The sequence below is a fragment of the Haliotis asinina genome, chromosome 5, assembly GCF_037392515.1.
Source record: "Haliotis asinina isolate JCU_RB_2024 chromosome 5, JCU_Hal_asi_v2, whole genome shotgun sequence".
In the NCBI taxonomy this organism is placed as follows: Eukaryota; Metazoa; Mollusca; class Gastropoda; order Lepetellida; family Haliotidae; genus Haliotis; species Haliotis asinina.
Window position 1 is genome coordinate 37,224,356 of NC_090284.1, and position 128,840 is coordinate 37,353,195.

At 40.5% G+C, this 128,840-nt stretch overlaps 6 protein-coding genes across 9 annotated transcripts; 5 read left to right on the forward strand and 1 right to left on the reverse strand.

The window, feature by feature from the left end:
- Positions 1 to 6,146: 6,146 nt before the first annotated feature.
- LOC137284275 (broad substrate specificity ATP-binding cassette transporter ABCG2-like) lies at positions 6,147 to 32,685 on the forward strand. The gene is made up of 17 exons (XM_067816025.1): positions 6,147 to 6,526; positions 8,190 to 8,249; positions 9,034 to 9,148; positions 12,008 to 12,160; positions 12,826 to 12,983; positions 13,225 to 13,376; positions 13,571 to 13,678; positions 19,291 to 19,351; positions 26,076 to 26,184; positions 26,329 to 26,394; positions 26,763 to 26,848; positions 27,596 to 27,685; positions 27,909 to 28,033; positions 28,439 to 28,593; positions 29,083 to 29,172; positions 30,069 to 30,130; positions 30,846 to 32,685. Exons 1-17 carry the CDS (start codon positions 6,279 to 6,281, stop codon positions 30,994 to 30,996), a joined length of 1,989 nt encoding a protein of 662 aa, XP_067672126.1. The 5' UTR covers positions 6,147 to 6,278; the 3' UTR covers positions 30,997 to 32,685.
- Positions 32,686 to 35,516: 2,831 nt separating this feature from the next.
- LOC137284276 (broad substrate specificity ATP-binding cassette transporter ABCG2-like) lies at positions 35,517 to 62,483 on the forward strand. Of its 3 annotated transcripts, none has more exons than XM_067816028.1 (18): positions 35,517 to 35,530; positions 45,427 to 45,623; positions 49,754 to 49,813; positions 50,720 to 50,834; positions 52,492 to 52,644; positions 53,393 to 53,550; positions 53,763 to 53,914; positions 56,315 to 56,416; positions 57,185 to 57,245; positions 57,534 to 57,642; positions 57,787 to 57,852; positions 58,586 to 58,671; positions 59,392 to 59,481; positions 59,636 to 59,760; positions 60,000 to 60,154; positions 60,910 to 60,999; positions 61,500 to 61,573; positions 61,669 to 62,483. In XM_067816028.1, exons 1-18 carry the CDS (start codon positions 35,522 to 35,524, stop codon positions 61,817 to 61,819), a joined length of 1,953 nt encoding a protein of 650 aa, XP_067672129.1. In that variant the 5' UTR covers positions 35,517 to 35,521; the 3' UTR covers positions 61,820 to 62,483. The 3 variants fall into 3 exon arrangements, with proteins under 3 accessions (XP_067672129.1, XP_067672128.1, XP_067672127.1); XM_067816027.1 differs by lacking the exon at positions 35,517 to 35,530 and adding an exon at positions 42,096 to 42,167; XM_067816026.1 differs by lacking the exon at positions 35,517 to 35,530 and adding an exon at positions 45,014 to 45,340.
- Positions 62,484 to 65,859: 3,376 nt separating this feature from the next.
- Positions 65,860 to 83,944, reverse strand: LOC137284305 (enkurin domain-containing protein 1-like). Its single transcript, XM_067816071.1, has 7 exons — positions 83,829 to 83,944; positions 81,693 to 81,798; positions 71,524 to 71,684; positions 71,071 to 71,211; positions 70,086 to 70,246; positions 69,174 to 69,310; positions 65,860 to 67,852 (listed from the first exon to the last, which is right to left on the reverse strand). The coding sequence occupies exons 2-7, from the start codon at positions 81,754 to 81,756 to the stop codon at positions 67,695 to 67,697; spliced, it is 822 nt and encodes a 273-aa protein (XP_067672172.1). The 5' UTR covers positions 81,757 to 81,798; positions 83,829 to 83,944; the 3' UTR covers positions 65,860 to 67,694.
- A 152-nt stretch (positions 83,945 to 84,096) lies between these two features.
- LOC137283533 (uncharacterized protein C2orf81 homolog) lies at positions 84,097 to 95,136 on the forward strand. 2 transcript variants are annotated; one of them, XM_067815089.1, is made up of 13 exons: positions 84,097 to 84,217; positions 84,414 to 84,553; positions 85,451 to 85,613; positions 86,066 to 86,135; positions 87,032 to 87,173; positions 87,643 to 87,754; positions 88,641 to 88,841; positions 89,282 to 89,308; positions 90,900 to 91,003; positions 91,335 to 91,492; positions 93,801 to 93,859; positions 94,137 to 94,208; positions 94,421 to 95,136. In XM_067815089.1, exons 2-13 carry the CDS (start codon positions 84,441 to 84,443, stop codon positions 94,613 to 94,615), a joined length of 1,416 nt encoding a protein of 471 aa, XP_067671190.1. In that variant the 5' UTR covers positions 84,097 to 84,217; positions 84,414 to 84,440; the 3' UTR covers positions 94,616 to 95,136. The 2 variants fall into 2 exon arrangements, with proteins under 2 accessions (XP_067671190.1, XP_067671191.1); XM_067815090.1 differs by lacking the exon at positions 89,282 to 89,308.
- Positions 95,137 to 97,744: 2,608 nt separating this feature from the next.
- On the forward strand, positions 97,745 to 103,998 carry LOC137283558 (2-oxoglutarate and iron-dependent oxygenase domain-containing protein 3-like). Its single transcript, XM_067815123.1, has 9 exons — positions 97,745 to 98,124; positions 98,724 to 98,926; positions 99,375 to 99,450; positions 100,033 to 100,075; positions 100,449 to 100,513; positions 100,967 to 101,023; positions 101,380 to 101,533; positions 103,450 to 103,573; positions 103,828 to 103,998. Exons 1-9 carry the CDS (start codon positions 98,063 to 98,065, stop codon positions 103,962 to 103,964), a joined length of 921 nt encoding a protein of 306 aa, XP_067671224.1. The 5' UTR covers positions 97,745 to 98,062; the 3' UTR covers positions 103,965 to 103,998.
- A 7,434-nt stretch (positions 103,999 to 111,432) lies between these two features.
- Positions 111,433 to 125,574, forward strand: LOC137283759 (ras-associating and dilute domain-containing protein-like). The gene is made up of 12 exons (XM_067815431.1): positions 111,433 to 111,445; positions 116,419 to 117,956; positions 119,287 to 119,324; positions 119,449 to 119,680; positions 119,894 to 120,110; positions 120,443 to 120,615; positions 120,723 to 120,873; positions 120,982 to 121,119; positions 121,475 to 122,137; positions 123,614 to 123,777; positions 124,236 to 124,375; positions 124,742 to 125,574. The coding sequence occupies exons 2-12, from the start codon at positions 116,445 to 116,447 to the stop codon at positions 124,839 to 124,841; spliced, it is 3,528 nt and encodes a 1,175-aa protein (XP_067671532.1). The 5' UTR covers positions 111,433 to 111,445; positions 116,419 to 116,444; the 3' UTR covers positions 124,842 to 125,574.
- The last annotated feature ends 3,266 nt before the right edge of the window (positions 125,575 to 128,840 follow it).

Sequence of the window (128,840 nt, forward strand, 5' to 3'; positions counted from 1 at the left end):
TAAAATTAAAGTTATAGGAGCAATGTCAGGCTATTACCTTCTACGAGGAATGCATCCATCAATATCCACAAAAACAAGTGATATATAATTCATCTGCAGATTTCCCAAGTGATGTGTCTTTTAACAGTCTAATATACGTGATGTGTCGTTTCAGGTTTTTCACATTGCTGTATAGTTTCATTGGTTACCCAAGATAGCACACCTGGCAACTAATTGCATAATGTGCGTCATTCTTTTTAAAAAGTTATTTACTTAGCCAATAATGAGCAATCAATGTATTGGCGGTTAATCCTTTGAAAGAAGGGTGTTGTTTTACATAGACACAGACACGACATAGTGTATTCAGTATAGATTAATAAATGTACATACACAAACACTACCTTTCGACAAATGTTTAAATCCCCATGAAACTAATTAATCAATCAGCGTGTTATCGGTTAATCCTTTGATCGACCCAGACAAAAGAAATGCCAAGTGGGGGGCCTTTGTCGGGTAATCTAAGTGGCATTACCACTAATTATACCTGTTATAAATTCATTAACTGAGCATCAAGTGAATGATAGCTAATAACGTGTAGGTTTATACCACCTAACACGGATTACAACCTAGCGACACCAAGTGATTTTGACAGAATCGTCTATGAAAACAAGGGTTGTAACTCGAAAACTAGATAAAGCAGGAGACAAAACTAAATGATAGTAGATTGTGAGAACATATAGCTTTCATTTTTCTCAACAGCTTTCGCGATTTCAGGTTTGTACATACCTGTAAACGAAATAGTTTAACCCCTGAAATGTAGATGAATACTGTACAGACCCTCATTTCTATACCCACTATTACGTCACGGAGACGCACCGCTCTGATTGGTTGAAATTTCGTTTGCGGCTGAGATTTGTGCACTGTTTACAAAAAGGTCGATATAAGGTAATTAAAGATCGAAATGAGCATTTTTAATGACGGGGTTTCATTTATAACGATGTCAGCAAGTGATTTTGCATTTGTACCCTATTAGAGTATATATGTGACATTTAATAAGTTGTCGTAGCTTTCAACAGAATCATTGTTTTCGTCGTTAAGTGTAATGATGCAGACGACATACGCTATGATTCACATAGGAAAGCTATGAAATGTCTACATATTACATTCCTCTTATACATTTGCAGATCGCTTCTTTTTATTAAGTTTCAAAATGCATACAAGTATGATTATAAAGTAATTAGGATTATGAGACCAAGTATAAAGACGTTTATTGACAAGTGTCTACATACTGGTGAGTGAATGTTAGAAACCAAGTAAATTTAGCAAGTGAAGAAATTTATCGCGCAGTGTTTTCACTTCGTCCCCGACCTCGCTTAGGTTATGTTACAGGTTGTGTCATGCAAACACCTTTTGGTAATGATTCGAATACATATTTATGTAGTTTTGATTTTCTAAGTTGATGAGAACAAACCATACATAATCTCATTAATTTAAATGAATTTGATTTCACGATTTTCAAAAATGGCGGCGCCCTGTCTTGGGATGAATGCTATTTAAGTTTGTTTTCACCGACTTTCAAAAGGACAATTACTTTCTACTGGTAGTAAAATATGTATTTTATTGATGGACATTAGGATTTTGCATGACATTGCCTATAACATAACAATTTCACTCTTGCAATATAAATGTCACTTCGACCCCCCACCTTGCTTCCTTGGAAGAAGTCCTTATGTTAAAAGTTGTGTCATGCAAAATCCTTTTGGCCATGATTCAATTGCATATTTAACTACCAGTAAAAAGTAGTTTTGATTTTCTAACTTGATGAGAACAAATCATAATCTCAATAATTCTTTAGCCCGTGACTTCACGATTTTCAAAATGGCGGCGCCCTGTCTGAGGATGAATGCTATTTAAGTTACAAAATTTTACAAAAACAAAATTACTTTCTACGGGTAGTAAAATATATATTTGTTTGATGGACATTAGGATTTTACATGACATTGCTTATAACATAACAATTTCACTCTTGGAATCGGTCAATATAAGGGGTCAAGATAATATTACTTACGATGATATTGTCACTTCGACCACAACCTAGTTTCATGCAAAATCCTTTTGGTCAACAATGTGTAGTAAGCAGTCTTGATTTTATAAACTCGATGAATCTTGAACTCCATTTTCTTTCCTGGAAGCGTGGTAGGGGGCGAACCATCCGATTTAGTATACACCACAGGCTTCCACAAAGCTCATTTCGCTCACACTAACAACCAATTTCAGCACAAACTACGGAGTCTGGTGGAAATCTGAGCATAGTGACACCATCACCCGACCCCAAGGAACAATTGACGGCAACACAACAATTCGGCATGTCTTTGGTGATGTCGAGAAATCAGGAAAATGACGAGCTTCCTACACATTTTCTATACATTTAACGAGAAATCGTTCCTTCTATGACGTCACTGTAGGGCTCTGGCGACAGAGTTACGTAACCTGTCTGCGGTTTCGTTTGCGGGCGAGAGAGAAGCAGACGGCTTTTTAGCAACTTTTACGCGCTTGGTATTGATTAACCACAAGTTGTTTTTTTTTAAAATGGTGTTTCGTTTATGACTAACCAAAAGTCTTTCACATGCAGTGATAAAAAGAGTACCAAAAATTGAATGTAGTGGTCCTTTAAGATCTGGTTGCAGGCAATAGAACATTTAAAGTAATACATGTTTTATATAATTGTATCGAATTCCGATTTAATCCCTTAAAATTTAATATTCCTGTGAAATTCCAATATCTTAATGACCTTTCTTGTGTCTTGTTTCAGGGAAGGGCATATTCGGTAGACTGGATCAACTGCACAAAATGAGGACAAAATAATATAGGACTTCACTAAACGTGAGAATCCTTAAGAATGGCTTTAAAACTAACATTTTGGTTGATCCAACCTTCACTAATTGTCAAAACGCTTCACTCACTCACTCTCTCAGCTACTCTGGACGTTGGGATTTGATGGCCGCGTTTTATGCGTATACGATCTGGAACATTCTCTGACATTCTCTGATTGATATTACACTGGGGTATTTTGACCTGTTTCCAAAGTGTGTTAATAAGACGCTGCCAGTTGTAATGAAGATTTGATTTGGGATGGTTTTATATTCAAACTGTCTACAAGATATAATGACCGACAGAATCCTGATTGTCACCTATTTGTGTGAATGTCGTTGGTGAGTTTCAGATGACTGTAATAAGACAATTCCCATTGTCTAATGTTCTACATGTTCTGAAGTGGGATAGAGTGATAACACAGATTGTCATATGACGAACGGAATCGCCGTACTTCAAATGTGTGCAGACATAATGTAGTTGGACATCAGATGCAATACATTTGTACACAGTTTCCTCCAGGTCAACTCAGTCCGCAACCAAACGAAACTCGACCGCATTATATTCTTAGTTACTTTGATATTCCGTGCAAATATTCTCAAAACCAAATGAATTGTTCTTAAGAAGGTTGTACTACATTTCTACTCGGTTCTGAAAGAGCGCAATGAATTCTCATCAAGTTCTACTCGTTGTGCGTTTATGTAGGTCTCACACAGGTCTTACTATGTCAACACTGTGTGCATTACGATATGAGTGAGTGAGTGAGTTTAGTTTTACGACGCACTCAGCAATATTCCAGCTATATGACCGCGGTCTGTAAATAATCGAGTCTGGACCAGACAATCCAGTGACCAACAACATGAGCATCGATCTGCGCGATTGGGAACCGATGACATGTGGCAACCAAGTAAGCAAGCCTGACCACCCGATTCCGTTAGTCGCATCTAACGACAAGCATAGTCGCCTTTTATGGCAAGCATGGGTTGCTGAAGGCCTATTCCACCCAGGGGCATGTTTATGTCGATGTTTCCATCTTGAAACTGATAACGGAAATAAGAATGGGCTGGGTACTTACAGAAATCAAATCAGGACATGCGCATGTTAAGATCGTGGTAGGTCTAATTCAGAACGGATATAAACTGACTAAAGACGGGGTTGAACTGCTTGAAAACGTTGTTCACATGGGGTGAAGGTCCATTTCCTCCCAGCCCAGGTAATACCAGCTGTCTGGGGATTGGGCACAGATGAGGTAGACATATTGACAAATATTTGTGATCAAACGAGCATTGTAATTTATATAATCATTACACCTAATATCCCGTTCAGTCTCATTTTACAGTTATTGTTAAGACAGGTCAGTACGTCCTAGGAACTACAGATGTACCTTGGTGTGCCTCGGGCCTACCAGCATGTAGCATGGCCGGACCAACAGAACTCAATCGTTCGTTCGTATGTGCGACAAGACTAGACTTGTTGAGAGGACCCCTACTTTGACCGACTCTTGGCTGGCATACCTGTCCCAAACAGCATCAACTTTAATGCAGTCAGTTCGATTCCGAATTTATCTCAATGCATATCAGCCAAGTCTCCAAATTTTGAAGCAGTTCCCTTTCTGCGCATTTGCAGTTTTGCCATTCCATTTAACTATATGAAGAGCCAGCATTCTCTCATCTGCTAGCATGCAATAAAGCACCATACACTCCCGTTTAAAGTTAAACCAGCCAATCGAAAGCCGTCGTTACACTTGAGTGCATATCCACCCGCTCTGACTGGGTTCGGTCTCCCGAGGGCTCCGTTTCGGGGGAAGTAAGCCCAAGTACAAAATATTGCACTTTTGAATCGCGATTGTACACTTATAATTGTGTTGGTTTTTTTTTCTTTTTTAAAAGCAGCAATGTATATTATATGTCATGAATAAGTGATAAATGTGTTTTAATTATGTTTGATTTTTTTGGTTGCATGTGACCTTTAAGGGAGCACTATCAACATTAAAAGAATGTTGAATCAATACGTTTATGCACAAAAAGTAACCTGTAAATAAATTATAGGGGGCAGCTGTACCCTTGCTTCCTCGGCCCTGTACAGACAGAGTTTAGACGCAGTTATGGGCCGTGAAGATTAGCTTTCTAACACTTTGGATGATTAGGCAAATGACGCTTTCATAAACCATACTATTGGAATTTAGGTCTTTTTCGATACTGTATAAAACATTTGACATCAAAGGAATTGCTTGTTACATTGTTACATTGGTTTGTTTGTTTACTTGCTTACAAGCTTAGTCCTCTGCTATGTATAAGTAGTAAAACTACAATGGCGGCCATCTTGGCAGCCATTTTGAATTCTGGGTAATATGAAATAATTCCATATAACATGCTGTCACTCTAGAAGTAAACAGGAAACAAAAACAGCTGATTCGAGTTACAAGAATAATGTAAACTTTCAACAAATAAATTACCACCACACATTTTTCATGAAAAGTCGGAGAATCGCTAAAATCCCCTGTCTCAAAGAGTAAGCTGTAAAACATTATATTACCACGACATGACAATACAAAATTACTTGCTTTGTGCCCAAGCCACCACTCTAGAAGTGACAAGTGTCCCAAAACATCAAAAGTATCAACATTGGATGTAAATGGGCACCTTCGGTGTTAATCATTATGTAAATTGAACTGCCGAGACGGCAACACTCGACAATTAAAGATGGCGGTCAAAATGGCGGCCATTTTGATTATTTTCAAAAGCAAAATATGTCAAACAAATTCTACATCATTTAGCAATACACAAAAGTCAAAATGAAAGTGATCAGATCGATAGTAGTAAAACTATCCACGATTAACTTTGAGATGTTGTCGGGCAGCAAACCAAATGTCATGAAAATGCTCACAGACCCGCACCACCTAAAATGGCCTGTGAAAATAAACCTGATACCACAATCTGAGAGTATTACAGTCCTTTTCATGAGCCCAAGACATCATACTAACTGAAAACAGTGTCAAACCAAATCAATACTGGGGAGGCTACGAAATCCTATTTCTCGGCCCCTTTTAAGATTCTCCCCCTGAACTACTAAGTCACTTGCGGAACGAACAGCGTCTAGACCTACGCTTCTGTGTGAAGAACAGCCTTTTACGTTAAAACATGTTAAAACGTATCCTTACCAGATGAAGATTATATAATCAGGTGGTACGGTTTTACTAGAATAAAATTTCAAGGGGAAGTCTTCCTCCATCAGCCGGTGTACGTTGGTGGTGTAGGTATGTAAGACCTGTAAGTGACCGCGTCACAGCAGTCCATACTGATAACATGATTATGACTACATAACATGTAAAGTTCTGACACCCCTACAGGCTAAAATCGGCCTACCCATGACCTGTCAGTTCAGGGTAGGGCCTGTGGTCAAATCAGTAAGACCACTCGACAACTGCAATGGATGATACAGAAAGAGGTTCGGCGTTCATTACCAAGTCACCTGTGGACGGGAGTGTGTCTGTACGGTATGGAACCACAGACAATGGCAGAACAACCCTCGACCCCGAGGCAGGTTTTCGTCTGAGCGGCTCTCAGAACATTCAGTCCTCTGTGATCTCCATCCACAACTGTTTCTACTCTGTACCAGTAAAGACGAAAGCATGCTGCGGCAGGACAGAAATGAAGACTATTTTAAAAGGATTAAAGTAAGTTTGGTTAGGATATCAGTTGTCGACCTAGTTCTCTATTAACACAACCTTGTTCGTTTCTATATCTCGGCAAACGTTTCTAGTTTCTATATCTGTACTTATTGATTTTGTTTGTTTGTTTGCTTTTTAACACAGTGCTCAGCATTGATTGACCTGAGTTTAGTTTTACGCCGCACCCAGCAGTATTCAAGCTGAAGGCGGTCTGTAAATAATCGAGTCTGGATCATAGAATCAAGTGCATGGGCATCGATCTGACCAAGTCAGAGAGCCTGACCACCCGATCCCGTTAGTCACTTCTTAGGACAAACCTTACTGAAGATCAGTTAGATAGCCCGGAACTTCACAGGTACTGCACTCAGCTGTCTTCCAGCTTTATGACTGCGGTCTGTAAACATAATGAAGTCTGAACCATACAAGTCAGTGATTGACATTGTGAGCTTGATCTGGGGCTGAAAGGAAAAGCAATGAATTGGCAACTGATAAACTTATTATATTTAACAAGGTACATATTTGACGGTACAACATCAGTTCGGCTGTGTTGAAAATATTAATGCGCTTGAAAGCTAGTTTCATTCAATCATTCTGTGATTTCACACTTAACATAGTGGAGTATGATGGTTATGTCCTCTAAAGGCAGAATCTCCGACTCGCTTAAACTGATATGTGGTTTTACAGGTGTCTTTGTCCTAGTTATGTTGATTCTTCTAACTCTTGAAGTCAGTGCGCTATGGCACTAGCTATGCTTTTTTCTCAAATACAGCCATCAGCAGTTTAAGGACTATGAAGGAAGAAGAAATAAAGACTTTCTGCTTTTGCAATCAACATACGTTGATTATGTAGATTTGTGATCCTTAGTTGGTCGCCTGTCCTCAATATTTAAGCAGCACATGGCTTCCACTGACAAATCAGTTTTGATTATCTGAAACAAATACATTCGTAAATATCAGTTTGTTAATTACACTTTTAAAATTAGTCTATATTTTCTTCACTGCACACACACACACACACACACACACACACACACTACCGTATCTTCATGTCATAAAAGTGAAGTACTGTGGCTTCATGTCACAAAAACTGTATTGTAGCTTCATGTCATAAATATGTTAGTAAGTTAGTAAGCACATTAGATACACTCGGTATCAGAGGTCAGATATCTTGGATTCTTTTTAATTTACAATAGGATATGCATCTGTGTTTAATCTTTGATATTTTTATCGGGCCAGGGTGCAGTTTCGTTTTGTGTTATTAACGCTGATTAGCTGGTTATAAGAAACTTATGAGTGGGAGAGTTCTCTCTCTCTATCTCTCTCTCTCTCTCTCTCTCTCTCTCTGTCACACACACACACACATACACACACACAGACACACACACACACACACACACATACCAACTGATGAGCGCCTTTATGTCCCTGACGTCAATATGCCTCTTGTGCAAGTTTAATCAGTTAAACCACGTTCTGCAACTGTGATGGGAAATGCCCTCTACTGATATCTTTCTGTGGTGATGTAGAGTGGCCCAAGTGTTCGCCTAAGACCCTGTTCGATTCCCACATGTGAACAATGTGTGAGGTCCATTTCCGGTGTCCCTCGCCTTGATTTTGCTGGAATATTGCTAAAAGCAGCTAAAGACCATACTCATTCACTACTGTTTCAGTGGCATCTTCAAGCCAGGCATGAATGCTATCCTTGGACCAACTGGAAGTGGAAAGTCATCGTGAGTACTTCTGTCAGGTCTTGAGTAATGTTCAACAAAAAAGAACACCCTGTGAATAATTTAGAAACAGACCATAAAAGTCCTAAAACTGCATATTGTATGAGAATATTAAGGTTTTTATCTGTCACAAACATTAATGTGCAATATTCTCAATATCACAACGTTCATGATACTTTCGATTATCCATTATTTTACAACCCCTGATCATTTCAGAAAATTAGTGTTGAGGACGTGATAATATTTTCTTAGTGTCCACAATGTAACATCAGGGGCAAAGTGGTAACACATTCAATACTTCTGTGTGCTGCAGAGGCTGGAAACAGAGCCTTTCACAAAATAACTTTCACTTTCTCTCCATAAGTTTGTGAGGTATAGACTTCACCTCTTGATGAAACCACTGTGAAGGAGGCTGCTGGTAGAATTGTCTCACAAAAGCCCCACAGGCAAAAGTCCCGCAAGATCGAAGCCCCACAAACAAAAGCCAAACTGGAGAAGCCGAAAGTCAGTCAGAGAATTGTTATTTTTGCTATGGGACATTTGCCCATTAGGGATTTTATCCGAGGGGCTTTTGTGTATGGGGCTTCGGTCCTATGGGGCTTTTGTCAGTCCACTGCTGATAGCTATATACATGTCTGCGTTGAATCACCATTTTGTGTAATACATGATGGATGACAGTAATTTTGGAGTGCGTGTGCATGTAATGACAGAAATGTCGGATAAACACTTTGATATAAGGGAACGTGGTTGATGACATGTGTGCCATATTTAGACGTGTTTGTTTCAGACTGCTAGATGTGTTGGCCGGCAGAAAAGACCCAGTTGGCCTTAGAGGTAATTTGCTATTGGATGGTGCCCCACCCCCTGACAACTTCAAATGCATGGTGGGATATGTTGTGCAGGTAGGTACTCTTATGGGTGGGTACGTAATCAGAAACACTGGCATGTAGCACTTACCAGTATGTACACATGTATGTCTTTCACCAAGGTTTTAAACGGGATCAGCTATGATAGGACTCCAAGCTATCACTAAGATGCCTCTTTATCTGGGCAAATGAACTAAGATGTCTCTTTATCTGGGCAAATGAAACGGTTTGTGTAAAATGCGGGTACAAGGTTCATGGAAAACATTCCAGCGATGGCTTGTGACAGGTGAAAGTGTACGAGGGAATGACAAACAGTAGTGATCGAGTCTCACTACGGCAATGATATAAATTCAGCCGTTTATAATATAATTATCTACATAATAACTGTCAACCTCAAGCGAATTTGCTTGCTATGTACCAACCTCACGATCCCCATTTTGTTTGACATTCTATCTGATTCTAATATCTTCACTATTCATACATAATGCCAAGGTTTTAAGCTAAATACTGAATGGTCACACAACTGTCAGCTCCCAATGTGTTGTTAACAGTGCCAACTTGAATATCTGGACACAGTGTTTGTGAAAGATGGGGGTGTCTTTAAAATACAGCCCCTGTCTAAATCTAAATCAAGCAATCCAAATCTTTGGCTGTTGATTATGACGGGAATACATTCAACACCATCTTGAACATGTTTTATATGGTATTGTCATATCCAAGAAGTACTATATCACATATCATTTTCATTTTCTGCAAATATTTTACAAATATTATAACCCAATATGTTGTGATTACTCATATCAGGTGAACCACATTACAACCGCATGTGAAACGTTCGATGTGGCTTTGCTAATGATTCCTTCACAACAAATGGAAACTTTACAGACATTGGAAGACTGTATATAGTTAGACTCTCTACGTTTTCACATCCCCTCATACATTGAATACCACCCTTTCCAGTGGCGGATCTAGAGGTGTGTGTCCCAGCGCACACAGATACACAGATACACACGCACTCACGCACGCACACACCTGAGGAGCATTTCCCGCTAGCTTTTGGGCCTTTAACTCACCCACCTACCTACCTATATCACCTCCTTGTCTAACCCACCGTGACGGCTTATGAAACATGTCAATACAAGGGTCAGGGAATACCCTTCTACCTAACCCACCGTGACGGCTTATGAAGCAAGTCAGTACAAGGGCCAGGGAATACTTCCTTATCTAACCCACTGTGACGGCTTATGAAGCATGTCAGTACAAGGGTCAGGGAATACCCCTCTATCTAACCCACTGTGACGGCTTATGAAGCATGTCAGTACAAGAGTCAGGGAATACCCCTCTACCTAACCCACCGTGACGGCTTATGAAGCAAGTCAGTACAAGGGCCAGGGAATACTTCCTTATCTAACCCACTGTGACGGCTTATGAAGCATGTCAGTACAAGGGTCAGGGAATACCCCTCTATCTAACCCACTGTGACGGCTTATGAAGCATGTCAGTACAAGGGTCAGGGAATACCCCTCTATCTAACCCACTGTGACGGCTCATGAAGTATGTCAGTACAAAGGTCAGGGAATACCCCTCTATCTAACCCACTGTGACGGCTTGTGAAGCAAGTCAGTACAAGGGTCAGGGAATACCCCTCTATCTAACCCACTGTGACGGCTTGTGAAGCAAGTCAGTACAAGGGTCAGGGAATACTTCCTTATCTAACCCACTGTGACGGCTTATGAAACATGTCAGTACAAGGGTCAGGGAATACCCCTCTATCTAACCCACTGTGACGGCTTATGAAGCATATCAGTACAAGGGTCAGGGATTAGCCCCCTATGTAACACACTGTCACGGCTTATGAAGCATGTCAGTACAAGGGTCAGGGAATACCCCTCTATCTAACCCACTGTGACGGCTTGTGAAGCATATCAGTACAAGGGCCATGGAATACCCCTCTATCTAACCCACTGTGACGGCTTATGCAGCGTATCAGTACAAGGGTCATGGAATACCCTTCTACCTAACCCACTGTGACAGCTTATGAAGCATGTCAGTACAAGGGTCAGGGAATACCCCTATATCTAACCCACTGTGACGGCTTATGAAGCATGTCAGTACAAGGGCCATGGAATACCCCTCTATCTAACCCACTGTGACGGTTTATGAAGCATGTCAGTACAAGGGTCAGGGAATACCCCTCTATCCAACCCACTGTGACGGCTTATGAAGCATATCAGTACAAGGGTCATGGAATAGCCCCCTATGTAACACACTGTCACGGCTTGTGAAGCATGTCAGTACAAGGGTCAGGGAACACCCCTCTATCTAACCCACTGTGACGGCTTGTGAAGCATATCAGTACAAGGGTCAGGGAATAGCCCCCTATGTAACACACTGTCACGGCTTGTGAAGCATCTCAGTACAAAGGTCAGGGAATACCTCCCTGTCTAACCACTGTCACGGCTTGTGAAGCATGTCAGTACAAGGGTCATGGAATACCACCCTATCTAACCTACGAAGACATTTATTGAAGAATGCAGGTTCCCATAAAATGTTCAGTTTTAACAAACAAAATAATGACAATTTGTACATCCAGTATTTTGGCACTGGCAGTGTATTCTAGTGAGTGTAGGTCGCATTAATTTGTATCTAATTTAGCTAAATGGCAACAAGTCATTGAACCTTTTCACTTAGTACTTAACTAATTTTAGTTACCGGTACAAACATCCTTGTGTCTCCATTGGAGCTATGGTGATGCAGATTCTGGCCCTTTTCTTAGGTGTGAACAACGTCATCAATAAGACCTTTCAGCAAATCTCTTCTAAAAGTCAACTGTAAACAAGTATTGCTTTGTATGCAGATAGTGATGTTTTACTTAGCTTTACAATTCAAACTTAGGATGATGTCGTCATGGGAACGCTGACAGTGAGAGAGAATTTCCAGTTCTCAGCAGCTTTGCGGTTACCCTCGGATACTACAAAGATGGAGAGAGATGCCCGTGTGAATGCTGTGATAGACGAACTGGGGCTGACTCAATGTGCTGACACCAGGGTGAGATTTAAAAAAATTTTCTACCTGCCACCGGGGTTAGATTAACATCACTGTCTGTAGCTGACACCAAGGTGAGACTAACAGCATTGTTTGTAGCTGTCACCAAGGTGAGATTAACAGCATTGTTTGTAGCTGTCACCAAGGTGAGACTAACAGCATTGTTTGTAGCTGTCACCAAGGTGAGACTAACAGCATTGTTTGTAGCTGACACCAGGGTGAGATTAACATCATTGTTTGTAGCTGCTACCAGGGTGAGACTAACACCATTGTTTGTAGCTGACACCAGGATGAGAGTAACAGCATTGTTTGTAGCTGGTAGCTATCTAGGTTAGATTAACACCATTGTTTGTAGCTGGCGCCAGGGTGAGATTAACATCATTGGCTGAGCCATTGCCATAGCCATTGATATGGCCCCATGTGTGTTGTCGAATCTGTCCATTGAACACTTTCACATTCATTCCATGATATTGTGTAGTCGAATCTGGGCATTGGACACTTTCACATTTCATGACATAGTGTTTTGACTGCTACAAAGGTTGATTATGGGTTATACGAATATAACCCTTGAGAGTAATATGATTATTTGAATATTTATATGGGCTGATTATGAGTTTATCTGCGCATATGGCTGGCTGTTAATGTGATTAGTGATATTATTCATCTAGGTTGGTAATGAGTTTATTCGGGGTGTGTCTGGGGGTGAGAGAAAGCGAACAAACATCGGTATGGAGCTGATTATCTCCCCTCCCGTGCTGTTCCTGGACGAACCAACCACAGGCCTGGATGCCAGCACGGCAAATGCAGTCATGTACTTGCTTAGAAGGTGAGAAGGAACTGAGATGACACAGATTAGACACATACATGCACAATTTCCTATTTTTGTTATTGGATAAGATGAAAAAAATCCCAATATAGACCAACGACAAATGGCTACTTGTTTGATCAGACAGTATTGGTATAAAGTACCCTTTGTATGCTAGACCAACAGAAAGTATACATTAATAACACCAGTCCATATAAAATAGTCGTCTTTTCCTTAAACCAGAGGGGTTTGTTTACTTCAGACTGGCCCTGAAGGGTCGTACCATCGTGTTCTCGATCCACCAGCCTCGCTTCTCTATATACAAAGTGTTTGACAACCTGATGCTGCTGTCGGGGGGTGAGGTAGTCTACCATGGCGCTGCACCTGAGGCTCTCGAGTACTTCCAGTCAGTAGGTATGTCCCAGCTTCCTGTCACTCAGGATTCATATCGAACATTCTACTTACATGTCTGCTGAGCTCTTAGAAGCAGAGCATACTAACCAGTTCACGCATGTCAATTTCTGTATTATTTCCATGAGAAAATATTTTTCAATTTAGAAATGTCATGGAGTCAGAGAGCAGTTATAAATGAGATTTCTTTCATCCAGGTTATATCTGTGAGGAACACAACAACCCTCCGGACTTCTTCCTGGACGTCCTCAACGGCGACTACAATACCACTGATAACTTTGAGGCCCCAGACAAGAAAGAAAATGGTTTGTGGAATCTTGCAGTCTTAAGGAAAAAATAAAAAAGAGCAGATTGAAGACATTAAAACTCACATGAAACTCAATTGTTAAAGCATGACACTATCCCAGAAAATGGGATATGAACCCCAAACTGTTGGATCGACATAGCCAAGGGATGTCTCTCTCTACAACCACAGGGCCATTCTACTGCATAGCTTACATTATTGATGATTAGTGATGATGCTGAGTCTTTTTCTTGTGTTGCCAGGTAACTGTATCTGTTAACATCAGCTTACTTCAGCAGGGATTGGGAAAGAGAACGTTGACAATGGGCCATTTGTCATTCTGATGTGGAAAATGGCCCGAGGCCCTTGCCTTTCCCAATCCCAGCTTCAGTGATTGAGTTTGAATCCAAGGGAATCCAGCTGACACAAGCCTGCACGTTTTGGTAGTGTGTTTCAAAATGGGGTTCCAATGATTTGCTATTGCACAAAAAAATAATATAACCACTTCAGTTCAGACGTGACTGCTGTAATCCAGGGCTCCGGATAAGTCGAGGTATTTGTGTAAAATAGGAAAGACAAAACATAGAAAAAGTTTCGCGTTGATTACAATAAATGTGTGTAATTTTGAAACCATATAACAATGATTGTGACAGATTCTGTCAGCCAAATGATTAACGCTATCAGTGATCTGGCAGTAATATCAGAATTATATGAATATCCAGAATTAATGGATAATGAATATACTGATACTCAGTTGAAATTGGAAATGCTTATCAGATTGGGAACCATTGGTAAAACGTCTCTAACGGTGTGTGTTTATATAAAGCCCTGGTATTCCTTTGTCTTGTTGACATTATTAACTTGTTTTAATATTATGCAGAGTTCTTAGTAATGTGAGCTGAAATCGAATGTGGAGACATATCTTGCAATAATTTTAAGTACACACATATTCACAACCGTAACTGACACAGGGACTTCGTAATAGTATTTGTTTATGTTATTGTATTGTAACTGATATTACTTGTCAGTCCGTCCAACATACCTAGATGTCCACCATTGCACAATTATGAATATAGACCCAACCAGTTCTCGGTTCCTTTTGAGATACTACCTCACACGCACGAACGCACCCGCACATACACTGGGTTCCTTGCTACAGAGTTGTCTCCCCTTTTCCTTGTCATTTCACTATTTCTCTATTACAGTCCCATACTCTCGTTATTTTCACTTTCACCTGTAAGGTACTGACAGGGGCAAATGACTCTCTGCATTCTTAAATTTCATGTAAAATTACAATTTCTCCTTATCCTGACACATAACTTATTGCTTATCTCCTTTTCCCTGAGAAAAGGCTTGAGTGGAAACGTCTGTCCTAATATTCCCAAGAACAGCCAAAACTGTATTCACCCCTACAGAGCCCCATGTTTCCTCTCCCGCCACTACGTCCCGCTTGACCGCGGCCACATTGTCACTCTCTCCTCAGTCGCCCACGTTGACGGTAGAGCTGGCACTTCGGGTCCCATCTACAGCCTTAGTTTCTGTTAAGTTGGGCCCAAAGGTTGATGGTTTCTCATATCTTTTGGCAATCTTAACGATGAATTTGTAATCAATATATGGTGTTAGTTTCTGGCTTTTCTCACTTTGATTACAGGCATGCTGTGACATATGCGATCTTGTCAACAGATACCAGCTGTCTGCATCTGATGCACACCCTGTGTGCCCTTGCACTTTTACTCCGTGTACCACTATTTCACGATGTATAAATTGTACACAATTGTCAGAATCCTTATTCAATAAGTAGTTGTATATTTCCACGTTCATTGTGATGACTTCGATGACGATTATCACGCGTCTTCTCTTCCATCTTTGTACGTACATAAGACAAAAGATATTATTGATGATAATCCGACTTTCGCGAAGGCTACGAAGAAGCTGACAGAAGCTGATGACCTATCTGGTTCTCGAAGCAGAAGTCACTGTGAGATCAGCATCGCAGACATTTACTTTCGAGAACACACCCAGGTGCACACTACACAACAACATCTGCAAACTACAATGTCGGCGCTCGGGAACCCAGATTCCCTACCTTCCACCTATGTAGGAACTTGTCAGACGTCAGAGTTGGCAAACCCACCGGCTCTACATCACTCAGTATTCGTGAATTCTCCTCCTTTATTGATGATGCCTCGACAGGAATCGTTCGCGAACATACCAACTATATTCTCTACTGAGATGTTTCCATTAATCAACAGCATTTCACTCCGACTGAGCCAGACTTAACGTTAACGTCACTGGACAGATTATGTTGGCTATGCAACAGAAACATTCTACTCAAGATTTGGATCGACCTGTTCATCAGTCTATACCAATTCCAGCGGTACAATTCAAGAGGAGCCTCCAATATCCGAGGATATGCAGATATAGCGCCTCAGAAGAGAGAACAAGAATTTATTTCTGACCATATGGGTTCTACCTCGGCTGGAATCACCTTTTCTACTTCATCAAGGTCTCCTTGCATCTTGACAATGACCGGATATGTATACAAAACCATATGCTATTATGGCCATGAGCTATTCCCATCTTTTTTATGGAGCTATTTGGGAAGTTCTAAGGACGTCTCAAAGGATTCGAAAGATCAAATGCTCACAACATCAGCCCAAACAATGAATACCAACGCTGTAAGAGCAGGACATTCACTAATCCTCTTCGGCACACCATCTTTTCGACACTCAAACCGCACGGATTGGATGCTACATCTGCATCGAAGCATTTCATCTGTTTCAACTGCATTTCAAGGAGTAACGGATGTCCGCTCATAGATCGGTCTTGCAACTCGATTCAGTCGGCAAATAACGACGTACGTCTCATAGTATGGCCCCTAGATGTACTGGCCATTCCACGGGAATATCTGGACGTTTCCTTATTTCCATCACCAGCTCTACTAGCCAAAAGTACTAGACAAGATCCCTGAGACAAACGTCTTACGACTGCTTTTGGTCGTGCACTAGTGGACTTCGAGAACGTGGATCCCAGACCTGACAAAACTGTTGGATAAACCAACAATTCAACAATTGAACTCAGAAGTAAAACTCACCAAGGTTCCCGAATTTTCTATCCTCATTAAAACAAAGATTACAAGACATGTATTGTCAAAATTGGCTCAATAGTATTTCATCTTCATCCTTTTTATGTCATTATAATTCGATAAAATCAGCTATAGAGCAAGAAAAATATTTAACATTATTAGATAACAAGGATTTGATAAGAACCATGTGTAAATTTAGACTTTCCCTACACAATTTCAGTGTCAATTTTTCCAGAAGGCATGAACAAGACGGTATTGATCTAATTAAATGTGAAACTGTAAATTTGGTTTTATTGAAGATGAATTTCATGTATTATTAGTTTGCGATAAATATAAAGATGTGACAGAGAGATATCTTCCACGTATTAAACATGTCCATAGAAACAATATGTTAATGGTAAATTTACTAACATCTCAAAATCCTCTTGCTATACATTCAACTGCAACTTTGTTAAATCTAATTTGTGTTCAAGTGACATTATAAACACATTATATATCAACTGTAAATTGGGCCATAAGCCCGTATATTACCGAATAAAGTGTCTGTCTGTATGTCTGCCTGTCTGTCTGTTTGAATTCATCGCCTTATTACGGTCATTCAACAAATGAAGTTCAAGGCTCCGGCGTGTGTTCTCAACGTAGTTCTCCCACGACTATGAACCTCCGATGGAAGACAATTTTGATTTGCTAATGCAAAAACAATGCTAGTTTTACTCGCACCGGCTGCAGGTGCTAGGTTGTCAAGAATACATGCTCTAGACTTTGGCCGAGCTAGATTAGACGTCGGAGACCACCCAACAGTTCATTTCAGCCTACCCGTGAAGGTCCCGGGGTAGAATAGGCCTTCAGCAACCCATGCTTGCCATAAAAGGCGACTATGCTCGTCGTAACAAGCGACTAACGAGATCGGGTGGTCAGGCACGCTGACTTGGTTGCCACATGTCATCGGTTCCCAATTGCGCAGATCGATGCTCATGTTGTTGATCACTTGATTCTCTAGTCCAGACTCGATTATTTACAGACCGCCGCCATATGGCTGGAATATTGCTGTACAACTAAAACTCACTCACTCACTCACTCACTCACTCATTTCAGCCTGAGATTGGATTTTATAGTAAAAATCCAACTACCAGGTCAGCCGGACAGACAAGTAAACATTCCGGCATTATAGTCCGTATTAGGACCCAACGACACAAAAGACTTCGGAGATAAACATACTGTGCTGGAAAATCAGGGGTATATAACATGGCCCCTAGATTATAATTGCTGTAAATTGTGTATTTAACACCTCATGCTACGGTTTCGATTTTAAATCAAACTTAGAGCTATTATAATTTCGTTATATATCTCTGATTTTCCAACACAACACGTTATTCAGATTTTAAACAAGTACATAATGTGTTGGAAAATCAGGTATATAACGTGATTATATACCTCTGAATGACTTTGATTAACCAATCACAATCGAGTATTTACTGAAGTCGTAATAGAATTATCATTATGTCATTAAGATATATGTATATTTGAAAAGGACTGCTACAAGATGAAGGAATATTCAACGTCTATTCATCACGTTGTCGACTGAAACATCCACAGAAGTCTCCAGAACTGTCATCTCCTTATGGATAAGAGCTGTCATATTACCAGCATACAGAGCAGGATGATTAGATCCGCCCAGGGCTACCAATCCGCATTAAGTCCTACCATCCTTAGCCCTACCATCTATCATAGAAGGCTCTTTTTGGAGATTAGAGACTGTCGTTGTCAGCCATTATCTCTCGCCAGGGAAGATGTATCTGGTACCTACCTGTTCGGACTGCTCGTCGTGGCACAACAATTGACAGTTCCGACCAGACGATAGAGATAGAAAGGATTGAAACTCACCCTTAATGACGTAGACCCCAACGTAGGGGTTTTGTCCCATCAGCACCAAACGAGAGTGAGCGCATGGGCGATGCGATTCAGTTTTGAAAGTGGTCCATTTATTGGCATATGGGTCGTTTCAAGACAGCTAAAACCTACACTTCTCATTGTGTCTTTAATATCCACTAAATCGTTAGATATACTCCTTGTGAGAAGGTGGTCTCCCGCTCAACCTGTCGGAGAATTAGAAGACAATAGAAGAGTTCTCAGGAGGTATGTGATCAGACAGGGACTTGATCAGACAGGGACTTGATCAGACAGTCACAGGGAATCCAAATAGGTGACTGCATCACCACCTAAGCAATAAGTATGAGTCAGGCTAAGGAAAAATGTGATTTCTATGGTTAAATAGATATTTCATACTTATCCTGACTCATACACTGAAGACCCTCCCAACCTATAGTGGGTCTCCTGAGGGAGAGAGTGGCAATATGGCTGTAGTCATATGGGGCGCAGTGGCGGGAAGGAGGCAAAGGCCCAATACGGGTCTGTATAGTGTGGACTGTTTGGGGAAACGTTAGGACAGAGGTTTCCACTCAACCGCGGAGGAAAACGGAGATAAGCACTAAATATGGGACAGGATGAGTATAAAACACCAATTACATCAGAAAAATTGCATTTTTCAGAAAACAACAATCTTCAAGAAAGTCTTGTACAGAGTTTCAGACAGTCACAGTGGCATGACAAGTAAGCATACTGCACTAACAGAATAACGTTTGAACTATCTAAAAAATACATAGTCATATCAGAGATAATGAAGGTTATATTCAAAGGTTTAGTATTAACCAACGTCAGCGTGTGTAAAATACACACATGAAAAAAAGTATCACAAAACACATCTTTTTATACTATCAATATGTTACCAGAAACATAGCAAAGGAACTTATCCAAATCTCAGTTTAAAGGTCACATGCAACGTAAAACACAACTTTGCAGATTCTGGTACCTTTCGGTATGCACTTACCGAAACAAATCATAAAAAATGCCAGTTTAACCTATAAAGTTGAAAAAACGCGATGAAAGAAAAGCCCGCGAAATCGGAGTTCAAACGTTTCACTAAATTCCCCCCAGCACTGGGGGGGAACTGGTTTCAACAGCTGTGCTGCGATGCGTCCATAACGCATGCGCACTGAATAGGTTCGTGGAGCTTGAAACAGTATGCATGCCCAGCGTCTGTGGTCGTGAGCAGTAGTCTAATCTTGGTTGTGTACACAAACAAGTAAATAATCTACTCGTTACGTAAATTAACTTGTTGATTGTGGTAAGCAGACTCTGCCACAGAGAAAGCTCAGTGTCTGGTTTATTCACACCTATATGTCTGTCTGCCTGTCTGCTAAAGACAACATGCAATACACAGCTTCAATCATTGACCACGTGCAATTTGAACTTAGCACATATCAGACTATACGACATAAAGAAAATAAGTTGATTTATGACTCGTGCACCCGAGTCCCGTGTCTGCCACATTATGTAATTAGGCACGTGTGATACACATGACATGTTTTTGTGTCGGTGGGTTGCAAACAAACTACATTCATTTTTTTCGGATGACTGGATCTGACGGAAACTGGTGCAAACTCTTGTCACATTCAAGTCCTGCTTTGTACTTGGACAGATTCCAGCCACGCACTAGTTTACCATCTCTACTGACATGATATTTGATTGGATCGAGCGCAAATTCAGAGAACATGTATTTTCCAAACCCAACATCTCTATATACATTCTTCATGGATAACGACTTCTTTTCGTATGTATGATTTTGTTTGACAACAGTATATGAATCCATACTGAAACGACGCATCAAGTACACAAAAAGAAGTTGTTATCAATAGAGAATCTCACTTTCTTGTGACTCGCCATACTTCTAAAATGCCCATCAAACAGGTCATCTTTCTGTACACACAATGAACCCTCAGCATATCAGCAAATGGAACAGCCAATCGGAAGCCGTCGTTACACTTGAGTGCATATCCACCCGCTGTGACTGGGTTTGGTCTCCCGAGGGCTTCGTTTCGGGGGAAGTAAGCCCAAGTACGAAATATTGCACTTTTGAATCGCGATTGTACGCTTATAATTTTGTTTATTTGTTTTTTTAAAAGCAGCAATGTATATTATGTGTCATGAATAAGTGATAAATGTGTTTTAATTATGTTTGATTTTTTGGTTGCATGTGACCTTTAAGTTAATGTCTCTATAAATGTAGCCTCACGGAATGATTAATAGTAAATCAAAATACTAAAATAACGATTAAGGACTATTCCTAGAAGCAAACATGACAAACAATTAACCCATGGTTCTATCATTAAATTCTCATAGGCAGTCACATACATATGAAGAACTGAGCACACTTTTAGTGTCTTATGTAATCTCTGCTAACTTGAATAACATTCTTGATCCTCCTCCACCTCTATGAGATGTTGAGCTTTTCCGTTATATTTTTCACGGAGGACTTCTTACAAGATTTTGTATTAGGGGATATCTCTGCAACCCATAATATGCCAAACATGCTTTATAGGGTTGAGATCTGGACTAACACATGCCAGTGTAGAGTTGCTAACACCTCTTGGCGTAAGAAATTACCAATGCATGGAAACTGGCCATGTGTTGGGAGGACGGTGATCGTGGTACACCAAACCTGTCTCAAACATCTTTGTATGTGGCCATGTGTTGGGAGGACGGTGATCGTGGTACACCAAACCTGTCTCAAACATCTTTGTATGTGGCCATGTGTTGGGAGGACGGTGATCGTGGTACACCAAACCTGTCTCAAACATCTTTGTATGTGGCCATGTGTTGGGAGGACGGTGATCGTGGTACACCAAACCTGTCTCAAACATCTTTGTATGTGGTAAGGTGATGAATGAAACCCTTAGGTGTCTTCAAATGCTCAACGCCTTGCTGCGATGGAGCCACGAGACATATGTGTGAAAGTGAACGTAGACAGAACTAACAATGATGCAATCAATTATGTTGTGACGGTGTGCTCAGTTCCAGGTGTTGGCATCATTTACTTCATTGCTAAATAAAAAATCGGGTCTACTAGTTGCAAACTATGGATAAAATGAAACATTTGGCAAATTGTTTTGGAAGAGGGGACAAGTATTCTGTAGAAGCTGTATATTCCGAAAATATGGACGATATCGGACCTTTATTGAAACAGTGATCATTTGTACTCTTCACCGATTTCCCAACTTACAGTTTGGCACTTCTTCCAGCAGAATGTGAGTCAAACTACACCGCTTTGAAGATTCTTGGGGGTTTAAATTGTTTGCCTAATAGTATTTCAGTATTGCTGGTAGGTCCAAACCATTGGGTTTGCTTACTGCATTAGAGCTTTATTTGAAAGCGAATTATTACACTCAACATGAACTCATCTCTTTGACAGCCAACCTAAATTATTATGTTAACTTCGCATTAACACCACATTTGGATTCCACTAGAGACATGCATAAGGTATTGGGATTTGAGGCGTAAAAGCATGCAATGAGAGATCATGGTCTTCCATGATACACGTCCTGTGTTTAGCATCCATTCTTAACGCGACAGTAACCTGTGTCTATACTGTAGTTAATCAGACAATTAGACCGTTGTTTAATGACAAGACCTCCGATGTCAAGAGGGTTCCATTCATGTCAAGAAATGGAGTTCTTTGTTCACGCCCAGGAACAATGTTTAAACCAATCCATTGTGTGGCATTGATTCCTACTGAGGATGATCCATTACGTCTGAAACAGACACCTGTCTTGAGACTTCCGGTAGGTAGTCCAGACCAAGACAAAAACAATCATTAGTACAAAAAAAATAACAAAAATAACATCATTCGTTCCAATGATTGAGACTGTTAAAACTGCTAGGATTTAAAACTGAGAGGCCATATTCTTTTGTGGACATAAAATATTCTATGAGAGGTCGCAGAGATAACGGTTCCAGCACTGCCCTCAATAAAAGAAACTTAATGGCCCTTTTGCAACTCATGTCTGAATCAAGTGACACTCTGCACCTGCACCTGCACCTGCAAAGCTACAAAATAAAAGCAACCATTCCAGAATGAGATACTTTCCATCATTGCTGAATGCATTCGGCAAAACAACAAAGTTTATGTAAAGAAGGAGCAGTGTACTCTGTCGTAGCTGATGGAGAACCGGGCAAAATCAGGAAGTTTGTGCCTCCAGATGATGTTGAGAACAATCCAGAGATCATGGATATGTGTCTGGATTTCTTATCCTTTGGAAAGATCAACTGGCGAGGCAAAATCAACGGCACACAACAGTCGGCAACAGTCACGTGGACTCGATGTTACCAATAATAGAGGCCAATCCTACGATGGCGCTGCCGGTATGTCCTCATCAAAAGTTGGGGTACAAAGAATAATAAAAAGTATTCAGCCATTGGCCCTCTTTCTTCACTGTAGTAATGACCTGCTGCATTGCTTCCTCCTGTAAGCTTCCAGAGATCAGGAACATGATGGAGTCTTTTTATATTTCTTATTCTTCACCCAAGTGGCTAAAGTTCTTTGGACATATACTAACTGTGAAAGGTTCACAGAGTAGACGAGAAAGGTCGAAAGACATACATGTTTTGAAACATTTATTGAGCTGTACAAGTACGTTTGTATTGCCCTTGTAGCACTTCTAGATCCGATCACATATCCTGAGGATGACAACTGGTCCTGGGATGAAGACTGACGAATCACTGCTCAGGGGATGCTTCATACAATCACGTTCAGGCTTATTTAGTGACCTTTACTGCCAAATACAGGCCACTGAGAGAGAGATGCAGATATTTATTACACTTACTCTATACCCGGATTCTCCACCAGATTAACGGCGTGCTTACTACCCGTTAGTTGATCCCGGGGAATATTGGATGTCGAGGGAGTTAGCCTTCAAAACGAGAACAGCACATTCAGTTGAAGCAGAGATGGAACTGCCTTCTACCTGAACGTGCCTCGTTTTAAAGGATCCTGACTTTTGCCGACAAAGGTGTCTAACAACAATGGGGAACGATTGCTTTCTTTTGAAGATAACTAAGTGTTTACAATTTGGAGAGACTAATCAATGTTGCAAACTAGTTTGGGCACTCGTAGTCCGACCCTTACTTAACATTGCGTTTTATCCAGCGCGATTCTCGCTACACTTCGTTGCGGGACGATAGTTCTGAATTATTGTGGTCTGCCGCAAATTGTTTGAGCTTACATAATGTGATGGTTGACTTAGCTCCTCGACAAGAGCCGTTGTGAGACTGCCTGCGTGACAGGTTTCGAAAGTAGCGTCACTGGCCTCTGAAGTAATTTATTACGTAAGCTTTCCGGCTTCGGCTGATGCTGAGCGTATTTGCTGTTACAGGCCGGTGATTTTCTAGCTGTGTTTACAAAAGCGGCATTTTATAGTTAAAGATTGACGATTGAAATAATGTGAAAATTTTTGAAATATTTAACCAACATGGAGTACTTTTAACACGTTGACACAATCAAAGAAAAGATCAGCAATGTCAGAAAGAGTATTGATGACGCAAGAAATATAGCCGTGGAAATATCACTGTTCCACGTCTTGCTTGGCACCAAAGGCATCGTGGAAATGTCCATACAAAATGCCCTGAGATACTATTTATTGATTATCTCAAGTCGAACAGATTAGGGACCTGTTTATGAAGAGAAACCACAGATGGATTTTCTCTGTCTTCCTGTGAAGTACTCGTGACGAAACAATTCACAAACATTTCATATTCATAATATATGAATGAATATGAAATGTTTGTGGATTGTTTCATTCATACATTATGAATCGAGATTTAGTAATGTTTATTTGTTATGCTTTTACAAACTTGAATATAGTGTTTGAATATAATGTTTGTGAGGTTAGGTGTGCCACGAGTGTGAGCAGTCTGTGAGATATTAAATGTTTGTTTATATAAAGTAAAAAAGATGTTTGTTGAATGAAAGGCTTCCGGCCTATAAACATGAGGGTTACAGTGGTAAAGGAATATTTTGGATATTTACATATATATTTCAGGGCATACAATTCGTTTTATGAGAAAATCTCCTTTTGCTAATGCATGCCTTATATGCAAAGACATTTGAACAAGAATATGTTCATTACAACTTTGTAACAAATATATCTATGCATATAGAGGTTGTTTTGCAAGAAAATCGTCTGGTAGGTACTTCTGTCATAATTCATGGTGAAGAAAACACGCGTCAGGAAATCCCTCCCCCTCCGGTTTTATATTGTCTACCAAAACCGAGGAGAAGTGTTTTCTCTAAAATATACACCGTCAATGGCGGATAATTACAATGTAGATGTTCATTTAGTGAAGCTTTGTAACAATAACACAATAGCGCGTAAAATCAATTTAATGACAGGAACTATAAGTAGACAATTTAACCCCATCACCTTCGTTAGCCCAGTGGCCGTGCGGTAGAGCGTTTGCCTAAGAGTTTGAGAGCTGCAGATTCAATCCCACAAGGGACAACATCTGCACTTTGAGCTTAATCTAGAACGATATTATTCAAAAGATTTCAAACACTCATCTATCATTTGAATGTTGATGTTCACATAAAGATAGGAAAAGTGAAACCTGGGAATAGGTCTTTCTAGCGAAAAGTAAATCATGTCCCTCCAAAACAAAAAAACAAGAGATGACCGATTATTGGCGAGAAGCACTGGATTTCCATTCTTGATTAAACGTTTCACAAAATTCATTAATAAACCTGTTCACATCGCCATCTGCACAACCATATGAAACGCAAATCGTGAGAAAATAATAAATTTCTGACATCAGTTACCCAAGTATGTTTTCCAAGCTATCCAGATTTAAGAGCATATTGTAAGCTAATTTTGGCAGACGTTGTTTGTGCATATTTAGAATCTTAAACCAATATTTAAAACATGTTACTTGAGAATTCATATACAAAGGAAATCTGCCACATTCACCATATACAATGCAGTTATGTGTCTTTGGATTTGCAGTGAAGTTCTTTTTGTAGGCTAAAAGAAGAACTCTATCTATTCAATGGAAACGCTGAAAACCCCACATTTCAGATTCATGTTATAAAATGGGTCGAATCTGTCACATTGGGTGACCTGGTTCCAGTTTGTACAAAACTGATAAAACTTTATTAAAGCTAAGTTTTGTGTGCATTTATTCAAATTCATCTTGTTCACCCAAAGTAAAAAAACTGATCGGATACATTAATCAGCTGACCATCATACAAAAGTAGCAATGACAAAAGAAGCAGCTGAAGTCTCGTGCTACATCCAGCGCCACAGTACACAGTTCAGTCACCCTGCACCATTCACTCGCCCACTGATGATTGTAGAACGAAGAAACTTTGGTAACAAAGATGTTCAACAATCCAGCTTCTAGGTGCAAATAACGTTCACTAGGCCTAACTAATGCATCATTATTCCAGACTGATGAATGAGGTCACGGAGATCTATGACAAGTATGTGAAGGATGATGAGAACGGCACAATTGTTCGGATGCCACGAGTGCCCTATGCAACGTCTTTCTTCAGTCAGGTACAAATTACAAATCTCATTCCCTCTGCAAAAATCAACATATTTTAAGCTTTCTTTCCCTGCAGTTTTTATTTTCTAACCCTGCAGTTTTTATTTTTTGATTGACACGAGAAACAGGAATATTAAATGATGTTAATGTTTCAGCTGATGGTTGTCTCGGGAAGAACAATAAGAAATATCGTCCGAAATCCCCAGACATCCATACTGCAGGTGAAAGCCGAATTTTATATTTTGGTGTATTTTCTAGGTCTCCTGAATCTGTTCTCAGGTTTCTCCTGAGGTGCTCATCTCTATGATCCGTGCCAATTCCACCAAGCAATGTTAGTGCTGAGACCTCTATGAGACTATGTTAATGTAAGAGAGTTGCAATCATCTAAACGTGAAACACAGGGACAGTACATTTACTATGTTACTCGTTTATGTCCTTACAGTAACTCAAAGACAGGAACGTGATAAATAATTGTGTCTGATTAGATATTTCATTTGGGAACTTCACATATGTCAAGTTTTTACTGTTCAGGATTTGTTTCTGAAATAGTTAATGGTATTTGTCATTCCCGATTCACCTGTGTTTTCAGGTGGTCGTGATGATTATCTTTGCATTGATTGTTGGTGCTATTTACTTTGATGTGGATAACACTGCATCAGCAGGGATTCAGAACAGGTGAGTCAGGAGATCCCTCCCTTCTATGTATTGTCTCTCTGTATGGACTGAGAGATGGTGAGTCAGGAGACTTGCCTTTGTCGTTTCATCTGCCTTTAGATCCCTCCCTTCTATGTATTGTCCCTCTGTATGGACCGAGAGATGGTGAGTCAGGAGACGTGGCACTTTTGTTTCATCTGCCATTAGACCCCTCCCTTGTGTGTATTGTCTCTCTGTATGGACTGAGAAATGATATAGAAATGTCTCCATGGACCTGAGACATGATGTACGAATGTCTCCATTGACCTGAGAGATAATGTATGAATGTCTCATGGACCTGACAGATGATGTAGGAATGTCTCCATGGATCTGAGAAATGATGTACGAATGTCTCCACTGACCTGACAGATGAGTTACAATTATCCATGATACGACAACAGTGGTCGAAGTCAGGACGAAGACATAGTATCAAGTGTATTTCTGGTCATTCGGTGGTTAAAGCTCCTAAGGCATTTGGTCACTGGACTTAATATCCTTAGAATTTTGCGTGAACAATCACTTAGAAGTGTAAATTATGACGGCGTAGTTCATTATTTAAAGTATCCTAAGTGTATAAGTTTGGTTCACAGGTCTGCCATACAGATATGTTGATTGTTTCATTATTTTGTAATTACTGTTTACATGTAGCGGAGACAAAACTGTCATTTCGGTTTAACTTTGTTGTGAAGATCCGTTTTAGTCGTGGATATGTTTTTGGTTTGCTTCCAGAGTGGGGGCGTTCTTCTTCATCATCATGAACCAGATTTTTGGCAACTTGTCTGCAGTGGAGCTCTTCATCAAAGAGAGAGCTGTTTTCATGTAAGCTTGAAAGATATTTTGTCTCTTTGATGCTAAAGTCATTATAATTCTACTGGCTGTGTCATTTCTGGAGGATAGTTCTGATGACTGTCACTTACCATATATTTAGTGCATCCTATTATATTTACTGATGTTTCAAACACAAACAACAAACCCCTAGTTACGGTTAATTTACCTCTTGACGAAAGATACAAAGTTTGACAGTATGGCTCTGCCATTACAGGCACGAGAACGTGAGTGGCTTCTACCGTGTGTCGGCCTACTTCCTGGCTAAAGTCTTCTGTGATATTATTCCCATGAGACTGGTTCCAGTAACTTTTTTCACCGCCATTGTCTACTGGATGATAGGTGGGTGCATCTCAACCAGATCCTTGGTGTGTTTGTGCTGTGTTCATTCTAATGTTTGAAATAACCCTTATTGACAATGAGCTGCATTGGGTCTGTGATATTACTTAAAAACAAGAGTCCTTATGCAGCACTACTTCTCACTTCCTGGACACTCACTACAGAGGTGTTATGACAGGTCCTCTCCATACTTTGTCTCTACCTAAACACCCACTATACAGGTGTTACGACAGGTGCTCTCCATACTTTGTCTCTACCTAGACACCCATTACACAGGTGTTATGACAGGTCCTCTCCCTACCTTGTAACTACCTGGTCACCCATTCTACAGGTGTTATGACAGGTCCTCTCCCTACCTTGTCACTACCTGGATTCCCACTCTACAGATGTTATCTCCCTACGTTGCAGGTCTAAGAAGTGCAGCTGGCTATTTCTTCTACTTTATGTTGGACCTATTTTTAACAACACTAGCAGCCTCAGGATTAGCCTTTGTTGTCAGTGCAAGTGTCCGCATTTTCGCAGTCGCCAACCTCCTCCTCGCTCTGTGCTATGTATTTATGATGGTGAGTATCCATAGTTCCCAACACTACTCTCCTTACTATTGGCTGCTACACACATATTTTCCTGTAATGAGGAGGAAGGTACATGATTTTTAGCAACAGTTTACACAGTGACGGAAAATAAAGGTGGCAAGGAAGTATTCATTACACCTGTTCTGCATAAAGCGTTGTCTTTACCGTTTGCTGATGTTGTGTCAACCCTTCCAGGTACTTGCAACCAGTTGCAAATACAGATTAATGGCCTTGAAATATTTTTATCAGGCAAAATTCATGCAAGTCAATGTAAACAATACCAAAGTTAATGTTGTTAGACATCAAGGTCCTATTCTCTCTTATGAGAAATGGTCTTTTAATTAGGTAGTTGGGGTCGTGTTTTCGCCTAACGTGTTTGGTCTAAAGTTCAAACCTGTCTAGCAGTACAAGCCAGCAAGCTCTGCATTACAGTTTTTCAATGAGGATTTGGAAAAGTAAACTGCCTGTGATATGTTTCAGTTGTTCAGTGGACTGCTGGTGAACCTGAGCTCCATTGTTGATTGGTTGGTGTGGCTGAAGTGGCTCAGTATCTTCAGATACAGTCTTGATGTAAGTATGATAAATATATGTGGTATTCAGAGGCAGTGATAGTAACACTAGGTTTAATGTTGTCCAGGTTTTGTCACCTAGAGGGCAAGTCTTCACAGTAGAGCCGAGAGACCTCTGGCAACTGTTGTCACAATGGTTGTTGTGTTTGTGTGGCACTTGCCTAAGGGCCTTCCTTAAACAATGAACATGACTTGATGTCCATGCCAGTTTCCTTCCAATTCTCGCTGATGATCCCATTATCACAGCGGATACCCGTGTATAGAGGGACCACACATAATCAAGCTGAAGTCCAGCCATAGCGTTGATCTGAATGCATACATGGACCTCATGAATACAGGTCATCTTGACATTGATGTTCATCACTCCTGAAGTGAAACTGTTGCATACACGCAGTCCTGTCTGTGTGTTTCAACCTAACCACGATGTTCATCACTCCTGACGTGAAGCTGTTGCATATATTTAGTCCCGTGTCTGTGTTCCAACCTAACCATGATGTTCATCGCATCCTTGGCGAGACAGCAGAGTGGTGTTTAGTTCATTGTTTCATGTGACTGCTTGTCTCTCTGATGAATGATATCATGTGAGTGCGTATCCCCCTGCTAAATGAAGTACATGTGATTATCACATGTGGCTGCTTGTCTGTCTGATGAATGATGTTTAGTTTATCGTCACATTTTGTGTAACCGAGTCACTGTCGAATGTTCACTTTGTGTGTTCTTGAGTCCCTGTTGGATGATCACTCTGCGTGTACTTGAGTCCCTGTCGAATGATCACTCTGTGTGTTCTTGAGTCCCTGTTGGATGATCACTCTGTGTGTACTTGAGTCCCTGTCGAATGATCACTCTGTGTGTACTTGATTCACTGTCGAATGATCTCTTGGCGTGTGCTTGTTCCAGGCTCTCAGCATCAATGAGCTTTCTGGTGAGGTTTTCTGTGACACGGGGCCAAATGGTACTTGGTGAGTGCTTTACTTTACTTTACTTTACTTTACTCTACTTTACTGACTCTACTAAACTTTCAAAAATTAACTATACGCCACTTTCCCACTTTGGGACATGGAAATGACTGATATTGATATATAATGTGACAAAGATCAGCAGCTTGCAAGACCTTCTCCTTGACTGTACTAAACTTAAAAGAAATAACTATGAAAAGTGAAAAGTTTACATCACACTTTGAATAATCACAAATTATTGCATGATTAACTTGTGTATTAAGTTTCGTGAACCTAGTTTCGGAGATATGCTGTGGCCAGGTAACCATCACACAGTTTTGCACAAAGTCATGTTTCCATGGAAACAACAACAAAAACATTTTGAAAAAATTGAAATAGTGAAAAGGCACATCAATGATTAACATCTGTGTGAAGTTTGGTGAACCTAGCATGTAACCTTTAAGAGATGTGCTCCGGACAACGTTTCGGGACGGAAGGAAGGACGGACTGACAGACGGACAGAAGGAATGAACACTATATTGCAGAGGTATAATTATTAGTTTGGGTAGAACTAAGTCATTGTACTAACGCTGTCTCCCAGCTTAAGACGCCCCTCACAGTAAAAACAAGCCATCTCCCATCAAAAACATTTCTTATTCTGTGATGTATGAACATCCTGTTCACCTGATAGTATGTATGCTTGTCACATGTATGTCAATGGATGTGTATCTTCCCACAGCACATCAGGGGACGAGTATCTCAGTCAGCAAGGTATCGCCTACGAGACGATGTGGGACTTGTGGGTACCCCAGGTGGCACTGGCAGCTCTGTCCTTTGGCTTTCTTTTTCTGTCCTATATACAGCTGCGTCGACTCAAGAAGCTCAAATAATACATGTTCAGCCCGAACGACATATCTGTGTATGTAGACTTACAGTACAAACGAAAGCTACATTCATCATGTACTGGTGGGCCTAATCAGGGGACTATACTTTTGTATATATTTTTATGTATTGATGTGGGGATATGTGGTTTAGTATACAGCAGCATACAAGACTAAGCATGTTGTTTAAGACACGTATAACCTGGCAGACATAACTCCTCATCTTACTTTCCTCTGTGGAACTGAATAGTATACAGGGTGTATTACTGTAACGATGCATCGAACTATCGATGGATTGCGGTTGTTGAGTCTCCGATAGCAATTAACCGATGACAGAAACGAAAACTATCGATGCATCGATAGTATGTGTACTTATCGACAGTTCAGATAAATGCGCAGCGCAGAATACAGGAAGTACCAGGTTCTTTCAGTTTGATTTTGAGTTATCCATCTGTTAACCGTTAACTCTTTACTTGATCTGGGTTTCAAGTTTCTTGTCAGTTATTAAAAGAGACTGAAACTACTTCAACTTGTTTTCATTTCATATAAACTATATTTATAGTAGTGCAATAGTTGGTCACATCAGACGATCGCCATCGCAACAGTTGTTTCCACCTCAGTAGTCTATCCTGAGAACGACTGAATGTCCTTTGCTTTTGTCTTTGTGTATTCAAACCTTTGTCCCTACATGATTTGGTTCATTTTGTATGGTCTATTTGGTTGGATACGTGCCAGCGTAGTGTAGAAGCGTAATGTGATATTTAGGTATACCTGACATCTTGTTCTTCAGCAAATTATCTTTGATCCTAAGAAAAAAATCAGCTTTCAGGTATTTGTATTCACAGATTTTTGTGTGTGTAGTTTTAGCTCCCCCGTGTGACAGTCACTAAGCTTATCAAGACCTGTGTCAGAGCTGAAACACCTGGTGTAATGCATAAGACTGGAAACATCATAATCATGTATATGGTATATCATAGGCTTTGAATGGAGAGGTGTGGAAAATGGTGAAAAATGTTCTACAATAGTACATTCCTTTATGTTGAAATTTGGACACATGTGGAACAGTCAGTGGCATGTTTCTTAGATTTTACGACAGCATTATCGTATAGCATTCAAAACATGCTCAAGTGTAAATCCTCTCCTTTACACCCCTATGTTACAGCTCACTTGTGAATATGAATATGTTCACACTTATCTTAATTTGAAGCAAACGTCGTTACCTCTCAACTTAACTACCGAGTAAGTCTACATAAATATTCTCTCTTGCGCAATCCAGCTGCTGGTTACAAGCCTTGGGTAATAACTCCTACTGATTCAGGTTATCTGTGTCACACTTTCGCTATACAATGGAAATAATGCTTGTGTGGCACATATGTATATGACATTGTAAACACGTCCTTCCTTTTTGTTCTCCAGACAGGATGCAGCAGCTCGAACATTTAACTTTGTTATTGTTCTTGTCGATGTTACAACCTTTGTAAGTGTTTTGCATTCAACAAACAGAAATCACAAGTAAGGTTGTTCATGAATGGAGGCGGTTTTTCTGTACGTTACTAGAGTCACCTCCCCTATATATACATATCATGTGATTTTGTATTGTATTACTTTCATACACTTGTACTTCGTAAAAATGTAATATTTGCTAAATCGTGCACATGTATCTTCAATTTTGGAGGAAATAAAGACGATCTATCTATATCTACCGTTATTACCCCAGATAACCCAAGCTGCCTGTTAATGGCAAGAGTGCTATTGTCACTTGACTTATCCCACCAAGCACTCATTTTCTGCTTGGTGAACAGATGCCATTTTGAAAACACTCACGTGTCTAAGGTGAGACCACATGTGGCATATATGTTTTGTTGTAGGGCTGGAGTGAAGTCCTAGAAACTCTCAAGAGTAAAGCTGCCAAAGACGTCATTTGGTTCTAACACTGTTCATGTTCACACGATCCATTGCCGCTGAAATAAAAAAAAGATCATTTCAGCGTTCATGGTCATCCAAACGTATATCATTGTACCACAGGAATTTGGGCTGACAATACCACATGTTTGCTAGACAGCTGCAGATACATATTCATGTTACTGGCCAAGGATGGAACTGCAATTTAAGGGTGCCATGCTGATAATTTAGGTGTGCCTTTGTGAAAATACGTGTGCCCTACATTTTGGTGATCCAGCATCACCACATTTATGTCATTTCCCGCCATCGTTAATAAATCCGTAAACATCATCAAAGTCTTTGATCTAGCCGGTCTCACCGTTCCTGAAGCACGTCTTTTCCCTTCTGTCCAGCCATTTTCATCAGTGCCAGAGACCTTGATCAAGCAAATCATGATCCTTAATCTCCCGTCTCAGTGGTCTCCTTGTTAAATCTGACAGCTGACATTCCGGTGTACAAGGTGGATTGGTTGACGGGAAGGTACACCCCGTTAGCGTAGAGTTCGCAGGAAACAATATGGAAGACGAGTTTTGTGTACTCGCCCAGTCTATGCTGATATCAACGAAAGTATTTTAGAGATCACATAGTCAGATGTTGTTTGATTTGCAGATAATATAGTGAAACACTTTACATTCCCTACAAATATATGATGCAACGTTTCTGTATGGATTCTTATACTGTTGTCACTCACTAAACGTCACATCATAACAAAGAGGCTGTCATCCATAAAACATCTTACTTTATTCTCAATTACTTACGTATGAACGTTAGAATCGTTATGCTGCTACTTTAATACATGGGCCCCGACCTGATAGTGAATACAGAGGACTGATTCATAAGGTAGTAAACTAAGTCGAAGCAGAGAGACTCGAACAGATTATTGTAGATTACCCCGAGTCGAAGTGAGGACGTGTTGATTTACATTAAAAAAAACGTTAGCTGGTTGAAAAGCCTAACAATCTTCCCCCACTCCACTCCCCAAATATCACAAGCAGCCCTCCCTACAGATGATCAATGCCAGAATGACACACCTCATCACATATGAATACAACAACCATTAAGAAATAAAATAAGGAATCGTGTATAATGTTATTGTTCATGACAGACTACCCGGAACCCAGAAACTGAGGGCATATTTAGGAGCTAAACATTCTGTGTTGGAAAATTAGAGGTATCTAACGAAATTAGCTTAGCGTGAGGTTGTAAATACAAAATTTAGAGCTATTATAATTTCGTTATATATGTCTAATTTTCAAGCACAATACGTTTGTCTCCATTCTACCATAATCGCGTTATTCAGATTTTAAACAAATACATAATGCGTTCGAAAATAAGAGGTATATAACGTGATTATATACCTCGCGTGATTACATACCTCTGAATGACTTGCTAAACCAATCATGATAATTAACGAAAAAAGGACTTGATTAGAAAAAGGATTGCATGCAATCCACATGACTCCAAAATTTTTAACAAACCTGAAGATATCATATATATGATGCTAATTTCACATGTAAATTTCGAGACTGTCAAATGAATTTGATAATACAAGCATTGTATAGTAAAACTTTAAATGTACCCAAAAAAAGTTGTTTTGTGTGCACACAGATATTTAGTTTACTTCGGAACATATACGGAAGCAAACGCTTTGAACAAAGAAACTTATTTAAAAAATAACTTGAGAAAAAAAATGTCAAAGTAAAAGGAGTACATATTTTATACAAAATTGGACGATTACGTAAATGGAGTCATTTTAGCTTCATAAAGCATTCAATGGTATCTTGTATCCCAGAGCATCTAGTTTTAAAAAAAACCCTCCCACCCCTACCACCATCTGCATCCCGCGTTTTGAACTGTTTGAACTTCGGCGCGCGGCTTTCAACATGGAAAATGTCCTGTTTGACTCAACAACTACATTATGGCGTGGACATTCGGAGTGATTAAAGTGTGCGAGTCACCACTCTTAGGAAACTGGATAACGAACAAGTGTATTTGCCACACTACTTGTAACATTAGTACTAAGTACAACTCCCGCATTATTCTGAACATGGTGCGACAAGATTGGTGCTGGTAAATATATACGTTACGGAAGTGGTTGCACTCTCCCCGTGAAATAGTGTTTGAGGTTTTACGTTGGCACCAAGCAAATGTATAGTTTTGGTGAACCAGCTATCCAGGATACAAATACTGTAATTAGTATGTCCACCGTTCCTAAAGTTTCCTGAACATCACCTCAAGCCTTGGAGATTTCTTCCCTGAAAGGAATATAGCAAGTCCCAAGATGTCCAAAGAGAAGTATAGAGTAAGTTGATGCTAAATAATAAAGTGGAAAAAAACGTCTTCAAAACATATTCTTACATTTGAGCGTAAAACGGGATCTAATTTTTCATTTTTTATACAGGTGCCATTATTTGTTTCACCCACGTCACCTTTGAAACTGTATTGTGTCGGGAAGTGCATGGCGATGTCACAAAACTGTTTTCCGGTGACAGCCTTCCCGCAACAGGTGGTTGCGCCACACGTGTTTATGGCAGCTCGAGTTGCCTCCCCTTACTACCATTGTCCATCTCAGATATAACTCGGGACGTTCACAATGGCAGACGTAAGTTAACTCGGAAAGCTGTTTCTTTGTTTCTCTCATCTTTGTTCATTCGTATTCTTGATTCAGATTTCTATTTCTCAAAGTAGTGTTACTGACTTATAGATATTCGTGTAGTTTGTATGATACTTTTCTAATAAGTTTCGATCATATATTAGTTGTCGTGACATCCCACAGACTGTTGATTGACAAATATCTGACAAGAAGTTTAGCCGAGAAATGCATTCATGCTTAACTGTTTCTTGAGGCTAAAATACGTTAGGAAGTGTCGCATTCCGAATGGCGACGATTGTCGAGTTGTAATTAAGTTACACGGTATATAACCTCATCATATTCTGTGCATGTGTTGTCTGTAAAGAGAACATCGATCTATTACTAGTGTATGTGATGTTGGACGTATATCAGGTTATTATAGGTACCTCGTTGTACCTATTCATCAGCGGGGCTGAATGGACTGGCAGACGGTTCAAATGATATTATATGAAACTTATTTCGTCGATTGAGGATTTTGTATAAATGAAATAACTATAGACTGTGGTTAGACACTGCTGAACGCACATGGCAGTTGTACAGCAAAACATTTCACCAAGTAGACTAAACCATAGCCAAAAGCCAGTGGATGGATGGAACTACATCGGCCTACCTCATGTCGTCGTTTTAAATAGAGCGATATGGTTTCAGGGCATGGAAACACTCACGAAGCGAATGAAATCACAAAATGTTGTCGATATTTAATCATGAATACGGCTTCAGTCACGAGATACGGTTCAGACAGATCTGTTCCCACTAGCAGGGGCAGTTTTCACTGTTTATTTTAGGTGCATCAAATTCCTATACGAGTAAAGCCAAAGCAGGTATTAAATGTGCCCCCCACCAGATGACCGTTTGAACATGAGCTGTCCGTTTGGAAATCTTGTGGTGATGAAACGGAGAGCATGACATGCCCCATGTGTGACCCCGGGAACCCCCAGTCACAAAGCATGCGAGGTCCAGCTGTGGGGGTCATTAAACACTTGTTGAGTAACGAATCAGACCAGACACCAGATTCTTGCATAACAGGAAATGAAGGAACTCACCCCCTCCCACCCCCCACCCCCCAATATTATAATCAGGTTTGCGGAGTACATGTGTATCTGTATGAAACTGATGCGAATAGGAACAAGCGTGACATGAGTGTGTGCTCTGCAAAAGCTCACGCTAAAACATAGCAAAAAGCACAAAGCTGATTTAAAAAGCCTCAAAATTACAACAGTTTACAGCAAGTTTAAACGATGATGGTGATAGATGACGTAAGGACGAGTTAAATTCGTCAGTTTGTATGACTCATTTCACGAGACTGACATTGAAAACAAAGTAAAACTTTGACCGAAGAGAGCGAATAGTGTCATTTCCACTGTGACATGTTCACGTGTTCTCGCTTAATCACTGATTTTGAATTGTAACAAGCAGAGACAATGCATACCACCCGCACATTTTCTCCAGTACGTCGTGGCCTCGTGGTCGTCATTACTGTATTAAATCTATGTGTATATGAATACCGCAGTGTACATGGGTATCTGCAGTGTATGTCACGTCTGCAAGTGCCATTACTGTCGAATATATAGCTGTTGTGTGAACACGGTATTACCACAGTATAGGGTATAGGCTAAAGAAATTACTCGAACAGACTATCTAATGACTGAAATCATGAACAGCGATTACCCACAAGTAAACAGACACATAATGCCACAGACATCGTGTAGATGACATACACGTAAAGGCTTATAGACTATTAACTAGTTTCTTGAACGAACATATTTTACTGAAAAAAGTCTCACAGTAAACAAAAATAAAATATATTTTAAGGAGTCTTAAGACTTTCTCCATTCTCAGATGTGGAAATCTAGACTTGCCACATTTTCTAGACTTACATGGGCTTCTTCAGAGTATTTTCTTCAGGGTCTGTAGGACAGACTGAAATGCTCACTGAACTGTATGTAAAATCTAAACACGCTTACCGTACTGTAACTGTTTATGGTACACACGCTTATCGTACTTTATCTGTTTTGTGTACACGTGCTTCCCTTGTATCTGTTACGCATACACAAGCTTACCGTGTTGTATCTGTTACGTGTGCACATGTGTAAGAATACCGTATCTGTTACGTATACACACGCTTGTCGTACTGTATCTGTTACGTGTCCACATGCGTACCTGTTACATGTACCTACGCTTATCGTGCTGTATCTGTTTCGTATACACACGCTTACCGTACTGTATCTGTTACGTGTGCATATGCTTACCATACTGTATCTGTTACGTGTACACACGCTTACCGGATTTTGGAGTGGCCTTTTCAATGTATTTAGGTACACTGGATAAGTCTTGAACGCAGCGGGAGTACTGCACTTTACCGGGCGCACTTTTTCAGATTAGCGCTCCCTTAAGATCGACAAGGGTACCTGACCCCATCCCCAACCCCAAGCCCTAATCCAAACCATAACCCTAATCCTAACCCTAACCATAAGGATCGTAAATGGTGCCTAACCCTATCCCTACGGATAGTAAAGGGTGCTGCGCCCGGTAAACTGCATTCTAGCCAACGCGGGACATATCGCGTGTGCGCGCGCGTGCGTGTATGTGTGCTTGTGCTTGTGCTTGTGCTTGTGCTTGTGATCAGCTGAATGTATCCGCTATGCAAGAACCAAGCGTGTTAGTCAATAATAACCTACCAAAGGTTAAGGAAAACGGTTCATGGGAAAAAAGGGTTAGAAATGATCTTCAAGTTCACGAACCTATGCTTGTCGTAAGACAAAACCACTAACTGTATGGAAAACCACTAACAGAGGTATGGTAAGCTTAGACAATTTCTCAACATATTGCATGTTGTGGAAACTTAAAGTTCGCTAACATAAAACCCAAACTGTAATCTTTTCCAAACGCTATGTAAAGAACAAATACAGGTTGAAACTTTTTGAACAGGAAATTGAAGTTGTCCGAGAATATCTATACCTGGGAATTTTGTCGAATGGCAATTGTAAGTTTACTAAAGCGATTAAGAGACTTGCTGAACAAGCAACAAGGGCAATGTTTTCTGTTTTTAAAACCATTAGGAACCATTTCCAGTCGACTGTTACCTAAAACTTGTCAATCAATGAACGTTACCAATTTTATTATATGGGTCAGAAGTCTGGTGGCATGGAAATACAACTATTTTAGGAAGAACAATTTTACAATTTTGTAAATATATACTTAAGGTAAGACAGTCTACTCTAAAGTTTAGGGTCTGTGAGGAGATCGGTAGACACCCAATAGAAGTAATGATTAATACAAGAATCATAAGCTACTGGTGCAAAGTCATTACATCATCACATAGCGTATAATGTAATGGCTAACGTGTCCACCTGTGTTCAATTTGATCTTTTAAATATAGTGAAAAGTATACTTCAAAATGTTAGGTTATCTCATACATGGCAGTCTCAAAGTTATCCCGTCTCATCCTTGCTGAAAAAAATACTGTTAAACACACACTTGTAGATCAGTTACGCTGACCTTCAAAAATCACCAAAAGGCAAAATATTACCCCTTATATAAGAATAATCCCAACTAAGAACCTTATTTAATCAGCCTCGCGTGTCTGGATAACAAAACTGCCAACATGCAAACACAGAAGATAGACTATGTTCAGTCTGTAATGTAGCGAATTTCATATTATCTTATGCAGAATCCTAGATGGTGTAAGAAAACGTATTCTCCCTAGTTATTTTTGCAACAATCTCAATATTTATAAATTTATTTTCCTTATGGGATCTGACTATTATATTTTGGCAAGAAAAAATTCTCTTGTTTAACGAAAATTGCATTCCCCCTGTTTTAGCTACACATCAATATTATACTCATTTGCATATAAGCCATAATGCCACATTGTACCTATCACAATATTCAAAATACATGTGTGTTCTCTACATCATTTTGTATGATTTATGAGAATAAAAATCCTGATTCCTGATTCCTGCTTGTCGTAATAGGTAAGGGAAACCACGAACAGGGATATGATGCACACAAACCTATACATTTTAACATCAGTCATAGGTCTTTAGGGCATCCAAGGGTTTATAAATTGTGTATATATGTTGGTTGGTTGGTTGGTTATTGTTAAACGCCACACTCAGCTGTATTCCAACGGAAGTCGGTAAATAATCCTGTCTAGACAATCCAGTCATCAATAGCATGAGCATCGATTCACACAAATGGGATAAAATGACATGTGATTATATGTAAACGTACGGATTTTTACACTCTTAATAATAATAGTAAGATGTACATTTATATTGCCCCAAACTCCACTCACGAGGTAAATGCTCATAGCGTTAACAGTCAAAGCAGGCATATTATTACCCCGGATAACCCAAACTGCCGGTGCTAGAAGGTTATGGTGACATGACTTATCCCATCGAGTACCCATTTTCTGGTGGGTGAACAGAGGCAAACACACTCGCCTGATGTGAGACCAGATGCATCACATGTGCTAATTCATAGACACACTCTTCCAACATTTCTGTGCATTGCGATGCTTTCGCCGAGTAGATTTAATTACATATAAGTATATTTACATGGCGTGGCGTAAAGTGTCCCCGTCAGTGGTGTTACTTCTTTCTTTTGTCACTGAAACGAAGAGCACCGATTCGCTGTGCTTTTCAGCTGCATGAATGTCAAAGTAAACGAAGCGCACGTAGTATACTTGCATAGCGTCAAGTGACAACGTCTGACAGCCTGCCTCATATAAAAGTCGGCGAACCATCTTATTTAATCTTCCACCGTACCCTCACTGCAACATAAACGTCGTTGAAAAAGGTTCTTGAGAGGCATTTAGATGTTGGTATTTGTCTAATAAGACAAAATGTTATGGATGTCAACGTCTTCTATATTATTTACACAGCGTTTATGGGCTATTCCTTGACCCTTCGTCAGGTGGATGCTGACTAACAGTTGAACAGGATCCACATTTCTGGACTAAATCTTGCCCCTTCGTAAGGTGGTTGGTGACTAAACTTTTAACAGGATCCACGTATCTGGAATATATCTTGCCCCTACGTCACGTGCATGCTGACTAACAGTTTAACAGCATCTACCTGACGAAGGCGCAAGGAATAGCCCAGAAACGCTGTTTAATTAATAAAGAAGAGGTTGACATCCATAACATTTTGTCTCATATGTCGATGAAAAAGTCTAGATTTCTCAGACTCTCAGAAGTTCAGTTCCCTCATTCAACTCTCGCGTCTGTTACATTTAAACTTATTTCAATAAAAATTCCATATTTTCAGAAACTGTGCATTATTTTACGCGTGTGTTGTACGCGGCACCATTACGTAACACAATAACACGGGCCGGCATTCCTACTCGAGTGACGCACATATCACTTTATGCCAAGCTAGGTGCCTCGATCGGTCGGTGTACTGATATAGACTGCTTACTTTACACGCGAGGCACATTTGATATCCAGGTCATATGAAAGTTATCAACTCTGCATATATATCGCCTTAATAACGACATTTGCATGAAAATATTCTGTAGCTGTCATTTACGCAACGTAGCCCGGCTGTCCTTTTGAAGCTATATATAGGTCAAAGGTCAAAATATGTAATAACATACCATGGGTTCTCCTCCAACGGTAATGGATTAACGGCCAGTTTTGTTATGTTAAATAGTTCATTTTCTGTAACAGAGTTGATCTGTACCAAGATGTTTAGGGGTTTTTTTTAGTTTTTTGTTTGTTTGTTTGTTTTGGGTTGTTGTTTTGTTTGTTTGGTACATTGAAACATTGAAAGAGTTTTAGTTGCATTTAATGTATAAAATATAACGCACTCAGCAATATTCTAGCTATATGGTGGCAGTCTGTAGATAATTGAGTCTGGACTAGACAATCCAGTGATCAACAACATGAGCATCGATCTGCGCAATTGGGAACCGATGACATGTGTTAATCAAGTCAGCGAGCCTGATCACCCGATCCCGTTAGTCGCCTCTTACGACAAGCATAGTCGCCTTTTATGGCAAGCATCGGTTGTTGAAGGGCTATTCTACCCCGGGACCTTCGCGGGTCATGTTTGTCGAGAAATATGTTAGTTCAGCAAAGATTTGGTATAAAACCATATGAGCATTACCATCGCGATGTTGGAAGTGTTAGATACGCTTTAGACGTGCAGAAAACAATCAAATGTATTGTTCAAAAGAAGATTTTTAAGATGTCCATCAACAGTTATGGATTATGGGATTTTCAGAAAATATTTAACACATTTAAATAAAATTATATGTGAGAAATATTTAAGAAGTATTCAGTCACTAAGTTGGAGTTTTTGACCTACACGTATACAAATGTCGCTAATTATAAAATATTTCTCAATTCAAAACCACACTTTGATAGAATCACTTTGGATGTTCTTTTGTTCCTTGGTTTATTTTAACCCGTTGCCGTATAAAATAGTTTTTAAAGTTACATATAAGGTTGAGTAAGGCGGTTTATGTAAAGTCGTAAAACACTTGTCATGTTACAAGACAAGTATCTGTCAGCCTGTCTCCTCTATAGTCTCGGATAGTGACTTTACCTGGTCACTTGCGCGCCGTGGCCCAAGGGTAAACAATGACGAATCCTGTGAAACAGGTACGTGTGCATGTGTGCATGCCTGAATGTTTGTATGTATCTATGTATGTACGTGCGTGGGCTCATTGGCGATTTTCACTCGAAAATGTCCCAAATGTGTTAGTTACAACCGTATTTATCCACACGAAACTTACTTATTTGCATCTGAAACGGCGGTTACTGTCTCCAGCGTCTCTCGGTTTGTATATGTGTGTCACCAGGTATGTTGGCGACTCCACTTACCATCGCTTTTCCAACCTAATTTCTTAAAATGTGTCTAATTGAAAATTTTCTTTATTAAATTTCTTAGTACTGACACATTTCTGCATGAAAACAATCTCTTTTGAACGATGCATGGGTCATTAACTGATGTTGATAAACCACGTAAGAGGTACAGAACGTTACGTATAGCCCCTAATTCTAACAGAGTTGTTTATCCTTAAAGCTTGTCCTTACTTTGTACTTAACTTATAAATGTATAACAAAACCAGAAGTATTGGGTATGTACCACTTTGTAGCGTAAAACGGCGTTACGATTACATATACTGAGATTTTATTTAACGATACAACTGACTTTATTACTTTGGGAAAGTAATTTGTTATAAATATTTGTCATGAATACCTACATTTGTATGTGGAAATGTCCTGGTCATATTTTTATATGATATTATGAACAATAACGTCTAATGATTCGGGTGTGCGTTTTTCACAAACGTTTGACGACATACTCGTCTTGTTTTCTATATATTCCATTTATTTGTGTTTTTCTTTTATGTCGCGCTCAGCAATGTTCCAACTATACACAATACATATGCCAATACAAGTGTGGACCCATCCTTGACATCTCCAGGGTATACGTTCCGATAAGGCGCCAGTATACCCTGGATGTTTCTAAGGCTCTGTCCCATGAATTTATTACCTCCCTTGGTTGGCTATTTAGCCAATCAGGTGTCTACGCTGGGAAGTTGAGTCTGGCAATCACAACACTTTGCATTATTGCAGCACACCTAATAGAGAATATATAATCTACAGGACTTCATTAATTAACCTTGATAGGGGGTTAGTGTCGTAGGGGCTATGATGCCTTGGGGGTTTTTGGGTTGTTTTTTTTTATATAAAGCGCTTAAGTATGACCATTGGGGCTATTGAGCTAAGATCTTTCGTCATACCTGGTAAAACCTTCAGGGGGTTATTGTCATAAGGAATAAACCTTCCCAGCTGCGACCGCTATCTATGTGGACTCTGGCAAGCTCGGTTGTAACGGCGACTTGGCTGATTGGGTTCATGATACTGAACGGGAAGGCACAATGTAGATAATGAAATTATAGTTTCCTGAAAGTGAAAACCTATGTAAAAAAAACAGCAAAAGTATTCATACATAACAATATCGAAACTTTTAACAGTGGATATACGGTTTATTGTATTTTTCGCTTATTCAACCGACCTTCACCTCAAGGTAATCTGCACATATGTACAACAATGCTATGACATCACAAACTGTCATGGCGTCACGCTGCACCGACAGTTGAACAACTTGGTATAAATGTATGAAGGAATTATAATGTATCCATGAAGGAATTATAATGTATCCAATTTAATTACATATTTCTTTTTACCCTTTTCCTCATATATCCTAACAGTATTGACCCTACGCATCCTACGAATGGACGAGTGGGTGTCTGAAAAGTGTAAACTCTCAGGCTTTCTTAGGAGCACCGTATTTTTCACCACAGGTGCTTGTAAGGCAAAATTTTGGCATCAAGGTGTATATACTGTCACTTACGGGGCCTAAACACTATCAAAAGGTATGTCCCCGTTTGTGACAGAATGTATAGGCTGATGTAAGATTTTTGCCCAATCCCCTGTGGTTTTCACACCCAATATGTTTCGTTTGATTTCATCACGACACTGTTTTCTGGTTTTATTGTCTAAATGGATGAAGAATCCAGTGACTTATTTATCGCAGTTGAGTGTAAAATGTATGTGAAGTAATTTATGTCTCATGACCAGCCTTCGCGAAAAGTTATATTTTGTATACATTATCCAATATATGGCAGAATGTTCATTTCGGCGTTCGTGATCGTGCACTTTCCAAACTATCTCAACCGAATTTAGATTTATGTTTCAGATGTTTCAGAATATCACCGTTGGGAATTTGGTAAAAAGGGGATATCAGTGATGATAAATATGCTGTTTTTGAAAATGAGATAATACGCTAGCGTAATTAATCCGGTTTGTTCATACACCACACCCTTAATTACCGATTTCGTTATTTGTCAAAACTGGCGACATTTACAATGCATCGTAGCTCATTTGGAAGACTAATGCCTCTCATAAGATGATACTGGATAGTATCAGTTAAGAAACGGGAAATTTCCCACAGAATTCAAAACTGTGATAAGTACGTAATAACCGACTACAGTAAGGTGTGAGCGACAACATGGCACTACAAGTATAGTTGTGGGCAAATCTATGTCTCCTGCACGATGCTAAAAAGTTCCTGCGACTTGTATATTGTTGAAAACGCCACACCCGGCAATATTCAATATTTCCGCTACATCACACGTTGGTAACTTCATTAGCAGGTAACTTCGCCTGATCCATCCTTACCATGATTAAATGACAACCTGCCACTTAGACTGTGGGCGAGTAGTACACACAATAATTCACTTGTCTTGGACCCTTCCAGCACTGTATAAGAACCAAAGTGATGCCGTCGATCTGCTGACCATTCACAAGTAATTATTGTGCGCATATATATTTCATTATGCCAACACCTTCCGCTTCCATACTAAAAACTAAAGATTGTCACAGCAATCAAACGATGTTAGAGCCTTTACAAGCACCGAGAGTTCTTGTTGACGTTTATTCACGTGGCCCATGAGTCACGTGGGACTTCCCGTTGTTTCTGAAACAGGAATTTCTATCGAAGAACCCACTGTGCTAATAGGAAATTGAAAGCGGAAAGACCTACTACTGCGATGATACCAACACGTATCAATGCTACGATGTGAACCATATTATTTGAAAACGGTGGTTCGATCATTGTCACTAGAAAATCAATACCATTCGCGTGCCATGCAGTTGCAAACAGGCTGAACTGTTCGCTTACTTGCATCACTGCAACAAGCTGCCTCACCTACGAAATAATGTACACGTCCCATAGGAGAAATATGGAGCCGGAAAATAACATGGTAAACATTTCTAGCAGTGAGCCAAATGAATTAATTTCCGCACTGCTTTTCGTTGTGATACATGTCGTCTAATCTCACTGTTTCAGGAAAAGCTTTTGGTGAAAGCACAACCAAATGGAATAACAAAATACGATGGTGATGCTGTGGAAATTGACTTGGAGGGAGGGAGCGATAAGCAATCTGGATCCGTGTTGTCAGCCCACAAGATCTGTTATGAGATAGCAGTGAAAAACAAGACGTGCTGTGGGCGCAGTGTGAAAAAGAAGATACTTCATGATGTACAGTAAGTGTGCTCTTTGTTCCGAGGGCGCGCATCTGTCACGCGCTTTCCGCTCGAGTGACCCCCCTTGCCTTTGTCAACTTCCCTGTGAACTACAAATAAATATGTCGACCGTTTCATTCTGGACGAGATGACTTTTTATGTAATTTGTTTTGAAAGGTGTTGGTGTTTGTAAAGGTACTTTAATCCTACAGGTGAAAATTGGACTGGCTATGTCCAGATATAGTCTCATGATGATCGCTGAGTTGAATAACTGATAATGATAAGCTGTCTCGGTTTAATTCATGAAAATGATAAATTGTGATAGTACCTGCACAAGACAAAAATCATTGACTGTGCTTGAACTGCTCAAGACGTTTGCCAAAAACACGGTACTTAGAGATTCTAATATTGAATATGACAATACTCAAACATATATGTTTTCAGTCAAAGTAAACTTAGTCTCAGTGTATTTCGTTACACTCCACCACTGAGTCTAACAAAACCTAGAAGAAGGTTGTGTCAGGTAACCTTTGAGCGACCAATGACCGTCCAATCAAACACGAGACGGTTACGTAGATTTAACCAATCAGACCGGCTACGATTTAGGGATCGGAGGGACTTTCAAAATAGTCAGGTCATCGACACAGATTTCTCCACAAACAAAAATCCGCATATAACACAGTTATTTGACCTGCAGTATCGGCGCTTAGGGGTTTCTGTTGACATGGTTACCATTAGCTAATATATCCGCAAGATAACATCCTTGAATATTGTCAAAAACACTATTTTCAGCAATTGTTTACTCACTGTTGTCATGGCTGTACATACTCACTGATGTCATGGCTGTACAGACTCACTGTTGTCATGGCTGTACGTATGTCGTGTGCATCACCCGGAAGTGAGCATATGCTAAACAGCATTCAGAATCTTTCGGGTACGAACCTTTTCGAGATAAAAAGTTCAAAAGGTGTGTGCGAATGTGCACTTTCACGATTTGGTAAGCTGTGTTCTGATTGGTCAGTCTCAAAGGTTACCTGACGCGACCTCCCATAAGGTTTTGTTAGACTCGGTAGTGGAGTGTAATGAAAAGTACTGAGGACAAGTTTACTTAGACTGATATGTTTTACAAAATCATCATATAAGCAATTGTCCCCAAAATTGAATAAATATGTATAGTGATGTACAAAGCATATTAATAAAGATGACATTTTAGTACTGTTACACGTTTTTAGGTTGTGTACCATAGAGTTTAAAAATTAAAATATATATATTTCCCATGATTTATGATATCTTAGATACATGTCATAATGTAAACAAGAGGTTACTTCCTGATCTTCAGTACCAGTAGTCAGCATATAACTAGATGATATTGCACTATACCAAGGACTACTCGATGTAGCCCTTGTATGTTATTGGTTAGAATATGAGTTTATATATATGTATGAACGACAGTATCACCTTTGCTCTATCGGCACTCGTCACACGCTCTATGCTGTAGTGACACACAACCCACCCACCCTTGATTCTGTCAAGTTTGCTGTACAACATGAATGCTTGTTAACTTTCATTCCAAACGAGTTGTGTGTAAAAGTTATTGAGTTGACTCCACAACATAAAAGCTATAAGGGTTGGTGCACTTGACCTAAATCGTGACAATGTAACAAATCAGTGGTGCCGTATCAAACAGGGTTAAGAAATAGAGAGCAAGTATCCCCAAACTGGGGAACTTAGACCAGTGAACAGCCACGGGGATGTAGCTGTCATGTTATGATAAATCTTATACAGTAATGTGCTTTTCTGTATCAAAGCAGCAACTACACAGAACATTCCCTCGTAACAGCAAGGCTAAAAACCCAAGAAGACAAGTAATCTACATAGGTACATCAATTGTACCTGAAGTTTTAATACTGTGACGTATGTAGTCCTGCAATCTATAGGATTCACACAGACAGAAGACAGACCTCTGATTTGAACTGAATAAGCTATATAAAGTACTCGTTTAGTGTGAGAGGTTGTGGGTCAGTACACAGTCGATTACACAAGTCCATGTCACACTTTGCATGGCATCTATGTGTCGCTGTTGTGTATTCCTTTCATCCTTTCATGGCAGTGCCTCGAACACTACTCTGGTGTTTGTCCAACAACCTATCTGGATCAGACATCAAAGTTCCTCACCAGAGAATATCTCTACATTTAACCTATTTAAAGGACTATAGAACTGACTGAAGTGCATCACATTCATGCAAAGAAAATGTCAAGTCTGCAATGTAATTTCTTATCACAGGCGTATAATATGTACATGGCTTTCCATGAAAAGTTATTATAGGCCTTAAAACGCAACAAACACCAGAGACAGCACATTACAGAGGGTATTTAGTAATTATAATTAGACAGTGATATTGTCTGCTCCAACAATAACTCTGTGGTTCTGCCCACTTTGCACCACCTTGAAGCAATAGTACCAATTGCCAGGATTTGTTGAACCCTTACAAACTGTCAGTTTCGGTACACAGACTCACCATTGTAGTAGGCACTGAATCCCTGCAAACATCTGTGTGAAGGTATTATTGACTGGTGGTCAGGAAACTCTACAGAACCATTAAGTCAACACATACTCTCCATCACTGTCTGTTCAGGCTGAGATAATCAGCATAAAGACATATTCCCACATTTCTTTCCAGGAATGTTTAGGTCAACAATTCTACTCAAAACTGTTCTCCCACCATGTAAGGCTATGCATGCTTAGTTCAGTTTGACATACTGTCTACCCGACAGCTGATCTGTAGCCATCCGTTACACTGCTTGGAGTGTATTACCTGTCTACGTCTTCCTACAGCAGAGGTTCACCCCAAGCCTCATATTTTACTGATTTTGCTATTGTACTTGTCAAATATCTCTTGCTATACTATCACCTGCATATACACTGTTAGAGTCCTTATACAATAAATCACTAAGTTAGTGATATGTTTCAGCCTGCTTTGTCAGACATGAGCTTATTTTGCAGCATTAATTTAGCAGAAAAACAGTATAATGTCTGATGGACATGACCTTGTGGGTTGTGTGGTCCATGGTGAACTGTTGCTTATGTTGTCAATGGCTGGTGTGACTGACCAAGGTTTACAGGCATTCATGGAACAGTCACATTTCAACTTTCAGTCATGTCATGATATCTGTAACCCCTCCACCATTGGGTGCCACAGTACTCTGGATTGTACTTCTGGACTATTTTATCTACAGCCTAATTATGACTGTGAGTCAGCCATCCTGTGTAGGCTGTAGCTGCTGCTTGTGGCATATAATTCTAATGGGAGTCAGTCATGGATAGTGACAATACCTGTCTGGTCAGTAGCCCACACCCAAATCCACAGTGCCATGCTTCAGGAGTCTGTCTGGGGGTGGCTTTATTGACAGGCAGCTCATTCCCCTATGTGACTGAACAACTGTTATGTACTTACAGAAATGTACTTATTCATTTTGTACTGACTACTCTGTCAAAGAATATTTATATATTCCTTAGCCCATGCTTATTGTATGAGGTGACTAGCAGGGTAAGGGTAGTCAGGCTTGCTGATTTGGTTGACAGAAGTCATGGTATCACGCAGATTGATGCTCATGCTGACGATCACTGGATTGTCTGGTCCAGACTCGATTATCTACAGGCTGACACCATATGACTGGAATATTGATGAGTGTGACATAAAACTATACTCATTCACTCAGTTATGTTGAACTTTACGTAAACACTGTTAAAAGCCAGTTTCACAACAAAGTTACTACAAAAGATCATTATGTGTGTAGGCTGTTAATATCCTCTTCTCTAAACATAGGAGGATGTATAGGAGAATTTCTATTGTCAAAAGGCACTAGAAGAATATTTTATTTATCATCCAGTACCAAAGTACAAATACAATGTAATATATGAGTGACAGTTTTGACATTTGAGGCCATTTTTTTGGAGGAGGCAATATCAAAATTGACTTCTTTTTGAATTTCAGGATATGTATGTAGCTGTAGTAGGTGTCAGCAGTTTCTGCCAAACTGTGCAGTTACTAACTTGTTTTGTGACTTTGTAATTACAAACTTCCTGAATTACCGGTTGGCGGATAAAATGTATTTCACATGTGATTAGTTACCATGACTACTGTTTTCAGTGGTATCTTCAAGCCTGGTATGAATGCCATCATGGGCCCAACTGGAAGTGGGAAGACATCGTAAGTCAGTTTCAGTGTTTTGTGGTCAGTACCAGTGTCAATCATTTTATGAAAAATGTTATGGGAAAAAACGTACCTAGCACCAGATGCTTGTAGAAACACTACGAAAGAATAAACTTCAGTCGTAATTGTGACTGTGTTCAGTATTCCACGTGCTATCCAACATTGTTTTGTGTGATCCGTGCTCAGAATACTATTATTGACAGTGTTGTGAAAGGGAGCTCAGAAATGTAAGACCCTTGTAAGTTCCCTATTTTCTGTGGTGCAACAGTCCCATACACCCTTTCAAAACAATGTATGACAAATTTATTAACCCTAAGATCTTTTATTTACCTTGTCTTAAATGAGACGCAAAACATTTCACCATGATATTTCCTGAACAGTCATAAAAGGACTCAAGATAACTAAAGATAGCTTAGTTTATGATAAACTAATAGCATTACTTCATGTTAAATCACAAGTGAAATATGGAAACATTTTCTTTTTTGGATACATTTATTGACACAAGCAAATTAGAAATTATGATAACAATTTTATTACAATTTTATTATCCTCATAATTGTATAATTGTTTACATCAGCTCTAAAGTTTAAAAGCAATCAGACATTTGGCAGGCACATTCCATCTAAGATTAATGTCACTTGTATAGCCTGTATAGCGTGTCACATGACAGATTTGACAGAGTATATGGTTTGTACACCCAGGAAAATCTGCCTACATGGTTTTGTATGCTTTTGGCTATTACCATAACCAATCAGAATTTGTAAAATTTATCTGAGGGGTGACAAAGGCTTACACAGTAGCTGTAAAGTTCCTGACTGTTGTATGAAAGAACATCTGCTCAATATTCGTATGATGAAATGCCCACTATAATGAATACAGTATGATATGGTGTCCTCTCCCCAGATTGCTGGACATCCTGGCTGGGAGGAAAGATCCACAGGGCCTGTCCGGTGAAGTACTGATAGATGGCGCTCTGCCTCCTTCCAACTTCAAGTGTATGGTGGGATATGTTGTACAGGTGAGAAAGAAGATGATGATGATGATGATGATGACAGTTTTGTTTATGATTTCCCACGATGATGTGGTAGGTAATTTGCTGACACTTGTGTCCTGCAGCTTGGGGCCCAACTTGCCCTACTGACCGAGCTGACCATGGTGCAGGAATTTGAACTAGTCACCTACTCTTAACATGACCTGGAGCAGGACCATCAGCAGCTTCTTATCTTACTCAGCATACTACTGGGAGTTGCTGCAGGGAATATGTATAGTGCCCTGTGGGACTGGATAGTGGGTAACAGGTGGCAGCTGTTAATATGAGCTGTATTTTCGTTATCTGGTATTTTTAGTGGTTTGGGTAATCAACATTTTCTTACATGTGCAAGCTAAATTAAGATAACATTGGTTTATGAGAAAAGCTCCATTAAGACTGGCTTCCATCATGACCTAACGTAATGACATATGTCAGAGCTTTTGATGTTCTCATGTATCAGTTGCTGGCTCAGGGTGGGAAAAAGTGTAACATGTGGGACATCTGTGAAGACGAGGGTCATTTACTGAATATGTGAAGTTAAATATGGACCTGTCAAGTGATTTGTGTTTGACTGGCCTGTGATTTGATTAAGGGATATCTTCACTTCTGTTGGGAATAGTACTTCTTTTCCCTTAGTGTTATTTTGCCTTTTTTTTTATACGTTGGAATATATTAGGAGCTAACGAGTTTGACAGTGAGTGGTACAGAGTGTACGTGCAATTACTTGTTTTATACAGTTTAGAGTATGTGAAATATACTGTCTTGACAATTGATTACTAAGGGGAACTAAGTTGAGAATGAAAGTCTGTGTAGATTTTAACTTAAAACGTTGAGGTATTCATGAAACTTATAATATTTTATCAACCAGTATACTAGTTCTGAAAAAGAATATTGCAATGCTCATCATCTGAAAAGGATATTGTGGTATCCCAGTAATGGTACCGCAAAGTCCTACCTATCATGCATGAAATAGCCACTATCAGTATGAAGTTTGGTGTGAAAAGTGGTATTGCTGGGATTTGTTTCCAGTCTTATGGAAGGTACAACTGGCATTTATTTACTTAAGTGATGCATTTAGTTTCATTTTATTAACTTAAAACAACCCCACACATACCCAACCTTAATTTTACAGCCAAGTGTCACTAGTCAGAATGTCATAAGGTGTCATTGTCCTCAAAAATACTTGAAATGCAAGCAAGAACATTAGAAGTGTAAATGGGAGAATTACGTTTGGATGGTCCTTGTATATTGCAAGTTGTAAAATTTATTTTTTAGAAGCAATATTAGGATATTAGTGACTCAAGACTTCCTGAAAAAGGTTATTTTTTACTGTTCATTGACAGTGTCAGTGTGAGTATATGTAATGAGACATTGTATTTCATCCATCTATCCATTCAAAGTTTTGACTCACTGTTTGAGTTTGAGACACATTAATCTCTTTCTTTGTCCTTAGCTATGGCATTAGATGACATCAGGAGCAACATGGTGTGATCTAATGTTGAAGGGACAGAAGGATCAGTCAAACTGCCTGTCTCCTGCAAATTGGATCTACACCATTTTAGAAAGACAAATACCACTTCATGATGGAGGTAGCTGTAACCAATATAAGTACTTGTAATTACAACTGTTTGTGTTGTGTCTGCAGGATGATGTTGTCATGGGAACCCTGACAGTGCGGGAGAACCTACAGTTCTCAGCTGCACTGCGCCTCTCCCGGTCTGTGTCGGTGAAGGAGAGAAATGACAGGATAGACAATGTCATCCAGGAACTTGGACTGTCATCCTGTGCCAACACCAAGGTAAGACAGATTAGCCTCCCTTTCCTGTAACCAGTATCCGCTAGCCATTGGCATTAATGCATAGTTAGTTTGATTATGATGGCTCCCATATCAACAGGATCCATTTTCCTGATATTTATATAACATACAGGGGTCTATAATCCAGGGTATAATGGAAATAGTCCAAATATGACATTTTTTATCAGTATGTTTTTGGTTTTGGTTATTGACCTTGAAAGTTTGAAAGCTTTTGCTGGGAGTTCTGCTGGCATTATTACTATTATGTATTCAACAGCACCTGTTCATCCATCTGTATGTCCATCCTGATTCTTGTCAACATGATATCTCATGAACTGTGATACCCAATGTCTTCAAGTTTGGTGACATTGGGGGATCACGCAGACATCAGTTGATTTTGGTAAGCTTGACCTTATTTTCAAGGTCACCCCGACTCTTTGATCACTTTTCAAACTCTTGATAAATGCAATATCTCATGAATTGTTGTACCAAATGTTTTCAAATTTGGTACCAGACCACATTTGGGAATTACGCAGATACCATTTGACTTTGGTGACCTTGGCCTTATTTTCAAGGTCACTATGACTCTTTACGCTTGTTAATGCGATATCTCATGAACTGTTGTACCCAGTGTCTTCAAATTTGGTGACAGCTTACATTGGGTGATTACACAGACACCAGTCGATTTGGATGATTTTGATCTTCAAGGTTAACCCAACTCTTTGACCACTTTTCAAGCTATTGTTTTCAGGTTGGTAATGAATTTATGCGAGGTGTATCAGGGGGTGAAAGACGTAGGACAAATATCGGTATGGAGCTGATTATCTCCCCACCCGTGCTCTTCCTGGACGAACCAACCACAGGCCTGGATGCCAGCACGGCAAATGCAGTCATTCACATGCTTAGAAGGTACTTCCCATCATATGACAGAAGAAGGATTGTTAACCATTGCTCCATGTCTCTAAATCTCCAGCATCGGTTCCAACATGTCAGCAAAGTGTCAGATGATTTAATGGAAGTCACAGACACTACTAAAGTTCCATCAGTGTTTGTAAGACTCTGTATAATAAGTTTATTACTACTTTGTGCAGAATTGAAGGTTATTATGTTTTGTTTTTCAGTTTATCACAGAGAGGACGCACAATTATCTTCTCAATCCACCAACCAAGGTACTCAATCTTCAAGCAGTTTGATCGCCTCATGATGTTGTCACAGGGACAAACTGTTTACCATGGTGTTGCAAGTCAATCTCTGCAGTTCTTCCAGGAAATGGGTAGGTTTCCATTTGTTCTACTTGATGACATGCAGACAAATCACTGCAGGTAGTGTGATCCTAGAGATGCTACTTATTCACACAGGACAGTATTCATATGTCATCCCTATAAGCACTCTTCTCTTCATGACTGTAACCACAACATCACCTAGTGTTCCATTCACTGTAACCATGACAGTACTTAATGTTCCATTCACTGTAACCATGACAGTACCTAATGTTCCATTCAATGTAACCCACAACAGTACCTAATGTTCCATTCACTGTAACCCACAACAGTACCTAATGTTCCATTCACTGTAACCATGACAGTACCTAATATTCCATTCCCTGTACCCATGACAGCACCTAATGTTCCATCCAGTGTAACCATGACAGTACCTAATGTTCCATTCATTGTAACCATGTCAGTACCTAGTATTCCATTCACTGTACCCATGACAGTACCTAGTATTCCATTCACTGTAACCATGACAGTACCTAATGTTCCATTCACTGTAACCATGACAGTACCTAATGTTCCATTCACTGTAACCAAGACAGTACCTAGTATTCCATTCACTGTACCCATGACAGTACCTAATATTCCATTCACTGTACCCATGACAGCACCTAATGTTCCATCCACTGTAAACATGACAGTACCTAATGTTCCATTCATTGTAACCATGACAGTACCTAGTATTCCATTCACTGTAACCGTGACAGTACCTAGTATTCCATTCACTGTAACCACACCAGTACCTAGTGTTCCATTTCACTGTAACCATGACAGTACCTAGTGTTCCATTTCACTATAACCATGACAGTACCTAGTATTCCATTCACTGTACCCATCACAGTACCTAATATTCCATTCACTGTAACCATGACAGTACCTAATGTTCCATTCACTGTAACCATGACAGTACCTAGGATTCCATTCATTGTAACCATGACAGTACCTAGTATTCCATTCACTGTAACCATGACAGTACCTAGGATTCCATTCATTGTAACCATGACAGTACCTAGTATTCCATTCACTGTAACCATGACAGTACCTAGTATTCCATTCACTGTAACCACACCAGTACCTAGTATTCCATTCACTGTACCCATGACAGTACCTAATATTCCATTCACTGTAACCATGACTGTACCTAATGTTCCATTCACTGTAACCAAGACAGTACCTAGTATTCCATTCATTGTAACCATGACAGTACCTAGTATTCCATTCACTGTAACCATGACAGTACCTAGTATTCCATTCACTGTAACCACACCAGTACCTAGAGTTCCATTTCACTGTAACCATGACAGTACCTAGTGTTCCATTTCACTGTAACCATGACAGTACCTAGTATTCCATTCACTGTACCCATCACAGTACCTAATATTCCATTCACTGTAACCATGACAGTACCTAATGTTCCATTCACTGTAACCATGACAGTACCTAGGATTCCATTCACTGTACCCATGACAGTACCTAATGTTCCATTCACTGTAACCATGACAGTACCTAGTATTCCATTCACTGTAACCATGACAGTACCTAATGTTCCATTTCACTGTACCCATGACAGTACCTAATATTCCATTCACTGTACCCATGAAAGTACCTAATATTCCATTCACTGTAACCATGACAGTACCTATTGTTCCATTAACTGTAACCATGACAGTACGTAGTATTCAATTCACTGTACCCATGACAGTACCTAATATTCCATTCACTGTACCCATGACAGTACCTAGTATTCCATTCACTGTAACCATGACAGTACCTAATGTTCCATTCACTGTAACCATGACAGTACCTAATATTCCATTCACTGTACCCATGACAGTACCTATTATTCCATTCACTGTAACCGTGACAGTACCTAGTATTCAATTCACTGTAACCATGACAGTACCTAATGTTCCATTCACTGTAACCATGACAGTACCTAGTATTCCATTCATTGTAACCATGACATTACATGTTCCATTTCACTGTAACCATGACAGTACTTAGTATTCCATTCACTGTAACCATGACAGTACCTAATGTTCCATTCACTGTAACCATGACAGTACCTAATATTCCATTCACTGTACCCATGACAGTACCTAATGTTCCATTTCACTGTAACCATGACAGTACCTAGGATTCCATTCACTGTACCCATGACAGTACCTAGTGTTACTTTCATTATAACAACGACAACACCCAGTTTTCCATTCATTGTAACCATGACAATACCTATTTGGTTCTATTACAATACCTGCCAAGACTGTTTTTATGACTGTTCCCTGACAGTGTAGTATTTTTGGTTTTTCAGTTGTTAGTTGTAGCTGCATGTATGCTACAAATATTACTAAAAGTGCTATAAAGTTCTATGTGTGCCATGAATGTTTGTTTGTTACCAGGTTACATCTGTGAGGAACACAACAACCCTCCTGACTTCTTCCTTGATGTCATCAATGGCGATGTTACGTGTTTGCTCTCCGTGGAAAACAAGGAAGTAAAAGGTAATGAATATACACCAGGTACAGAACGATGTCCATGAAAGAGCTCTTATTAGGAACATTTTTCTGTGGTACATATACACTGGCAATATTTGTTCTGGGTGGAACTAATAACATGGGGAACTAACTACTGTGACCACAGGTTTGAATCATCCACTTGGACATACAGTCTGAGTGAGTGTAACTTTTAGGCCTGGCAGTTCAAAACATGATTTACATGTCACTTCATTTTCGAAACACTGAGAAGTCTTTACATACAGCGATTTGTGTTTACTCTGCATTGAGCAGTACTTCATTCATGCCTTGGCATGTCAGTTTACTCTTGGAGGAGAACCGTAACAATGCAGGCTTTAGGTGTAGGTGCCTGCATACCAAGAAACATAATCAAGGCAGTTTTGAACCTAAACCATCTGATTCTGGCACTACTGGGACATGCAGCTCTTTACAACAAATTGTGATACCTTACAGGATGGTTCTACATTTTCATGCTGAATATCCTAACTAGATCAGAATTAAGCTAATGGACAGTTCTGTGTGATGGTGCCACATCTATGGAGGAAGTGACTGGCTCCATGGTTGTACATAGGAACATGAGGAAGGTAATGGAGCATTTCTCAGAACTTAAAACAAGTTAAAACCTGTGGTCAAGTAAACGTATGTTATGAATAGGCCTTTTCGCCTCCTTTGTTTATCATGCTTAGGGCAAATGATATCAGTGTTTTGTTAAGTGCAGATATCATATGAATTCTACTGATTATTTCTTGTTTATAGAAGAGATGACTGTCAACCAGACACTAGCTGAAGGCTTCAGAAAATCCAAATGGCATAAAGAGTAAGTACTTATAAAGATCTGTCTCTGAAATAGCTGAATGTATTCTATTGCTTGTCACAATACAAATGTATTGAGACCAGTATCACCTCCCTTCATCATTAAAAGCCTTATAACTGTATGAAATACATTCACAACACTGTAGAGTAGTTTACTGTGCTGTTACTGTTTGTATTGGTTTCTTCTCAGCATTGTTTGAATGATGAATTTTCTTCCCAGACATCAAACCCTTCAAGTTTGTCATAGTTGGAGGTTGGTGTTATCAATTAAATCTGTACATGGTATTACCAGGTTGATGATGGAGGTGCAGCCAGTCTACAGCCAGTTCAAGGAAGAATCTGAGAATGGTGGTGTTGTTCGCATGGAGAGAGTGGAGTATGCAACCTCATTTCTGCAGCAGGTAAAGGGAGACAACTCTTGCCCCTACTTAAATATCATATTTACAAGTGTAACATGTTATATCACAAAACCAGGATATATTGCCCAACACATTAATACGGATGAACATGACAACAAAAAGCTTCATGAAATATTCTCTTTGCAGTTTGTTGTTGTAGCTGGTCGAACACTACGGAATATTCTCAGGAATCCTCATGCGGCCATGATGCAGGTGAGTTAAATGTGATGATAATACCCTGTTAAATCGAACACATATTTTCTTGAGAATCTGTCATTTGATTTGATCCCTCTAACTTTCAGTAATTAACATGGTCTGATAAACATTTATCAGCCCCAAAACTTTCAGAAACACTTAAGTCCTGAGTGAAGACGTGTAGAGGAGTCTGTTGCCAGCCATGCTGCTTGGTCATTAGAGTTCCTACATTTGTACGAAACACATTCCTATAAAGGTTAATAGGATTTAATGGAGCTTCTCCAGCTTAGACCGTATCCCAGATATGTACACAACTGAATTACAGCTGCGCTAGGTGTCAGAAAAGACAAGAGAACAGTCAGCATGCATAAATTGTTTAGCATGACATGTATAAGTCTGTATATGATTGAAAATATTTCCATTATTTTGTGCTGGTGAATCACTCTGATAGATCACTGAAATTCAGATATACTGGTATATTCTGGATCATGCTACTAATGTGATATGATGTGACTTTTTCTACTTTTCTTCTTTTGCAACATAAACATTCAACTGACACTGATGTTACCGGAACATGCTCACTTCACATGTTGACTGAAGCTGGTGTTACCTGAACATGCTCACTTCAGCTGATGACTGAAGCTGGTGTTGTGTGAACATTCTCACCTTAACTGTTCACAGAAGCTGGTGAGATACTTTACATACATGCTTTATACAGTTAGTATATTAATGAAACAAATTTGGTTTCCAGGTGTTCATGATGCTGTTGTTTGCCATCATCGTTGGAGCTGTGTACTTCCAGCTAGACACATCTGCAGCCTCGGGAATACAGAACAGGTGTGTTGGTGTAGGAATGGTAGCAGCAGCTAAATGCTTAGACACAATGAGTAATGTTAGCTTCAGTTTTGCTTTCCTCTGTCACTGAACCGTGACTGTGTAGGTCATGTGTTGTCTGCAGTTTTACACTGAACCGTGACTGTTTAGGTCATGTGTTTTCTGCAGTTTTACACTGAACTGTGACTGTTTAGGTCATCTGTTGTCTGCAGTTTTACACTGAACCGTGACTGTGTAGGTCATGTGTTGTCTGCAGTTTTACACTGAACCGTGACTGTGTAGGTCATGTGTTGTCTGCAGTTTTACACTGAACCGTGACTGTTTAGGTCATATGTTGTCTGCAGTTTTACACTGAACCGTGACTGTGTAGGTCATGTGTTGTCTGCAGTTTTACACTGAACCGTGACTGTTTAGGTCATGTGTTGTCTGCAGTTTTACACTGAACCGTGACTGTGTAGGTCATGTGTTGTCTGCAGTTTTACACTGAACCGTGACTGTGTAGGTCATGTGTTGTTTGTAGTGTGACACTGAACCGTGACTGTGTAGGTCATCTGTTGTCTGCAGTTTCACACTGAACTGTGACTGTGTAGGTCATGTGTTGTTTGTAGTGTGACACTGAACCGTGCCAGTATAGGTCATGTGTTGTCTGTAATGTGACACTGAACATTCTTGATTAGAATAGATTGTCAATCATCATGTGAATGTTTTTGTTGTTTGTTTCAGAGTTGGTGCCTTTTTCTTCATGGTGATGAATCAGATATTTGGTAACCTGTCTGCTGTAGAAATATTCCTTCGTGAGAGATCCATGTTTATGTAAGTTGTTGTGAGTTTATGTCATGTTAATCATCAGTTGTCCTTAAGAATCTTTCTAATAAACGAGCCCAGACTCTAGTAAATCAGCTGCTGTTCAAGTTGACTAAGTATTGAAGATGCTCTTGTAATAACACACACCTCTGCTCTCCACCAGGCATGAGAATGTGAGTGGATTCTACCGTGTGTCATCATTCTTCCTGGCGAAGGTTTTCTGTGATCTTGTTCCCATGAGGCTGGTACCAACAGCGGTATTCAGCTCAGTCGTCTACTGGCTCATTGGTGAGTACTGTTGCCCTAGAAACAGCCTTACATCACAGCCTGGTTATAGATGTTTCTTCTCATCCCAGCTGACAAGCTGGATGTACAGAAAATACATGGCATTACTTTGACATCTAATTGTAACATAGACTTTTGAGATAATATGTAAAAACAGCTTATCACTTATTTTCCAAGGTTGTGTTCAATCGAGTATCACCAGCTTAGTGAATTTGATTATGTACACCCAACTTATCTTTCAGGATTCAAAAATGGTGCAAGTCATTTCTTCTTCTTCCTCCTGAATCTCTTCTTGACAACGTTATCCGCCACAAGTCTGGCATTTGCTATCAGTGCCAGTATCCAGGTCCGAGCTGTGGCCAACATCCTCATCTCACTCTCCTTTGTCTTCATGATGGTGAGTGGTTACAGTGTCTAAATTGAGAGCGTAAGGTCAGGGGTTTGATCACTGGGCACATCATACCAAAAGAAATAAAATATGGTACTTGTTTTTCCCTGCCTGGTGTTCGACATCAGTGGGTAAAACAATGATTGGTTACCTCAGAGTCAGTATAACATACCTGAGTGGGGTATTCTTGCTCAACTACAGCATGGTATTTCAATGAACTATCACCATAAAACCTGCTTAGTCTGGGCTAGTACATGCACACACATTGCCATATGAGCAAAATACATTTAAGCATTAAAGACCATTTCACCTCACCTCATAATGGTGAATAGTTGGGACTCGTTGACACAACCTGGGGCAGTGGGGTACTGCTGTAATGGCTAATGTGTGCACTTATGCAGTACTTTGTTAATGGGTCAATGCCCAACATTGCTGCAGTGTTTAGAAACCAATTTTTCTGGTGACCTTCGCCATGATTCTGCTTGAATTTCGATGAAAGCAGCATAGTACCAGACAGACTCATTCACTCTGACTCACTCTCTCACTCACAAAAGTGGACATCATGGTGGCTGAGCAGGTTAGGCAGCTGACTTTGCATGCAGTCGATTAGGTGCCTGATTCTGAGGGAATGGGATTCCACTCAAAAAGTACTCAAATCTATACTTTACTAAAAATATGTTATCCCAAATATAACATATGTTACTGTATTGTTTGTGGAAAGGGTGTGTGTATGTATATTGTGCATCTCGTGTGGTTCATTGCAGTTGTTCAGTGGGCTGCTCATCAACTTGGGTTCTATTGGGGAGTGGCTCACCTGGGCCAAGTGGATCTCCATCTTCAGGTTCAGCCTGGATGTAAGTACCAGCAGTCTGTAGAAGCAGTTAGAACTTTGCATCAGTTTTCTTGCTCATAGCCTTCACAGACATGGAAGAGAGAGTAGTAAATATGCTTTCACAAGTAAAAGTGAAAAAAGGGTAAAATTTGATTGGAAATATGCAGTTAATATTTGTGTGTTTACATCATCCTCATACCTTGGACGCTTATATGAGTGTGTCTGTAAGCTGGACGTCTGTATCAGTGTGTCTGTAAGCTGGACGCTTGTATGAGTGTGTCTGTCAGCTGGAGAGATGTATCAGTGCGTCTGTAAGCTGGATGCTTGTATCAGTGTGTCTGTCAGCAGGACGCTTGTATCAGTGTGTCTGTCAGCTGGACGCTTGTATCAGTGAGTCTGTAAGCTGGAGGACTGTTCCACTAAGACATCTGTCAACGTGGACCTATGACAGTTGTAGCATTACTATGGCACTGTGGTGTAAGACACTGCTGCTGTGATAACAATGTGTGTCTTCTATTCCAGGCCCTTTGTATCAATGAGCTCAAGGATCAGGAATTCTGTGATGAAAAGCTTGAGGGGAATATTACACAGATTTGGTAAGTCTCAACTGTTTCAAACTGTTTCTTTTGTGAGTTGACAGTTTCTGGTCTTTTCACCACATTGTTCAAACATTCAACTCTCTATGTTTCAGTGTGACTGGGAACTCCTATCTAGAACAACAGGACATTGCATATGTGACAGGTTGGGACCTGTGGCAGAGAGAGGCTGCCCTCTTCATCATGTCCAGCTTGTTCCTTTTCCTCACCTACGTCCAGCTACGCCGCATTAAGAAACTCAAGTGAGGTCACATCCCCTACCTAGTGATTGTGTACAGCCTGCCAGTGAAGCCTGTGTACAGTAGACATCTATCATGAGATGGATTGGCAGAAGTCACCCTCCGACTGTTGTACTGCTGCATGTGGATTTCTCTGACAAGATTGTCTTGTTACCAATCCAACAAACTATATGATTCCAACTTGTCAGGTTTGGATTACTTACCTGGTAAAATGATTGACTTGATGACTTGAAGTAGTTGTGTCATCAGCTGAGATATGGTGTTTTGTCAAGGTTGCGTCAATATGAAGAGGTTAAGTATGACAAGTTCCATTTCAAAGGAGTGACATGAGATGACAAACTAAGCCATGAGATGAAGTGGTAATTTCAATCTTCCCTTACACTTGAATACCATTGTTTACCTGCATTAAATGTGTGTGTGAGTTATCACATGAGAAAGGGTCTTCATCTTTATCAAGTGTGATGCTGCAACAAGTTCTCTCCTACTCTTTGCTGTCAGCCAAGCTGGACATTCATATACTACATGTATACCGTCAGTTGTTCTTCCCTGTTACACAGACACAGATGTAGTTCTTTCCTCATGTTTACACAGAGTGTAACTGGGTTTGGGGTGTGGTACCAAGTATCAATGGAAACACAGATCTGACAGATCAGACCCAAATAAAACAAAAAGTAGTAAGATGCAGAATTGATTTTATCAACTTCAAACAATGAGTACTGATTGGTCTGTTTTTTTCTGTGAACCATAAAATGAGTGTCCTTGAGTCTGTGTGCTACATAAATGCTGAGGTATGTGAAAACAAGTGATGCATTGACACCTGTACAAGACACCTTGTTTCACCACCATTATCAACTTACTCATTCACTGTGTTTTGTTGAATCTTGCATTCAAACACTCCGCCACGCATTAGTTTTGTTTCTTTATGACAGGAAGAACACAGACATACTGTCTGTGCAGTATGTGGGTTGGATTTTTATTGTCAGCTGGTCCTAGCACTGTCTATTTTCCTTATATTGGTAAAAAGTGAGATGCAAAGTTGATATTTAAAAAGTATGCACAATAGTGGACTTTTTTTTATATTTTATGGTTGATGAGAGAAGTATTGTATTAAATAAGTAGTTTTGTTATTACCTCAGGGAAATGTACCTACCTCCTAAGTTCATGTACTACAATACATGAGGGTAGTTGTGCCTGTATTCCATGTACTCCAGAAAAGGACTACTGTAACAAGAGAAAAGTACAAGGGGGTCTGTTGTACAGCATTGAATTGCTTCCAATGTTCTTGCTCAAAACAATATCTAGGCATTAATGCTGCTATAGATTTTGTACTTTATTATATATTAATATAGCTTGGCATTGGTTCTGTTTAGTAGGACTTGGATTATGGTTTTGTCTCCAGAATATGTACAAAACTCATAACTTGCAGTTCAAGATGAAATGCCAAATTGTATTATTACACGATGCCATTTAGAAAGTGGTCAAATGCAACATATGTCATATTTGGGATTTCACTTTCTTAGTAAAGTACAAATTCTAGTACTTTTTCCGGTTGAGTCCCATCCGGGATTCGAACCCGCACCCTCAGAGTCAGGCACCTAATCGCCAGCACACAAAGTCAGCCGCCTAGCCCGCTCAGCCACCGCGACTTCCACGTACGCAGTCTAGACTACCAGTTGTCCGACTTTCATTTTTGTGGAAGTCGCGGTGGCTGAGCGGGCTAGGCGGCTGACTTTGTGTGCTGGCGATTAGGTGCCTGACTCTGAGGGTGCGGGTTCAAATCCCGGATGGGACTCAACCAGAAAAAGTACTAGAATTTGTACTTTACTAAGAAAGTGAAATCCCAAATATGACATATGTTCCAAATTGTATTATCAATTATTGGGAATATTGGGACACCCACTTTGCTGATGTCAGGCACCATGCCGATATGTAAAGTACATTGCTGAAATGGTCAAGCACACTGTCACATTGCCAGGACATCCACAGTGCTTCTGTAGTGGAGTATTTAATTGAAATAGCAGTGAATTCATCAGACATTGGAAGCCTTGACTGTCAGAATCACATTAGTGTAGCCATGGTAACAAAATCCTTGGTATGATAATGTATGATAAGAATACAAGAAAGTAATAATTTGTCAGACTGTCTCAATTATTACTGTTAAGGATAGACAGTTTTATGAAATATTTTCTGTTGCTGCATATAATTAAGCTGCGAAGTAAGGTCACTTGTGGTGGAACCAGATTTTGTAATAAGCAACTAAACTGAAACCACACATCATCATGTGATATGAATCATACACTGCTGCATTAAAACCCTGTGGAAACAGGGCAGCCATACTGTTGGGTGAAGCGGTGTCTGCCTGTATTATATGCTTCCTTTGTAAAAAGTGCCTAAATATGCAACCTTGATGAAGTCTTTCATTGTCATTGTCACATGGTTTGAATGAATGTTGAATGTTATCAAGCAAATGGTTGTATGACTTACTGTAATTGTTATTGACCTGTAGTAGTGGACATGACTGTCAGAGTGTATGGTTACAATCGTCTTCTTGACAGGGGGCATTTTTTCTATGCAAGCTCACTCCATTGTTACTGTCACAATGTTGATGTTGATGTCTCTGAGTGTGTGTACATATTGTTTATGTCAAGCCTTCAGTGTTTGTTGTTGCACATTTCATCCAGTCAGAACAGAATCTTCTCTTTGTGTCTAGGAGTATTGGAAGAACATACCAACCTTTACATGAAGTGTTTTCAGCATTAGTCAATGCATTTTGTTTGTTGCTATTTCAGCATGTCTAGCATGAATCTCATGTTTTTGACCAGTCATGTGTGAAGAAGTTTACTTTTCAGCCTTACTAGTCCTAGGCACTGTTTCACTGTCATGTATTTTTGTACTAGTGCAGTGGCTGCCAGATGACTTTAACATGAATAAAGATTTGAAACTTGAAACTATGTGTTGTAACACACAAAACATGCTAATTTTCACATGTGCTTGTGTTCAGAAGGGCATGCAAAATACTAACACAGGTGAACTTGTCATGAAATGGCCACAATCTCGGTCACAGGACTTAAATAATTTTGAATTATTTCCTCACAATCCGGAAGAGAAAAAAAACCCAGCTTGTCTCAGTTTATTGTATGTTAAAGGCTACATTGAATAAGCCAACCATGATAGTTCTGACAGCTATAACAAGTCACTCCACCATGGCCTTTTGACATGTCAAATACTAGGTGTATGTATGTAGGGTTGGGCCACAAGAAGACCGGTAACAAATATGCTGAACAGACGATCCTCTTTTGCACATATTATCCACCATCAGAGTACTACATCGCCCATCACTATCAACAGGTTTCATGTTAGCAAAGGCAGATTTTATTATTCAACATTTCTGGAGTAGACAATCACAAGGCTGCCAGGAAACAGTGTCACCAGCTGCCAGGAAAAACCAGCTTTTAACAGACTGGCAGTGGGAACCATGAGAATTATACCGACTGCCAGACCACGGAACAAAGTCTCTGTACAGTATAGTGAAGCAATACCACATCCCATGAGGAGTGACACTTTCATGGAAAGAACCATGAACTAAGCATGCACACTCACATCCACTCTGATTAAACAAGACACATAGAAGTGTGTAGGAGGAAGGTGCTTCAGATGACATATCCATAAAGCTATACATCAACAGTACATGTGACTTGGATAATAAATGTCAACCACAGATGTTTACAGAGTAGCTATAGTGTGAGGTTACTCATTACATGACAACACACACTGCAGGGTCCATCATGGCACATACTTCTGGTGAAGGGAAGGTCTGTATAATTGGGACAGTGAAGGACAACAGTATATCCGAGACCATCTATAATATGGTCTCTGAACATATGAATGAACAACTATATTACAGGGGGAACTATGTTTCTGTGCAGGTTCCATTACTGTTCTCAATCACTTGCTTTCATTATGTATTGTTATTATTTCCTTAGTGCTCAAATTTCTAAAAGAAGTTGGAACAGTGTTGTCAACATCAACGAACCAACAAAGCAGTGATGCTGAAGAATCTTCTGTTTTTATTCACGTTGGTAAGCTTTTTGAAAAACACAGTTGTCATGTTCCCAACCGATGGACTAGTGTTGCTGAAGAAGAGTTTTTTTGCACAAGGTGGTGTCCCCTCTCAAAGACATAGCTGTGAAGATTTAAGTACAGGCAGTCAGAGAAAATAGAACTGTGTAATTCCTCAAATTTAGAAAGGCATATTTTCTATGGAGTAAGATTCCTTTAACTTTCAGTAGTGACTTAGATTGAAACTATCCACAGAATCATGAACACTAGGCAACTATGTGCACTGAACCACAAGATAGTATTCCTGAACCAGACACCCCTCACAAGAACATCTCTTGAAGCACCTATCTGTGATCTCAATGACATCATCTTTTTCAATATTCAGTAGTCAACCACCATATCAGGGATGAAACAAAACACAAATGTGGAGTACCAGCACTCAATTTATTTACAATTCTTCTATGAAAATGGGTTTATTTACAATCGGTGACTACATGACAGCTACACATCACATGACATTTTACAAATGTCACAAGCACTCCATGCTTAAAGGTGAAGGAGCAGCTCACCAGATTCCAGTACTAACTGTGATATTCTTATATAACTGACCCCAGGTGGGAGGCAGTCAAGTGACAGCCACTGCAGCTGTAGTGGCCTTGATGCTGTTGTACAAAACAACCTCAGTGCCAAGACTACCTTTCATCTATGTTAAGGTATGTGAGTTAGGGTCACCTTTGCGCTAAGATGGATTTGTATAAGGGCACATGCTCCATGGTGTGGGACATCCACTGGTATGTAGTGTATTTGGATCTGGTGAGCCATATAAAACTAAACAAGAAATATCAATGTTGAGGGGTTTCAATATTATTAACAAATATCACAGAATAAAGGAAAACTCAATAAATCCAGTAAGTCAAAGATTAGGCACAGTCAGACAATGAGGTTCGATGAAAAGCTGACAACAAGTGCCATGAGACTGGGATAAATACAGTGTGTCAGCTAAAGCCGAACTCCCTGGAAGTCCCATTCAATACACACACCTCAAACAAAAGGTATGATAATATGAAATTATTTAAATATGGATAATCTTCTGCAAAACACATCTGCACCAAACTCCTGTTAAAACACTAGAACATCACTGCTCCTATTGTGGATATGTGGCCATATTACCCATATAGGCATTGCAGGGAACATACGGAAACAAACGTAAAATGAAGAGAGGACAGCAGCAATAAATGTGAACTTCTAGTATACACAATGGTAGCAAAAATAGACATGCTTGTTTGTTTAACAGGTTCATCCCTTACAAACCCAGCCTTCATACAAATGAAATATCTAAAGCAAATCCAATAATAACTTATTATAGTATTTTAAAATACTGATAAAATGTTGTTTTCTTTGTTTATGTTTATGATTTGTTCCATTCATGTTCAACGCAATCTACTTTGTGCATGCTAATTGATAAAATACAAGTTTCTAAATTCTCTTTCATAAAACAAGTCTGTCTGTCTGTCTGTTGTGTGTGAAGCAGTTCAGATTTTATGGGTTTGTTAACAAGGTTCTGAGAAACATGACACATATCTACTTTATCCATGGAAATAGATACATCATTTGTGGATTTTTCAACTGATTGTTCTTTAAAAGTTCGCAAACAACTTTGTGCTGTAGGTATCCATAGAAAGCTTGTCCTACAGAAATCAATAAAAAACTTAGTATGATGTAGAACTTCATTGGGCTCACTCATATTCCAAACACCAATGTGGTTCCACTGTTCTTGCAAGGAGAGCTTCAATGGAATGTCAGTCAAAAAAAACAGTATATTGTTATTCATCCTTGACAAAGACTTTAGGCCGTGAGAATATCTTAATGGCTTCTTCCACTTCAGCTATTTTGTTCTCTAGTTCCTGTTTACACGTCCGCACTCTAAAAGTGTCGTTCCTCAGGGGTAGCGCCTGCAGCTGACGGGTAAGGTCATCTTGTTCTGAAGTATAAAGTGTTACCATCAAATCAGTCCCCACACTAGTAAATTCTAAAACTAACATAACTGTGAACAGAGAACATGGATCCCCCTGAGTCACTAACACAAGTAATGATTTACTGATCCATGGAAAAAATATTTCTACAGCATGGCATTAGTAAGTAAGTTTTACGCCACACTCAGCAACTTTCCAGTTATATGGTGGTGGTCTGTAACTAATCTAGACTGAACCAGACAATCCAGCATGAGCATCGATCTGGACAATTTGGAACCGATGACATGTGTCAACCAAGTCAGCGAGTCTGACCACCTGATCCTGTTAGTCGCCTCTTATGACAAGCATAGTCGCCTTTTGTGGCAAGCATGGGTTGTAGAAAACCAATTCTACCCAGGACCTTCAAGATGAAGTTAATCCTTCAAATACGATTGTAGGAAAAAAGACTTTTCATTTGACAGACAGAGGAGAAAGTTACTTATGCTCTTTGTTTTGGGATTGCTCATAACATGTTGGCACCAACATACATATATAGTTGCCATGGAGGACCGGAAGAGTGAGTTAGTTTAGTTTTATGCCGCACTATGAAATATTCCACTTTTCCAGGTGCATGGCATAGGAGGAGGACAAAAAGAAATTGCAGTGGGTCTACTCTATCTTGGAGACCCAGTAGGGTTGACAAAATGATAACTTTTAGTCCTTTTACTTGTCTCTTCAGTTTACTCTTCCCCATGTCATGGTGGGGTGTTGTCCTGTGCACAGAGTTCAGGGCACAAATTAGTTGAAGTTAAGAAATGTCAAATGCAGAGAGCTCTAGGAAGGGTGATCGTGTTTGGCATCTTGACTCCTTAAAGTTTATAGGACCTTGGTTGTGCCCCACAACAAAGCATATGTGATACATATGGCCTCACCTTTGGCAAGTGAGTTTGTTTCACAATGGCGTTGTTCTCCCAGCAGAAATATGGGTCATATGACTATAGCATAACCTTCTCGCACCTAATAGGCAGCTTTGGTTATACTGGGTAATCATGTGCTGTGCTTTGTTAGCGCTATGAGCATACCTAGTGTGGAGTTTGGCGCTACATAAATGGACACTTTATCATTATTATCTCGTCATTTTAGTTAGTATAGACCTTTAACAAAATCAGCTTTCTCGAATCAACCAGTCAGCATGCAGCTCTGTGTGTGACACACACTGGAATGGGAGTGCTCTGTAATCAACCAGTCAGCATGCACCTCAGGTGAAGTGTGACACACACTGGAATGGGAGTACTGCTGTCCTCATCTGTATGGAATCATACACAGTGGAAAATACAAATGTATACTTACTTTTCCTTAGCAGTCCAAGTGTCTCGGTTCTCTCAGCCTCTGGCATCATTTTGTGTCCTGGTGGCATGGCAGGATCCGGGGTGTTGGCCAGACGTTCTGCTTCCTCCTGCTTCCATGAGGCCTGGCGGTTCCGCAAACTGACAACATACACCTACTGCATACAAACTAAACCAAGAATTCTTTGCTTAGTTCTTGATTAATACTAGCAGATATATTTATTCTTATTTAGATAACTGTCAGTGTCTGCACATTTACTCCACTTCAGGTTCTTTCTCTATAGTCTACCGGTATGTATAATTAGTAGTTACGGTGCTTAAATAAGTAAGAGTTCCACCTGTAACCCCCGCTTGAAATGTATCCTATTTATTCAGATTATTTTGAGGTTTTAGGGTCTTAGGGTTAGGGTAAGAATGTGGTTTAGGGTTAGGGTAATGGATGGTGTTAAGGATTTTTGATAAATATACATTTGTTCTTTTTTATAGAATGATAAAATAAAATGAGGGTTACGGGCAGAAATCTTTCCACTATTTGTTCATTTATTAAAATCTGACACTTTTCACAGTAACTGAAAATACTTATTTCATTTCAAATGACCACGAATTATCAACAGAATTAATATTTAATGAATTATAAACTATTTTTCCCAATGTTCTACTTTTTTTCCAAAAAGATTCTTGGACACATCCTTCCGCCATGGGTCCACATCAAAGTGGTCAATGAGCAAAAGTATTAAAAGTATTGTTTCAAGGAAATAATCATAGAAGGGTTAACATGGGCATAAAATGTCAACACTAGGGTGCAAGGGTGTGAGGCTATTTATTTCGGAGTGGAGTGTAAGATTGGTAAACGACAGCCTGTAACAATAAATACAATACTATAACATGCAAAGTTGACAATGTTCAAGTCACTCACTATTTGGGCACTTCTCCTCGCTGGTAGTTGTGTAATTTATCTTCATCTCTCTTCTTTAGGTCATCTAATGCTGTGAGACTAGGAGCTCGCTGCATCTTGGTGTGTTTCACTGTGCGCCCATTCAGTTTGATGAAGTCAATATCACGACGGATAAGCTTGGTCTGTACAAATATATATAGAGGTATACAGAGAACATGGTCAAACATTCACATACCATCTCCAACATAGTACAAATATATATAGAGGTATACATTCACAGTCTCCAACATAGTACAAATATATATAGAGGTATACATTCACAGTCTCCAACATAGTACAAATATATATAGAGGTATACATTCACAGTCTCCAACATAGTACAAATATATATAGAGGTATACATTCACAGTCTCCAACATAGTACAAATATATATAGAGGTATACATTCACAGTCTCCAACATAGTACAAATATATATAGAGGTATACATTCACAGTCTCCAACATAGTACAAATATATACAGAGGTAAACATTCACAGTCTCCAACATAGTAACATTCAGGTACACTATTTCAGAAATTTCAAAAGGTGAAAAGCCTCTGTTATGTTACACATGACACTGCCTCTCACAGTTTAGAAACATGTTTCACCACAACTGGAGACAAGCTGTTCTGCGTAAACCACCAGAGAACTTGAACAAGGGATTATGAAATATGACAAGAAACAGGAATACTTGATAAATTATTAACTGGCTTATTATATACACCCTCCACCAACAAACACTAATCAAGTGATTATCCACTGATCATGTTTATAACAACACTCATCGTTGTCAAAGTGCCTTAGTCTATATATATATATGTTCATATTTTTTCCTGCTGACCTGCATATAGTCAAGTGTGCCCAAGTCTATTCATACATTTTGAACTACCCTACAGTAAGCACCATGACAACTTGCCAAGACAAGTGAGATGGACACTGTGTTGTCATATCACAGCAAAGTCTTACATTTTTGGCATCTGCTGCATGAGGGACGGAGACTTCTGGGTCTGGCGTACATGGCCGAGATTCAAGCTTCACAGGGGGACCTGCTCGTGAGTGGGCACGGAGGTAGTTCGCTGAGTGTGGTCTTGGAGCTGAAGGAGGCCGCTGCCAAGATTTAAAGGAAGGATGAAATGTTACACCTTTCTGAACTACTATGGGGTCTGCTACACAAACCAATCTGTGCACAAACACTAACGTTGTAGCTTAATTCTCTAACCTGGACTTTTCATGCCTGTAACACTATGAGGTCACCATGAGAACCCTATGTGCCAAAGGGCCTGTGGACATGCTGGACAATCTCAGTCTCTAATCTCAATCTCCAATCTCCACCAAGAAGAGACCAATCACGAGGGAACATGATCCTTAAGATGTAAAACTAAAGACCTGATGAAACATATAAACAAATTATCTGCTGACCTCAATATCATCCCTGATCTTTGACTGTACATCTGAGAATTTGGCCGACTTCCACAGGACTTTGACCGGCTGCTGGGATTCTTGTTCCCTTTGCTTACTTCTTCTCTGTATCTGCCGCATACGACGGACATTTTCCTGGATATGGTCCTTGGACCGGGACCCTTCAAACAGATGTTCATGTGAGTGTTAACCATGCTATGATATGATACAAATCTGCTCATAATACAACCTGATCCAATTTGGATTATCGTGATCATGTCACAGGATAATAACTGTGTTATTGTACATCACTACACACATTTAATAATAAAACAGGCAAAACTAATACCACTGGCAATATATACAAAAGCAGAACATGAGGAGATAATGTTTTCATATCATTGTTCATGTTTGGCTGTTCATGATGACCAGACTGAACAAGCAGCAAATATACCTGATATAATAAACTTACTACACTGCTGTATTTAGCCAGCTCATCAGGCTACTACATGTGTAATAAATGAGTGATTGAGTTCAGTTTTACGCAACACTCAGCGATATTCCAGCTATATGGCGGCAGTCAATAAATAACTGAGTCTTGATCTGACAATCCTGTGATCAACAGCATAAGCACTGATCTGCGCATTTGGGATCTGATGACATGTGTCAACGAAGTCAGTGAGTCTGACCACCTGATCCTGTTAGTAGCATCTTACGACAAGCATAGTTGCCTGATGGATGAAGACATTTCATCAGTTTCAAAAGAACAACCTTTATAGTCTGTTGCAGTCAAAACGTACTGATGAATTTCATTTTAAATAAAAACTGTAAACCCAATAAGTGCAGTATCTGGAACAGTGACACAAAAGCACACGTGGTACATGACAAGCATTAACATTTACCAACCCTACTAGATCTCGGTGTTTCAGTTCATGAGCAAATCCCCTTGTAATACGTACCAATAGCTGTTTGAAACTATGATCATTTGTTAAGCAATATTTATCCTATGTTTATCCTAATAGTAATTCTTTTATTCATATGATCAATAAAAGTTCATCTTGGAGAGATAATCTATCGTATTAGTGATAGTGCAGAATACCTATTACCACAGGTTAGGGTCACCAGTCTAAGTGAGTGAGTGAGTTCGGTTTTATGCCACTTTTAGCAATATTCCAGCAATATCACGGCGGGGGACACCAGAAAATGGGCCTCACACATTGTACTCATGTGGGGAATCGAACCCGGGTCTTCGGCATGACAAGCGAACGCTTTAACCACTAGGTTACCCCACCGCCCCCAACCAGTCTAACAAACCCTAGTAAAGGGTAGTGTCAGGTAACCTTTGCGTGACCTATGACTGTCCAATCAACAGCGAGACAGTCAAACAGATTTAACCAATCAGCCAATGGCTACTACTTATCGATCAGAGGGACTTACAAAATATTAGGTCACTGACAAAGATCTCTCCACAAACAAAACCTGCATATAACATAGTTATTAACTTATTTGAGTACATATGCAGTACATACACCGTGGAGTATATATGCTTTCTGTTGACATGGTTACCATTAGCTAATATTTCCGCAAGATGATATCCTTGAATATTGCCAAAATCAGTATTTTCAGGGACTGGTTACTCACCGTTGTCATGGTTGTAACGTACGCAGTGTGCATCATTCAGAAGCGATCATTCGCAAAACGGCAATCGGAAATGTGCATGTACAAACCTTTTCAAGATAAAAATCAAAAGGTATGTGCAAATGTCCACTTTCGCAATTTGGTAAGCTGTCTTCTGATTGGTCAGTCTCAATGGTTACCTGACGTGACCTCCAATGAGGTTTTGCTAGACTCAGTAGTGGAGTGTAACAAAAAGTACTGAGGCTAAGTTTACTTAGACTAGTTAGGGAGCTTATGGACTAGTAGGGTCAATGAATCACTGACAAGTGACATTTTGTACATTATGAACAATATATCGTAACACTGATTCTAAGTACCAGTGGTGATGAGTCTGGGTTAGAATTCGTCACAGGACTAAAACCAATAATGTATTAGGATCCGGGCCCACTGGCACAAAATGATCTTACCGCTACAATTATTGTAAATCCTTAAGTTCGCGATCTTAGGCTTTGGCTACAATCACCATCCACTTGCACAAGGCGATTGTAGGCTAAGGTCATTGTAAGTTACAATCAAAGCCTACATAAAGTTACAAACGGTCGGAACCAGCTGTAAGGAACTAAGATCATTGTAGTCAGTAGCAAAATGGTGTCCAAGTTGGTGTCAGTTTCACGCAAATTTATACAAACCTGTAGAGGTTATGAATTCTTTGAAGAATGTCCTCCTTGGGGTACATATAAGCATTTTTATGTCCATTAAAAATCCCTACGACAGTTGTAACTATTTTGATAATAAAATATTTACAAAACAAAAAACTCGTTTTTGTCTTGTGGGACCACCTTTACAGGGCCCCCCAGGCCCCCTACAGCCAAGAGCAGGTAACTCTGGCCGTCTACCTCGCACCTCACTTTTCATGCTGAACGTATCAGACAGAATGAGGGGAGGCGGGTGGCCGTACCCCAAGGAGGACATTCTTCAAAGAATTCATAACCTCTACAGGTTTGTATAATTCTTTTTCAGAAGAAGTCCTCCTTGGGGTACATATAAGCATTAAACAGACTCCCGAAGAGAAGCAATTGGGAGTGGTATTCTGTCTGACAGCAACAGTCCATTCGATCGAAGTGCAAATCTACAATCACACGGAAATAGAAAAGGCACCGACCTGGTCACCTGACCGCTGATGTCAATCAAGGCGGGGGCGTGACAAAGCTGAGGACCCGCTTGTCAAAGCTTACATGCCCATTGGCTAGAATTTGGGAAATCCCAAATGAGAAACCCCGCCCACCCAAATCAAAGTTTGGAGACCTGGACGTACGGGACACTCGCCAAACTGAACCTTGTCCATACCGCACTAGCAAGCTAAGCAGGGAAATGGAAAGGAAAGTAAGGCACCCAGCCAAAGAGGGCGGGACTAAGAAACCATCACCGCCGATAAAATGGGAATGGATAGTTACCCAACACCGAGTGCAAACAGATATAGTTATCAAACAAAGCTTAATCAGCTTGAGCAGAACTATTCTGTCTGCTGCAGGGAACTGACTGACCGAACCGAGCACACTCTCGTGAGTGTCTGTTCAGTTGGTAATGACGGTTCTGACGTGGCCACTGCTCTCACTGAGTGAGCTGACAACCCCTTTTTGGGGAGATAAGCCTTTAGGTATATAGACCTTGCAGCCTGCGTATCAGTCGGATAGCCAGCCATTCCGCCACCACAACAGCAAAATAGCTGTTTCTCCGTACGGAGCAAGGCTATTCTCTTAAAATAACTTTAAGAGGTTTCATAACGCCTAATACACGAACCTTACGGTATGTATTATCAGACGACGCAGGCAGCATGCACCCAGTTAGATCGATAGGCGCGGTCATTCGAAGCGAATGATCGAATTTTTTTGGGCGGTATGAATCCGGTAAGCGAATGCTAACCCGATCCTTATGGAACATAGTAAGATCCGGGTCTGAAAACATGACGTGTAAGTCGCTTACACGTCTACCAGACGTAACCACCACTAAAAAGTCGTTTTCCAACTTAACAGTTGTAACGACGGGTTGGCCAAGTCATAAACGAGAGGAGTGGGTAACCATTCCAATACTCGAGACAAATTTCACGACCGGACGCAGTCTGTCCACGCCTGCAAGAAAACGCTGTACCCGTGGGTATTGTCCCAACAAGGCACCCTCAACGGGTATGTGGAAGGCTGAAATAGCCAGGGAGTAGCCTCGAATCGTAGAAGCGGCTAAGCCAGATTCTAAACGAGACGGTAAGAACTCCAATACTTCAACTACAGTCGAAGAAAAGGGATCGAGAATCCCTCTATTTCCACACCAGCGCGCATAACAGGCTCACCTATCCTCACACTGTACATTTGTGGAATCCGTCCACGAAGCCAGAATTGTGTCTGCAACTGATGCAGGAATTCCGCTCTTTTGGAGACGATTCCGGACAGTGGCCAGGCCACCCACTGAATCCTGGGGATTGGGGTGAGGCTGGCCGTCCTGGGATAGTAGGTTCGGTCGCCGCGGTAATAGTACCGGCGGCTACACTAGCGACCTGAGTATTACCGGAAACCAGCATTGAGACGGCCACAGAGGTGCGAGAAGCACTAGTAGCCGCGCTGGTTGGGTGGCAAGCTGAGACAGAACTTTGGAAATCAGGGGAATTGGCGTAAACGCCGACACCACCCTGTCCGTCCAGTCCCGCTGGAAGGCGTCGGCGGCAATCGCTCTCGGATCAGGAATCCGCGAACAAAAACCCCGGAATCTAGTTCGTCACTCCAGAGGCAAACAGATCCACCTAGAACGACCCAGACAACTGGGAGATAATCCCGAATATCTCCCGATCGAGCAACCACTCGTGGGGAGCCAGAACACGTCGTGAGAGCGCATCTGCACGCACGTTGTCGATCCCTGGGAGATACACAGGCATAACCCGTATGCTGAACTGATCGCACCATAGTAGAAAACTGCCACGCCTCCTGAAGGAGCGACGGAGACACAGTGCCGCCCTGCTTCAGAATGTAGGACATCGCCGTCTGGTTGTCCATCTCTAGACAAACCACTCGGCTTCGAACCTGATCCACGAAGCGTTCGAACACCAACGTCACAGCTCTCAACTCTAACACATTGATGTGCAAGGTCGCCTCTTGGTCGGACAATAGTCCCGACATCGCGAGGTCGCCCAGGACGCATCCCCCCCAACCCTGTGAGGGAGGCATCCGTCTGAACTGTGAGCGACGGTACCGGGGTCATCAGAGGTAAACCTTTGAATAGATTCCCAGTATCTGTCCACCACCGCAAGTGACGTATCAACCACTGGGGAATAGCCAGATTCTTCTCGTAGCTCTCCGAGTGGGACCACTGTTGTGCTAACGCCTGCTGAATGGAACGCATTCTCCGACGTGCACGCCAGACTATGTCCACCGTCGCCGCCATGTTGCCTAGCAACTGAAGCCACGTCCGTGCTGAGGCAATATGGGACTGAAGGAACCTTAACACTATGCCCTGTACCTTAAAAATGCGCTCTTGGGACAGAGAAACCACCCCTCGGGTTGTCTCGAACCTCGCCCCTAAGAAAACCAGATCCTGCCTCGGCACCAATTGATTTTTAAGATAGATAACCCAACCTAGTCTGGTGAGAATATCCATCACCTGCTGTGTGGATTCTCGACTTAGGTGGTGGGAGAGCGCTGTGAGGATCCAGTCGTCCAGGTACGGGAAACAAAAGTTGCCCTGCGCCCTGAACTGGTACTAGCATGAGTTTGGTGAACACCCTTGGCGCCGTGGAGATGCCGAAGGGGAGCACGCGAAACTGATAACAAACCCCGTCGAAGGAAAACCGAAGGTATTTCCTGAACTCGGGATGCATCGGTACATGGAGGTATGCGTCTTTGAGGTCGATTGACGTAAGTCAATCCCCTGCCTCTACAGACGAGATCACTAACCTCAGTGTCTCCATCTTGAAAGACGGCACCTCTATCAAGTTGTTCAAACCCTTGAGATTTAGAATGGGTCTGAACCATCCGTTCTTTTCGGTTACCAGGAAATAAGTGGAGTAAAACCCCATAGTCTCCTGTCCTGATGGAACCATCTCTATAGTTGCCTTGTCCAGTAAAGACTGAATTTCGGCACGGAGGATTGCCACCTTTTCCGGCGACTTCGGCACCGGAGTGCAGCGAATCCCGGCAAAAGGAGTAAGCTCTCGCTTCCACTGTGGCGTGTGGCCATCCCTGAGTAATAACGGGAGGCGACCACCCACAGGAATTTCGGGTAGAAGGCAAAGTGTCCCGGCCGACGGCAGAGATTGCCGCTTGCAACGGGACAACTGAGGGCTCCGGAGGTACTCCCTTTACCCCTGCCCTTGCTCTTCCGTGCCTGTAGTGGAGCAGTCCACTTCGGCGCATCCTTAGACTGAGTCGCAGGATAGCTTGAGCTGAGGACCGAAGGCCGCGAGCGAGAGGTGGAGGGTTGTTCAAGAAAAGACTTAAGAGTCCTTGAATTGACTAACGGCCTCCGCAGCCTCACTAACTCCCGTCAAAGCCCCCGGGAACAGGGTCAAGCCCAGTCGGAAAGGCAGAGACAGCAGTGTCTGCTGTGTAGCCGGTGAATACCTGGCGACAGCCATAACCTACGAAGGCCAATCACAGCATACATCATCTGACTCGTGAACGCATTGAGTCGCGCGTCAAATGTGAATGCACCTCCGTAAGTTGCCGCTCTAACGTGGACGAGGAAAAATCCTCGTCCCCGTCCTCCTGCGACACCACCTGCCTCTGCAAGACAGAGAGGTAGGCTGAGTGCACCGCAAGTTGCTGCACGGCGTTCCGATATTGCTCCTCAAAGGAGCGGAAACCGAGCGCAACACCTGGTTCGATGAGGTACAAAGCGGCAAGCGGCGACCCTGACAAGCCGACGCCTGGCAGTGGCCAGACGACCCCCCAAGCGCGATCGAGGCGTACACGCACTCGTCGACAACGGGAGGGTCAAATAGCGCATCGTCCCCCATCAAGTAGCCGGTCAAGCTCTGGGAGATCGAACCGCGAACGGCTACCCTACAGGAGCGGATTAATTACCTCACTGAGGAGTGAAGGTAAAATAGGCAATTGAGCCTCAGCCACCCTACACGGAGCAAACGCTTCCCCAAGAAGACGAAACTCCGCGGGATCGGGGGCGTCCGCAGGGACGACCACCTGCGGCACAGCCCCTTGATCTCGGCTACCCTGCACGGAGTAAACACTTCCCAGGAAGACGAAACTCCGTGGAATCGGGTCAGTGCTACCGCGATCCATTCGCGTACCTGCCCCGGGGACGAACGGAGCGAAAAGCTCCGAATCGGCCTCCGTCGGTTCGCCGAAAAAGGAAGGCGTCGAGACCTCGTGAGATCGACCGCCGAAGTAGGGACCCCGATGCACTGAGCGGAACCGATGCAGGCGGCAAAGCCGGTGCTCGAACCGCCAGTTTGGTTGCCGGTAACCCCGACGCACAAGGGACCCGTCAACAAGGACAACAGACCCAGAAGCGCCGAGTTGTCGGAGTCGGCCTACCTCTGGTTCACTGAAAAACCAGGGTGCCGAGACCCCGTGGTGTCGACTGCCGAAGCAGGAACACCCGATGCACTGAGCGGAACCGAGGCAGGTGGCAAAGCCGGTGCTCGAGAACCACCAGTTAGGTTGCCGGTAACCCCGACGCACAAGGGACCCGTCAACAAGGACCACAGACCCAGAAGAGCCGAGATGTCCGAGTCGGCCTACCCCTGGCTCATTGAAGAACCAGGGTGTCGAGACCCTGTGGGGTCGGCTGCCGAAGCAGGGACACCCGATGCACTGAGCGGAACCGAGGCAGGCGGCAAAGCCGGTGCTCGAGAACCACCAGTTAGGTTGCCGGTAACCCCGACGCACAAGGGACCCGTCAACAAGGACAACAGACCCAGAAGAGCCGAGATGTCCGAGTCGGCCTACCCCTGGCTCATTGAAGAACCAGGGTGTCGAGACCCTGTGGGGTCGGCTGCCGAAGCAGGGACACCCGATGCACTGAGCGGAACCAAGGCAGGCGGCAAAGCCGGTGCTCGAGAACCACCAGTTAGGTTGCCGGTGACCAACGGTACGAGACCCGATGGACCGGCGCCGGCAAGCGGAATTGCACCCGAGCCGGTGCTCGGTGCAAAACCCCTAGAGCCAGCTGGGAAAACGACACCAGAGCCGTAGCTTGGATCTGAGATTCCCACAGGGACAGCAACCGTGCCTGAGCCTAGACCCAAGACTTGGGTGCACCCCGAAACTGTAACAATCAGAACCAACTAATGGTAACTGATGTACAGAAAACATACGCAATTGAACACACAATATGCAAAATATAAACGCACGGGCGATAATAAATTGCCAAAATACATTAACCCAGCTAAACAAGAAAGTATAAGCGGATAAATGCAATAACAAGTGTGCACACACAAGTGCGTAATGCAATGAAAAAGACGAAAAGTCTTAAAAACCAACATCCCCATTTTGACTGAAACAAGAACAAATGGGTTAAGACATCTTAGCATGTAAAACATACTAATAAGAAACACGTAGGAATAAGTGAGACGCAAGCGAAACACTTCCCGCACTAAAGAGAAGCCATAAAGACCGCCATCTTGCCTGCCACATGACAGGAAGATAGGACCCGACCGGCAAAGTTACAACAATATATGAATGAAAATTTCAGCCAAGAAATTCCAACTAACGCCCGTGCGAAAGAAAAGGAACCATACATACAGTAGCTGACTCTTTCTCACTCATAATTCCGTAGGCAGATAGCACAAAAACTATCTAAATGGACCACACACGTCTTTCTAGTCGAACGACAGCATGAAAAGTGAGGTGCGAGGTAGACGGCCAGAGTTACCTGCTCTTGGCTGTAGGGGGCCTGGGGGGCCCTGTAAAGGTGGTCCCACAAGACAAAAACGAGTTTTTTGTTTTGTAAATATTTTATTATCAAAATAGTTACAACTGTCGTAGGGATTTTTAATGGACATAAAAATGCTTATATGTACCCCAAGGAGGACTTCTTCTGAAAAAGAAAGTTAGCTTTACGTTTGGAGATTGCTTTTATATTGCATAAAACTGTATGTTTCACCTCAACACTTCAACAACACGGAGAATGCAACATTGACTTAACATCAGAAATATCGTTATTTGCGGCAGTGAACAAAATCATGATTGAGTCGATATCATAAAGTACAATTCTCACATGATTCAGTGTTGGAAAAAGTATGCACACCATGCCTTTTTTGATAAACAAGGAAAGGATCGTAACGAAAGGTGTCTGCATGCGATTAGCAGTGGCCATAATCTTTTCAATAACTCAAGGGCAGCTAATCTTTTTTATACGCAAGAAGAGAGTGGTTTCCCTTGGCATATTATGCCATTGCTGTAAAATTTGCCATGCCCAAATACAGTGTATGTTGTGACATCGCAGATATCCACGCGGTCATGTTCATACCAATGATTTTGTCATAGTTTATCATTGAAACAATTTTCAGTTAGATAACGTACAAAATGATGTCTCTTCTTAATTCTTAAATTAAATCTGATGAGAGACAAGAGTTTTAATCTATGCATTTTAAGTATAATACAAGTAATCTTCTAACAGGAAAATACACTTGCTGAGGCATGTGAAATGTGCGTAAAAAGGGTTTTTTTTACAAAAAGACGAAAATAAGTATCAATGAAATGGCATAAAATAATTAACATACCGTGAATAGGTATTTATTAACAAATACAACACATACAGAATAATATGGTTTTCATATTTCCCTATGCATTTTCCCCAACACTCCCACAGTCACGTCACCCTTTCATGTCTTTACAAAACTAATACTTGTGAAATATACTTGGGATTTTACTCCAAATAACACCGGCCAGATGCCAAACTACATTTTATTGACAGCCATTGACAAATCATGATACATTTAGGTGTTATATCATAAGGAAATTTTGTTTATGAGATATCTTTTAATTCTTATGATTATTAGGTCTATGACTCAAGACCCAAATTTATATATGTATCGCTTTGTATTTCCCCGTGAGGTACAAGTGAATATATATATGTTATCTCCCATGTTATCATTTCCCATTTCCTTCAAAACAATTGTGTTTTTTTTTTCGTCTTTTTGTTTGGTTTTTTTGGTTTTCTTATTTTTATCATGAAAATTCAGCAAGATGTCATTGAGGAAGGTATGTCACTCTTGTCACTTGTGTGTAGTAACTAGTTCCACTTCTGATATGCACAACATGCTATGCGCTCTTGCCAACAACTATAGACAGGGGTCGAGTTTAAGAAATTCCTACCTCCTCCATTGAAGAATTCAATCTTAGTTAATGTCGCGATCTTAAATTCATGCCGACTTACATTCACACTAACATCACCTTTGTGCAAGTGGATTAGGGCAATTGCATAGTATGTAAAGTTGATTGTAGGGGCCCAAGATTGATTTTAACTAAGATTGCTCTGTGTAAACAGGCCCTGCACTTTGCTCAGGAAGTGTAATCTCCAATATAACACTGAATGAAAGAGCTGCTTACTGTCAATGAGTGACTTACCAGGTCTGTTGTAGTGAGATGTTCCATATCTCTGGCCATCTACCTGCATCATCATCCCCTGCATCCTCACTATTGTAACTGTGTCAGCCAGCTATAATCTGTGTAGCTGAAACATGCAAACAACAACCTTTACACTACAGAATCTCACAATGATTGTTGTTCATGATGTCAGTCACTTGTTTGTCTGGCTCAGTCTTGATGCAATTGGAAAATGGCTCACTGCAGTGTGAAACATTTACATGTACTTCCTACAAGTTGATTTATCATCTGAATTTTAAATTATGATTATTACCAAGAAGTATTCTTGTTGAATTCATTTTAAGTTTAAGGGTTTATCTACACTTGTTGACTAACACTCAGTCCTGGAAATAGCTTTCTTAGTTTAAAATACATATCTACAAAATAATCAATTATCGTAGTTAAAGGTCATTATCAAATAATACTAACAGCCTTGATCATGGTTAATTAAACAGGCTAGAATAATGATCTTCAGTAACCCATGCTTGTCGCATGAGGTGACTAGCAAGATCAGGTGGTCAGGCTCCCATGGCATTGGTTCCCAATTGAGCAGATTGATGTCTCTTTTGATCAGTGGACTGTCTGGTCCAGATTTGATTATTTACATATCGCCGCCATACACCTGGAATCGCATCAAACTAAACTCACTCACTCATGTTAATTAATGTTTGGAGTCTTTTCATGTGGATTGCTTTGTGGAGGTTTTTTATCCATGGTGATGGAACCTTGTTCATGGCGTGAAAACAGACTTTTAGAGTTGGTTAACACCCTTGCCTAGGACAATCAACCTTATGTGCTAAGTAAATTGTTTGCAACCATTGTCATAGGGTACTGTCATTATCATTATGATCATGATCCTGTAGCTTTAAAGTTCAGGGGTAAACACCACTGGATGAAGATTATTTCACGCCATGTGGAATGTAAGTGAGTTTACTTTTATTCCGCACTCAGCAGCTTTCCAGGTATATGGCGGTGGTCTGCAAACAGTCCAAGACATACTGTGTACGCGAGACAGCCTATCGTCTCTAGTTAGTGAGATGGTGCACTTCATGATACTGACTGAAGTGCTTCACCATAATTAATTCAGTCACCATGGAACCAGCTCGAATGGGTGCAAACATGGCATGGGTAATTAAAGCATCCCATAAAATCCCGAAGCATGGTGGCTACTTGACAGTTGTGAATAAACAGGTTTCTCAGTCTTCGATTTCAAACTTTTGTCATTTGCTCTGAACAGATTACCATGGATGAAATTTTCATTCTGCAAGTTGTAAAGTTGATTATTTCTGTCTAACATTAGCTTGATCACTCGATATATCTATTGTCCGATAAAATTTTGAAAAATAATCCTACGTTGGTGTATCCTGGGACTCTCTATTTTTAAGGCACATGAAAACATCTGGAAAGCAGAAACACAGTAAATAAACTGGGTCTGGACCAGACATTCCTGTGATCAACAGCATAACCATCAATCTGCACAATTAGGAATCGATGACCACCCGACCCCCATTAGTTGCCTCTTATGACCAGAGACCATATAATAGATTATTATATGGTCTCTGTTATGACAAGCATAGTCGCCTTTAAAATCAAGAATACGTTGCTGAAGATGCATTCTAACCTGGATCTTCACAGGTTCCAGCAGGCTTAAAGTATACAGATGAGAGATATACAGAAGCTGTTTTGGGATATGTTCCCCACCCAGAAAGAAAAAGAGAGAAAAGCTAAACCAACCTTAACCCTTAAGGCTAGCCTAACTAATCCTAAATCCTAAACTTGCCCTGAGTATTAGAGGAAAGAATTATTCATAAACATGTTAAAATAGTTACAAAATAAGATGACGAACATTTTCTAAAATCGCGACAAATAAAAGGATACAGCTATCTGTCCAGACCCTACTGTAAAGAGACAAACGGAAGCTATAACGCATTTCATAAAGTCCAAAGAAACCAAAAGACGATTTGCGAATTCACTAAACTGGTAAACGTGCAGTCAAGATTCAACATGAACAATTCGGTACATATTCCCTTTAAGAGCATGCAACGCATACCTGGTGGGCATGACATGAATGTATTATGTGTGAAAAACTATGATGGTATAAGTATCACTGCACAATACCTTTTACAGATGCGTTACAAGAGGATGTGCGGTTTCAAACGCGTTTTCCCAATTTCAACAGAATTCAACAGACTAACTATTCATCCGCCATTTTGGTTTGTTTAAGTCACGTGACTGCAAAGTAACCGTTTAAACTACACAGGTTATCATAGTTATGGCACATAAAACATTTTTTTAAAACTATATTCACATATCAATATAAGTAATAGAAAAATAATTACAGATTTACAAGATAATTTATTCACGTTGTAGCGAGAGCGCTTTGTTGCCATAGGGATGTCAACATCCGCCGTAATGGATTCCTCCTGAATTCAAGACAATTAGACTTATCCAAAATGACAGTTTGAAGTCAGAGTATGATGTGTCGACCTATACAAACAAATCAAATGGTACTACACGCATATCTTGTATATGTTATGTATATATTTATATTTGTTATGTATCCAAAGGTCGACGTAACTGTAAATAGTTATCCTAAAGAAAACTGTAACAGTTGATTTGTCCATTTCATTACTTGGAATTATAAAGCAATGTGATGGTGGTTAAGATTTTTTCATTTATTATGCTTATCATTTTGATTTTCAGGTAAAGTGATCTAGCAACAAATCGAGAATGTCACGAGCAGCAGTTTCCAAATCTAGGGCTGATAAAGGGAAGCCCCCAGCAGCACAAACACCTGTCATCACCCACGAAATAGTTCCTGGGAAGTTCAATGACCATGACTGGTATGTTGTCCCTTTATTTAACTCAACGTTCTTTCTTGGATAAGAGTTCCTCCCATTCCCCCGTTCCAAATATTATTTATAAACTGATAATAATACTTTAATTTTTAACAAAACCTAACACAGCACTTACTAGAGGACTCACAAAAACAACTAAAAGCCTCAAAATGAAGTAAAACATTTGGGGTTGAACCACTTAGTGTTACTTCTGTTATTCTATGGAAGAAAGAATATGAGGGAATGGACGGAACTCTTTCCCTTTCTTGATGTTTTGATGATTTTCTGCTGATAATTTGGTCCTATTTGTATTCACTGACAATTGGTCACTTTCCATGATATATTGATACAATATCATTACCTGTGGAAATCCTGTTTGCTGCACTAGAAAACATTCTTCAAAATACCTTCCGTGCCCGGTAGCACAATGGCAGCATTTTGTTTCTATCTCAGTTTCTATTTTTCTGCCTTTACATTTCTATCTGTTATTATAGTTGTCAAATATAGACAGTATGTATTCTCTTAATTTGCAGTTAATTCTTCTTGACAATACTGATATTTTGAAATGGAGTGATTTTGCAGCAGCTCTTGTTATCAGAGTATGTGGTGTTCATGAAAGGTAGAGCCATGGATTGTGTATCCATAATTATATGCAAATTATATACTTAGACTTGGTGGGAAATATGTTGAAAGTAAAATCTTTAGAAACTAATTGCCAAACTGACTTATCGTAACATTATGAAGAAACTGTGAATCTATTTATACAGTTAATTCTGAAAATTATGTTAATTCGGGTCCAAACATTATTTTTTAGGTATTTAAAATAGATGAAGTAAAATCATATTTTTGTATAGAAAAGTATACTTTGATTCCAAGAACCATGACCATTGATTTATGTGTTAGGAATATTATGCTGGACAAGGATGGAACTGAGGACTTTATCCTGGACATTGTGGATGAGGTTGTTGACAGTACCATGGACATGATATACAAGTCATACATTGAGAAACAACTTCTCCCATTCACAATATCTCAAGCCAAAGATGCCATTCTACAAATAATTGATGTGAGTCATTTTGTGGTATCAGGTTACAACTGTCGGTGTAAAAAGATATTGATGTGAATCTTAATAACTAAGGTGGCATAAATTTCAAGTACATGTAGTTACGATTATATATGTAAGTATGTGTGTTTAATTGTAAAATATATTAACTATCATCTTTAATGTCAAAATAGCTTAATGTTAGATTCAGTGGGGCATTTTGAAGGGGCCAAAATACTGGTCAGATGCCTTGCATAAACACTCAAGTGTGTTTGTTTGGAGGTGGGGATGGGGTGTTAGGTTTGTGTGCATGTTTGTGTGCACGAAATAGTGGTATGTAACTCTCAGTTATATGCATATGAGAATGTAGTCATTCTGAAATGGGAGCAAACAACAAATTTTTGTTTCAGTAACAAAAGTTATTTGATTAGAATAAGCTTTCCATTCTTTCATTGACAAAGTCATCTTTGTTCCAGTGGCAGTTCCTGGCTCGAGATGGAGGGGAGGTGAACCCAGAGGGGGATCCCACTTGGCTCCAGGATGAAGGTGAGATGAACTGAATACCAACAAGTTGATTCAGTTTTTGAGGGTCTCTGTCACAGATTGTTTCATTATAAGAAGATATGTACAATCTGACCCCGATTTCTCAAAATAAACTTAAGTCTCAGATTTGACTTAAGTTTTAGTTTGTACTCAAATTTGAGTAAACACAGGACAATTCATTTCCTAGAATCAACTGAAATCAATATTAAACTCAAACACAGCAGATAAGTTCAGTTTGGCTGATAGATTAATTAAGTAGGTATGGGTTTTCTTATTTTAAAAATACAGTTGAGTTAAAATTCAGCTGTTTCATTTTGTCAAACTCAGTTTGAAATTTGAGTAAAAACTTAAGTTTGTTTCGAGAAATCGGGGCCTGTTGTTATTAATGAACACTGTTAAGTTCATTATTCTTGTCGACTTATCGATGTAGAATGTTTCCAATCCTTGGCAGGTTGAAGGATTGAAAAGTTGTGGGAACCAAACATACACAAACTAATCATTTAATGCTCTGCAGTAATATATAATCTTCAAGCATGTGAACATGTCAAACCATGAATGTTGAATCTGAAAGTCTGTGTCCAAACCATGGTTCTGTTGAACATCATGTTCAGATGGGTATAGTGTACATGTATTATGTGGAATGTTAAGAAGATGAGCTTACAAAACAGCAGAACATCACTAAACTATGACTTTGGGCGAGTGAATAAAGTCATGGACTGTTTGATAATCTAGAGATGAAAAACATCATGTGTAGTAAAAATATTTTGTGGCCGTTGTAACAGCAATAAATGTTAATAGGGAGAAATCTGAATATACTACTGCATTTAAACTACTGATACCTCTCTACAGTTTGAAGCATAGCATTATTATTCTCATTACAATTGTATATTTCCCTACAGAACCTGACCCTGCCACAACAGACTGCTGGGCTCAGGGATCAGTACCGCGAACCTACCTGCCCCCTCCCACCCCAGTAATAGTAGAGGAAACACAGGAGCACCTAGAGGAGGAACTTGTACAGGCAGATCCAGAGGAAGCCAAGTAAACTGAACACAGCATTCAGTATATCACCCTCTCTTTGAGCTGGCAGAGTCACAACTGTGTCCTTAATTAAAATATTACAAGTCCTTTCTTAATATCTATAATCTGTGTATTATTATCCAGTGGAATAATCAGTTTCAAAAGGGATGGGCTCTTTTTATCTAGCTATATTATGCACCAGTATAGTTTATTATGGTATTGAAACATGACTGTAAATGTTAAGGAAAGTTTTACCTTTTTAGCTAAAGAAAGAATGCTTTAAATAAAACAAATGCTTAGTATTTTGAGTACAGACTGATATCATATGTTGAAGTGACTGATAATAATAACTACTTCTTGTTTCATGAAATGTGTGTACAACACCTTCACTGTCTCGCTGACATGACTCCTGACTGAGAAGCTCAACAATTATTAAGCAACACAGACAGTTAACCAGATGTGATGAATGGGAGATAACTGTTTGCTTCAGAGTCCAGATTGTGGACCCAGAGGAAGATCCTGAATTGCCTGATAAAGTGTCAGAACCCGATGAGAACCAAGCTGATGAAAGAACTGAAACTGAGGTTGGAACTGTTGAGAAGGTACGTATTTGTAGGTGTCATGTCGGAACTTCATTAAATCAATGTCAGGTCTATGTAGCATTATAAAAACATTATGTTTCAAAGTGTAATAATCTACAGTGTAGCACAGTTGTGTCGAACTCTGATAACTTGATATCTCGGTTGTCTCAATATAACATCTCAGTCCCGGACAAATCCTTAATAATCTATCATTGTTCAAGCCGATTTAACTTGATATGGATGTCACAATATTTGGATATCTCGATATAATTTCATGGTCCCAACAAGCTAAATTACCTCTGAACACGATATTTGCAACAAAACTTGATATTCACCTACCATTCATGGATACTGAGGTTGTTTCCAAACGTTTAGACATGATTGAGCATGAATGAAAGGGATGAGATAATGTAAACAAATTGTGGCCAATTGATTTGAAGGTGTCACTTGTTTGTTATTTAATCAGTATTAATTAAGAAGGAATTAATTAGAAAGTACTGACTGTTACAACTAAACATGGATAGTTTCATTATTGTTTTGAATCAAAACATACCAAGAACCCAATGAGGGTTTTGTGTAATCACATGACTAACATGTGATTGCCGAGTTGTTTCTAAATCTTGGACACTGTAACATGAGCTGTATCGTGTGTGATTGTGACCCCTGTGAGTAAAATTATCTATCCTAATTAATATACACGAAATCTACTTTTTTGTTTTGTTTTCTTTCATTTTGATATGTGATTATATGCCCTGGTCAGATGTCTTGAAGTTCAGATAACTTGATATATTTTCTTGGTCCCATGAATATCGAGAGAACAGTGCTGGACTGTATATATTTGTGTAGAGAACTTCAGTTTAGATTACAACAGAATATTATTTTTTTACAAATTACAAATATGTTAAAGGATGAAAAAGTAGAAAAGAAGAAGAAGTTTAAGTTTAAGCGGTACCGGGGTCCAATAAAGTCTGCAGGAGTAAGCAAAATAACTGAGTCCCTGGAGGAGACAGAGATGAAGCTATACATGGATGAGATAGCAGGCTCCCTCCCATCGGAAGATCGCACCAGTGGAATGCTCATGCCTGCCTCATGTCACTCAATTCTCCGTGTAAGTTACATGTCAATTTCACTTTCCATAGCTCTCCGTCATACAATGTATTTGCAGTTTTGTACAGTAAATCATATTATGAATGTAATCATGCTACATTCACTGGAGACCTATGAAAGAAAGATGTCTCTCTAATTATACCTACAGTAAATATTGTATGACATATTAATCTCTTGTAAACATGAGTGATGTGTTCCTTGTGCACCATATTTTGATGTTGTGCTTGTTGTGTTTTAACATCCCTGCACTGTCATTAACTGCATGAAAATAAAGGTAATGTCTTTTGAAAACTGATCACACTTACAATTTGACAGGTGTCAATCACTGGCCATGTCAGTAGTTTTCATTGCAGCATTCCATGTTCAATGTTAAATACAGCCATTGTCTTTGTAGTGGAGAGTTACATAACATATTGCAAGTATTAATGTTGCCAATTTCAGAGTAATACTGACGCCACATCAGCGCAGGTATACTATATGTAGAAAGACTTCAAACAACACCTATAATTTGGTAGACAATATTCTCATTAGATTAAACAGTTTACTTTACCACGAAGTGTGTAGATGATTTCACCTTTAAAGTTAAGATAATGGATGACAGTAGAATTGTCACATTTTGCAGATGCTTTAGAACTGAAACGTTTAGCATGAGATAGTAAATGTGTTTGCTACTGCTACTGGGCTTTTTATGTTGATAGAGCACTCACCAGTTCTCAGTGGCCCACAAAGAATGTTGATGGTTATTTCATTTACTGCAGTACTTAGAATTACAAGCAGCTCATGTGATATATGCATTCACATGTCATAGGTATAAATATTAAGCATGAATTGTTCTATAAATATTGACGCTGAAACTTGAGGAAAACTGTAAATTGTAGTACATTACATGATCACATTTCTGTGTATGCATTAGATACCACCACCCACGTGCATCTATTGCTTACCACAACACCCCACCCCCTCGTCCCTCGATCCTCCCCTAGCCACACCCTACTGCTGCATGGTTTAAGTTATTTCAGCTCTTTGGCAGCTTGGCATGGTTTCTATTCTTATTGTTATTTGTCAAATGGTAATTTTTCCATAAATACTGATTACATTTGTGAATAATTTCAACCTAATTATCATCAAATCTTTCTAAATGCTACCGCTAAGCAAAGATCCGAGGATATCCGATTATGGGTCATGTCAGAATGACCTTTCATCCAACCAATCAGAAAGCTGCTTACTTAATGACAGTCAAACATGTTTTGTAAATATGTAACCTTGAAATGGTTAGATGGTTTATTCCAAATGACAGTTGCTGGATTTGTGACTGAATCTATCAAAAATGTCATTTACGACATTTGAACAAAAGTGACTTAAAATTAGCATTTCTTATGACTTGTAGTTCTCTGCCAGCTGGGTAATGTAGATCACATTCCAGAGAATTCATTTGTTCAATTTTCAAATCTGAATGAAGAACTTTATAAAAATATGTTTCAAAGTGTAGTCCAGAAGAGAAGTCGCCAGTATGAACTGCTTTCTGGTTGGCTGACGTTGACTTTTTGTTTAGCATTGCTTTGACTAGTTGCTAAATCTTTGCAAAACGTCATGACCTGAAAAGAAGCGTCCTTAGATATTTGTGTTGCAGTAGCAGCAACTAAGACTGGATTTGAATGATAATTTTCATTTTTTGGGAATTACTATACTTTTTCTTTCGTTTCATACTAACCATTTTCTTCATACTAATTTCTGTTCTGGGAGAACTTTCACAAATGATCCTGAGTCCATGGTTTGTTACAAAATGTATAGTCATTTGTAGCTCTGACTGCACAATGAAATATGTAGGTATTTCTGATAATGCTTGGTATTTTGAATATGTTTGCATCTTTAAGGTAGTAATACTGATATATATATATATACTGAAATTATATTCAAATTTGTATGTTCAAACTATAACCTGTGCAATTTAATGACCTTACAAATATCAGCAAACAATTAGGACAAATACTAACATTAATTTTGATGCTTTTAGTTTTTTCATCGCTTTACGAAATGCCACATATCCATGTGACTACAGGTTCAAGCAGGTCGTCCCCCCGGGAACAAGGACGTTGTGTATGATGACATGGGAAATGTCATTGCCGTTGTCAAGCTAGACCCAGAGAAACTGCCTAATCATAGGTAAATTAACTCAACTTTCAGACTTGAACATTTCTGTAGTCATTCTTAGTGCCGTGTATGAAAACAAATTTGTAACTGTTATGAATTTTCATATATTTTTATGTGATGCTTGAAGAGCAGGATACACCTGTCCCAGTCATCTAAGACGCTACCCTTGACTGTGTTATGCCTTATAGTAATGTCAGAATCCAGTCACTGTGGATTGTTACTTATGCTGTAGATGTACCTTTCAGTCATTTTCCATTGTGAATGTTTTCAGTGAATTGATCCAATTCTATATGTTTCTCTTTGTGCCACTTATGAAACCTACACCCTTTTTTGTATCTCCCAGAGTACGGATAAAGTACCAGGTGGTGGACCCTGCTACAGAGGCTGCTCAGGCTCGACTGGAAGCCATGAGACATGGTAAATATTCCGGGGGTCCACAGGTACCAACCATCAGACGAATCAAGTCACGAATCAAAGGCAGCACTGATGCAGCATCCATCTGTGAGTATCAGGTTCACTGTTAAAATAAGATTGGTGATTGTATGGTTTCAGTTACATTTACTTAAACTCATAGGTTCTTTCAACAACTTAGTGTTTATATGCTATATGATTGTCAGAATCACATGCATTTGACCTTCTTTCGCACTTATGTTGAGTAGAACAAATATGATATGTTCATATCTAACTCAAAAGTTATTTCAGAATATCATCTTGCTAATGGAAAAGTAGGACTTAAAGGGGCACTGATGCGGAGCGAATAATGTTTCTCGCCAACGGTCGAATTACGAAACCAAACCGCAAATTGGTCAGCGCCCGCTCCTTCGACCGTGACGGACAAAGGAACTGGGCTCCTGTCCATATTAGCAGAATTTCTTCACCTAAACAGTCAGGAGGTCGGATGCCCATCATATGCCATTTGTTTAAAAATATCCATGGTATTCCTTGTCTGATCGTATCCAAATATCCCAGCAGTGTAGTTCTTTTCGGATGCTTGGATGGAATAGTTACTGATCCAATTTGATCCTATTTCTGTGTTTTTAACCTCGATATTTAATCATGTTACATGAAAATATGATGTCTACAGGCACGTAGCAAGCCATTTGTTTCAGTACGGAAGGTTGTAAAGCTTTATATATATAGGTAGTTTTGAGTGTTGGTTCAGCTGTGATAGCAAATATCATACGGAAATTTTGGTAGCTATGGTAGCTACAATGGTTTATTATTTATGATAATAAAAACACACAGCTGATTTATTTGAATTCGTAAACAAAAAACAATGACTTTGCCTTTGGTAGAGAAATCTGAAAATTTTCTTACGTAAAAAAACCCTTATTTCACCTATTTACCCAAGTACACAGCAAATGCCTGTGTGTATTCCTTATGTAACGAAATTCCGTTGGTATCCTCAAAACAGTTTCGGCCCATAAGTGTTGTCAGGCTGCATGCGACACAGAGATTACATCTTCCTTGCTGTAACTCGCGTTGGATGGTGTACACCTGCACGTGTTATTTGTCATTATTTCTCTGGATGGTCAATTAATGAATTTATAACAGGTATAATTAGTAGTAACACCACTTCGGTTACTCAACAAAGGTTCCCATTTGGCATTTCTCCTGTCTGGAGTAAATACTCAACATTATAAACTAAGGTCTGTAATGGCAAATGTATTGTATGTTATGTAATATGTGCATGTAAGTGATGCAAGAGGGTTTATCAGCTGAGTTACAAAAACAAGCATCGATCAAAGGATTAACCGATAACACACTGATTGATTAATTACTTTTATCTTCTGACGGATTTGTCAAAAGGCAGTGTGTGTAGATGACTACACCCTGTCGTAAAGAGTGAGTGCAAAAACAACATCATCCCTTCAAAGAATTAACCACCCTTGCGTTGGTTGATTGATTGCTCATTATTGGTTAACTAAATTACTTAGAATAGTGGACATCATGCAATTAGTTTGCCAGGTGTGCTATCTTGGGAGACCAATGAGAGATTTATCTGGTTTTCACCAACGAAAGACGTGAAACGATGTGTTACTCTTTCGCAAACTAGACAGTTGTAAGACACGCGACATAGAGCAGGATTATTTACCAGCTGCAGATGAATGGAATACGATTTCTTTTACGTGGATATTGATGGATACATTCCTGAACAAGGTAGTAGCCTGACATTGTTGCTATAAAATTAGTCTGTTTGACATTCATTATTTGCATTTTGTTTTAATTTATTTGTTGTAGCATTCAGCAGAATCTATATGACAGAAAACACACACTAGATCGCGTATATGTGTGAAATAGGATCCACTTTGGCAATCTATACAATGTATAAATGTTGCTGTTATGTTAGAAATTTACTATGAGTATAAGCAGATCGTGTGTTCTTTTATTAATTTTCAGAATCATACAAATATGACAATAAACTAATTAGGGTTATGAGACAAAATATAGAGATGTACATTGGCTTCGTTATTTTTCCGTCCTAATAGTTTTTTACCATTTCTACCACTGGCAGATGATTAACCTTCAAAGTGTTTCATTTGTTTTCCTAATACATTTGTTATGAAGTAAAAATGACTTCACCTAAGTTGATCTGTCTATAATTAAACTATCAATTGCGCTTACGGTATGCGCAGCAGAGGTCACGAACCAGTCACGAATGCTGGGATATCATCCGGGTACTCACGGGAGAAAAACAATAACAAAAGTTTACACCAGTCCACGGAAATTGCTCCGCATCAGTGCCCCTTTAAACAAGTCACCTCAGTTGATATGTAAGATGTACCAGTATGTCAATACTATTTTCCAGCCAAATCCTCCAGTAAGACATCTCAACAGCCCACCATTGCTCCACTGCCACCTCCACTGGTGAGTTCCCTGTCACTGATAAAGTACATATAAAGTATCCAAGTATTTGTCTTCAGATGACATTCTTGTGCATGTATTATCTACAACACCATAACCATGGCATCATAGGATCCTTACGATTTTCAAACAGAAGTTGATGTAGCTGAAATACTGAGGTGTGAAACCCTGACTTGGTTCATTAATAAATTAAATCAAGCTGATGTTCAGTTTAGAAGTTCCTGAACCTGTGGTCAGAAGGTTTGTTTCTGATGTACATTACCTCCATACATGTTCCCAGATTGAGGCGATGGAGGTTGCAGCTGGGGTAACAGTAAAGGAAGGTGGACGGGTCAAGAAGGGGCCAAACAGGGTAAGGGCAAGTTATTTAATGGTTATGACAATGTATTTTACATTCCGGCAGAAACATGTCTTATTTCAGCATGTTCAAAAGTATGGTAGATCTAGAATGATACAAGCGTTTTACATAAAACAAACAGCCTGAATGAAACCTTTTTGTAGCTGTAGTGATATACTGGTGATTGATGGTGGCAACTCATCACTGTTAACTTGTAATTGTTCCAGTATGTCAGGAAATCAGATGTCATGGAAGAGCATCAGAAAACACTCCGTCCAGTTGCATCAAGGATCCCAGCACAAGCCCTAGATGTCACCGATCTGCTGGATCGAACCACACCTGTCCTCCGACCTATCGGAGAATCACCCCCATTGCCTCCTATTGTCCCCCATCCCCCTACACACTCAAGGATAACTACATAATGTCAATTACAAAGCATGATATGATCAAGTGTATATAAATCTAGACTTGGAATGTCATTATTTTCAACTGTGATAATTTCTTATTCATACCTGTACATACTTAACTGTAGAGAAAAACATACATTAGACTAAATACTAGTATTGGAATATTTTGATATGTTCTCTGTATTTTATGTGAATGGTAAGAATATAGTACTCTTTCATCCATTTCATATTCTACAGTCTGTTTGTGTTTAAAGTTCCCTTTTGCATGGCACTGATACTTAGCGCTAATTGAACGTTTTTAGTTCGAATTTCAGTTTTGGTGTCAGGACACTATGTGTTTACTGCTCATTACTGTTTCTTACATGGGAAATATGAAATAAATTCTGTTGTTTTCTGACCATGATTGCCATTAATGTTCATACCTTGGGTCTTTGTAATATGTTTCAGGGCATGGGGGATGGAGTGTGGGTAAAAGTCCCATTCGAAATGTATATTTATATCAGTGTGAAGATATTAAACTGCTTTCTTCATTAAAATCATCTTTGTCGTTATATTTCACACAGTATGTACTTTCTCGCATCAGAGCTGAATGAACAATTTGAAATAAATGCATGACACAATACAAATAGCAGAATGGGTGTCAGATAATTCGTGCCAAATATCTGCAATCGATTCCCCAAATGGGCACAATGTGTGCAGCCCATTTCTGGTGTCCCCTGGCCGTAATATTGCTGGAACATTGTAATCATGTATCCTGGACCCCCTTCTACATTTCTGGATGATCTGTTTATGATATGACACAAGTACCAACACAAAATACCAATACTCCATTGTTTCAGGAAAAGATCAAGGCAATATTTAATTGTCATATCTGTTCACTGCACACCCCTAAATACTCAGGGAAACATATGTAAAGGATATCAACTGTTCAGTTCTTCAGTTCAGAGTCACATGAGAGATATCACTTTGTGAGATGAAACCATATTTCTTAAGGGGGGGCCGGGGGGGGGGGGACTTAGTGTTGAGCTTAAATGATTTTTAGCCCACCAAAATGTATATATTTTCTTTCACTACATACTTTGAATTCATGTCAATAACTGACAATCAGAATACCAAAGTGTTGGTTCATGAGGATAAAGACTTACACATTTCTGAAAAGTTGTATCCCAACATGTAGCTAATACTGCTAAATGCTGTTAATATGACACACTCAAAAATTAAACATACAATGAATAAATTACCTTGGAACATTTATATCTGCATATAATGTTGAACTCACAGGAACCCAATATCACACTGTAGGTTAAACCAGGGATACTCTAGCTACAACCTCTATATAGGCTCCCTGGTTAAACATAGACCATAGATTTACACGCACGTCATATATACCATAGATCTACACGCACGTCATATATACCATAGATCTACACGCACGTCATATATACCATAGATCTACACGCACGTCATATATACCATAGATCTACACGCACGTCATATATACCATAGATCTACACGCACGTCATATATACCATAGATCTACACGCACGTCATATATACCATAGATCTACACGCACGTCATATATACCATAGATCTACACGCACGTCATATATACCATAGATCTACACGCACGTCATATATACCATAGATCTACACGCACGTCATATATACCATAGATCTACACGCACGTCATATATACCATAGATCTACACGCACGTCATATATACCATAGATCTACACGCACGTCATATATACCATAGATCTACACGCACGTCATATATACCATAGATCTACACGCACGTCATATATACCATAGATCTACACGCACGTCATATATACCATAGATCTACACGCACGTCATATATACCATAGATCTACACGCACGTCATATATACCATAGATCTACACGCACGTCATATATACCATAGATCTACACGCACGTCATATATACCATAGATCTACACGCACGTCATATATACCATAGATCTACACGCACGTCATATATACCATAGATCTACACGCACGTCATATATACCATAGATCTACACGCACGTCATATATACCATAGATCTACACGCACGTCATATATACCATAGATCTACACGCACGTCATATATACCATAGATCTACACGCACGTCATATATACCATAGATCTACACGCACGTCATATATACCATAGATCTACACGCACGTCATATATACCATAGATCTACACGCACGTCATATATACCATAGATCTACACGCACGTCATATATACCATAGATCTACACGCACGTCATATATACCATAGATCTACACGCACGTCATATATACCATAGATCTACACGCACGTCATATATACCATAGATCTACACGCACGTCATATATACCATAGATCTACACGCACGTCATATATACCATAGATCTACACGCACGTCATATATACCATAGATCTACACGCACGTCATATATACCATAGATCTACACGCACGTCATATATACCATAGATCTACACGCACGTCATATATACCATAGATCTACACGCACGTCATATATACCATAGATCTACACGCACGTCATATATACCATAGATCTACACGCACGTCATATATACCATAGATCTACACGCACGTCATATATACCATAGATCTACACGCACGTCATATATATATGACGTGCGTGTAGATCTATGGTCTGTGTTTAACCTACAGTACGATATCGGGTTCCTATGGTTGAACCGTATCCCTGCTCTAAAGCATGTTCATGGTATAGTCCAGCATATAACTAGACGACTTCGCACTATACCAAGGTGTGCTCGATGTAGGCCTTGGCTGGAATACGAGTTTATTGATATGAACTAGGTCGTGGTACTGCTGTTGTCACCACGTACAGGGCGTTAGTGTGCACTCATACTACATTCTAAGCTGCTTGGGAAGCATAACGCCCCAAAAGCTGCACTGGGCAAGTAATGATAAACGTCACACAGTTACACACCGTTTGAGCATAAATATTTTGTCAAAAATCTTGAGAGAACACATACATATAAATGAAACCTATCAATAGTAACCTTTAAAATGTCTTGAAACGAATAAGAAACTATTTTAAAGTCACAACCGTCGACCGTGCTCTGAACACCCAATCATTCTGAAAATTCCACAAAGGCGTAATTAAGTCATTCAGAGTTATCGACCCTTGGTGGGGTTTTCCCGTCCTTACCCCCAGCGCTACAAATCAACAAGCAACACGTGTGAATCTACACGCATTGACTGTACTAAATGAGGTCAAGACATTGTCAGCGTCTCTGTGATAAACAAAGGGCGATCTTGTACTTACAACAAGTTGAATGTTTTGGCAGAAGATGGTGACGAACGCGTTGAATGGATGGTCAACTTTCTAAGTAAATTTGTGATGAAACAATTTGTAACGTAAACTGCCGCTCATTAACACTTTGTAAACATTTGGTGGAATTGCTCACTGTCTAGCATGGCAGAGAGAACCGTGCGAAAACGTTCACATGCAAAGAGCAAACCACAAGAAAGCAAACGGTAGGTGAACGGCAAACGGTAGGGTTACTTACTACTGAGCCGTATTAATCATGTACAGTGTAAGTCACCTGTCAGGACAAGTGTGTGTGCGTGCATTCGTTCGTGTGTGCTTACGGGCGCTCGCGCATGAGTGTTGGTGCATGGAGGCTTGCATGCATGCTCGACGATCCAGTAGGTTATATCCAGAGTATGGTACAATGACATTAAATGGAGGTTAGCATATATCATGCATGGTCACACTGTAATGATCTTGTTTGTTTTTAAATTTTGTTATTTAAAACAATGTTCCTAAGAGAGGTACAGCTAGACTTTGTTGCTTTAATTGTTCTTAGGTTCAATCATATACACAGATATCATTCACTTTTGCAATGGTGCCAACCTAGCTGTAATTGCCAACTTTGGGCCAACGTCTGAATGCTGTACATGTATAATAAATTCATTCATGAATGACTGAACTTGATAGCTGGTTTTCAAAATGATGTTGCAGTGTCTGCATGCATATTTGTCCCACAAAACCTTGTAAGAACAACAGTATCTGTTCTTCATTAATAACAGGTGAACAAGGTAAATAATTCTTTTATTTAAACCTGTTGTTACAGAGCAGAAGCTGATAACAGTAAGTCATCGCAAGGCCCATCAACTGGAGTCATCCTCATCATCATCACCCTCACTGCGGGACTGTGCTGTTATTACTTCCTGTTGGCAACCCCAGACACAGTGTTTGTCCGAGTATCAGATCATGTCCAGCGGGCAGTATATGATGTTCCATGCTCAAAAGATTATTCACAAGAAGAATTTCTAGGTTACTGAATTATTTTTGTTTAATTCAAATGTGTGTCTGTGTTTGTTATAGGTATTAAATTCTAGAATGTAATCTACTTTGATGAGGGGGAGTAGTTGTAGCATTGTGGTTGAATCTCTGACTCCTCTCATCGAAGTTTGGGTTCATTTACAACATGGGTGTAAAGTGTGAGGAAAATATCTGAAAACTATTACACAAATTCACATTTTCATAAAAAACACAATAATCTTACTGTGAAGAAAAGAAGTGATTTTTTATTCAGTGCCCAAAGTCCATTAATAAACAACAATGTCTCTCAGCCATCAAATGTCATGTCTTCCCTCCAGCCCGATTCAATCTATTTTCATTCCTCACTTTATATTCATGATTACTGAAAGTCAATGGTTAATAAATATGTTTGCCATGTATGTACAGGTATTTTATGGCTGCCATGGCTGGTACGTTTCAGAGTGCAAGCCAAAGAGGTGTGGCAGAGTGGTGATGGATGACCTAGTCAGGAGGGAAGATGCTGAATACTTGCTAAGGTAACCACTCATGTATGGACACTACCCAAACCTGTAACACCTGACATTATGGTCACCTGAAATACTGGCCTTGGTATATGTGGTGTTTTGCAGTTTTCTGATATTCATCAATAAAGCAGGGGAACATTACCGGATACAAAATACTGACAGATCATACTCCACCATGGATGATGCTTGGAGCTCAGCCCATCCCCACTGACCAGCGTCTGCTGGCATCCAGCTGCCAACGATGTCCATGTTAGGATCCCAGTAGTTGTTGACTAACCCTGGTAAACAGATGAGTAGATGTTTCGACAAATTTCTGGTAAATATTTAAAATGTAGTGCTTAGATTGCCATGGTGGCTGTCAATCTGACCACAAAATCACCAACTAACCCTCCCTCTGGAAAGTGTATTTCTCATGTGGTCCATCACTGACTACAGGAACAACTAACCCTCGATATTCATAGTGTTTTTGGTATCTGGTCCATCATTGATTGGTTACAGGTACCCCCTGACCATGATGTCCCTCCAAAACAAAATATGAAACCACCATAGTAGGAGATGTGAGAGTTGTTTCTACATCAGTATGTTATGTTTCAGGGTTGCTGAGAAGGGCCTCTCACTGGCTGGATCAAGTGGTGGGGTAAGTTATGTCACAGCTATGTCATGGAGGTTCCTGAAGCATAGGACCTTATTGAGACGAAGGAAGGCTCATTGTTCTTATTCATGCTATCATGCTGTTGATTTTGGTGTTTTTTTCCTCAGCACATTGCTCAGTTTATTTTGTTTTACCTAATACAATGACTTCAGTGTAAAGGGGCATAACTCTGATGTTGTGATCCAGATTGATGAGTGTTATACAATTGATCATTACCAGACTGTTAGTGTATGAGTATGGGACAGTGAACAGGAAATGTTTACCACACAATATCTGTGGTGAACACTGGACTCTATGAACTGTAATTAACTTGTGCAGCTGATGTTGTTATTGATGCATGTCATGTTCATATCCTCAGGCTTCCATCTTGGATCTACACACTGGAGCTCTGTCGAAGGATAATGCATTCATAGATATATACAGGTAATATTTGTCCTGTTAATTTGATTCTGTTTCCTTGCAGTTCCTTGTAGCAGTATATAGTTACTGACTATATCTAGATACGCGTGGTAGATACATGTTGTTTCTGTAGGAGTAGGTGAATTTTACCTTTCCCCACAAACCAGGCCACACATACTCCAGGTTTGTAGTGTGTCAGGACCCACTTGAAAGTTTGGAAGTTTGGGATGCTGGATCATCAAAATAATTTGGAGTGACAGCTTCTATATTTGTACAACAGTGACACCAATATTACATGAGTGAGTATCAGACTTGTCTCAACAGAGGAGAATAGACTTCATATACTGCTCATGTCAGAATGATGATGAACAAAAACATAAACATTTCAGTTATACATTTTTATCTGGCAATATAGGTATTTTTAATAATTGTAATTCTTATATTTGAAGAGGCACATGTTTGTTTCTTTTTTTTCAGATTACTTAAGGCAGAAAATATTGACTTGTTGACAGAAAAAGATTTTAAGATTTACAAGTAAGTAACATTTGAGCTTAAACAAACTTTAGAATCAGACAAGTTTCTGGTAAAGTCTTTTAATATTACACCTGATGGAAGATGCCTTAAATTTGTTGGTGTTATTGTATTTGATACCTGTAAATTATTAGAAATGTAAAGATTTGAAGGAGGAAATAATTTCTGGGCATTGTTTACAGAATTTTATGAGCCATTTATAATGTCTTAATATTTGTTTGTAAATACATAATCATGTAGTGCAAGGTTTCGTAAATTAGGGGGTTTTGCCTCTGATTTAATGTTCATTGTTCCTCGTGTTACAGTGTCTGACGAGCTTCAGTTGCATCATGACTGTCACTACAATGTTACCATTCCAGGAAAGTCAAAGACCAGATCCATGGTGCCATTGCCACAGAGTTTGGTGTGCCGCCAGGGAAACTGTATCTCACAAAGCCAACATTCTTCTCTAGAATGAACATGACCACTCCAAAGACAATACACGATGAATACTGGCATGCTCATGTAGACAAGGTATGTCTGTGTTGGTACTACTGGCATGCTTATGTAGACATGGTATGTCTGTGTTGGTACTACTGGCATGCTCATGTAGACAAGGTATGTCTGTGTTGGTACTACTGGCATGCTCATGTAGACAAGGTATGTCTGTGTTGGTACTACTGGCAGGCTCATGTAGACAAGGTATGTCTGTGTTAGTACTACTGGCATGCTCATGTAGACAAGGTAAGTCTGTGTTGGTAATACTGGCATGCTCATGTAGACAAGGTATGTCTGTGTTGGTACTACTGGCATGCTCATGTAGACAAGGTAAGTCTGTTGGTAATACTGGCATGCTCATGTAGACAAGGTATGTCTGTGTTGGTACTGCTGGCATGCTCATGTAGACAAGGTATGTCTGTGTTGGTAATACTGGCATGCTCATGTAGACAAGGTATGTCTGTGTTGGTACTGCTGGCATGCTCATGTAGACAAGGTATGTCTGTGTTGGTAATACTGGCATGCTCATGTAGACAAGGTATGTCTGTGTTGGTACTACTGGCATGCTCATGTAGACAAGGTAAGTCTGTGTTGGTAATACTGGCATGCTCATGTAGACAAGGTATGTCTGTGTTGGTACTGCTGGCATGCTCATGTAGACAAGGTATGTCTGTGTTGGTAATACTGGCATGCTCATGTAGACAAGGTATGTCTGTGTTGGTACTACTGGCATGCTCATGTAGACAAGGTATGTCTGTGATTGTAATACTGGCATGCTCATGTAGACAAGGTATGTCTGTGATTGTAATACTGGCATGCTCATGTAGACAAGGTAAGTGTGTGATTGTAATGCTGGCATGCTCATGTAGACAAGGTAAGTCTGTGTTGGTACTACTGGCATGCTCATGTAGACAAGGTATGTCTGTGTTGGTACTACTGGCATGATCATGTAGACAAGGTATGTCTGTGTTGGTACTACTGGCATGCTCATGTAGACAAGGTATGTCTGTGTTGGTACTACTGGCATGCTCATGTAGACAAGGTATGTCTGTGTTGGTAATACTGGCATGCTCATGTAGACAAGGTAAGTCTGTGTTGGTAATACTGGCATGCTCATGTAGACAAGGTATGTCTGTGTTGGTAATACTGGCATGCTCATGTAGACAAGGTAAGTCTGTGATTGTAATGCTGGCATGCTCATGTAGACAAGGTATGTCTGTGTTGGTACTACTGGCATGCTCATGTAGACAAGGTATGTCTGTGTTGGTACTACTGGCATGCTCATGTAGACAAGGTAAGTCTGTGATTGTAATGCTGGCATGCTCATGTAGACAAGGTATGTCTGTGTTGGTAATACTGGCATGCTCATGTAGACAAGGTATGTCTGTGTTGGTAATACTGGCATGCTCATGTAGACAAGGTATGTCTGTGTTGGTAATACTGGCATGCTCATGTAGACAAGGTATGTCTGTGTTGGTAATACTGGCATGCTCATGTAGACAAGGTATGTCTGTGTTGGTAATACTGGCATGCTCATGTAGACAAGGTAAGTCTGTGTTGGTACTACTGGCATGCTCATGTAGACAAGGTAAGTCTGTGATTGTAATGTTGGCATGCTCATGTAGACAAGGTATGTCTGTGATTGTAATGCTGGCATGCTCATGTAGACACGTTAATCTCTGTGTTGGTAACACTGGCAACAGGTTCGCCGGGGGATACTTAGGGTGTTTTGTTTTTTGTTTTACTTGATTTATAACCTGAACACACAACTTAAATCTTAAAAATATGCTCACTATAATTATTGTAATCTTTAAGTGTTAACATACTGCATAGAAATTCTGCAGACAAAAAAGTAGAAAAAATGACTTAAATCAAAATTATTTGACAGGACTGTACACTATGTGACAGAAAAATACTATGTTTGTGCTAAAGTTGATGTGATATGTCTGTAGGAGACGTATGGCTCCTTCCATTACACCTCACTGCTGTATCTGGCCACCTACAAGCAGGACTTTGACGGCGGCAGGTTTGTGTTTGTGGACAGTGATGCCAACAGAACGGTGGAACCAAAACTAGGTAAGAATACTGTATCAGCAATAATAGCATAGCGGATGAGAGGTCTAATTAATTGTGAAGAATTTTTGGCATACACATGGTGATTTTCCATTTTGGCAGGACAGGTTTATGAATGCACAAAATGAAATACAGTGATACATTAAGGAGTCCATAGCTTCTGAGCTGAAGTAGATGATCTGATGTATCAGTGAGAATGTTATCGCATATCAAATAAAATGTTATCACTTGGAAATTATATTCCATCTTTTTTTCAGGTCGTGTGTCTTTCTTCACCTCTGGTTCAGAGAATGTCCATTTTGTAGAGCGTTTGAAAGATGGGGTGCGGTATGCTATAACTGTGTCCTTTACGTGTGATCCGAGCAAAGCTATTTCCGATCCCGTGTCCAGGTAATCATTCCATGTTTTTTAATAAAATAAAATAAAAACACATTCTTCTGTTGTTGTTTTGCTCACTGACCACATGGGTTCTAATCGATGTTCTTGATTGTGTGGGGCTGATTGAGAATAACACTAAACTTAAAAAGTGGTTAACTGAAATATCAGTAACAACAAGTGTTCATTTGATATTTACACAGAACGTGAATGGATATCCCCATATATTTCTATAGGAAGGTAAATTCTATACATGATTCACAATCACCAAGTTCACATACTACAACCACACAGCCCTTTCTACAACTACAGCTACTACAGAAACTGACCAAGAATTCTAGGGAGATGCACCAGGTAAAATAAATATTACTAGTAAATTAAACATCATTACTTCTCACAGGTCATGTAAAAAGGGAGTACTGTATGAAACCGTACTTGTCAGCTGTTTTGTCTGTTCATATCTTCCTACTTAAAAAAAACTCGTGTTTGATGTCTTAACGGGTACAGATAGTCTGTTTGACAGTTCCAGAACCTTTTCGTCACTTCTACTGTATGTGTATGTGTACAGCTCTAATTGGTGCATCTACCTTTTCCTCAGGTTTGTATTATCGGGTTTCCTTTCCAAACTAAATGTTTATTTTTATCACAGTTAATATTTTCGGAGTGTTAGTCTACGACATGATGTGTGAAACCAGGGAGCCTATATAGAGAGTTATAGAGTATCCCTGGTGAAACACATTCTACCTGGTCCCTGCCAGGAGGTACTGGAACATTTGTACACCAGGATTCATGTTGATTGGTGACTATCAAAAACGGCCTTTAGCTCAATCACGATGGCTGGGGATATGCTCAAAAGCACTTACATGTTATCAAACTCACATTCACGCCTTCTTAAGTACTTCCAAGGAAAAACAAATGGAAGTGTGTGGTCTAAAATAAATTGGATCCAATATTCCTTTTTTTTAATAAACTGACCAGTCTCCTGTTGTGTTCTACCCGCATCCATTCTGACGAACCTGTGGAACTTGAAGTATGATTTGTGTGAATGTTTTACGCCGCATCTGCAATAATTCTTTGAAAACCTCTAGTTTATAGTCTATTCGCCTACGTCTCCATTCGCCAACAAAAACAAAGCGGACTAATTAGGATGAAAAATGCACCCATACTCTTATCATGAAACCGCTTGAACAGAGCTCTACAGAAGTGATCTTGAGTGACTGTTGTTATAAGGGTACATAGTTCAGTCGGAAGATAAGTATATCCAATATGAATTCCATTATTTATTTAGATGTAAAGCATTGGCGAATGAACGTTCTTCGTTTAGAAGTAATTGTTTCCATAAATGGCCAAACACGTCAAAATATAAGTAATTTTTTTTTCAAGTTTTATTCTCCAAGAGAGACATGTTATCTTGGTCGCGGTGTGCAAAGGCAATACATGTACATGATTAGTAGTAATTTTTGTCTCTTTATTTTGGTCTGGTGAATGATTGGTTTAACTTCTTTTCTTCTCATAGTGTAAACAGTCCTCTCTACTATTAGGCAGATACTGTTTAGAGGGTTGTTATTTTACCCCTTAAAACCAAATAATATATTTCCTACTGTTAATTCAATGTGTCCTTCGCCAACATCCCGAGCCATGAGGACCATTCGGTCCACACGTAATTTACAAAACTACACTCAGACAGTAGGCCATACAAACTCTCGTGCCTGTTTACAAACTGTGCATGATGGTGATTCTCTATTTCCAATCTTTGTACATAGGTATTAGTTGGTAAAATATTCTGAGTAATCTTGTATCGGAAATATTTAAAATTTACACGCTGTGTACATCTATTTGGTATTAAATGTATATATCCCAATCATTCTGGGGAAGTCCTTGTATTTCTTCTCATTACGACATTAAATATATTTTATCGTCAATAAATAAAGTCATTTTATATTTCTGTCTATGTCCTTGTCGTCTTTCAAACTGAAGTGTCCGTGGTCTGTGGTCAACAAACCATGAAGTGTTGTTTTAAGATTGTAGGCGAATAGAGATGTAGGCGAATAGAGAACAACCCGTCCGGACCACTGTGCGAACTAGCCACGGGTTTACTAGTCACACCAGTAAATCTCCACAGGCACTGGTCCGACTAACTCAGTAATATTCCACCTATATGGCGACGGTCCATAAATAATCGAGTCTGCACCAGACAATCCAATGATCAACAATATGAGTATCGATCTGCACAGTTGGGAACCGATGACATGTGTCAACCAAGTCAGCAAGCCTGACCTCCCGATCCCGTTAGTCGCGTTTTATGACAAGCAAGGTCCATTCAGTCCCGGACCTTCACGGGTCTGACTATAGTGAAGTTTTGTGGACTCATTTTATAAATATGTTACTCTCTCCGACTTGTTAAGTTCTAATATACATTTAAATCATGCAAGATTATAGCATGATAACAACATTCATCATATTAGCAGCTTAATGCTGAGACCCGTGTCATGCCGACATATCTTATTCTCAAAGACGTACCTTTTTGTAATATTTGGCTTAGTTTCTAGATTCAGATTTTGGGCTGGTGATTTATTTTGTGGGCTAGTAACTTTCAGGCATAGCTAGTCCTAATGGCTAGCAAAGTAAGGAAACTATTTCGCACACTGGTCTGGACCCAGCGAATTACAGAATCACAGAAGTTTGGGTGTTTGTTTGGACAATACGTTTCGGAAATAAAAAAAAATCTAGATGGATTGTTTTTATAAGGTATGCTTAGCATATATTTCAAATTTGAACGAAATAAACATATATAAGTGTAATATATGAAAAACAGTACTCTATTGTAAAAATCTAGAAAATTATTGTCCAAACAGAGATTCGAACCCCTGTGTACAGAATGATGAGCCTGACCACCCAGCCGCTCATACCAGCTCTTAGCCAGTACATGGTCTATCTTCGTGCATCCTGCACGGTCGGTGAAATCAAACATTACCATCACATATACCTGAGATTCTGACAGAAGGCATATTAGCATGCTGAAACGACAAATACATTTCGCTTCTAGACATGTAGATACATCACACTTCTGATTGAAAATTCCTAAAGACGGACTGAAATCAATCGTCAGCTTGAGACATTGGTACCACGCGTTTCTTCAGCCCCCGCAGCATTCCGACATGAACATACTCCAATCCATATTGTCATGTCATGTCAGTAGAAACAAATTGTGACCAGTGACATAACATACCTTTTGACCAGTGACATAACATACCTGTAACACTTCCACAACACAGTTTCATCACAAGCAGTAAAATTTCTAGAAGTGATTTTTGATATCAGATATCCTGGAGGAATTGTTTCGTGATAGTCCTTTTAATATTTAGCTTTCATATGTTTTGAATGTGCTTAGGAAAGGAAATGATTTTAACTCAACTGGAGGGAGTTCCACAGAGACGCTGCTGCATATGAAAAGGTTCTTGAGCCAAATGAGTTTAGATTATAGGACAGCAAGTAACAGTTGTTGTCATGATCGCGGAGTTATCTCTGGAGAGTAATGTGTCAGAAGGTCTTGGAGAGTAAGCGCTGATATTCTTAATGTGACTTGAGCGTGAACATGCAATGCCCCCCACTTATACCTACAGCATTTTACTACATGTCACTGTTACCACAATAAAAGTACAAGTAAACTGCCTAATCAGCCGGGATTAATGTCCAAAGAGGGTTAATTCCCGTGTTCTGGACGAGCCAACTTGGCAAGTCGTCTTGGTCAGGGCTACCGTGTGTGACTGTTTGTGAACCACACACGGGATGGCCGCCTACCCTGGACAACAAATACTTGGTAATAAGGCTTGCCCAATGATATTCCTCCATGTTACATGGGCATTTGTACATACTGCTTGGGATTACCTGGGACAATATTTTGGATGTCAATGTTTACAGTGTGTTTTGATGTGGAAGTCCGGTAGCTATACATTGCATCGGTTTAAATATACACGATCCGTCATCAATATGCATAGATGCACCACAAAAGTCAGTACCTGAAACTCTATTTCCATTTTTACACATATTTGCGAGCGAGCGCAAAGAGATAATCATCATTTCATATCGTGATATGAAATAAATGGTTTTCGTCAAATGTCTTTATTATTGTGTTTACTCATTGATGCTGCCATTGCGACCTGTTAGTCACGGACTACATCAACTCAGATATTTCCCTCACATATGATAAGTTTCCAGGAAAGCAATATTTCTATTATTTCAGACATCTCCACGATTCAAAAGGTTCTAGGTAGGACATAAATGAGGAATATTGTAGTTCATGTTCCCGTAATGTCGCTTAATATCATCGACAAACAATGGCGTCGTGGTGACGTTGATGTATTGCCGAAATATTGCCACAGCATGTCACATTATCCAGTGGAGAGGACAGTTTCCTCATAGACTGGAGGGGGTAATGCGCCGTGCATCATAGGCTCGATTATTACCTGCCCTGGTGGCAGGAGCAGCTCCCTTGAGCCGCCATCGCAGAAATATTGGCACCGGATATGGAAACAATGACGCCCTGCCAACAGAGCCACTGATTGGAAATCAATAGACATAACGTAATCACATTTATACCTTTATGTTTCTACCAGAAGCATCGTTATAACGCGTGCCACTATTTGGTCACATACACAATGATACAACAATGTAAACCATGCCTGTGGACTGTCTGGAATTTAAGACTCTTGATTTGCTGTTTAACGCCGCACTCAGCATTATTACAGCTATATGGCAGAGGTCTGTAAATAACTGCGCCTGGACCAGACAATCCAGTTATCAGCATCGTGAGAACTGACCAAAGCAATACAATGGCGTGTGTCAAATCAGCGAGCCTGACCACCCAATCCTGTTAGTAACCTCAAGTATGCGATGCTGAAGACTGGGTACCGTTGTACAAAGCAAACGTTAGCGCTACCCCTGTCATAAGTGAGTGAGTGAGTGAGTGAGTTTGTTTAGGTTTAAGCCGCACTCAGCAATATTCCAGCTATATGGCGGCGGTCTGTAAATAATCGAGTCTGGAACAGACAATCCAGTGATCAACAATATGACCATCGATCTGCACATTAGGGGACCGATGACAAGTGTCAAACGAGTCAGCGAGCCTGCCACCCGATTCCGTTAGTCGCCTCTTACGACAAGCATAGTCGCCTTTTATGGCAAGAATGGGTTGCTGAAGGCCTATTCTAGTCCTGGGCCTTCACGGGTCCGTAAGTCTTTACTATGATATGGGAGGTAACCTAATCAAGATCCTCCCGGGTCTGGAATACTAAGCTGCTGTGATACAATGACATATATTGCCAAGACCGCGAGCCTGATAACCGATCCCATCAGTCCACTTTTATTGCACGCATTAGGCGATGAATGCCTATTATATTATTACCGGACATTCATAACAATGCTTCAGCCATTACACATGGATAGCCCACTGCGACCACACTGTACCATGTGTGTTACCCGTGTATACATACACATCCCTAGGAAGCATGCAAGAACGTCCTCGTCGAGTCGTGGTTACTCCTGTTATATTCTCTAAACTGAGATTCTCGAGATTCAAACCCTCTAGGACGTTTCAAATCTGCCTCTATCAGGTGTACAAATCCTGTTACCGTACACGGTTTGTCGCGAGCTGTGGAAACAGAAATCGAGTTTAGGGCACGCTTTCCTCCCAATCAAAAGCAAATTGTGGCTGTAAAGATGAAACCAGTTGCCCAAAGTCAGTTGACGGGGGAGGCTAGTCCCAACAAAATGTTGACAAACACTGTGTGCAGCTTTACATTGTACAGGTCGTGTGTTCCCGCTACTTGCCGTCATATTGGTTTTGGCTGTGGAAGACAAAAGGTAGGCGACATCGGCAGTACCTGTCTGCAGTCAGTCAATGCATGCAGGTCGTCTTTGGAGAACAGGACGCTTGTGTCTCCTGGCTTACTTCATTAAGGTACGACTCTCTTTAATTATCCTCTCGTAGTCCTTACTTTTATACCTTCGTTGATGCCAAGAAAATTGTAATCAAATCGAAATACAGAAGTAGAGTGCAGTTATTTTCTCAATGTTAATAATCTTATAGGATTTTCATACTTCAAATAATCAAAACATCAAAGTTCTAAAATTGAACTAAATTGAGCGTAAGACTGCGTTAGACAAACATGAGCGTATAAGTTACTCCATCACTCCTAGATGTTATAAACTAGACAGAGAAAACTGGGATCTGTCTTATATTGATACCAAACTCACTTCAGCGAACTTCAGGGGGAACTGTAGTAGAATGATGTCGATGGACCTTTCTATGACGCTGTTTTACTATATTTATGACGTTCCTGTCACAGTTGTAACGAGTTTTATATCACATATTTAAACGGTTTGTATTGATATAAAGCATGGAAATTGAGAGCCAACTCTGTAAATCCATAAGTAGTAGTAACTACTACTACTACTACCACTACCACCACCACCACTACTACTACTACTACTACTACTACTACCGATAACACTTCTATTACTGCTCCCTTACTACTACTGCTGCCATTACCGCCACTAGTCCCGACAATGCCACAATCACTGTTATCGCATTGCGAAGAGGAGTAGACCGATATGAAGTAAGCATGCATACCTTTAGAATTAAATGATCATTGACAAAGCAGTTAAATATAAATTGCCCGGCTAAAAGTAAATGAAAACTGGAACATTCAGAAATCCCCCTATTTCCGCTCCCCTCACCCACAACACTACCCCTGTCCCCCTACTCCCAAACGGACACACACACACACACACACACACACACACACACACACACACACACACTTTCCGCCTCCCCCCACCCCCTACCCCCAGAGTAACTCATTCCCCTGTTCCGCGTGTTGCGCGTAATGACTTACACCCCGTATGTCAATTTCGAGACACATGCATCACCGCCGCCCCAGTGAGGAGGAAAGATGGATTTATAATTAAAGTTGAATGGCTTCCACGCGTCTCCACAGCGATATTTACATGCAAAGCCCGGGACCAGTCCTCTCAGCGTTAGTAGGGTTTCAGAGGGATTAATTGAGACCGAATAATGACGGGCAAAGGGGTTTTCCTCAGGTTTAGTCCATCGTAATCGGCTAGCTCCCAGTGTTAGAGCAGTCAAGTCTGACCTGACAACAGCCAGTGGCGAGCACAGAGCAAGTTCTCTGACTGGGAAGAAAATTGCGGCAAATGGTCTCTAGGAAAATGGCTTGATGTTAGTTGGTAGAAACTTTACGTGGAGTACTGCTCTACCTGCTCGCGTTGCCCATTGCCATGGAAACCAAGTTTTTCATTAACCGATATCCATTGAGGACATCCCCTGGGATGATGGGACTACCTTTTTCACATTTTTAAAGGATGAGTGCATTTATTGGGACAGGTCGCTCAAAACACTGAGCGAGCTCGTAGTTTACCTGAAACCCTCGCCCGTCTACCTGAAAATCGGCGTTCGTCTCCTTTTCTTTGATCTTACAGGTAAGTGTATGTTGAGTATGTTTTCTCACACGGTAGGTGTGACTGAACAAATGGACACCTATAGTTAGGACAGAAGCTGCATTCAGTCGAGAATGGTTATTTGCGCGGTGGGTTTCTACCTAACACTTTAAAACTGAAAAGCGTGACGATCAATGTTAGTGATGATTAGATCTCATTTATATCTGTAATACTACTTCTAAAATACGTAAACACTTTGGTTAAACTCTTGTCAAATTTTATTTGATGAATTTAGAAAATGTTAAAAGTTGGAAAAGTACTTTTGAACTCAAGTTTGTGAAAAAAATGTATTCGGTTACTATGTCGACAACCCGCAATGAAACAGTTGGATACGGCACTGAGTCTTTAGTCTTGATCGAATAAGCCTAGAAAGTATCTGTCAAAATATACTCTTGAACATAGTGAACAGTACAGCAATCCCCGTCTCTCGGTGCCAGGAGACCGCGTGATTTATACCCGTTACCAGGTAAGGATGAGGTTTTTTGTTATTTGCTCAAAGGTAACTGACAACATGATTTTCAATCGATAGTTGTTCTTTATGCCTTTATGGACTCGTTTATGATCGTGTAATAAAAGGGGTGTGTAGATCGATAGGTGTACGTTTATTCAACATGCCGGGGTGCAATACACCGCCTTGCTACAGGATGTCAGTGTGCAATAAAGAGAAGGATACAGAAATATATTAGAAGTTATCGACCACAGCAACACACTTCATGCATTACTGTTTTGCACACCAGCTCATGTATGAAAGAAAGAATTGGTGTTTTGCCCGCCAACGTATTTTCTACATGACGAAAGATTCGCAACAGGCAGCGGGAAATGAACGCAAGTATGTTTTGTAATTCACAAGATTCCAGAAGGCTTGAAACGCGTCCCCAAGTTGTCCTTTCGCAAATGTCACTCTTCTCTCACTATCTTTACATGGGACATTCTAGAGTCCAGTTTCAGATAAGCTTCGTCTGCTTATTATAGAACTCAGTAAGTTGAAGCAAAATTATGCATATATTTGAGGTCAAAAGTCAAGGTCAGCTTTCAGATTTATGCAACTTATTTCCATTTTCGAACCATTGACAGAACGTGTGTTTGATGCTGTGTGTCGACTGACCGGCTAACATCATACTCAACACAGAAAACACACCTCGCTGGAGTCCGACATTTCACAATTACTCTTGAACATGCGTCTTTGGTAGCTTAAGACATGACGGTGTCACTTGTACACAAGTCACATTCAGGGCCGATTACACGTGCGACATATGTCTGTACATGGACAACACGTGTAGGCCTCTGTGTAATTATTCCTGTACTGACCAGGAAAGCACGTACATACTCAAACATAAATACATACGCGGTTAGTATGTGGAGGTGTAACGGATTAAACTTTATCAATTCCTACAAAACAGGACACATTATGCGCTTACTCTTTGACCTGACCATAAACCCTGACACATAGACTAACGCCGAGTCACTGAATATATATAACATTGACAGTAACAAATAAACCTTCTAAATTGAAGAGCTTTAGCATTGGAGGGATGACTAGGCAGCAGAGAAAATAGTGTGGCTCAGGGACTGTGAGACAGACTAACGCACGCCGATAATACGGTACAAGACGGTTTCTTGGAAATATACATACCTATAATAATGTACATGAATTATATCGTTGTTTTACATTTGTACATGTTTTAAAGTCGCCAATAAGAGCTGTACATTTTCTCACATTAAAATAAACATGAAGGAAAATGCCATACAATATTTAAAACGAACGTATCCACACGCTCCCTGCAAAAGGTCATGTAGAACCTCCAAAACAGATGTGTACATGTAATACAAGAACACACTGACGTAATCAGTGCATGTTGTTAACAGAGGTATATATTCGAAGTTTACTTTGGATCTCACCTCACCACGAGACGTGGCACGTCAGGAACGTTTCATAACATAGATTCGTTCTGTTCGAGATAATGATATAATGGTATTGTACTACGTATAGCGTGGAACATAGGCTGGCCGGCTGGCTGGCTGCAGACTTCGTCCCTGTAAGGAACCATGGCTCTCTCGCCATTCACTGCATGTCGTCTCTTTCATGGAAATAAGTTGGTAGTTTTTTAATTTAGCTTTCATAATTGGGAGAAAGCCAATTTGTTTAACCCACGTGTCGAGCAGCTTCCTGCCGTCAACATGGCCAGCTGTTGAAGAATCATGAGGAAAGTTAAGGTCAGATTAATTTACAAAGTTTTGAAAAAAATATAGGTCACGTGACTCCGCCTGTTCATTATGTGTGTGCAACTAAATATAGTTCTCCGGTAAAGATGTTGTTTTTGCGAGGTCTTCCTCAAAGCAATATCTAGGTTCTAGTTGACAATGTTACAAGGAAAAAACATTGAGTAAAGGTGAAAGAGAGTGGTTTCATTTACCGTAAAACCCCAACGTTTGCTCATGTTTAAATGCAAGCACGTGATATCATGCAGAGATCGATATTATCGGTATTAAGCAAATACGACAACACTGCAGGCTAGATACGAATGATCAGCTGGAAAGGGAGATGCGTTTGTTTTCACGATTGTCCGAAGAAGATGATACGGCAGCGTATTTGCGTTACATCTGTTAGCGAGTGTCCTCACTGTGGAGCTCATATGGTTTTATTTGTTAGCGAGTGTCCAAACTAAACGATAATGCTGTGAAGTCTTTTATCATTGTCTACATCTGAAACATGAAAAAGTAGGTGCCACATGTATGATATTATGAATGCTATACTTATTCTGTAGTTAACTTGAGATGGAACCGTTTACACAGAAATCAATCTTCATCGTAACTCCTATACACTTAATGTGTAGAAGACGGTGTAAAATCACAAGTCCATGACAGGTGATGCAGAACACCATCGCCATGGATACCGGCTAGAGTTTAACTGGAAATGTACGGTAGCTGTTTGCAGTTTGTGGAAGAAATCAAGGCGATTAGCCCCGTCTTTTACTAACGCAACCCTATGTCGGCGTTGTGGGGTTTACGTGAGGGGAAAAATAGAGAAATCCCCATGTCAACATCGTCCATCACTTGAACGTTGCTTGACATGGCGGCAGCAGGTCGACTTGTTGAGGCAGAGGAGGAGCCCATGCATGTGTCATAAACGGGCGGGTCTCTGAGGGGAGTTGGGGGAGGTTGCAGGCTTTGAAAAGACATGGGGTAGTGCACATGGTAGATGTACGCGTTAGAGAATAAGGCCAAGTGAGAAATTCAAATCACCCTCCATGCAGCTTTTATCACCATCGGGTCCTACTTTCTCGAGTCTTTGACGTCAGTGAACACGAAACTGGTTCGTGTGAAAAGTTTGCTCATTCAATTCCAAACTTTACTCTTTTTACCTCTTAAGTGATGTGATGTTGCTTTTAGATTATTTAGCTTGACGTTGATGATGTCGTCGTAGGAAAAGATATAGTTAGGTCGACACCGGAGACGTTTTTCCACTTATAAAAACAAAAATATTCAAAATACAGGAAAACATCTTTATAATAATCCCATCGCATCCTAGCGCACACATGCTTGCATTGTATTCATCCTAAAACGCTGATTATCATCCGTATTATAATCTTTTAACTAATTTCCCCAATCTTTAAAAAGGATAAATTACGCTCGTAAACACCGGCACAAATGTCTTCGAAGTTAAGGGGGAATATTTAATGTATCGATTTTCCTCACATCGCCTTCTGGTCCGTCTGCTGGTGATCCAAGCTCTGATCCTGCCAATCACCGACACAGTGTCTAACGGGTGTCTGCGAAGTATGTAACTAGCTAATACCTTGGACAAAGCCTGTACCTTTAGATGTTAACAGCCCATGAAAAAAAACAGGAGCACTAACCCCTTCTGCACAACCTCTACTGTATCAAATCGGGAGCTTACACAATCAGGAAGTTCACACATATGGCTGTAATCTGCACGCAAGCCGATATATTAGGGGTTTACCAATCAGAATGACATTGTATTGTACTTAGTAACACAGGCTATCGCCGACTTAATGTTAGCGGGGTGTCTCGAGAACATAATGCCGTTCATGATATGTTTCAGTAGATTTATACATACAAGTGATGGATTAAGTGTTATACAGTAAAGTATTAGCGCACAGATTTCACAGCATTCTATTGAAAGACTCTTTAAAACGATGTTTTTATTGTAAATGATAGATGGAATTAGGGATGTGTTTTATAAAGGTTGGATACACCCTTCTCCTAGGCGTCCAGGTCGCACGCGCACATATAGATACAATTCATGTTATCTTGTCATCGCGTGTGATAGGCAGTGACAACACATGCCCTGCCTGGAAAGTAAATGTTAAACCTTAAACCTTTAGCAGCAATACAGATCGGGTATAACAATAAGCTTTGTCCTTGAGGATATTAACAAATCTAGTCATGTTCCCATTAACATGAAGCATTTATGTGCAAAAGAGATTGGTTCGAAATTGTTCAACGCACCGATAGAGAGGCTCATTGATCCGAAGGTCAACCTTCATTTGTACTGCCGACATGACGAAGTTATTATTTCGCCGTAAACCTTGTCATATAACACCTGTGTCAATGTGTAACTGATAAAATACATGTTAGACTGCTTCCCTCCAGATAAATACGTCCGACAACAGTGAACCCAGAATACGTGTCTGTGTTTTATCATCTTCTGTGTGTCCGATGGACGCACTGAGCTGAGGCTAACGTCAGTTCACCAGCAGCAATACCAGTGATAACTATAAAGTGGATGTCGCGTTGGCTCCTACAAGCTGCTTAGCTTCATGGGGAAGAACATATATTTAATTTCCTCAGTATCTGACAATGATTTACCAGGGATTTATACTGCGAATGCTGATCAGCAATGAATTGCACATCAGACGAAAACAAAGTTCGTGAAATAATATATTTGCAAAAATATGTTAAAAATAATTCATGATTAACGCCTTTGATTTTAGGTAAGGGCGTAGCTTTCTGTTCCACGATGTTGACCTCTAAACCGGGCAAGATCCTCAGTCCCCGCCACACAGAGATTCAACAGACCTCGAGCCTGTCCCCAAGAGAGACCCAGGTCGGTCCGGGGCACCCTAAGGCCAAGAAGACCAGAAGTCTCAGCAGATCCTACAGCGTCAAGGACCTCACAGAGGACGATGTCGAACTTTCCTCGGAATTATCCATTGATGACAGGCTTCCTGGTGTCCTGAAGATATTTGGTGAGTCGGTTCTTCCTGGGGCCGAGTATAAGAGCGTCCTCGCCTCCACCCGTTCCACCTCCCAGGAGCTCGTGAAGCAGGCCCTGGAGCGCTATGGCCAGCCCCCCGGGCACTTCGTGGAGTACGTGCTATGCGAAGTCATAGGACTGGTGGAGACGGCCCCCATCTCGTACTCCCAGAGACCCAACAACAAGTGGCGAACAGTGTGTAGGCGTGTTCTCGACGACTCGGATAAACCTTTGGAACTCCAGTCCTACTGGAAGCCTAGCAATGGTTTCTCCAGACGCTTCGAACTTCATAAGAGGGCGGAGGTTGTGAGAGAATATTCATCGGACGATACGCTAGGGTTGAATGACAATGCCAGGAAGATAATGATGGCCAAGGTTGCCCCAGGGGCTATTCCCCTGTCTGCGTCTTGGAACATGGAGACGTCCCAGTTCAGGATTCATAGTCATGACGTCAAGTCCATTCAAAGGGAGACAATGTCTGACGACAGTGGCACTACAAGCTCTGATATAAGCTCTACCCAGAACCCCTACCTGTTGACGTTGCGAGGCTACGACACACTCCGGGACCAGGTCCAGTATCAGCTCAAGTCAAAATGTACCAAGGTTGGAAAGTTTCGCGGTCATCCTTATTCATCCGAGATTGGACTGGGAGGACCTGATATACTCCCGCTACATTGTGTTTTGACTCTGCGGAACACTAAAGGTAAAGGTTCGGTACATGCGGACAATAGGTACTGCTTCTATATAGAAATGGAGGTGTTCGAAGGAGCTCTGGTTGCAGTGAATGGACACCCAATAAGTGATATGGCGCACATTTATGCTGGAGATGTGATCACTATAGGTAGGTATTATATGTTCCTATATAAAGATCCATCTGGAGGATACGACATACCCGAGAGTCTGTCTTGGTTCAACTCATCATCGACTCACCACAACTCAACTCGGCTAATGTCATCCAGAGATCGACTCCCCCCTAATGATTTCCTCAACTCGAGTCTGGGTGCGTCAGGAGATTTCTCAGCGTCGTTTGACGCAGGTGAAGGGGGTGCATCTGCCGGCGAGGGTCACCAGATAACGTTTGCCTACTGCAAGGAGAGGGAGGAGGACCTAGTGAAGGCGATCCTGGAGGTCCACAGCTGCAGCAGGCGAGATCACCCTCTCACACCAGCTGTCATGCTTGTGGCCTGTCTCGAACACGCCCACCGGAAGTTTACCAGGCATCACCTAAGAAACCTTCAGAGGAGAGTGTTGTTCTGTGTACGGGAAAAGGTTGCCGTAAGTATCGCTGGTTTTTATCTGTGAATATTTTACATGCCGTGTCTTGTCTTTCTAGATATGGGAACTACACTAAAGATCAATCAACCAATCATCATTCATACTGAAGGCCGCAGGCCTATAGTCTACAAGAACATAGTACACAATATCATAGAAAGGAACAATGTAGTCACATCACAATATGTCATATCGCATCAAATGTTCCACATCATATAACATCACATTACGCATACTTTGTTGTAACACATCGTATCAAAACACCCCATGTTACATCATATCTTATCACACCATGTATCATATCATATCACGCCGTATCATATCCTATCATACCACATCAGATATCATACCATATCAAATAGTTTCATACCAAATCATATTATAGCATATTTTATCATACCATATATCACATCATACCATATCATGTCATATCATAGTGAATATTATACAATATCATACCATATAATATCATATCATGTCATACCATCTCACATTTCATATCGCATCACATCACACCATCTTATATCAAATAACAATATATGTACATAGTTTCTATACGTTATCATGTTTATTTCGTAGAGACAATGCTTGGTAGATAAAGGATGACAACTTACGGATAAGGACACTGTCATCAGTACTCATCAGCACAGAAAATTTCGCCCTGTCAGGATAACCATAATAATATGTTAGGACATTTTCTTTTTCTTAACTCCTAATAGAATCGGCAAATTATGAGGAAGTGATATTCATCTTCTACACTAAAGATGTTGCCGCGATTTAGCTTCCTGCAGCCAGAGAAGGTCAGACGAATGTGAATTCCCCTATTTCCCTCCATCGAAAGGAACCTTCAGTACTTGTGCTGTTATTGTGGCGGAAGCCTTGTTTTACTATTTTACTAAAATAGTTAGGCTGCATCAATAATTAAATGTTTCTAGGGCACATTTTTTTCAAAAGTGAGGAAGGCGGTAGTACGTATTTTTTAATCAAGAAAGTGACGATGGAGAAACACATTTTTATTTTTTTCTTAAATATTTTTTTTTCAGAAATACAGCTTCGAAAGTTTAGCACATGTTAATGAGTTGTAGCTTCGGTCACACTCGTTCTTACAGACACTCATTCGTATAGTGGACAAATGGATGATCGGGACGCGACCAAATCAAAATTATTTTTTTAAATGGCATTAATAAATTGTAACGCGCACAGGTAAAAGTGATGCGCCGATGCCCGAGAAACTTTTCATTTTTTTATTTAGCCTTATACTTACTGTTAGTAAACGCCTCTTAACACGATATGCTTCAAATGTTGCCATAACTCGTGGTTATTCATGTTTCAGGATTTGGCTAAAATATTATCGTCACAGCGTTATGAAAGGTAAGAGAAACTTTTCGTTTTTTCTGCGACAGGCATGCAGCCCTTTCCCAAATTTATCCTACTTCTTCTATGTCCTCCTTGAAGAGACTCCGACTTATGCTACAATGCTTGTTGTATATTCCAGCTCTGTGTTTGACTATAGTTCCCCGAAGACTGACTATGATCCACTGAAGCTTCTTATCTTCTGGATGTCAAACACCATGCAGCTATATGTGCACGTACTCCACGAGCTTCACACGCACAGCGCCAACCCAGACCCTGAAGACGATTTGAACGCAGGACTCCAAGAACTGGCCACGGGATTAGAGGACGTCGTGAGCTTCAGCTTCCAACAAACTGTGTACTGTGTGACAAAGGTACAGACACCTAGACAGTAAGATGTTAAAGCATGAATAATGCAGACTGACACCTGGTTGGTAAACTGTCATTAGTGAAACACACCTCAGACCTTTGTTTATTGGCATGGTTCTTACTTGGTACAAATACAGTGGCGTGGGTGTCAAAAACACTCTCACGCTGAATTTTATAAGTATATATACACAAGTGACGGATTATTGCATTTACCTCAGATTCTTTACCACGTGGTTGGGAAAGTGATGGATAGCAACCCCTTCTCTGGAAGTGAAACATGGGAGAAGGACGGCATCGGCCACGTCCTCAGTGTGCTACAGACAACCCGAAACATAGCATCTGACGTCAAACTACACAACGATGTCATGAAGCAGCTCATGACGTATCTCTTGTTCTTCCTTACCACATCCCTGTTCAATAGGCTTATCACTACAGGTAAGTTAATCATTTCAAAGACGACAGTATTCCATAATCTGGAATAACGAAAATAGGGAGAGAGTGACGGTGGTTTTAAGCCGATTTTAGCAATATTTAGCAATATCACGGTGGAGAACACCAGAAATGGGCTTCACACACTATACCCCAGTTGGGAATAGAACCCAGGTCTTCGACGTGACGAGCGAACGCTTTAACCACTAGGCTACCCCACAGGTCCTAATATCCATTGTATTATTAATAAATGTCACATTTCACATAGGAGTGTGTATTGTTTACAATACCACATTTTATGACAGCAGTGTATATGTACTTGTTGATGTTGACTACAGAGTCTCAAGTCCAGTACTACAACTGGGCGTTTGGAGTCCGCCTCCAGGCCAACCTTTCCCGACTCGAAGAGTGGTCAGCCAGCAAACAGCTGGACAGGCAGTTTCACCAAGTGTCGCAGCCCCTCACTGCCGCCGCCGACGTTCTGGCCATGTCCAAGAATATTCTTGTCAGAGTGAGTAACTAATCACGACAGTCCTGCGCAGAAACACACCTATAGTGTAATCACAGTCAAGTAAAACTGAACTGCTGCTGTGGCTGAACCTTTGTCAATGATTCCAGATGGATTGGCCAGCATTCCGGACCCAGTTCAGTTCCTTGAATGAGTCACAGCTATTGAAACTGCTCCGTGGCTACCAGCTGGGGATGAAGAAGGCTGCGCCCTCTCACTGGTTCCCCCCGGAAGGGGGTATCAGCAGCCCCAGGGATGAAGGTACAGGGCTCTATTGTCATATTTCAATTTGTGATACGTTTTGCCGGTTCCCATGAGGAGTGATCAGTCTATCAGTAGAAAGTTACTTAGGTTGGTGTTGAATTCCAGATTTGCCAATAAAGTTGTCCTCCCATCCTGCGTTCGCTCTGCCCAAAGAGGGATGTCCTTTGGATCTCACACAGACGTTCCCTGAAGGCTTCCTGGAGTATCTTGAACACTTCCAAACTGTATACGGAGCAGAGGATGGTGAGTGGTTATTGCCTAAAGCCGGGATGAAGTCGACAGTCATACTGCATCTGGCAGTATTCCATCTTAAACGAAGAATCATTATTCATACTGCATCTGGCAGTATTTCATCTTACACGAACCATTCTGCAACATGTTTATTCGCCTTAGAGCTGGCTCATGGTGTTGTATAACTCACTGAGCTGAACTTAAAAGTGCAATGTCAAATACCATTCATATGACAGTATTTGTCTTAGTCCTTAACTCAGTACACAAAATGTCGTCATTGTACGTTTGAGTCGTTTTTGTTTTTTGTATTTTTTTAATGTTTGGGGTTTTTTCGGGACTGTCCCATTGCATTCTCTTTATTGGGCAGATGATAGCGACAGTGGCCTAAGTGTGAGCAATACTCCTAGAGTAGCAGAAGCCGGACCTGGAAACTCTAAGACTTTCTTTAATACTGACTCACCCAGAGGGAGCCACCTACCTGAGCCCCATCGAGTGGAAATTGTAACCCCAGTGCGCCCTTCACGATCGTCAAGTAATGTCAGATCCCCAACAACCAACAGAAGCCAAGGTCAGCAGTGGAGGGCAAGGTCGCAAGAACGACCTCCTTTACCGTCAGACAGGTCAAGGTCAAACGGAGGCTATGGAGTTCCATTCAACAATAAAACGACTGATTTTTCCCTTCCTAAAGGGAAGACATTATCACGTGTTCCCCCTTTAGATTTATCTAGAGACAGTGACTTTAGTAACAACACTGCGACAACTCCCTATAACAAGGTGAAGTCTCGATCTACTGATAGTCTACTGCAAGACACGCCAACAGACAGTTGTAATAATGTTCCTCAGAAGTCAATATTTAAATCCCCTCGATCTTCTGGTCCCAGCGTGAGGGTTGGGCGCACTGGTGTTGTCAGGTATGATGACGTGTCCAAGTTACCTGAAGATGTGTACGTAGACGTACAGCGGTTTGATTCCCGCAACAACACCGCCAAAAACTTGAAAGTCTTGTCACTAGAAGATCAAACAAAAGTCGGTATGTATGGAGCTCTGCAACCAAGGCTCTAGGTGAATGGCCATATTTCTTTTCATGTATATCTCCACCATTTGAGAAACAATTTATAGATTAAGCATAACATGTCACAATTCTATGTAAGAAGTTATGCATCGTCGTCTCATATTCAGGATATTAGTTAATGATCTGCCTTTTGTTGGATTTAATATTGACTTCATTTTGTATGTGTCTAAGTTCAGATCAAGTTCAGTTACAATTACAAGTGTAAACTTGAATAATGGCAAGTTTCTTTAGGCATCTTGTTGTCTGTAAACCATGTCGAATACCCTAGTGTATTCCTGTCAGGTAAACTGCATCCTGTGAATACCCTACCTTCAACCCATAGGCTGTCATTGTTTACCGTAAGCTTTACTTACATTCCAGAATGAAGGGCTAGCCATGTTTGCTAATCAGTCTTCAGACAGGTAATCTAGGTACAGGCTACGTGTGAGGGTGTGTGTGCATGGCCGCTACTGCTGGATGGGGTCATGCTTTTATATAGATCTGCTGCTTGCCGCTTCGGTGTACGATTGTGTAACACTCTTCAATAGTTTCCTCTGTTGCCGTGCATCCAGCTTACAGACATCTTTACATCGTCATCCTTTCTTAGATGGTTTGATATAGTAGAGATGACTATAACAGCAGTGCTAAGTGAAAAGGAATATGGCAGATGTTATAATCATATAACATGCTATCAGGGATAATATCTACAGTACCCTGTGATGAAATGATCGAGCGATACCACATCATTAAATGACGCTCCGGGTAATAATATAAGTGTCAACTACTGGTATCAAAAGTCAACGTCCACCGGTGTTTGGTACACCATATCCATTGCACCTATTTATCTTGCAGTATCAAGTGTACCTCACAGTCCGCCAGACTTAAGACTTTATGATTTCTCGATATTCACAGATGATCTAATGTGCAGGGTTGTTACAGATCCAGTCACCTCTGCGGTTCATCCGATATATTAAAGTCCCGATAGGTTGTTTGTGACACTGTTGGTTTTTATGTAAGCATTTGTTCAGTTGACAAGTCAGTATAAAAACCTGATTATGTTGGTGGTGAGTATGCTTGGTGGACGGTTTGGTGTTATGTATATAACCATGTAAAAAACCCATGTGCAGATGATGCATACGTTATATTCAACAGATCGGTTTCTAGTTCTTACCCTACTTCTATACCCTATACCCCATACTACGCCACGTTTTGAGGGTTGTTTTTTTTTCAAAATAGATGGACGTCTTAATAACGATGCATGATGTACCAGTACATATTAAGCCTGTAGTTTCCAGCTGTACAGAGAACTTGGATGAATGTGTGTAAGCTCTCTCTATTCTTGAATGACCTTCACATTGTTCTTCATGGGAATAAGGCCTGCACATTAAAACATAATTAGTTTAGTTAAACCGGCACCCACGCCATGTAATCAAACAGTGGTTATCTGATTATCAGGTTCCATGCAACACAACCCTGGAGAGTATAACAGCCTGACACCTAGGAACCGGCGGTCACTCCCATACGACGAGGTGTTTCTCAAAGACGGCCCTGGGGATGTGGTGACGGTGGAGTTGGATAGGGGCACCTCCCAGCTGGGACTGGGCTTGATAGATGGACTGGTGAGGGTCATTAAACATCATAGGTAGTCCAGACAGGAAACTGACCTGGTCGCAGCACTGGGCAGTGTTCCCTTAATTTAACGTAAGGGCTGTCGACTAGTTTTAGGACTTAGTTGTAATATACGTGCATGCTTAAGTGTTTAATATTTAACACCATTATATTTTTTTAAATACATTCTGTGGCTGAGTTGCAAGGTATAACTCCGTGATTAACTTAATTTCGTGCTCGTATAAAACAAACAACATCAGGTCCCCATCTTTTGCCCATGAGTTCATATTGATCGGGACACACCACAGACCATTTACAGCTATGTTCCAGTTTATGTGTAACACACGTGTATATATCTTTTTCAGTCGTGACTATCATTAAATGATTTCTTACCAAGCTACCACATACCTAACCTTGAAAACGTAACCCAGTCAGTGTGAGAAAGAAACAGTGTATCCTTGTGTTACAGTACACCCCGTTGAAGTGCCCCGGGATCTACGTGAAGAACCTGATGCTTGGCAGCCCCGCCCACCAGTGTGGTCAGCTGAGTATCGGGGACAGGATTCTGGCCATTAACGGGAATAACATCACCTGCCAGGATTATCAGAGGTCAGTTTGGTTTGGGGCTAGTACAGTATAATGGTTATACTTTCAAACGATCTATTTCAAAGAAAAAGCATGAAAAAAGCATTTGTACAGGGTTCTTAAGAAAATCTCACCAGATAAATAACTGACAAAATGAATCAAGTGCTTGGTGATAGAGGGAATCAGAAATCAGGAACACCACAACTGTGCATCCGCATATTCTAAATGTTTATGATTGTATGGGGCAAGTTTCAGCCTTTCCTGTAACTGACACATGAACATGTTGGGGACTTTAAGAATCTCTTTCAAGCAATTTTCAAATCAATGTAACGGTGTCTTTCAGATGAGTCACATACAGTCACTTCAATTGGTTTGTTTTCTGTTCTCCAGTGTGATGACATTGTTTCGGACAGCTGGAGCCCAGCTACAGGTGGTCGTGGTCAAGTCGGAACAGGCAGTGGTTGACATGATCTCTGCTGCCAAGTGCTGATGCTAGGCAGATCAATGACAGCTATGGTGTTAGGTATAAAAAAAAAATACTGGACTTCTCGGTTTGCATAATGCCCACATGCGTCAAAGTATGTGTAATACCAGAGTGAGGGACAGGATTCACTGCATGAAACAGTATTTATTATGGTTATGTTGTGTTCCAGCATAATGCTTCCACTCAAAGTGACAGATTGAGATATCAACTGCTTGGAAGAATCTCACAATTTCTGTGGTCCTAGAGAAAAAGGATCATGGTCAGCGGTTCAACACACTATTAAAGTATTCTGGAGTAGCTAAGGGACACAACTCCACTGTGTATTGATGCATGTGATACCAGACCCATTCACGACTTACAGGACTTTCTCAGGGAACAGATACTGTGATACATAATTGCCATTTGAAAACAGTTCATGAATGTGGTACAAGGTTGCCATAAGTATTTTAGAATCATCATGTGCATTAATTAAAGTCACCAACTTCAGCCATTTTTTAATCTGACACAAAATTATCTCACAGAGCACTAGAACACTTATTCTTGTACAGCTCCAGAATTCTTTTCAACATACCACAAATGTGTCCAACCAGCTAACAACATTTTACTTCTTGTCATTTGGTTGGGATGAAATGAGGCTTTACTTACATGTACATATATTTATTTCAATGTTATGTTTCTAAATGAAATAACTTTTCTTTAAATATGATGTTAAACTAATAAAACCTGTTTAGTTTTGTCATTTTGTTCACTACATCAAATCTACTCTGTTGCTACTACTTGCTGTTGCTTATACCTGGACACCTTCATTACTATCACTGCATTCAAGTCAAAATGAAATGACATCAGTTTGAAGGGTGTTCTCCTAGTTGTGAGAACGCCCAGTTGCGAGACACATTAGTTAATGGTTGAGTGCATAAATGGTACTTTCAAATCTCTACGTTGAAAGTGGGAACAATGATCTGTTGCTGAATAGCCTGAGGAGGCATGGTTCATTTGTGAGTTAATTTATGCAGAGGATATTGTTCGTTAAAGAGCATTTATTGCTTTCAATAAAGAACATTAACAGATACAGAAATAATGACACAGATTATCAAAGATAATCAGCCAGGTGGACATTGGTTCTTGCTGAAGGTCTGCCATATAATAGAGATGTAAAGGACCAATCATTGAAACAGGACATTATGATATTGAAAGATGTGCACTAAATGCCAGTAGACATCAATTTCTTTACCAATATCTCTGTAAACATCCTAATATTTCAATATTTGGAAAATTTAACCATAAATTGTATATTTATAAACTTATCCTATCTCACATTACGCATCTCTCTTCCTCTCTTTGACCCAGTGTGGAAACATGCTGTCAGCTAAGTTGAATCAAATCTTCTTGGCCTCTGACCAACCGACCTCTGCCCCTACAATAGACGCCTCTCAATCATCCTGCAAGCGCAGTGGATCACGTGACATCCTCTACTTGTCATTCACTTCTTGGAGCTCCAAGTAAGCTGTGATGCCGGGTGCAGGATGCAGGAAGGGTGGGCATCCAGCTCGTGATATAGGATACGTATATAAATATACTGGAGCTCAGGGACAGCAGACAACTTACTCCCGATGCCGCTGCAATAACTCTGTTAAGTGCGGCTAAGTAGGTAGATAACGTAGCACCTTCCAACTTCCTAGTAGACCGTAAGTGTCTGTGGCGATGCTGTCGTGGGAGACATAATGCCCTTCCATCTGCAATACGACTCGAAATTCATCCACTTGTCATCATAAAGGGACCTCGTGGATGTACGATATGCTGTAGTGATGGCAGTAGCGACACATTTAGAATAACCCTTGGCCATTAATGACCGATGCAAACGCACCAAATGTGTAGATGGAGCGTTAGTGGAGACCAGTGTAGTTGATTGGAGTGTGGATGCACCAGTAGATCTGACCGAACGGGAAGTGGCACTGGATCTGGATCGAAGATCTACGGACCAACTCCTTGTCGGCCAAAAGGGCGTGACCAGAAGTTATGTCATCTGTCGAGTCAAACGCAACTTGAGAAGTACATGTGGAAGAAGGGCCGCAGGTTGAGCGTTGAGACCGTCCCACAGAATTGCGAGGGCGTCTAGTTCCCAGGCTAATGGATCCTTAATCGGAGACACAAACAGCTTCAGTTGATGATTGAATCTGGTGGCGAACAGGTCTATAGTCAGCTCTGTCAGCAGGAGGCAAACAGCTCTGAACACCTCTGGATGCAGCTTCCATTCCATTGGTGACGGACTCTCTGGACGTGACAGAGAGTCTACGATGCTTTACCCCTGGAATGTGGGTATGCTTAATGAGTCTACCAGGTTGAAAAACTGTTGAGTCCACCTCAGAAGTTGGGTCGACCCCGTCAATCCCATCCAATTGATGTACCAAACGATCGCTGCATTGTCTGACCTTATCATGAGAAGCAAACCTCTTAGTTGCTCTTGCCAATGAGTGATCTCCAAAATTACTGCCCTTAGACATTGATGTGGCCCGCGCGATCTGTGGGAGACCACTGCCCTGCCACTTACTGATTGAGAAGGTGAGCTACCCACCCATGTAGGGACGCATCCACATACATGTGGTGAAATGGCACCAAACTCTGCCGCAAACGTTCGATTCTTGCATCCACCATACTAGATGACACTGAAGCTCCCTGGGTAACATGATCAATGAGGACAGGTCGCCCGTCCTGATATAAGGAGTGTGAAACATTTGCAAGGGTCGAAGCTGAAGTTGACCCCTGAGAGGGAGAGCCTGAGCCGACGACAGTAACCTTAAAAGCTCCTGCCATTGCTGAGACAAGGCAAGGGGAATCAGACGTAACATCTTGTCGAACCTCTCCCTCGGCACAAAAAGTTTGCTGGCCTGAGTGTCGAATACCTCCCTGATGAACTGCAGATGGTGTGTAGGGATCGATTCCGACTTCTTTAGGTTCACTAACCAGCCTAAGTGGTGAAGAAGCCACATCCAAACTTCATCCGAACTCAAAGAACCATCTGACGATGGAGACCGTGTAGCCGATCGCCGAAGTCTAGCCAACATATGAGACGCTGTAGTCTGTGAGGTGGCTACAGGCAACGAGATGGGAGTCACCGGATCCTGACCCCAAAGCACCACAGCAACTCATTATACAAAATCATCAAAGTCCATGCTGGTGAATAAATGATTTGCATTGCGAATCGGCGCATCGATTCCAAGAGGTTGAGCGAAAGCCACATCATGTTGTTGAAACGCTTCCTCGTGAATCGAATTGTTAAAACCATCCTTTATCTTCTCAGGTTAGCAAACACTGTGTCAAGTGACGCTGCTAACTATGTAAAACACCGCCTTGGGGGGAAAAGGAATAGGACCAAATTCCCCTGTCTTCATAGAGAACGTTGATAACATGTCTGCTGGCGAAACGCTTCGCTGTAGTTGCAAATTGTCAGCATTCCACACCAGTAAAGATGGTGTGTCTACCGCATCGATGCTGACATATGAACTTGCCGAGCCGTGAGGTGAGGGAGACGGGGTGACAGACCAACGAGTTGTGAATCGGTAAAGAAGAGGGTAATGTAACAGAAGCGTCAGGCGCTTGCTGCCGCATCACCGCAGCTACGTGCACCACAAACGCATCAAAATCCATGGGTTGCGAAGTTACTGTCTCCGGAACCGGCGCCCAGGAGACCAATAAACAGTCACACCTGAGTAACCTGTAGAGCAAGTTACTAATGGTGCCCTGACAGCTGCAGTCAAAACATGTGGAGTAGCCACTGACACAAAGGGCACACTCCTATCACCGCACTGCTGACTGTATGTGCACTAAGCGCTGCACTCAAACCAACTTGGGAAATAACCACTCTGTGATCAAACACTGAACCAAAGTCACCCTGAGAAAGCACCGCATCGAAACCATACTGCTGTTTGAGTGATATGGTTTACGAAGCACTGAACCGAGACTGCCCTGTTGTTGTGGAAGCGCCGATTTAGAGTGAATTGGTTGAGA

Bases quoted from the DNA above. Each gene is read 5' to 3' on its own strand.
- LOC137283533 (XM_067815089.1), top strand. From the start codon at position 84,441: ATGTCACGAGCAGCAGTTTCCAAATCTAGGGCTGATAAAGGGAAGCCC. The intron at 86,136-87,031 runs GTGAGATGAACT...ATTTCCCTACAG, and splicing joins CACTTGGCTCCAGGATGAAG to AACCTGACCCTGCCACAACA. The intron at 93,860-94,136 runs GTGAGTTCCCTG...ACATGTTCCCAG, and splicing joins CTCCACTGCCACCTCCACTG to ATTGAGGCGATGGAGGTTGC.
- LOC137284305 (XM_067816071.1), bottom strand. From the start codon at position 81,756: ATGCAGGGGATGATGATGCAGGTAGATGGCCAGAGATATGGAACATCT. The intron at 71,212-71,523 runs GTCAGCAGATAA...AAATCTTGGCAG, and splicing joins AGATCAGGGATGATATTGAG to CGGCCTCCTTCAGCTCCAAG. The intron at 70,247-71,070 runs GTAAGACTTTGC...ATATTTGTACAG, and splicing joins ATGCAGCAGATGCCAAAAAT to ACCAAGCTTATCCGTCGTGA.
- LOC137283759 (XM_067815431.1), top strand. From the start codon at position 116,445: ATGTTGACCTCTAAACCGGGCAAGATCCTCAGTCCCCGCCACACAGAG. The intron at 121,120-121,474 runs GTGAGTGGTTAT...TTTATTGGGCAG, and splicing joins TGTATACGGAGCAGAGGATG to ATGATAGCGACAGTGGCCTA. The intron at 122,138-123,613 runs GTATGTATGGAG...TCTGATTATCAG, and splicing joins AGAAGATCAAACAAAAGTCG to GTTCCATGCAACACAACCCT.
- LOC137283558 (XM_067815123.1), top strand. From the start codon at position 98,063: ATGGCAGAGAGAACCGTGCGAAAACGTTCACATGCAAAGAGCAAACCA. The intron at 101,534-103,449 runs GTATGTCTGTGT...ATATGTCTGTAG, and splicing joins GGCATGCTCATGTAGACAAG to GAGACGTATGGCTCCTTCCA. The intron at 103,574-103,827 runs GTAAGAATACTG...TCTTTTTTTCAG, and splicing joins AACGGTGGAACCAAAACTAG to GTCGTGTGTCTTTCTTCACC.
- LOC137284276 (XM_067816026.1), top strand. From the start codon at position 45,296: ATGTACACGTCCCATAGGAGAAATATGGAGCCGGAAAATAACATG. The intron at 52,645-53,392 runs GTAAGACAGATT...TATTGTTTTCAG, and splicing joins CATCCTGTGCCAACACCAAG to GTTGGTAATGAATTTATGCG. The intron at 58,672-59,391 runs GTGTGTTGGTGT...TGTTTGTTTCAG, and splicing joins GCCTCGGGAATACAGAACAG to AGTTGGTGCCTTTTTCTTCA.
- LOC137284275 (XM_067816025.1), top strand. From the start codon at position 6,279: ATGGATGATACAGAAAGAGGTTCGGCGTTCATTACCAAGTCACCTGTG. The intron at 9,149-12,007 runs GTAGGTACTCTT...ATTCAAACTTAG, and splicing joins TGGTGGGATATGTTGTGCAG to GATGATGTCGTCATGGGAAC. The intron at 27,686-27,908 runs GTAAGCTTGAAA...CTGCCATTACAG, and splicing joins AAAGAGAGAGCTGTTTTCAT to GCACGAGAACGTGAGTGGCT.